The 144,179-nt window shown below is 41.4% G+C and overlaps 2 protein-coding genes and 1 non-coding gene across 5 annotated transcripts; 2 read left to right on the top strand and 1 right to left on the bottom strand.

Moving 5' to 3' along the window:
• Positions 1–38,011: 38,011 nt before the first annotated feature.
• FAM126A (family with sequence similarity 126 member A) lies at positions 38,012–140,587 on the top strand. Of its 3 annotated transcripts, none has more exons than XM_043968263.1 (12): positions 38,012–38,193; positions 68,677–68,735; positions 85,161–85,239; positions 99,092–99,193; positions 101,584–101,763; positions 106,895–106,975; positions 111,004–111,119; positions 111,495–111,590; positions 115,560–115,676; positions 119,762–119,849; positions 120,315–120,474; positions 137,945–140,587. In XM_043968263.1, exons 3-12 carry the CDS (start codon positions 85,189–85,191, stop codon positions 138,484–138,486), a joined length of 1,533 nt encoding a protein of 510 aa, XP_043824198.1. In that variant the 5' UTR covers positions 38,012–38,193; positions 68,677–68,735; positions 85,161–85,188; the 3' UTR covers positions 138,487–140,587. The 3 variants fall into 3 exon arrangements, with proteins under 3 accessions (XP_043824198.1, XP_043824199.1, XP_043824197.1); XM_043968264.1 differs by lacking the exon at positions 68,677–68,735 and adding an exon at positions 136,676–136,971 and having other exon boundaries at positions 137,945–138,081; XM_043968262.1 differs by lacking the exon at positions 68,677–68,735.
• On the bottom strand, positions 39,042–39,472 carry LOC122729402 (40S ribosomal protein S25-like). The gene has a single exon (XM_043968265.1). It carries the CDS (start codon positions 39,453–39,455, stop codon positions 39,084–39,086), a length of 372 nt encoding a protein of 123 aa, XP_043824200.1. The 5' UTR covers positions 39,456–39,472; the 3' UTR covers positions 39,042–39,083.
• LOC122730219 lies at positions 69,964–70,066 on the top strand. The gene has a single exon (XR_006353422.1). It is a non-coding gene; the product is annotated as a U6 spliceosomal RNA (small nuclear RNA).
• Positions 140,588–144,179: the final 3,592 nt, after the last annotated feature.

Here is a 144,179-nt window from a genome sequence, read left to right as displayed (position 1 = left end):
ATGGGGAAGAGAAAGGAAGGAAGATGTTTAATGTACTAACAAGGTGTTAATCCCTGATGATCTCTCGCCTAAGTGTGGGTAATTTTCTCAGAGTGAATTGGCAGCCACACTCTCTAGGCTGACTGAAGCCGGCCATGCCCCCAGGTAATTTTTAAAGGATAGTTAAACAGTCCAGGAACAATTTATGGATTATGGAAGAGACCCCTGAAGGGAGCTAGGGTGTCAAGTGGATAGAGTAGAGAGAGTGCTAAAAATGCAGTCAGGAAGACCCCAGTTCAAATCTGACTTCAGATACTCAGCAGCTGATCCTGGGCAAGTCGCTTAACTGCTGTCTGTCAGAACTTAGTTTCCTCACTGTAAAAAGGTGATAATAATCCTATATTTTTATTTTACATGAATTGTTGAGCTAGGATTCATGCCTAGATCTTCTAACCCCAGAGTTCTCTCTGTGACCACTGCGCTGCGTGGCCAATATCCCAAAGAGTATTCCCTTTCACTTTTAATGTCAGTGCTTCTATCAGTTATAGGTTTATTTAATCTTAGCACTTTGGAGGCTTAATGAAGACTTTGGAGTAAACTTTCAGTAAATGGCTTTTGGAATTATTAAATGCTTCCACTTCCCCGTGACACTGATTCCATCAGAGAAGATCTTTAAAACCTCATGAATTCCAAAGGCATGACCATTAGCCGGTAGTTATGTCTTGAAGTCTGTGGTGATTTGTTCAAGGAATGGGCTCCTAAAATGTCTTTTGTCATGACCAGTAGGGAACAGAAGATCAAGCAGATGAGTGCGGTCCATTCATCTTTGGGTCAAGTCTGGCAATTTCATGTTTTATGACATGGGTAAATATTTCCTTCGCATCCTGTCTTTATCCAACATGGTGTACAGCCATAGAGCCTATTTCTAGTAAAGGAGGATCCTCTTCAAGCCTGTTGGAGGCTCTTGCCTTCTCTCCCCAACAACTGTCTGGCCACCCAGACTGGTTCCTAACACCATGTTGGTCACCTCACCTCTAGCTTGCTTTTCTCCCTGTGGGGGAAAATCAAATCAACATCTGAGCTGGGATTTAGGGCAAAGTTGACCCTGGTGAAGAGATCCAGATACTAGGCTTCTGATCCAGCTCAAGACCAGAGCCTTAACAAAGAGAAAAGCCAACCAGTATCTGGTCTGGGACCTGGCATGCAGTTTACTTCCCGGGAAAAGAGTGACAATCAATGGACTGTCATATGGCCAGGAAGCTCTGTTTTCTTCCTTCTATAATATCTATAGTCTGGAGCTGAAGCCTCCACTCCCAGTGCTGCCTCCCTCATTCTTTTTCATCTCAGTCCATCTCTTCTCAAGTCCATTATTTCACGCAGCCTGTGCTTTCCACTGCACTCTCTGGGATGTCTGTCCTGTACCTGCCCTTCATACTACAGCTTGTTCTTGGATGCATAGGAGGATGGATGGACTCTTGTGGAAGGGGACCTGCTTTTATAGTGGCCTATAAAAATGAACCCGTGGTTCTGCTGAGCCTCCTTCATGATTTTTTGGCTGTTTCCCTTCTGCTTTTCTTCTAGAGTTTTATGTGTGTGTTTGTGTTTGTGGAAGAGATTTCTGCCCCTCCATCCCCAGGAGCCTTTAATAGTGGCCTTGGGGCAGAAGCACATGGGAGAGGCCCACGGACAGCTTGAGTTTAATTTTCCACAAATGTGGGCAATGGGACCCCCAGCTCCAATATAAGCACTCTGAGTGAGAAATGGATGCCAGGGAGCAGACAGCCTTTATTTCATCCCACAGAAAATGCACAAAGACAAACATAAACAGATACACAAAAATACACAAATCATACACAGCAGGCCACAAACAACCCACACAATTCTCTCTCTGGTAGGTCTCATTTTTCTACCAGTGTCTTAGAGTCCTGATTCTGCCACCACATCAGTCCTGTCTCTGACACTTACTGTTGATATAATAACAGCCAAGTCACTAAGTTTCGGGTAACTTTCTCTAAGATTCTAGTTTTTAAAAGGCTGAGATATGCATCTGTGAAGGGACTTAGAGTGGATCCAGAGGAAGGAAAGGGGAGGGTGAAGGGCCTCAACTTTATGCCATGTGAAGGTTGGGTGAAGGCACTATGTATGTTTAATTTGATGCAGAGAAGTCTTGAAGTGGGAGTAGTAATAGCTGTCTTTAAGTAGCTGAAGGGCTGTTATTGGAAGAGGAATTAGATAATACGTGAGAATGAGGATTCATTTTATCCAGGTCACAGAGTGAATTGACTTTCAGTCACTTCTAACTCATTTGGGTACAACAACGACAACTCAATTGGGTTGCAAATGGGGGCTCCAATGTCCCACTGTCTGAGCTCTTCAGTCCTGCTTCCCTCTTGGCTTCTGGGCATGTGAAAGTGACACATAATGGCCGGAAACAACTTCCTGTTTGGCTCACTTAAAACACACACACACACACACACACACAAACACACACAAACTCAACACAACCAACTGGGCCTTGAGTCAATGCAAGCTCTGACCTACATTATGCTTCTCTGTGATGAAGAGAATGCTCCTGTTACTAAGGCATCTGGAACAACACAGTGGTTTATAGATTCCCTGAGAGTAATTTCTTAATTGCAAAGAAAACCTCAAAGCAGAATGGAAAGTGAGCTAAGGCATGGGACTGAAGAGAATACACATTTTCCTCTGAGCTGAGCTGAGTGGTCAAAGGTGAGAGCTTATCTTCCTAGGCAACAAGACGATTATTGCTGCAACACAAAAGGAAACAATTTTCTATTTATTTCATTTCTAAGGTAACTAGGCTATCAGTAGTGAGGGTTCAGGGCTTAAATCTTGCAAGATCTCCCGGGATCTTGGATTCTGTTCAGTTTTTGTTATTCAAAAGAAGAGGGACAAGGAAGTATGTCCTTGGCTGGGAATCGGGTAACAGGAGCCAACATTTTTTCCTCCATTAAAATTCATCTTAAGTTTACATTGTCTTTAGTTCTCCTACATGTAAAAACAGACTCTTATTGTAATTGCTACAAAGTTGTGGCGGTTGACAGCAGGGACATAGCCTGCGGTTATAGGACAAAGGCAGAGTAATAACTAGAAATTTGTGCCTGAGGCAAGAGAGTGTACCTAATATGTGTCCATGGGAAGGCATCACTCCCAGGATGGCACTGTTAATGCCCTCCAAATGCTGACCCTCTTGATAAAATCCTTAGCTGCCCTGTCCCAGTTACAGCTATGGATAAAGGGGTCTGGCAAAAGGTAAATAAATGCAGACACATTTTTGCCTACCACATCATTATAGATGTTTGAGGCAGCTATCATTGTAGAAAGATGTGGAAAGAGCAAGGATATAGCCAGGAAGTGGTCAGCTGTGTGGACGACTGAGCTGAAGCCATGTTCTTATTGAGGACTATGGCTAATAGAGATAGTTAACAGTAGTTAGGTGGCACAGTGGATAAAATCTGGGGCCTGGATTCAGGAAGATAGGTTTAAATTTAGCCTCACATGCTAGCTCTGTGATTCAGGTAAATCACCTAACCTCGGTTTGTCTCAGTTTCTTCAAATGTAAAACAGGGCTAATAACAACACTTACCTCCCAGAGACGTTGTGAGGATCAAGTGAGATGGTATTTTTAAAGTAGTTAGCACAGCACCTGGTACAGAATTGGGGCTATGTTTATCTATTGCCTACCTTTGTCAAGGCTCCCGCATTCCCCATAGCAGGGAATAGTGTCCAAGGAAGAAGGCAGCATTTTCTTAACTTTTGAACTATTTGGTAGACTCACTTGGAGATTTAGAGTTGAAAGAGCCTCAGAGGCTCGGTCCAAATCTGCTCATTTTACAGATGAGAAAACAGAGGTCCAGGGAAATCAAGTGACTTGCCTAAGGATACACAGCCAGGAAGTAGCAATGGTGGAATTTGAACCTGGTCCTTTGACTCTGATTTAGCCATGCTACTTCCCACCTATATGTGTCCTTCTTCTCTCCCCCTGGTTGAATTCCTTGCCCGAAGGCAGCATAAAGTCATAAATCTTCTTAGTATAATATGTTGTTTGTTTGGGATTTAAAGGTCTGTATTTTACCAAATTACCTTGGATTGGAAATCAAGGCAATCAGTGTTAACAGACACAGAAGAGTTAGCAGTCGGAAGGCCCAGCTGGAGGAGCTGTCCAGAATGACTGATGGGCAGACGGACTGATTGGCCTGGCAGCTCTCACAGGACGTGGGATGGCCTGTGCCTTTCACCAGGTGTGCTGAGGACTTGCAAGCACATGCACATGGAGGAGTCTGCCCAGTCCACAAGAGTGTCACCATGATCCCTCACAGCAACAAACAGGAGCAAAACTAGATCGAAAAAGACTGGGCTATTCCTTGGACCCTAAGGGAGCTGCGAGGCAACTAGACAGCTCAGTGGATAGAGCGAGCACTGGGTTTTGGGTCAGGAAGATCTGAGCTCAGATCCAGCCTCAGACACTTACTAGCTGTGTGACCCTGGGCAAGTCACTTAACCCTGTTTACCTCGGTTTGCTCATCTGTAAAATGAACTGGAGAAGGAAATGACAGACCACTCCAGTGTCTTTGCCAAGAAAACCCCAGAGTTGGACATGACTCTGACTGAACAACAACAAAGGAGCTGTAGGACATTCTTCTGGTGAGAAGAATTAGTGAAATGAGTGCAGTTAGAAAGCTATCCCTTTGAAGTCTGTGACAAAGTGTGTGCTGAGGGTGTGCTGAAATCAAAGGAGACAATGATGTGTGGGGGAGAGAGAGAGAGAGAGAGAGAGAGAGAGAGAGAGAGAGAGAGAGAGAGAGAGAGAGAGAGAGAACAACAATATAGCTGTGGAAGGTGAGAGAATATGAGCCTGGATGTGTGTGTGGAGGGTAGATGGGATTGATCTTAGGGCTCAGTTTGTGGGTGTTTGTGGAAGTGTGGCTCCTTGGAAATTTGTAGAAGGTTTTGAGTCCAGATCCCCTGAGGACTCAGTTTGAGCCATATGGTGAAGCTCAAGTTATGGGTGTTAGGGTCAAGATTCAGAACAGGAAGAGACCTTTGAAGCCAATAAGTGTGTGACCCTTCATTCTACAGATGAAGAAGCCATGTGCCCAAGGACCCCAGGTCCTAAGCATCGGTGAACCCTGGTCGTCACACTCCAGACTGTGTTCTTTCTACTGTTTGGTGCTAGTGAAGAGTGATAGTTGGGGGAGGGGGGATGGAGGGAGGCCATTGTCCTTAACCTGTATGTCATATGCCCATCAAATAGAATTTCTTCTGGCCATTACTGTCAATGCCCACAGAACAATTTAGCACCAAGGACAGTGGCAGTGTGCCCTGTCATCCCTCCACTGGCAAGGGTAGGAGCCCCCAGGAGACTCTAAAAGGAAAAGAGAGTCTCTGCAAACTGGGGGTGGAGGAGCGTGGTTAGAACAGGCCATTGGATTAGGGAAGAGTGAGAGCATTGAGCACGTGTCAGTGAGTCACATCCTTCACCATTGCCAGCCCGTCTGGCTTCTCACCCCCCTTGTCTTCTCCAGACAAGAATTAGCAGATAATCTACAGCAAAATGATGCTTTAATTCCCTTGGCCTCTGGATGGAACAGAGACCCTCCATCCGTAATGATTTGTATGTATGTTTATTTGGAGGTGTGGAGGGGGATAGTGAAAATGGTCATTCCCAGGACTCTGAGCCTTAATTTGAGCCTTAAAGTGACTCAATGGAGAGTTGGCATGACTCTTTGGAAAGGCTGTTAGTTCTTGGCTTAAACTAATAAACATTGAAGTCAATTGTATAATCATAAACACACTGTGATTTCCATCAGCCCTCCCTCTATGGACATGACTCCCAGACCTACACCTTTCATGGTGACTTCTGAGTTCAGACCTGTCTCTGTACCTGCCAAGATCTCTCATCTGGATGTCACACTGGCATCTCCAACTCAACAGCTCCCCAGCTGAGCTCATTATTTCCACCCTCAACTTGCTCCTCCTTCTGACTTCTCTTTTTTGTCATGGTTGGTTCCACCACCAGGTGGTTCCCCCATAACCTTGTCTCCTACATCTGTAACCCTGGGCTTATCTTGGCTTTTTGTTTCTCACCCTTCACATGCCCAGTCCAGGGGTCCTACTATTCTGTTTGCACAATAGCTCTAGAATCTGTGTCCTCTCCATTCCCACCATTCCCACCCTAGTGAAGGTTGTTAGAGCAGCCCCTCCAACAGGTCCTGTTTTTTGTTCTTTCCTTTTTTTTTTTTTTTAGTGAGGCAATTGGGGTTAAGTGACTTGCCCAGGGTCACACAGCTAGTAAGTGTTAAGTGTCTGAGGCCGGATTTGAACTCAGGTCCTCCTGACTCCAGGGCCAGTGCTCTATCTACTGCACCACCTAGCTGCCCTCACTGACAGTCATCTCGTATGCTCATAGCTCTGCTCATTCATTCATTACACAAGTTCCCTTAGCAACTTTTTCATACCAGGAATGATTCTAAAAAAACAAAGACAAAATAGTCATAGATTTAGAAATGGAAGGACCTTTGGTGTTATCTTGTCTCAACCCCCCCTTTTGAATTGGAGTAAACTGGGGCTCAGAGAGGTTTTTTTAATTACTTGCCTAAGGTCCCACAGGTAAACACGGCTTTCATAATTTATATTCTATTGGAGGAAAACATTATCAAGCAGCAAGCTTTTATTAAGCACCTAATATGTGACAGGCACTATGCTAAGTATTGGGGATGCAAGGAAAGAAGCAAAGCTAGCTCTGTTCCTTAGGAGCTTATATTTTAATGAGGGAGACAACATATGTAAATAAGAATAGACAAGATAAATTCAGAATAAGTAGAAAGCAGCATTAGAAGGAAACTTTGGGGTGACAGGAGGACTTCCTTTGGATTGTCTTAGAGGGGAAAAACAGGAATTCTAAGACTGGAAGGTTGGGAGGGAGGGCATTCCAGGGATGGGGACTTAGCAGCACAAAAACATGGAGGTGGGAGATGATGTATTGTATTCAAGGGACAGCAAACAGGTCTGGACAGATAGTAGAGCCTCTGGGAAGGAAGCAGATGACATGATAGCTCTGTACTTAAAGCACACCCCTTTGGTATGGAAGATGGATCAGAGAGGGGAGAGGGTGGCTGCAGGGAGACCAGTGGGGAGGCTATAGCAGACAGCAGGCTTCAGTCTGTGTTCAGTCAATATCAGTTCTTTCTCTGGAGGTGGATAGTATACTTCATCATTAGTCCTTTGGGGTTGTCTTGGATTATTGTACTGCTGAGAATAGTTGTCATTCACAGTTCTTCATCAAACAATATTCCTGTCACCGTGTACAACGTTCTCCTGGTTCTGCTCACTTCACTCGACATCTGTTCATACAAATCTTTCCAGTTCTTTCTGAAATCATCCTGCTTGTCATTTCTTATAGAACAATAACATCCCATCACCATCATATGCCACAGCTTGTTTAGCCATTCCCCCAATGATGGACATTCCTTTGATTTACAATTCTTAGCCACTACAAAAAGAGCTTTATGAAGCTGTTTCAAAAGGGAGAGGGTGTTGATAGCTAGAGAGACAGGGAAAGGCATCAGGTGCTGGAGGTAGCTTCTGACCTGTGCTTTGGATGGTGCCAGGGATTCCAAGGACCAGAGGCCAGAAGGGGGGCTGGCTCGTTTGAAGTCCAGTGGTGGAAAGATCAAATGTTGTGGGGTTTGAGAGACATAATTCTGGCTAATTTCATCATTTCACTAGCAAAACCATCATTTCAATAAAAGGATGGTAAATTGGCCATCTGTCTCTAAGGCCAAAGACCCCTCATCGTGGTGGACGCACAGTTTCTATGACCTTGGAAGAGTAGATGTTCCTAACGGAACCAATCAACTCTGATTATTTAACAATTAATGAAAAAATGAATATTACAATGAGAGGGTGGGCTTTATTACAATGAGGTTCTTGGGTTTGTGATTTGGGTCACCCAAGTCTATACCAAGGGAAATCGATTTTCCATATCACCTCTCTGCCAAAAGGGAGAATCAACACTTTCCCCAAACACAATGAGCAGGCACGCACCCATCGGCCTAAGCTTAGCAGCATTTCTTTTACTGTCTGATTAGACTTTGGCCTGGGGAAATCTCTCCCAAATTCCCCACACTGATTGATTTCTGGATGAGGAAGTAGAAAAGGAGAAAAAATTGGTCCTAATAGAATAGTTATTAATACGGGAGAGAAATAATTATTTCTCACAGGGGGCAGGGGAAGGGAGAAAGGGGGGGTCATACTGAGCTGGACAGTTTGGCTGGAGCAGAGAGCCCTCAGAGGGGGCTGATATCATATAAGCCAAAAAAGTCAGGGGGGCTTTCGATATTAGGCTAATGAATCTGTCACTTGATCCTGAAGGCAATGGGGAGTCATCGATTTCCCACTCACACACCCCCTTAGATCGAACTCTTCACTTGATCTAATCAGGATCTAATCTCCTGGATAAAAGACTCCTAAAGTGGTAACACATATTGAGAGGTCAATATATCACACCTTTGAAGCCATTCAGTCAGTCAACAAGCATTTATTAAGCATCCAGTAGTTTTTGCCTGTTTTTATCCCTAGTGCTTACGTAAGTTCCTGGCACATAGTAGGTCCTTATTAAGTGAGCATTGACCCATGGGCCTTCTCTGTTGTACACTGGAGGTAAGAAGCAAAAATTAAAGGGACTTTCTAGAGGTAGCATCTTAACCAGAAGGAATCACTCTAACAGTGGAAATTTTAGGGACTGTGTCAGGTGAGTGGGGGAATACTTTGGGACAGACAGGCCTTTGGCTATCCCACACATAATGTCATGTGGGTCTGGGTGTCCACGTACTTCACCTACGACTAGGATTAGACCTGAGGTCCACCTATATTTTCAGGGGAACATAAATCATTCAAAGGCCAAACCTGAGAATACCAGGGCACTTTGGGGGGCCTACTAAAAGTCCCCAGTCCGTCTGTATGCTTATGAATCTCTACCCTATACAGTGCTGGGGGCTGACAGATAGACTTATTGAGTCATAAAACTTTCAGAGCTATTCTCCACTGCAAAATTGGGAAAGAAAGAAAGGCTCCATCACCACCATAACATCTTAATGTTTGTGGGGGGACAGAACATGCCATACCCAGCCCTTGAATGGCTCACTGGTGCCCCCTGCCCCAGGGGTAAGTCTGTGCTGCTCCCCTGACTTCATGGTCCTGGCTGAAGCTGGGTCCTTGCAAAAGGACTCCAGGATGCCCATCTTAAAAGCACCCTCCACTGAAGACCAAGGGAGAAAGCGTTGGAGCATGGAAACAATCAATCCTTAGAAGAAGAATGGAAACTCCCAACAATGAGAAAAATGAAAATCTCAGCAATGCTGAGGTTCCACTTAAGATATTGGCAAAAGTGACAGAAAGAGGAAACAGTGAATGTTGGAGAGGCCCCGGAAAAACAGACACACTCATACACCTTGGGTGGAGCTGGAATCCGCCCAGCCATTCCCTAAAGCATCTGGGGATTATGCCTCAAAGTGAATAGGACCCAGAGATCTAGGAATTGACTGAAAGGTCTAAGATAGAAAAAAAAAATCTCCAATAGACAATATTTGGAGGATCACTTTTGTAGAAGTGGATACAAAGTAGGTGCCTAGGGATAGGGAAATGGCTAAATAATAATAATACCAATAAATGACAACAATAATAGCATTCATATAATATTATCGTGCCACTATGTACCAGGCTCTGTGTAATGTTCACAACAACTGGGGGAAGTGGTATCATTACCCCCATTTTACAGTCAAGGAAACTAAGACGAATGAAGTTAAGTGACTTGCCCAGGGACATACAGCTATAGGAAGTGTCTGAGGTCACATTTGAACTCAGGTCTTCCTGACTCCAGGCCTGGCGCTATATCTACTGCTTGCAGTGGTAGGTGTTGTTATTATATGTACTTTACAGATGAGGGAACTTATGCTCAAAGAGATTAAGGATGTGCCTAGAATCACACAGCTAATAAGCATTCAAGGCACAAACTTGCTTCTCCTCCTGATTACCTATCTCCCTGGAGAATACTGCTACCCTCCTAGTCATCCTGGTGCCAAGGATTGGAGCCATTCTCTCCCCTCCCCTCTCTCTCATTATCCACCCCACCCCCTTTATCCTTTATCCTTGAATTGACCAGCCCTAACCTTGTAACATCTCTCACAGGCCTTCCTTCCTTCCTTTGCAGTTATACAGACAGCCACAACACTCATTCTGGCTCTCTCTCTCTCTCTCTCTCTCTCTCTCTCTCTCTCTCTCTCTCTCTCTCTTTCTTCTTCTCCACCCCCCCCACCTCAGACCAGGGGTCTCCACATTTTTTGACTGTGAAGCCTGGGACATTTCTGAACACGTACCCCTCCCCCCATGTCTATATTTCCTTATTTATAAATTATATCCATGTACCACCGTATCAATAATGATGCACATTATAAAACATAAACCAGCTATTAAAAAGGACAAGATAAGGATGAAATTATAGGGAACCGCCATAGTTTATGTTCCTATCTGCACCTTGGGAAAATTACTTGGGCAGCTGTGCAGAGGATAGATTAGTATGAGGAGAGACTTGAATCCCAGAGACCAACTAGGAGGTTAGTGCAGAGTCCAGGTGATGGTCTGAACCAGAGCTCAGTGGGAGTAGAAAGAAGGGTTGAAATGTAGACTTGGCACCTCATAAGCTCTTAATAAATTATTGTTGACAAATCGAAAGTAGAAACATGACCCCTTTGGGTCAGGCCATAGCTCTTCAGACTACCCCAGATTTGGTGCTTTCTGTCTGGTCTCCAGGCATCCTGTTGTGTCCTGTCTCTGGTCCATCCTTCACAGGGCTGACAAAAATCACCTCCCTAATTAATGTCTCTCCCCTGTTCAAAAACCTCCGTGGCTCCCTGTTGTTTCAAGGATGCTTCACAAACTCCTCAGCCCAGAGTTTAAGGTCCTCCCCGGACTGGTCCAGGCTATTTCTCTGACCTCATGTCACACTGCTCCCCTTCATGCCCTTGATGCCCCAGCTAGATGGGACTGTCCTCCTCATGCTTGGAAGACCCTCCTTTATCTTGGTCTTTTGAAGGATTTCCCTTCTTTCAAGGCTCATCTTCTTCCTGAGGCTTCCCTTGCTCCCCCTTTGTTGAGGGGAGTTTTCCTCACCTCCCATTTCCCTAAAGCTCAATGTTTGGTCCTTTGGACACAGGCTACTTTGCATTATGCTGCTATTTACATGTGTCACCTCCCCTCCCCTCCCTCGACCCTCCTTCCCCCTTCCTCTACTGGCCCCAGGGGCCAGGGCTATGTGGCTTTTCATCTTTGTATACCCAGCCTGAGCTCAGGACCTAACACACAAAAGAGGTTTAATTAGTACTTGAATTGTAATAAGTCACTCACCGCCCTAGGCCCTTAGATTCCTCTCTGTAAAGGGCAGGGGCTAGGCTAGATGATTTCAGAGGGTCCCCCTGGGCCTCCCAGTCTATGGTTCTCTGTGGGGCTCAAATGAGGGAGATTTCAATGTCTCTGGGCAGGAAGGTAGATGACCCTCTGGGCCCTGAGCCAAGCTAACCTGGGATTCACCATAAGTGACTTTACACTCACTGTCCCCCATGCCCGGCACACACTCCCTCTTCCCCTTGGTTCCCTTCAAAGCTTGGCTCCAGTGCGGGCCCCTACATGGCCTGGCTCCTAATCCCCTCAGATGTCAATATTTGCCTCTGCCCTGACAAAACTCATTCATAAAGCATACATTTAGAGCCCGATGGAACTGTAGAAGTGGTTCACTCCAACCTCCTTATTTTGCCGATGAGAAAACAGAAGCCCAGACTAGCTCAGGGTCACATAGTAAGTGTCAGAAGTGAGATTTGAACCCAGATCTCTCCTGACCCAAAGTCTAGTGCCCTGCCTACCCCCCATACCATGGTGCTGCTCTCATTTGAGGCCACATTCCCATATCTCACCTTGGCACCTAGACAGAGAGTAGGAGAAATGATCCTCCACGCACCAAGACAAAGAATATCAGGAGAGGTCCTTCTGTTCTTACCACAAATTTTCATAGAATTTGAGCCAAAGAAGGGATCATGGAGGAAGGAATCTCCTTTTTGAGACTCCAGATAAATGGTTATCTAGCTTCTGCTTGGACACTTCTCCCCCACCTCCCCGCTTCACTTCCCGCCCCTAGGAGGGGAAGCCCATTCCTCTCTGGGCCAGCTCATGGTCAGGGAGTCTTTTTCTGCTATCAAGCCAGAATGTCCTTCTTCACAACTTCTGCCCCACTCTGGACTTAGGCAGAACCAGTTTCATTTCTCCTCTCCATGGAGGCCCCTCAAACACTTGAAAGCAGCTATCATGGCTCTGCCTCCCCCAGCTTTCTCTTCTTAGGCTAAATACTCAGTGCTTTGAACCCCATCCTCATATGACATGACTAAAGGCCCTCCCTCATCCTGGTTGCCTGGACACTCTCCAGTTTATCGACGGCTCTCTTAATCCCAGAATTGAACCCAAAGGTCTGGATGAGGGGTGGCAAAGCCAGAGGATAGTTAGACCATCACCTATCTGTTCCTAGAAGGTCCACTCCCTCTCAATGTAGCCCAAGATTGCATTGGTCTGCCACACCACACCACTGACCCATCTGCAGCTTCCGGGCTGTTAAAACTACTCTTAACTTTTCCAGAACACCTGGCACCAGATACTTCCCGACATTTTGACCCTGCGGACCATGTGGACCATTAACATCCAGAGTCTGGCCATGTAACCAGTTCTAAATCTCCCTAATTGTTTTCTTACTTAACCCTTGCTTCTCCATCTTCTCGCTAAGTAGAGTATTGGAGGAAACAAGCATTTATTATGCACCTGCTATGTGCCGGGCACTGTGCTAATTGCTTTTACAAATATTTCTATCCACAGCATTTCGGTCACGGATTAGTTTGGTTACTGTTTCACAAAAGGAAATGAGGTTAGTCTGGTGTGACCTGCTCCCAGTGAAGTCAGGCTGACTCTTTGGAACTGCCATCTCTCTTTTTAGATACTGGTTAACTGTCTCTAGTGACCAGTTGGAGAATTATTCCTGGAATTGAAGGCAAGCTCCCTGCGATTCAGAGCAGAGTTCGCAGGCTATGTTCTCTTAACTTTTTTGCTGCCTCATTGGATTTTTCTGGCATTAAAAATTGAGGCGTGGTGACTGTGACTAAGTCAATAATGACAAAATTTGAAAAAGTAGAACTTGCCTAAAGCCAATGTTATACAAAAGACGCTTAAGAGATGGGCAGGACTTTTTTAGACAACCAAGGCATCTTAATTTTATTTGTTAAAATGTATTGACACATTTTGTTGTGACAAAACACTTTCCAATAAGCCCCCAAAGAAACCCCCCACACAAAGTATATTCTCTCAAAAGTTGATTAATTGTCAACAGAGTGGAGGGATGTGGCCTTTAGTTTTAACATTGCTGTGGTACTCACAGTTACCATTGGAACTGACCAGAGCATTGGGGAATTGAGGTTGTTTTATACCGAACATAATCCCTTCACCTGCATTCTTCCACCTCTCTCCCAGCTAAAATGAGTCTGCCTATCAGAAATCCACATTCTATTAAATTGATTTCATTGAATACCTGCTATATGCCTAAGAAGATATTGTGCAGGAATGTAAAAAAAAAACAAAACCAAAAAACTGCATGTATGACCTCTGCCCTCAAGATTCTTACAGTCTAGCTGGGATGACAATAGCTGCATATGTTTGTATTCATAAGCACCCATTTGGTGGAGGTCAAATTATCTACTAAAATGAGATATATTAGTTAAGAAGTAGATACTAAAGTGAAATAAAAATAGAAGATATTACCCAAGGAAGGGCTAAATGCAATATAATCAAATGCCCAAGTGAGTTCGTGATAGAGCAGGGGAGAGCTGGGGTCCTCGGGGCAGAGAGAGGGCAATCATATCTTTTCAAACCTTGCTCTCCTGAGTCAGTGGATCATTGTAATGTTGGAGATCTCTGCACTCAGGCAGGAGGATGGTTAGGGATAGCCCTCTCTATGTGTATATCTTCCTCCTCTTCTTCTCCCTGGTGATCAAGAAAATGTAGCTTAGTCAGCCAACAAGTATTTGGTAAACACCTACTATGTGCCAGGCACTGTGCTAAATGAGAAGATACAAAGAAAGGCAAAACACCAACTCCCTGTCCTCAAAGAACTTTATGTTCTAATGGAAAAAATGACATGAAAATAACTCCACACACAAAATATAGACCGTGTAAAGCTAACCTCAGAGAGGAGGTGTTAGCTGGGCGATCAGGAAAGACCTGCAGAAGGTGGGACTGGAGAGGAGGGGGCACCTTTCTCCTCCTGTGGTTCAGGGGTCAAATCAGTCTGCCTAAAGTCTGGCCTTGGCACCTCCCTTGGCTCCCTATTACCCCCAAGATCACCTATAAAATCCTTTGGCATCCAAGCCCTTCCCACCCATGTCTTACTCATTGTTGTGTGTCTGGTGATGATGAGCTCTTTGCTGTTCCTTACACCAAACACTCTATTTCCAGACTTCATTATTCCTCCCGGCTGCCTCCTTCTTCATCTTCACCTGGGTTCCCCATCTTCCTTCAAGTGCTAACTTCCTTCCTTTCCAGTCATCCTTAACCTTTCTGCCTTCCCTTGGAGATGAGCTCCCATGTATCATGCATGTATCTTGTGTGGCTGCAGTTGCTTGTGTGCTGTCTCCCCATTAGACTGTGAGCTCTTGGAGAGCAGGAATTGGTTTTATTTTCATTTTTGTCTTTCTTTATCTCCCCAGCACTTATCATAGTGCTTAATGCATAGTGCGGGCTTTATAAATGCTTGTTGACTTGGCTTGAGTCTTGAAGGAAGCCACAGAAACTAGGAGGTGGAGGGGAGGAGCCGAAGTACTTCTGGCATGAGGGATAGTCAATACAAAGGCATAGAGGTGGGAGACGAAGAGTGGTGTTCTAGGAACTCTAAGCAGACCCGTGAGGCTGAATCACAGAGTATGTGGAAGTGAAAGAAGTAGAAGAAGGAAAAAAAGGCAGGAGGGGGCCAGGTTCTGAAATGCCTGCAGAAGGCTTCCTATTTGGTCCTGGAGGTGATAGGGAGCCACAGGCATTTATTGAATGTGGGTGAGGGAGGGCCGTGTGACATGATTAGATCTCCATGTCAGGAAAGTTACTTTGGCATCTGAGCATATGGTGTCATAGAGCGGGAAGAACTTGAGACTGGCAACCAATCCGAAGGTTCCTGCAGTCACCTGGGCTGGAGGTGATGAAGGCCGGAATTTGGGTGATGATAATAAGAATCATATCTACCATAGCGTTTCCTGTGTATCAGGCACTGTGCTAAACGCCTTACAATTATTACCTCGTTTGATCCTCACAACAACCCTGAAGAGGGGAACAGTGTAGGGGTTATTTTTATCTTCATTTGACAGTTGAGGAGACCGCGCCAAAGAGAGGGTCAGTGACTGGTCCAGGGTCCCACAACTAGGAAGTATCTGAGGCCAGATTTGAACTCTGGTTTTCCTTACTCTAGGCCTCGTGCTCTCTGCTATGCGCGAGGACAGAAGGGGTATATACATGTGCATACACACAGATATACATAATACATACCTGTAGGTGTAGATATGCATATGTGCACAATATACATATATGCATGCAATGCACACATGTATACACACATGTACTCACACTACATATAAAATATAATTTTCATGTATTGTATATTATCTATATAGTATAACATAACACAATATAATATAATCAGAACTTATTCATATATATTTATATGCATATATAGAGATAAATGTAGATATACATATAAAGACATATATAAATATATCATAAATATAAACCATGTGTGATTTGCACAAATTGTATATATAATTTTTTGTATTTGTATGTATGTGTGCCTCTCCCTCTGTCTCTCTGTCTCCCTCTGTCTCTATCTCTCTGTCTCTCTCTCATTTGTGAAGACCTACCAACAGATTTGCTATGTGGGGAAGGGTTATTGAAACGTTGAGAACTGCACTAAGGTTGTGAGTTTGAGTGACAGGAAGTCTGGTGGAGTCCTTGACAAAAATAGTGAGGTTAGGAAGAAGAAAGGTTTGGACGGAGAGATGACCAATGCCGTTTTGGACATGTTGAGTTTGAGTTGCCATCAGAGACCTCCGGTTTGAGATGTCCAAAAGATGGTTGGTGACTTGGATCTGGAGCAAGCTGAGAGACGGGGGTTAGATTTATAGAGACCTCAAAATCATCCATGTAGAGATGCTAGTAGAGTCTATGGGAGCGGATGAGATCACCAAGTGAGATAGTCTAGAGGGAGAAGAGAGGAGGGCCCAAGACCATGCCCACAGTTGGTGGCATGACTTGGAGGAGGATCCAGCAAAGGAGACACAGGAGACAGGAGCTGTCAGAAAGGTAGAAGGAGGACCAGGTGAGAAGGTATCCTGAAAACCCAGAGAGAAGAGAGTGTGAAGAAGAGGGATCAACAGTGCTCAAAGCTGCAGAGAGCTGGAGGACGCTGGGGATTGAATTCATTTAGGAAGAAGAATGATTGTGTTTTTGTCTTTTTTGTCCCTAGGGTCTAGCAGGATTGCAGACTTGTTTAGTGCTTTAGTGTTTAATGTTTAGTGAGTATAGTTGAGTCCTCAAATTTTCACAAGGAAGGATTTGTATAAACCACTTTTAAAAAATGTCTCTATATTCTACCCTGGGGCAGCTAGGTGGCTCAGTGTATAGAATACTGGGCTTGGAATCAGGAAGACATCTTCTGGAGTTCAAATCTGGCCTCAGACACTTCACCCTGTTGACCTCAGTTTCTTCATCTGTAAAATGAGCTGGAGAAGGAAATAGCAAACCACTCTAGTATCTTTGCCAGAAAACCCTAAATGTGTCCACGACTAGGTTAGACATAACTGAAAAAATGACCGAACAACAACAAAACCCTTCCAATCTTGTCTGGAAGATTATGTTACTGGTGGCTTAGCTAGCCCTGAAGGCTTGATCAAAATATTTGAAAAGGATGAAAGGCCTTGTTTCCTACACGGAAATGTCTAACCGTGCTTCACTTTTCTTCTGCTCACTCTTCAGAGACTCCACGGTTTGGGAGAATTGGTTTCTGTGGTTGTGGGCAGAACCATAACTATGAATGTTCCTGTCTGGGACAAGTACCACAAACCGCACCTCTCACAAGCAACAGGAAATACTCCTTCAGTTGGGTGGGGCAGGATACCGACAAATTATTTGGATGTAGAGATACTGCTATGTTGATGTGAAACTGCTGCTAGTGAGGCTGGAGAGAGGAAAAGCTTGTCATTGCCTGCCATCTGGTAGCTTCCTATTTTAGCAAATATTTTCTGCTAACGAGATGCTAAGTTCTGTTATTTCTAGCTGAAGAAGGACAAAAAGTGCTGAAAGAACTAAAATTCAGTGCTCTGGGGGAAAGGACTAGTTGCCTCACCCTCGTTAGAGCTCTGGCGCTTCATTTAGGAAGGAAAAACAGTGAGTAATCCACCAAATTATTTATCTTCATCTGGTTTTCAAAAGGCAAGTATGGATAATTCCACACTGAAGTCATTAAGTGAAAGGAGAGGAGACTCACCAATCAGTGCTTCTTTCAGGAGTCCTTGGTGGGCATGTGGGTGTGGGTTTCTCTTATGGAATCCTTAGGTCTCACAACTGTCTACCAAGAGCCTGTTCACAAGTACACTTTTCTGGTGGAAATTTTAAAAAAAGGAAACTTGACCCAGAGACTAAAGGTCAAGGCAAGGGGAGGTAGACATCTTACCTGAATGTGTGTCTTGTATTTTTCTGGCTGCCAGATCAGCAGCCCCCTGAGCCCTCCAGCATCTGCTGCCCCTGGTGAGGGGTTCTTTGACAAAAGCCTATGATTGAAGGCCTTTTGCTGAGCTCTGCCAACACACTGGCCCCTGGAAAACCTGTTGTCAAAAGCTGAGGTTCATTACTTTTTGTTGTTAGCCTTAGTATTAGTGAACACTTAAGGAGGGAGTCGATATTTTTCATTTTTGAAAATTTTAGAGAAAATCCATTTTGGCTTCTTATCAGAAAGAAGTGGTCTTATCAAGTTTCATGCCGATGCCAGGCATGTTGATCTGTTTCGTTCATGGTCCCAACCTGTGGTTTAATTTGAGTAGAGAGCTCCTGGTGTGAAAACTTCTTCCGTCAGTGCAGATTGGAACCTTCTCTGTGATTTATAGATTCAGAGAGTGGTGGCCAGGGCTGCTAGTCACATAGCTAGATTCTGTTAATAGTAGAACTAGAACCCAGGTCTTTCTTCTATACTCTGTTACATAATGCTGTCTCTCATGCCAGTTAATTTTTTTTGTTTATGATAAAAGTATTTTGTTATTTTCCAGTTACATGTAAAGATAGTTTTCAACATTTGTTTTCATGGGATTTTTAGTTCCAAATTTTTCTTCCTCTCTCCCTTCCCTCCCCCCTCCCCAAGACAGAAAGCAATCTGATATAGGTTATATATGTACAATCACATTAAACATGTTTCCGCATTAGACAAATTGTGAAAGAAGAATCAGAACACAAGGGAAAAACCTCAAAAAAGAAAAAAAAAAAAACAACAGCCAAAAAGTAGAAACAGTATGGTTCAATCTGCATTCAGAATCCACAGTTCTTTTTTTTCTGGATGTGGAGAACATTTTCTATCATGAGTTCTTTGAAATTGTTTTGGATCATTGCACTGCTGAGAAGAGCCAAGTCTATCACAGTTGATCATCACACAATATTGCGGTTACTGTGCACAATGTTCTCCCGGTTCTGCTCATGTCATTCAGCATCAGTTCATGTAAGTCCTTCCGGGTTTCTCTGAAATCCTCCTGCTCTTCATTTCTTATAGAACAATAGTATTCCATTACATTCATATACCACAACTTGATGGGCATTCCCTCAATTTCCAATTCTTTGCCACCACAAAGCAAACTGCTATAAATATTTTTGTACATGTGGGTCCCTTTCCCTCTTCTATGATCTCTTTGGGATACAGACCTAGTAGTGGTATTACTGGGTCAAAGGGTATGAACAGTCCCATAGCCCTTTGGGCATAGTTCGAAATTGTTCTCCATAATGGTTGGATCAGTTCCCAGATCCACCAACAACGCATTAGTGTTCCAATTTTTCCACAACTTCTCCAACCTTTATTATTTCCCTTTTTTGTCATATTAGCCAATCTGATAGGTGTGAGGTGGTACCTCAGAGTTCTTTTAATTTGCATTTCTCTAATCAATAGTGATTTAGAGCATTTTTTCATATGGCAATAGATAACTTTGATTTCTTCATCTGAAAATTGCCTGTTCATATCCTTTGACCATTTCTCAATTGGGGAATGACTTGCATTCTTATAAATTTGATTTAGTTCCCAATATATTTTAGAAATGAATGCCAGTTATTTTAATGAAAAAATATGTTAAGGCTAAAATAGCATATTTTAAGAAAAGTATAAGAATTTAAATGTCAGGGGTACAATATGCATATGTTAATAGATATTAAGGAAGATTATTTTTAATGAACCCAGTGACCAAGATAAAAACATACTTCAACAGTGGATGTAGATCTTTTTTATGAGGAGAGCTAGTTACTTTTAAAATTTAAAATTTATTATTTATTATTTTTAAATTCATAAAAACTTTTTTGAGTTCCAAATTCTCCCCCTCACTCCAGTCTCTCTCCCTGCATTGTAAAGGCAAAACATATGATATTAATTATACATGTTAAATCATGCAAAACATTTTTCTGTATTAGGAAATGTTTTCACGTTGCAAAAAAAAATCAAGAAAAATTAAGTAAAAAAAAAAATTGTGTTTCAATCTACATTCAGACACCATAAGTTCTTTCTCTGCAATCAAATAGCATTTTTCATCATAAGTCCTTCAGAATTGTCTTGGATTGTTGCATTGCTCAGAGTAATTAAGTCAATCACTGCATTATTGCTATTACACTATTAATAATTATTTTCTCACAAGTGTATAATGTTCTCCTAGTTCTGATCACTTCACTTTGCATTGGTTTGTATAAATCTTCCTAGGTTTTTCTGAAATTACCATGGTCATCATTTGTTATAGCACGATACTATTCCATTACAATAATATACCATGACTTCTTCAGCCAATCCCCAATAGATGGGCATCTCCTCAATTTCCAATTCTTAGCCACCACAAAAAGAGAGATTATAAGTATTTTTGAACATGTATGTCATTTTCCTTTTTCTTTGATCTCTTTGAGATACAGACCTGGGAGTAGTAATGCTAGGTCAAGAGGGTATACACAGTTTTATAGCCCTTTGTGCATAGTTCCAAATTGCTCCCTAGAAATGAGTGGATCAGTTCACAGCTCCAGCAACAGTGCATGGGTCTCCCAATTTTTCCGCATCACTCAACATTTGTCAGTTTCCTTTTCTGTCATATTAGCCAATCTAATAGGTATGAGTTGGTACCTCAGAATGGTTTGCATTTCTCTAATCAATAGTAATTTAGAACATTTTTTTCATATGACTATAGATAGCTTTGGTTTCTTCTGAAAACTGCCTGTTCATATCTTCTGACCATTTATCAGTTGGGAAATTAATCATATTCTTAAGTATTTGACTCTGTTCTATATACATTTGAGAAATTAGGCCATTATCAGAGAAGTCTGTCATTAAATCACCCCTTCCAACTTTCCTGATTTCATTCTAATCTTGGTTTCATTGGTTTTGTTTGTGCAAAAACTTTTAAAATTTAATATAATTAAAATTATCTATTTTACTTCCCATAATGCTCTCTAAATCTTGTTTGGTCATAAATTCTTCCTTTGTCTATAGATAGGTCTGACAGATAAACTATTCCATGCTCCCGTAATTTGTTTATGATATCACCTTTTATGTCTAAGTCATCTACCCATTTTGACCTTATCTTGGTAAATGGTGTGAGATGCTAGTCTAGACCTAATTTCTGCCAAACTGCTTTCCAGTTTCCCAGCAATTTTTGTCAGATGGTGATTTTACAACCTCAAATCTTGCATGTTTGGATTTATCAAACACTAGAAAACTATGGTCATATACTGTAGGGTATTGTGTTGCTCATCTATTTTACTGATCCACTACTCTATTTTATAGACAGTACCAGATTGTTTTGATAATTACTGCTTTCTAATACAGTTTGAGATCTGGTATGGCTAGGCCACTTTCCTTCACATTTTTCTTTGCATTGGTTCCTTTGATGGTCTTGATTTTTTGTTCTTCCAGATTAATTTTGTTATTATTTTTTCTAGCTCTTGTGGTAAAAATTATTGGAATTTTAGCTGACTCATTTGGGAGGGGCCACACCTGGCCCACCCTAAAGTTATGTATGCTACTGAGGTCAGAAGGAGAAACTGCTACCTGGGCAGTTTTTGAAGGACCTCCCCTTTTTGGGAAGGGAGATTGAACGCTTGCTGAGGGGAGGCTGGAGTCGCTTCCAGAACGCATGCGCTCACCCACTCTCTCACTTGATTTCCCCAGTGATGCAAGAAACTAGCAGATGTCCCAGGTGTGGTGAGTGAACACAAAAATCCTGCATTCCTTTGAATTAGCTTAATTGGAAACGATCTGGGGGTTGTATAGACTTAGGTTAGAGTTAGGAGGATTTATCTGTATTTCTTTTTCCCTATTTCCTTATCTTTGATTTTTAATTAATTCCACCTTTGTTGTTTAATTAATTCCCAAGTAATAAAATCTGATCCTTTTGTGGAAAAGAAGTCTTATTGGCCTGGGAGAAATATCTAAAAGGGCGGCTTGGGGGGGAGGGAACTTTGAACCTAGAGGTCCCTCGTTATTTCTGGGACGCCAATATTTCAGCGAGTCACCCAATTAACTCTCTCTATATTAAATTTGGGCCCTACACTGTATAAAATAATTCTTTGGTAGTTTCATTGGTATGGTATTGAATAAGCAAGTTAATTTATGTAGTGTTGTCATTTTTATAATACTGGCTCAGCCTACCTATGAACAATTAATATTTCTCTAATTGTTTAGCTCTGAGTTTGTGTGAAAAATGCTTTGTAATTGTGTCTTAGCAAGTAACCTCCCAAATATTTTATATTGCCTGTAGTTATGTTAAGTGGAATTTCATTTTCTATCTCTTCCTGCTGAGTTTTATTGGATTATATAGACATGCTGATGATTTATTTGGGTTTATTTTATATCCTGCATCTTGGCTAAAGTTGTTAACTGTTTCAACTAATTTTTTAATTGGTTCTCTAAGATTCTCTAGCTATACCATTATATCATCTGCAAAGAACTATAGTTTTGTTTCCTCATTGCCTATTCTAATAACTTCACTTTCTTTTTCTTGTCATCACTATAGCTACATTTCTAATACAATATTGAATAGTGGTGATAATGGGTATCATTGCTTCACCCCTGATCTTAATGAGAAGGCTTCTAGTTTATCTCCATTACAGATAATGCTTCCAGTTAGTTTAAAATAGATAATAATCATTTTAAGGAAAGTTCCATTTATTCCTGTTCTCTAGTGTTTTTAATAGGAATGAGTGTTGTATTTTGTCAAAAGCTTTTTCTGCATCTATTATATGATTTTTGTTGTTTTTCTATTGGTATGGTCAATTATGCTAACAGTTTTCCTAATATTGAACCAGCCCTGGGTCATAATATATGATCTTTGTGATATCTTGCTTTAATTTTCTTGCTAGTATTTATCTAAAATTTTTGCATCAGTATTCATTAAGAATATTGGTCTACAGTTTTCTTTCTCTGTTTTGCTCTCCTTGGTTTAGGTATCAAAACTGTATTTGTGTTATAAATGGAATTTGGTAGGACTCCTTCTTTGCCTGTTTTCCCAAATAGTTTATAGAGTATTGCAGTTAATTGTTCTTTGGATGTTTGGTAGAATTCACTTATGAATCCATCTGTTCCTGGGGATTTTTTTGTCTTCAGGAGCTCATTGATGGCTTGTTCAGTTTCTTTTTCTAAGATGGGGTTATTTAAGAATTCTATTTCCTTTTCTGCTAATCTGGGCAATTTATAGGAGACCTCCTTCTACAGAGGCTAAGGTCTATTAGAGGAGGAGGAGGAGAGAGTTTAGAATGTTCTGGTTTCCAGAAGCCTGACTAAAAGCATTGACCTTTAGAAACATTATCTTTTAGGGGCTGTATGAAAGTATAAATGCTTCAATTTCATAGTTAATGACAGTGTGAAGCTAAAGGATTTTGACTGGTCATTAAAAAGATGAGCTGCTCAAGAGCTTGAAGGCTGATGATAATGGGCACCTACAGCTCATCTTTTGGTTCACTTCTAGCTGGGTTGGGGGTGGGGGACACTAGCTCTAGCCCCCCCCCCCAATCTGGGTCAGTGTGAAATGAGAAGTAAAGTCAGAGAGATAATGGAACTGCTTCCTGTTTTTATGCAGAAAGAGGATATGTTAAAGAGAGAAATAGATGGAGAGAAAGAGACAGAGAGGGACAAAGACAGAGAAAGTGCCAGAGACAGAAGGAAAAACAAAGAGAGACTGATAGAGACAGACAGAAAGGCCACTTGTCTCTTCCCTAAGCCAGTCCCTTCTGCTTGCTCCTGTTAAATTAATATTCCCCAAACATTTTTTTTTTGGCGGGGCAATGGGGGTTAAGTGACTTGCCCAGGGTTACACAGCTAGTAAGTGTCAAGTGTTTGAGGCCGGATTTGAACTCAGGTACTCCTGAATCCAGGGCCAGTGCTTTATCTACTGCGCCACCTAGCCGCCCCCCGCCTCCCCCCCCCCTGCCAAACACTCTTTTATTGACCAACAGTGCTGCACCAAAACCCTCAGTGGTTCCCCACTGTCTCCATAATGAATTTCAAAGTTCCTAGACATGCATTCAAAGTGCTTTACAAAGTAGTGCTGAACACCCTTCCCTAAGTGCTATGCTACCTAATTCCTTCACTCCAGCCAGAATGGTCTCCTCACCATGACCCCAAGTAGATTTTGCACCTTCACATCTATAGGTCTTTACTCATGCACATTTTCACCTGGCGTGTTCTTCTGTCTCCTTTTTGCTCATACAGATCCAACTCCTTCTTCAAGACCTGACTCCTAGCCCTCTTTCTCCATAAAGTCTTCTTGGACTGTTTCTGTGTGAAGAGATCTTTTATTGCAATCAGAGTTATCCTTTTGTTTGTGCAAGAGGGCACCCCTTTAGACATCAGCACAGTTGAAGGTCTAAGGGGCAAAGACAAGAGAATTCCATGGCTTATAGGGGGCTAAGACACTAAATAGCTCAGCTACATATGACAAGATCAGCATAGACAAGGTGGTTGCTTCCTTAGTAGGTAACTTAGCTCTGAATCAGGAAGAACTGTCTGGAAGGTGACAAATGTCAGAGGTAAGGCCCTGAGAGAGTAGAATTGGGAGGGAGCTGATTGTCAGAAGCCTATGACAATCCTAAACTGAGTCTCTGCTCTTTTTGAAAAACTCCAGTAGCAATTCCTGAAAACAACACTATATAACAACCGGGCTGAAAGAGCACAGTAACACCCAGCTGGTCCTGAGGTGAAGGTGATGAAGAGTACAGCTGCTGATCCACAGACAAGCTCAGGGAATCCAGCAGATCAGTCTGTTGAGCACAGACTCTCTGCTCTATGAAAAACCAACCTAGTAGCTGACCCTTCCAACAGAGAAGCCAGATGTTGAAAGGAACAGCTGGGTGAGGAATGGCAAGATGGCCAGTCTGACCAGAAAATAGAGACCAGCTGAGCCAGCAGAGATACTGTGAGCTAGGAGAAGCCAGCCTAGCCTAGCAATGGCATGATCCTCCAGAAAAAGAAAAAAAGAGGTCCTGATGTTCCAGAATCATGAGCTGCATTGACCACATGTATACCTACACTATTATCTTGACACCTTTAACCCCAAACCCAGGACTCTGTGCACGTGTTTTTGTGGGAGAGTAATGCTAAAATATTTTGTACCTGTGGTTTTTGTTATGTCACTTGAGTAAATGTCTTTTCTTTTTTCTTTTTTTTTTTTTTAGTGAGGCAATTAGGGTTAAGTGACTTTCCCAGGGTCACACAGCTAGTAAGTGTTAAGTGTCTGAGGCCGAATTTGAACTCAGGTACTCCTGACTCCAGGGCCGGTGCTCTATCCACTGCACCACCTAGATGCCCCAGTAATTGTCTTTTCTAAAAGATAATTGACTCTACTGGCTGATTGTGAATAGAAAGCACATTGAATGAGGCTCATGAGGCAGCTAGATAGATTAATGGATAGAGAGCCAGACCTGGAGTCAGGAGGACCTAAATTCAAATTCAGCCTCAGATATTTATGCTGTGACTGAGCAAGTCACTTAATTCCTGTTTGCCTCAGTTTCCTCAATTGTAAAATGGGGATACTTGCACCTACCTTTGAGAGTTGTGAAGATCAAATGAGTTAATAATTATAGAGTTTGGGGCATAGTACCTGGCACGATATAAATGGTAGGCATGATTCTTAGAAGCTACAATATTAGAAGTCACCCATAGGTGGCCCTTGTAGGAGCTCAAGCAGCCAGGAGTACTTTTGTCTGGCTGCATGGCATCTCTGCTACATCTGTCCTGTGCTGTTGTTTCCACCAGTAATGATCACTTTGCTTTTCTGGTATTTATCTTATCACTGTCAAGAGTGCAGAGAGCTCTTCTTATTCCTTGTGTGCCCTGACCTACTCCACTCTCACACACATGACTTGCACATAGTAGGGGCTCCAATGGCATACTTGTTGGTGGGTCCATTACTTATCAGTAACTCACTCCCTTCTTCAATGAATTCTATTAGTTCCATCTTTAAGAAAAAATTTATCAACATTTTCTGTTAGGCCTTTAAAGGCCTTCCTAACCTGGCCCCCAGCCTCCATTTCAAGCCTTCTTGTACATTACTCCCTTTATTGGACTCTCTTTTCTGGTCAGACTGGCCATCTTGCCCCCCATCTCTCATATGTCTGTCTTGGAGCTCACTATCACCACGTCTGGAATGGACTCTTTCCTCACCTCCCCTTTGAATCCCTAGTGTCGTTCAAGACCACCTCCTATGTGAAGTCTTTTCTGATCCCCCTCCCATTGCCTTGTATTTATTTTGCTTGTATTCTTAAGACATATGTCCCATACAGAAAATGTTGATTTTTTTTTCTTAAAAAGGGAACGAACAGAATTCATTGAAGAAGTCACTTTCTACATCCCCTCAGAAGAGCTCCTTGAGGATAGTAGCTACTGTTTTAATTTGGTCTTTGTATTCCCACAACTTAGCAAAAATGCCTGGGACCTATTAATTGCTTGGTAAACATTTGCTGATTGATTGATTGATGACCATGAAGGGCTTTGAATTTATATAATGTGGGGATCAAAGGAACCCTGGCTACTCTGCTTGGAGAAGAGAAGGTTTCAGAGGACATCAAAGTGGTCTTTAAGCATTCAAAGGGCTATCATATGGGGAACACATTTGACTTGGTCTCTTTGGTCCCAGAAGGAAGAACTAGAGTGGAAATGTCAAGGAAGCATCTTCAGGCTTGAGGAAAGGACATATATCTCAACATTCTGAGCTGTCTAAAAGTGGAACGGATCGCTAGAGGTCTTCCAGTCAAACTCAATGGCCACTTGTTGTGTGTATTGTAGGGAGCTTTCTTACTCCAGTAGAAGTTGGATTTGATGGCCTTGGAGGTCTTTTCCAGGGCCGGAATTCCATGTCCCATTCTGTATTTAAATGCTTTGTGTGTGTGTCTTAACTTCCCCTATTAGATAGATCATAAACTCTCTGAAGGAACAAACTTTAATTACTCACTAGGTTTTTTCCTTGAGTTTCAACAAGGCCATTTTTCAATAATACAGTGGACCCATGATCTTCTCACTATGGGCATGCCTTCCAACAAATTGCAGCCCAATTCACTCTATCTGATCTTGCTTAAATCTTAACATAAACCTTCCATAGCATGTTCATTCACATTTGAAATCAGAGGCCCTTGGGTTCCAACCCTGGTTTGATCATACCTGTGTGACCTTGAATACAACTTACTTCATTTCCCTAGACTTCAGTTTCTCCAACTCTAAAATGAAGGGTTGGACTTGATCAACCAGGTCCCTTCCAACTCTAAATATGGATTTGTTCAGCCTTTTGGAGAAAATGGCAGAAGATGAAGATTGAGGACCACAGAAGGTGAAAGTACGTATTCCCATCATTTTCACTAGGAATTTTATAATGGTGAGATTAAGAAAACCAAAATCAAGAAGTAACACTTATTTAGCACTTTAAGGCTTGTAAAGTGTCTATGATGCAGTTATTATGATTACATGGGCAATTTACATGATGCTATTATTATTGGATGCTAGGTATTCCAGTGAATAGAGTTCTGGGCTTGAATTTAGGAAGACCTGAGTTCAAATCCAGCTTCATACTAGCTGAGTGACTCTGGAAAATCACTTAATCTCTGTCTGCCTTAGTTTCCCCATATGCAAAATGGACATCATAATATGGCTTACCTCACAGGGTTGTTGTGAGGATCGAATGAAATCATATTTATAAAGTGCTGAGCACAGTTTCTGGCAATTCACAGGTGCTTCCTAAATGTTTGATACGGCTGAGCCAAGATGGCAGAGTAGAGAAAGTTCTACAGTCAAGCTCTCCCAACATTCTCTTCCGAGCGACTTTTGAATAATTCCCCAAACTGAATTTGGGAGTGGCAGAGCCAATAAAGGGTCAGGGAGAGAGATTTTTCTATCCCAAGTCAATTTAGGAGATTGGCAGAAGAGCTTTGTAAGACTGACCTAGAGTGCATGTGGTGGCAACACCAGCTGTGCACCTTGGAGACAGTAGCAACAGCAGCAGTAGCTTTGGGAGCTCTTGGTCCAGAGACAGTAATGAGACTGGACTAGTTGGAAAGAGATTACAGGGGACACCTGTGCCAGTATTGGCCATTGAACCGGGCACTATTTGGAGGCAGTGGTAAGAAACAAAACAGACTTTTTAGGAGTGATGAAGTAAAAAAGACACAGAGAGAAGAATAAACAGAAGAAAATAGGATGGGGGAAATACACAATTACTAATTTAACTGTGAATGTGAATGGGATGAACTGATCCATAAAATGGAAGCAGATAGCAGAATGGATTAGAAACCAGAATCCAGGGGCGGCTAGGTGGCACAGTGGATAAAGCACCGGCCCTGGATTCAGGAGTACCTGAGTTCAAATCCGGCCTCAGACCCTTGACACTTACTAGCTGAGTGGCCCTGGGCAAGTCATTTAACCCCAATTGCCTCACCAAAAGAGAGAGAGAGAGAGAGAGAGAGAGAGAGAGAGAGAGAGAGAGAGAGAGAGAGAGAGAGAGAGAGAGAGAGGATCAATGAATTAGGCATATAGTTAAAAAACGAACTAGAAAAAGAACAAATTAAAAATCCTCAATTAAACACTAAAATGGAAACTCTGATCATCAAAGGAGAGATTAATAAATTTGAGAGTGAGAAACCCATTGAACTAATCATTAAAACTAGAAGCTGGGGTGGTTGGATGGCCCAGGAGTCACCTTCACCTCTCTCTTCCACAGAATCTCCCTTCCTATAAGGTGAATTCCTGATTGTGATCCCCAGGGGCTGATCTCTCAGCTTCCCCTCTTCAAGGACATCCCACCTAGAAACCCCATCATCACAATTTGTAATTTTTTTTTCTCTGCCTTCCCTTCTTCTCCTGTAGCATTTCCTCTAAAGACTTCATTTTCCAAGAATCCTTTTCATCCCATTTAAGTTTAGACACAAATTGTACCTGCCGACACCACAGCTGCTGCCCACCCAGACTGAGGAGAAGCAGCAGAATGGAGTGCAGAAGAAGTGTGTCACTTTCAGTCTGGTGTGACCTGGTGATGTCAAGATTTAAGCCTTTCATCTAAGTTTTTAAAAACTTTCTCTTACCTGAAGTTTTGAACACTAATTTTCCTGTTTTAATAAAATAATTTTGTTTTTAAAAAAAAAAAAAACAAACTAGAAGCTGAGGGGGCAGCTAGGTGGCACAGTGGATAAAGCACCGGCCCTGGATTCAGGAAGACCTGAGTTCAAATCTGGCCTCAGACACTTGACACTTACTAACTGTGTGACCCTGGGCAAGTCACTTAACCTTCATTGCCCCACAAAAACAAAACAAAAAAACCAAAACAAAACAAAACTAGAAGCTGGTTTAATGAGGGGAAAACAATAAAATAGATAAACCATTGGTTAATTTGATTTAGAAAAAGAAAAAAGAAAACCAGATTCAAGTGTTAAAAATAAAAGCAGTGAATGCAGCACCCATGAAGATGAAATTAAAATAACTATTAGGAGCTATTTTTTAACATATATGCCAGCAAAATTGACAATCTAAGTGAAATGGTTGAATAGTTTGAAAAATATAAATTGCTCAGATTAACATAAGAGGAAATAGATTACTCAAATAACCCTATTTTAGAAAAAGAATTGAATAAGCCATCAATGATCTCCCTAAGAAAAAATCCCCAGGACCAGATGGATTTACAAGTGAATTCTACCAAACAGTTAAAGAACAATTAATTCTAATACTATATAAAATGGTTGGAAAAATAGGTAAAGAAAGAGTCCTACCAAATTGCTTTTATGACACAAATATGCTTTTGATACCTAAACCTAGAAAGCAAGTGCCTAGAGAACAAAAACAGATAAAGAAAACTATAGGCCAATTTCCCTAATGAATATGATGCAAAAGTTTTAAATAAAATGCTAGCAAAGAGATTATAGCAATATATCAAAATGATTATACATTATGACCGGGTGTGATTTATATCAAGAATGCAGGCTGGTTCAATATTAGGAAAACTATCAGGACCATAGAAATAATAAACAACAAAAATGATATGATTGTATCCATTAGAAGAGAAAAAGCATTTGACATAATTCAATATCATTCCTATTAAAAACACTAGAAAACATAAAAATAAAAGGAGCCTTTCTTAAAATGGTAAGTAGTATCAATTTAAAACCATCAGCAAGCATTTTTTGTAATGGGGATAAAACTGAAGCCTTACCAATAAGATCAGGAGTCAAGCAAGGATGTCCATTATCACCACTATTATTCAATATTGTATTAGAAATGCTAGCTATGGCAATAAGAAAAAGACATTGAAGGAATAAGAATAGGCAATAAGGAAACAAAACTATTACTCTTTATAGATGATATGATGGTTTTCCATAGAGAATCCTAGAGAATCAACTAAAAAGCTAGCTGGAACAATAATTTTAGCAGTTATAGGATGTAAAAGAAATCTATACAAATCCTCAGCATTTCTATATAGTACCAATTTATATGTGGTACCAGGAGGAAGAGATACAATGAGAAATTCTATTTAAAATAACCCCAGATGATGAAAAATATTCGGTAATTTACCTACAGAGATAAATCCAGGGATGATATGAACATGATTACAAAATACTTTTTACACAATAAAGACAGATTTAAACAACTGGAGAAATGTTCATTGCTTATGGGTAGGCTGAGTCAATATAATAAGAATGACAATTCTACCTAAATTGATTTACATACTCAGTGCCATACCAATCAAAATACCAAAGAATTCCTTTATAGAGCTAGAAAAATAATAACAAAATACATTTGGAATAGCAAAAGCTCAAGAATATCAAAGGAATCAATGAAAAAATGTGAAGGAAGGTGATCTAGGTGATCCAGATTTCAAACTATATTACAGAGCAGTAATCATGAAAACACTCTGTTATTGTTAAAGTATCAGTGGATAAAGGATAAAGGATCGGTGGAATAGATTAAGTACACAATACACAGTAGTAAATGCCCACAGTTATCTAATGTTTGATAAGCCCAAACATCCAACCTTTGGGGGCAAGATCTCACCATCTGACAAGAATTGCTGGGAAAACTAGAAAGCATTTTGGTAGAAATCAGGTATAGAACAACATTTCACTTCATATACCAAGATAAGGTTAAAATGGGTACTTGATTTAATCATAAAAGGGATTAAGTAAATTTGGAAAGCATGGAAATAGTTACTTGTTAGATCTAAGGATAAGGGAAGATTTTTTACTAAATAAGGGATAGAGAGGATTATGGGAACTAAAATTGATACTTTTGATTACGCGAAATTAAAAACCAATTCAGCCAAAATTAGAAGCAAAACAAAAAAACTGGGGAAAATTTTTCACAGCAAGTTTTTCTGATAAGGGCCTCATCTCTGAAATATATAGGAAACCGAGCCAAATTTATAAAAAATAAGGCTACGCCCCAATTGATAAATGGCCAAAAGATATGAACATGTAATTTTTAGGAGAAGAAATCAAATAAATCAATAGCCTAATAAAAAAATGCTCTAAATTACTATTGATTATAGAAATGCAAATGGAAACAACTCTAAGTATGCTCTCACAACTATCATATTGACTAACATAGCAGAAAAGGAAAATGATAAATGTTGGAAGGGATGTGGAAAAATTGGGACACTCATGCATTGTTGGTGGAGCTGTAAACTGATCCAACCATTCTGGAGAGCAATTTAGAACTATGCCCAAAGAAGTATAAAACTGTGCATACCTTTTGACCCAGCAATACCACTATTAGGTCTATATCTCAATGAGATAAAAGGAAAAGCACTTATATATATAAAAATATAGCAACTCTTTTTGTGGTGGCAAAGAATTGGAAACTGATGGGATGCCCATCAATTGGGGAATGGCTGAAGAAGTTGTGTTATATGAAGATGATGGAATGACACTATTATGCTATAAGAAATGAGTAGCAGGATGGTTTCAGAAAAATCTGGGAGATCTTATATGAACTGATGCAAAGTAAAGTACGCAGAACCAGAAGAACATTGTACACAGTAAGAGCAATATTGTAACAATGATCAAGTGTGAAAGACTTAGCTACTGTGATCAAGACAGTGCTCCAAATACAATTCCTAAGGACCCATGATGAAAAATGCTATCCACCCCCTGAGATAAAACTGATGGAATCTAAAGTACAGACTGAAGTATAACTTTTTCCACTTTGTTTTTCATGCTTTTCTTCTTGTGACATGGCTAATATGTACATATGTTTTGCATGATTTCACATGTATAATTGATATATTGCTTGCTTTCTCTATGGGTGGGGGAGACTGGAGGAAGAAAATTTGGAACTCAATTTTGAAAAAGGAATGTTAAAAATAAATAGATTTGGGGCAGCTAGATGGCGCAGTGGATAGAGCACTGGCCCTGGATTCAGGAGTACTTGAGTTCAAATCCAGCCTCAGACACTTAACACTTACTAGCTGTGTGACCCTGGGCAAGTTGCTTAACCCCAATTGCCTCACTAAAAAAAAAAAAAATAGATTTAAAAAAATGAATAAATGCTTATTTCCTTTCTTCCTTCCATTACATAAATAATCACTTTCTCTCTATGTGTTTCTGTTTCCTCATCTGTATAATGAGGACGTTGAACTTCATGGTCTTTTTTTTGCGGGGCAACGGGGGTTATGCAACTTGCCCAGGGTCACACAGCTAGTTAAGTGTTAAGTGTCTGAGGCTGGATTTGAACTCAGGTACTCCTGAATCCAGGGCCAGCACTTTAACCACTGCGCCATCTAGCTGCCCCCAAACTTCATGGTCTTTAATGTCCTTGGGAGCTCTAAATGTATGTGCAATATGCTGGAAATCTCTTGCTAGTTCAGGTCCTCATCACCTCTCACCTGAACTATGACAATAACCTTCTAATTGTTCTCCCTGCCTCAAATCATTCACACTACAATTCATTCTCCACTCAGCTCCTAAAGCATGGGTCTGATCATGTGACTCCCCTCCTCGACAAACTCCAGCGGCTTCCTAGTGCCTCCAAGATTAAATATAGCCTCCTCTTTGGGGGCATTTAGAGCTCTTCACAACCTGCCCCATTCCCATAACACTCTTCTGGATTCACTCTGACATCCGCCCCTACCAGTTTTTTGTTCTTCCTCACAAACCACACTCTATGGGTTTCCCTGGCTGTTCCCATGTCTGGGAAGCTCTCCCCCACCCCCGACCCCGACCCCATCCCGGACAGTCTCTGGCTCTTAAGATGTCTGGCTTCCTTTAAGATTCAGAATAACAACAACAGCAACATCAGTAATAGCTAGTTTTTATGTAGCACTTTACTTTTATTATATCATTTAATCTTCATAACAAACTTGTGAGGTAGGTGTTATTACTACCATTTTGCACTTAAAGAAACTGAATCACAGAGAGCTTCAGCAATTTGTCCAGGGTCCCAAGCATCCAAAGCAGGATTCACCTTGAAGCCTTCCTGACTCTGCGTCTAGCCCTCTGTCCAGTGGATCACCTTATGTGTCTTCCTCTTCTTCCTTTTCCTCTTTCTTGTTGCCCTCTGCTTCCCTTGCACTAATGGGCAGAGCTCTTGTGTACCAACATGCCTGGTGGGGAAGGACAGCTTGAGCTTCCAGCTCTGACTGATGACCAGAGGCCCTATCTCACCTATGACTTTGCACCTGGCCTTCAGATATTTGTTACCTTCTGTGATGAAATATCTCCCGAGATTTCTGCCCTGGGAAGGTGACTCTGAGAGCTAGACATTGGGAAATGGAGGCCCGTCAGCCTGGCCTAGATTTGTCTTTTCTTGTGCAAGAAACCTTTCAGGCCATGCAAAACCCTCCAGGTGCACATGTACCATCCAGCATCATGACAAGTAATTTTCCTAAACACATGGGCCACGTATTTGTGGAATAAAAGCATTCAAGACCAAACACACCTGGTGAAAAGTAGGAAGTGTGCTGATTTTAGAGTCAGAAGAGATGGTTTGCACTCCTGTTCCTGGAATTTACTACTCACCTGACCTATGACCATGGAACACAGATTTAGAGCAGGAAGTAACTTCAGAGGACATTGAGTCTCACCCCTTCATTGAACAGGTGAGGAAACTGAGGCCCAGAGCTATTCAATCCAGGGTTACACAGTCAGTAAATGTCTGATACAGATGAAGCCAGTCGGGGCAGCTAGGTGGCGCAGTGGATAGAGCAGCGGCCCTGAATTCAGGAGTACCTGAGTTCAAATCCGACCTCAGACACTTGACACTTACTAGCTGTGTGACCCTGGGCAAGTCACCTAACCCCCATTGCCCTGCAAACCCCCCCCCAAAAAAAAACCCCAACCAAACAGATGAAGCCAGTCCTCCTGTCTCCATATCCACTGCCTCAAATAACTTAAATTCTCTAGGCCTCAAGTTTCCTCATCTTTGAAATAGGGGTGGGGGGGGCAGGGTTTGGATGAGAAGACCTTTAGGGTACCTTGCAGCTCTGTATCCTCTGCTACTTTATACATAAAACATATGTCTGTCTGTCCATCCATCCATCTATCTGTCTGTCCATCTGTCTATCCCTCACACATAAACCAATCTGCATATACATATGCTGTAAATAAATTGGAATCCAAGCTGATACTGTTTCCAGGCCCACGAGATGAGTGTGTTAATGATGTTGAAAAGAACGAATCATTTCTCTGGATACATTGAAGCCCTTCTCAGCCCCCTTTTCCAGCATGCAACTATCTGTCTCTTCTTTCAGTCGTGGTAATCCTAATTGAGTTTAGGAGGGTTCTCATGGGAGAAATCCATTTGGTTCAAGATTAGGGGTTCTCTATAAGGTCAAACTCAGGCCCAATCCTTCAGGATTCTGTTCGTCACACAAAGAAAATATTTGAGGAAAAAAACCCCAATGAATTATTTTAAAAGCATTTCTTAAGTCCTTACTATATGTGCTGGTAGCATACCAAGAACCGAGGATACAAATACAGAAGCGAAACTGTCCTGTCTCTTAAGAAACCCATTTTCTAGAGGGGTAAACACACATGTATGTCTGTATTTAGAGATTGTGTACAAAAGGACCAGTGCTCCAAACAATATCTAGCCACATTTTGGTTACCCCATAAACTCTGGCTTGGCCTGGCTTGGCTTCCTGCTTATCATGAAATGGAGGCTTTCTGGATTTCTTTAATGTTCTCTAATCACCGTCACTAACATATGTCCAATAATAAGAGCATTTACAGAACAGTTTAAAATTTACAAAGTCCAAGGAGAGTCACTTTTTTTTTTTAGTGAGGCAATTGGGGTTAAGTGACTTGCCCAGGGTCACACAGCTAGTAAGTGTTAAGTGTCTGAGGCCGGATTTGAACTCAGGTCCTCCTGACTCCAAGACCGGTGCTCTATCCACTGTGCAATCTAGCTGCCCCTGGAGAGTCACTTTTCATGCCCAGACTTCAATTCCTTCATCTGTAAAATGAGAATGTATACAATCTCTAAGTATTCTTCCTAGCACAAATATTTGATCTTATGAAGTAAGACTTTTCTTCCCAAAACAGGATCAAGTATCTCCTTTTTCAGGTTGATTTAACAAATATGAATTGAGAGACGCTTGCTTGCATCATTTTTACAGAGCACTTACGTCCTCTGCTTCTTTGGAAAGTCTTGTAAGAAGTTAATAGTGTAGCCTCGAACAAGTCTTTGTGTAATATATTGGTGTAGCCTCGAACAAGTCCAGGGGTCCAGTAAATGAAGTCTGGAGAGAGGCAGTGAAGAAAAGCAAATAGCAGGATGGCTTTGGATTTAGGAATTTCTGAATTCCTCAACACTGTGGATCACCTTCTTCTCCTTAATGCTCTCTTGTATAGACTATTGTGGCCCTGCTTTTCCTCTATCTCAGTTTCCTTTGCTGGATCTTCTTCCAGATTGTGCCTGCTAATATGGGGTATCCCCCAAGGCTCTGTCCTGGGTCCTCTTCTCTTTTCACCATCTATTCTCTTGTTTGGTGAACTCATTGGCTTCCATGCATTAAATGAATATGTACATACCGATGATTCTCAGATCTATTTATGCAGCCCCAAACTCTCTCCTGACCTTCAGTCTTGCATCTCTTACTGCCTATGACTAGGAGAAACTTATGGAATCTCGTTTTTAAAAATTCTTCAAATTCACAGAGCCCTCATTCCCACTGATGCACCAGGATGCCCTAATTTATTAAGGTGCCTTCTAGCTCTGAATATGGGATTTTGTAATTCATTTAAAAGAACTGGTTATGGCCTTGTTCTTTTTTAGGAAAATTATATACTGACCTCCAGTCTTCCCTCACAGGCAATTGACTGTTAGATATCTGAAACTGAATGTCCCGAAGACATGTTAAACTCAGCATGTCCCAAACTGAATTCATTATCGCCCCCCCCCCCAGTGCAAACCCTCTCTTCTTCTTCTGAACCTTCCTTTTAATGTTAAGGGTACCACCATGCGCCCAGTCATCCATGATCCTAACCTCGGTGTCATCCTTGACTTCTTGCTCTCCACATATTCAATCTGTTGCCAAATTCTGTCAGTTTTACCTCAGAGACATCTCTCCACTCTCCGATGACACCACGGTCACTCTGGTACAAGCCCTCACCACCTCGGGCTCGGACCATTGTAACAGTCTGCTGGTGGGTCTTTGCTTCCTCTCTCCCCACTACTATCTATTCTCCACTCAGCTGCCAAAGCGATCTTCTTAGTGAAGGTCTGACCTTGGCAGCCCTTTACTCGATAAACTCCAGTGGCTCCAAAAAGCTCTTTTTGGCATTTGAAGGGGCTCAACCTGCCCCTCCCCACATTTCCCTGCAGACCCCCTTGGCCCCCCTGCATCTCCTTGTACACTTCACTATCTCCCAACTTAGCATCTCTTCATTGTTTGCCTAGAGCCCTCTCCTTCCTAACCCTTGTCTCCTGGATTTTTGGAAGACTCAGTTCCAGTTCCATCTCCTGGTCTTTCCAGGACCCTGGGGGTTGGTACCTTCCTTCCCTCTGAGATTCCCTCTGGTTTACACTGTATGTTTTCATACATACACAGCCGTTTGCATGTTTCTCTCTTAGATTGTGAGCTCCTTGAAGGCAGGCTTGCTCCTCCGCCCCCTTGTTTCCCAAGAGCTTCGCCTAGTGCCCGGCACAGGTAAATTCTTAATAATCAGCTGTTGATTTCACTTCTGACATACTGTCTGTGGGACCTTTGACGAGTCTTGCTTAGCCTCTTAGCAGAGCCCCTGGGGCAGCTCTCCTGGCCTTGAGGCTGTAAAGCGAGCCTACACTTGCATCACACAGGGAGCTCCTTACACCTTTGACATCGCAGGTTAGATACGAAGAAAAGAAAAATCTTCAGAAGAGTGCGCTTGCCCAATATCAGAAGAGAGGGTCCAGGGCCCACGGAAGCTGGGAACGGCTGTTCTTAAGAGTTACATTACGAACTCCTTTCTACAAGATTGTCTAATGGTTAAACCAAGAGAGCCCGAATCAGCAACAACTGGCATTAATATAGCGCTTTAAGGCTTGCTAATTGCGCCTACCTGAAGTCATTTGTGGTTCGCACTAACCCTCTTTACAGATGAGGAAACTGAGGCTCAGAGAAATGGCACGGGTTTGTTCCAGGGCTGGCCTGGGGTGGGATTTCAGCCCGGTTTCTCTCCCGACCCCCATGTCCTGCACCTTTTGCCCCACACCCAGTCGTGGGAACAGGGGCACTTGTCACTTTCCAGACTTCATTTCCTTTGGAATTTTATATTGGTGAGACTGAGACCCTGAATTAAAGGGCAGCGCTGGGGATTAAGTCTCCGGATCAAGGGATTAGACGACTCATTTGTTTCCCTTGGGATTAAGGTGAATTTGAGCTCGCAAAGCCGCCCTCCTGCACGCTGGGGGCCCAGCTCAGGACTAAGAGAACTTCACCTTCCACCCCACCCCATCAGATGCAGTTGTCAATCACTTCCTCGCTCTCTAGCCTGGCCACGCCCCCGGGGAAGACCACGCCCCCAGCTCGGGCTCTACCCCAGCGCCTCCCGCCTCTCCTCTCGGCTCCGCCCCCAAGCCAAACGATGGGACGCCGCTATAGGTCTAGAAGTTGTTCTGGTCCCGCCCCCTGGAAGGTGATAGGTCGGGCCTCCGTGAAGCGGCGGTGGTTGGCTGCCCGGCGACGGGTTCCTGGTCGTGCCTGTCAGAGCGGCTAGCGGCCGTGGCGGCTCCTCGGCCGGCTTGTCTGTCAGTCAGCGGAGCGGGGACCATGGCTTGTGGGGAGCCCTGGTAGCTGGAGGGCGGGGGGAGCCGCCGGAGGAGGAGGAGGAGGAGGAAGAGGAGGAGGAGGACAGGCCGAAGCCGCTGCGACGGAGAACCTCCGGGCTCGGGGCGCTGCTCTGGTGAGGGGGGCGCGCGGGGGCCGAGGCCCCTGGGCCCAGCCGTGACTAACGGCTGCCGGGGCGGGCGGGGCCAGGGCTCGGGGGGCGGAGCCAGGGCTCGGGGGCGGGGCCGGGGCTCGGCGCGTGCTGGGGGGGGCGGAGCCAGGGAGCCGGGGAGGAGCGGGCGCCCGAGCGCCCCCCATCTGCTTGGACCCAGGCAGCCCCCCACCCCGACTACCCGCTCACCCCATCCTCCTCCATCCTCTCCACTAACCCCAACCAGACATCCCCCCTCCTCTGACTCACCTTCTCTTGACCCTTGCCTGACCCCACCTCCTCGACCTTCCTTGACCCCGGCCTTCCTCAGTCTTGCCCTTGACCTCCTTTGACCTACCACTGACCCCTGCCTAAGCCCGCCTTTGCTTGACCTCTTGCCTTTGACCTTCCTTGACCTCCTTTGACCCCCACCCTGACCCCTGCCTAAACCTCCTGCCTCGCTTGACACCTTGCCCTTGCCCTCCCTTGACCCCTTGCTCTCCTACCTCCCAACCCGCTGATGCTTTTCCAGACGCTCCCTCACCCAGTCTCCACATTGAGATCCCTGCTACTCCTGCACCTTGGTAAGGAAAGATCCTTCACTTGCTTCTTTGACAGTGTCCCAGGCCAGAGCGACCCTTTCCCCCAATCTCTTGCCATTTTTTTTTTTTGGCAGGGCAGTGAGGGTTAAGTGACTTGCCTAGGGTCACACAGCTAGTAAGTGTTAAGTGTCTGAGGTCGGATTTGAACTCAGGTCCTCCTAAAACCAGGGTGGGTACTTTATCCACTGCGCCACCTAGCTGCCCAGCCATTGTCTTTTTTTTTAAGTCCAATAAGTTTATTTTTGAAAATGTACACAAAAATGTTGAACCATTTCATGCATCTTCAGCAGCTGGAGCATCTCCACCCTTGGCGTTCCTAGTATATATCACTTGTGCTCTGTGTTTGGAAACCAGCTTAATCAGACCTTTGCTAAGCAGTTCTTGGAGGGCTGCCCGGGGTAGAGAACCCCGAATCTTCAGTCTTTCTGAGACCACTGCAGGGGTAATAAATTTATAGTCGGGAACCTCCTTGCAGAGTTTGTCATATGCTGCTTTGTCAAACAGAACCAGATTGTTGAGCTTGTCTCGCACTTTTCCCTTGGACCACTTCTTCTTCTTAGCTTTGCCCCCAGACTTGTTCACGGGGTCCTTGTCCTTCTTGGCTGACTTGCCGGCATCTTTCTTCTTATCGTCCTTGGGCGGCATGGTGAGGCTCCAGGAACTCCTGCTGCTGCCTCCTCCAAGGTAAGATGTCGGACAGAAAAGCTGCCATTGTCTCTTAAGGACCACAGACCACCCCAGTAAGCAGCCTGAAGGCAGGGAATGTTCTGTGTAGCTTGGTCTCTCAATCATCTGACACATGGAGACTGGGCCAAAGTCACCAGAGTCAGATGTTTGAAAAACTTTCTGAAAATTATTTTTTCTTCATTCCCATCTATAGTGTATATGATCCTGTGGCGTTATAAACTAAAAACTAAAAATAAAGGCATTATTAACTATTGAAGCTCCTTTGTGACTTTTGTGCTTAATAATGTTCCCGAATTGAACTGCAGTGGAAGAAGTGCCTTGGCTGTATTGGGCCTTCAGTTTGAATGACAGCTCTGACACTTCACCCTGCTGTGTAACCTTGGGCAAATCTCTTAGCTTCTCCATTTCCCTGTCTTTGAAATGGGGAGTGGGGTGCTTCCCAGCTCCAGCTCTGTGGCTCTGTCATTGTGAAGCCAGCTGTCTGATGATAGCCTCTTAGAGTGCGATTACCATAAAGAATCAGAGATGTAGAGCTGAAGTCTCATCTTGGTCAAGCCCCTCATGAGGCCCACAGATCACCTGCCCAAGATCATACTGTAACTGAGATGGCATTTGAACCCCGAACTTCTTAATTCCAGAGTGTATTTGTCCAGCCCCCCTCATTTCACAGAGAACAGAACTGGGGCTCCAAAATGGGAAGAAATTGGCCCCACGTCGCACAGTAGGTGGCTGATTCTAAACTTGAGTCCAGGTCTTCTGATTACTAAGGTAGTAGGTTCTTTGAATTACACCTGGCTTCCATGGTTTCTCCCCGTGAATCCTTCTACTTGCTCCTCTCCCTAGATCTGACATGACTACAGAGTCATAGAGAAAGATCTGGAAAGGACCCTTGAAGTCATGTAGGTCAGTCCCCTTGTTTTGAAGAAGGGACAAGTTAAGGGACTTGCACCGAGTCAGCCAGTAAATGGCACAAATGGGTCGTTGAATCCCTTAATCTGAAGACTTGATTCCCAGCACTGCCATTTTCATCAAGAATTCCAACCCCCAGACTCCAAATTCAATACTCTTCATGGGAGTTTCAGGATTTAAATTGAACATCTTAATAAATTGCTGGGATTTTAGAATTACATGTAAGTACATTGAATTCAGACCACTTTCTATGCTTACAGTCTTTTCCAGGGTGGAAATTAGAATAGTATTGCCCTATGTGGAATTCCATTTCCTTGACCAATACAGTATTTGTAACAATTGACAGCACCTCTCAGAGGCTGGTTGATCCAAGGAGACATCTAGTGGGAGAGAGCACCTTCCCTGGGTCTGAGGTCTCACCTCTGACACTTTAGGGCCACTTGGGAGCAAGTGACTCAACCTTGGTTGGCCTCAGAGATTAGATGACTGGAGAGCTCTGCAAAATCACCATCTTCTCTCTTTAGTTAACTTGTGCCAACCTTAGTTAATTTAATGCTAAATGTTCCAAGGCTAAAGTTTCTTCATTCAGTTGTCTGCCTGCCTTACTTCTTTCTGCCTACCTTTTGCTTGATGTAGTAATTTTTTTTTTTTAAATAAGATGGTAGTTTATTTAGGGGCAAGGGAAAGGGGCGGGGAGGGAAAGCATGAAAGAAATCCTTGGACTTCTCATGGGGAGATAGGCACAAAGCACGTGGCTCTGAGGTACCAATCTCCAGTAATTGGTTTTAAATAAAGAGGTTTTCAGTTTGGGGAGCCTAGCCTGACTAAAGATATAAAGATTGCTCCAACTTTGAGTGAGTATAGTTGTCCTGGAATTCCTGCAGTTTATAATTGATGCCTCAATATTCCTATGAGATTTCCCCCACCATTAGAAAGAAAAGCTTGTTTTGAACTTTGCCAAGAGTTTCACAACAACAATCACTCCCCCACCCAAGAAACTCCATACTAATTTTTAGGGTTTTTAACAAATAGCCGAAAACACAGGAGTTCTTAAGTTTAAGGGAAAGGTAGCAAAGAAGAAAACTGACTTTGATATTTTGGTAGACAAATAGACTTTTCTGATGTCTCTTTGTTAAACTATTAAATAATATGCTTTTAAGAAAAAAAAACACCATTGGGGATGATGGGGGTGGGGTATGGTGGACACTGGTATATTTAGGGAGCAAATTCCTCTCACACTTGAATTTTTTCTTCATATGCCATATTTGTCATTTTTATTAGAAGAGAGACTTTTTGTTTGTTTTTTTTTTGTTTTTGTTTTTGTTTTTTTGTGGGGCAATGAGGGTTAAGTGACTTGCTCAGGGTCACACAGCTAGTAAGTGTCAAGTGTCTGAGGCCAAATTTGAACTCAGGTCCTCCTGAATCCAGGGCTGGTGCTTTATCCACTGTGCCACCTAGCTGCCCTGAAGAGAGACTTTAAAAAAAAACTTCCTCTTTATTAATATTATCAGCAAATTTATAAGGAGAACCTGTCAATTACATGCTAGCCATTACAGATGAAACAGAGGCATTCTTTCATTCATAATTTATTAAGCACTTATGTCCAGGATGCAACGAGACTTGCCCTTAAAGAGCTTACAATGCCACAATACCTATTAGTGATCTATAAAACTCCTGCTGTGCTGAATGATTTGTGTGTGTGTGTGGGGGGGGGGCAATGAGGGTTAGCCCAGGGTCACACAACTAGTAAGTGTCAAGTATTTGAGTTCGTATTTGAACTCAGGTCCTCCTGAATTCAGGGCTGGTGCTTTATTCACTGTGCCACGTAGCTGCCCCCGAATGATTTTCTTTTGTTATTCAGTATGTGGCATTTTGTTGGAAATAGCTATTTTTGGAAAAGTATAATTTTAGAGACCTGGGTTTTTAGCATAGTTCATGACTACTCAATTTTATTTAGATTTGTATCCCTAGAGTTAAGTTTTATTTAGGTCCCTGAAGCTTTGTGGAAAATACTTTTGTAAACTATTATGTAAATGTGAGCCATTGTTAATTTAAAACAATTTAAATTTAGCTTAAACTTTTTCAAGATACAAAGTTCACATATATTTAATTGTTGTAATTATTTCAGAACTTAGGAAGTAGATGTTACTTGGGTTCTCAAGTCAGGTCAGCAAGCATACATTATTACACTTACTATTTTCCAGGCACTGTGATGTGTTGTGGCTACAAAGAAAGGCAAACATAGGAACTTCCCTAAAGGAGCTTACATTCCAATGGGGGAGACAATATACAGACAATCTTGCTTAAACACCAACGAACATCTATATTGAGAGCCTGGGTGGTTGGGAAGGTGATGAGACCTTCAGTATTAATGAGAGTTCTGAAAGGGAGAGGATTTGGGCAGGAAAATGATGAATTCTGTTTTGAGTTTATGATGTCTATGGTATACCTCCTTTGAGGTGTCCAGTAAGCAGTTGGTGATGTGACTGGAGATCAGGAGAGGGGTAAGTGCTGGATAGAATTTTACTTACAAAGTATAAGACCTTAATCAGTTCCTTTAAATGAATTACAAGATCATTGATTCAGAATTGGAAAGGACATGAGTAAATGAGGGCTTCTCACTGTAGCAGTGGAAATGAGGACTCTTAAGTTTGAGGAGTTAGAAAAATGAGGAGATGCAATCAGTTTCTTCTACTCCTTTCAATTCCTTTTCCAAATGAGTGATTATGTGGGAGCCCAGCTTCTTCACATGGAAACCCACGCATGTGACTTGTGTGTCTAAAGGAGATTTATTGAAAAGTGGTCCTTACAGCCGAAACTGGGGGGCCCAGACTGGGGAGATGTGGCAGGTCTTCAGAATGGAATGTTGGAGTGGCTGGTCAAGAGCACTCAGCAGCAGCCTTGCCTTTTTGGACAGGAAAAGCCCCATCTCCTCCCTCCTTTTGGGAGTTCCATGGTGATGACTGATTGGGAGCAAGGTGTTCTCTGTCACTTCTACTTCCATATATGTCCATGGGGATCTTTTGAGTCAAGGAGAGTGTGTGTGAGATTGTCGTTCTGCTTTTCTCCAGGTTGGGGAATCAAGGAAATGTGGGGACCCTGGTCTGTGAAGCCAGCGGCTGGTTGGGTTGAGACACACACCGGTGAAGAGCAGGCAAAGAGGGAGCCTTCTTGACTGGTTTGAGGGGTGAAAATTGAAGAAGGCAAGAGACAATTAGCCCAACATACTAGCTGGCTGCTGCCCCGGAGTGCCAAGGTGGTGACCATTTACTGAGAGGATCAAAGACTTAAGGAAAATGCTTCTGGATTTTTCCTTTGTGATTCTTGGTTTGAATGGTAACTCCAGCCCTCTGGGGGATGGGGGGGTTGGACTTTTGGTTTCATAAGTTAATGAATTCTCAGATTAGGAAGCTCCTTTTACCAAATGCATAAGTCTGCATTACTTTCTCTGCAATTAGTAGTCTTACTAAGTCTGGAGGCTGTGACTTGGACAGGGTCACACAACCAGGGTGTGTCAGAGGCAGGACTCAAGAGCATGTGGTCTTGCCTCCAGCTCTCTGTCTGCCACACTAATACCGCATCTTTCCTTTAGGAAAACAAACTTTTGAGACTAAACTGTAAGTATACAAAGATCTTGTTGTGAAGTAGCTTTTCAATCATGTCAGACTCTCCTGACCCCATTTGGGGTTTTCTTGGCAGAGATACTGGAGTGTTTTGCCATTTCCTTCTCTAGCTCATTTGACAGGTGAGGAATCTGAGGCAGAATTAAATGACTAGTCCAGGGTCACACAGCTAGGAAGTGTCTGAGGCCAGATTTGAGCTCAGGAAGATGAGTCTTCCTTATTCCAAGCCCAGTGCTCTATCCACTGAACCACCTAGCTGCCCACAAAGAAGAGAAGTTTAAATAGTAAGCAAGCCATATCTATTCATTTATGTTTCCCAGAAGGAGGATGGTTCTTAGGGTCATATAATTCTAAAAAGGAAAATGCCCTGTAGATGTTCCAGGAAGGGTCATGGACACTACAAACTAGACCTCCTGGAATGGACCCCTGCAGTCACAGTTTCACAGGCTTTACAACAGACACATTTACTAAGTGTTTACTGTGGGCCAGCCCCTAAGATAAACACTGGGGAAATACAGAAAGGCTCTTCAAGGAGCTCACAGCTAATGGAGACAACAACACGTAAATGACTTGGTACACACAGGATCTCTGTAGTGTCAATGGAAGGTCATCTGGCCATGTCGGAACCTGGGCTAGGCCTCCTGCACAGAGTGGCGTTGGGCCTGAGTTTTGAAGGGAGCCAGGAGGCAGAGGCAAGAGAGCACTCTCAGCCTGGGGGACGGTCCCTGACGGGGCGTGGAGTCAAGAGATGGAACTGTGCTGGGCCCATGGCCTTATAGAAGACCGGGAGGGGCCGTGAAGAGAAAGGCGTGAAGGACTTCAAAGAGCAAAGGGAATTTTCAGATTGGATTCGAGAGCATTCGGAAGCCAGGGGAGTTTCTTGAGTACAGTGGTTCACAGCGCAGGTTCCCTTCCTGACCAGGGCAGTCGAATAACATGTTACTTGACATGCCTAGGGGTTGAGCTATAAGAGTTTTCTTCTTTGGGGTTAGTCTTTTAGTAAAGCCATCTCTATGGTGGTTATTCTCTGCCCAGCTTTACTAGATGGCAGGCCCAAGTTTTACTGATCTTTGTGTCTTCCCTGGGATCTCACAGTGCTTTACTGATACAGGCACTTAATACATTATTGAAGTTAAGCTCTAATAATCAGCAATTTTTGATACTTACAGCAAATATTACCCAAAATGTTTATAGTAAGAAGAACCAGGAGAAACCATTTAAGGTTGATGTTTACAGAATTGTCAATTTATTGGATGCTAAAGAGGTGCTATCACAGAATCACAGAATTAATAGGCACTTGCATGTCCTTTGCAGGGAAGCCCATGGTGTTTGGAGTAGAAAGAGAGCTGGATTTAGTAAAGGATCTGGGTTCAAATTCTTGTTCTGCCACTTACTACATCATTTCCTTTCTCCAGGCCTCAGGTTCTTTGACTATAAAATGAGGTTGTTGCACCAGTTGATATCTAAGGTCATTCCCAGCTCCAAATCTATGACCTTATGCTGCATATATTTTTAGAAACACCCTCTTTATTGAAGAGTAAGGAATCCGAGGGACACAGGAATTTTCTTTGATGGCTAGAAGACTTTTCTTTGCTGAACCCAGTAGGTCGAGTACAAGCAGGGTAGACAGGGGCGCAGTGGATAGAGCACTGGCCCTGAAGTTGGGAGGACCTGAGTTCAAATCTCACCTCAGGTGTTTACTAGCTATGTGACTCTGAGCAAGTTACTTAACCCCAGTTCTAGTTGTCCTGACGTATATCTTGCCACTGGACCCAGATGACTCTGGAGGAGAGAATGATGCTGGGGACCTCGTACATCCCTGCCTCACTTAAATCCAGTTCGCTACAAGTCATGACATCACCCTGATGTCGTGGTCCTCTTCCAGAATGCAGGTCAAACAACAACAACAAGGTCAAGGACCTGTGATTTACCTGGTGGGGGAACTCCTAGGTACATTGATACCTATTTCTACTTTAGAGTCTTAGAGAGCTGCTTGAAGTTCAGAGGGGTTCAGTGACTTCAATCAACCCTGATTAATAGGAGCCTGTTATTTACTGTCACTGTGCAAGGCTCAGGGGCTCCAAAGACAAAATTAGAAGCGTTGCTGTCCTCAGGGAGCTTATATTCTATCAGGGGAGACATCATGTGAATATCTAAGCATATAACAAATGGCTGGAAGGTCATTTGGCTGGGAGTGGGTGTGGAGGGGAGAAGAAGGCACTAACAATGGAGCTTTGAAGAAAACTAGGGAATCCCCAAAGCAGTGGCAGGGAGGAAGACCATTCCATACATGGGGCGGGGGGCCGCAGGACAAAGGCAGAGAGACTGGGTTGGAATCCTGAGTGAGGAAGAAGCAAGCAGTTGACCTGGGCTGTGAAACAGGCAAACGGGAGTAATGTCTAATTGGGTCAGCCAGGAAACATTTTTTTAAAATTTAATTTAATTTAATTTTTTAATTTTTGCAGGGCAATGGGGGTTAAGTGACTTGCCCAGGGTCACACAGCTAGTAAGTGTCTGAGGTCGGATTTGAACTCGGGTACTCCTGAATCTAGGGCCGGTGCTTTATCCACTGCACCACCTAGCTGCCCCCAGGAAACCTTTATTAAGCACCTACTGTGTGCCTGCCAGGTACTGTGCTAAACACTAGGTACACATAAAAAGGAGACAATTCCTTTCCTTGAGGAGTTTTACAATCTAATCAGGGAAGATAACAAACAAAAGGAAGTTGAAAAGGGAAGGGGGTGAAGGTGGTGGGGGAGAATCTACTTAGAATGAAGAAGTCAAAGGAATGTGGCTGGTGGGAAATAAAGAGATAGCTGACCTAGGCCCCTTCCTTAAATGGAGACTGGAGCTAAGAAGAAGAGTCTGCGTTTGAGCCCAGAGGTAGTAGTGAGCCCCTGGAGTTTATGGAGCAGCCCCAGTGACTCGGTTAGACTTGTGCTCTAGCAGCTGTTTGGAGGATGAGTCGGAGTGGGATGAAACTGGAGGCAGGGACAGCAATTAGGAAGCTATTGCAGCAGAGGAGGCTGGGAGGTGCTAAGAGCTGAACTAGGGAGGTAGCTATCCGAGGAGAGAGAAGGGCATGGATGAGAGAGATGTTGAAAAGAAAAGAATTGCAAGATTTGGTTACTGACTGGATGTGTGGGGGTGAGGGAGGGTAGGGAGTAGAGAAGGAAGCCAGAGTCAGGAGCCCAAATGACTGGACATTTGAGTGGAAGCCTCAACAGCAAAAGCAGTGTTTATTGAGAGGAGGGGAAAGAGAATGAGCTCTCTTTTGGATGGGTTAAGTTTGAGGACATCCAGTCCGAGATGGCTGACAGCCACTCGTTGGGGTGAGACTGTGGCTCTGGAGAGAGACTAGAGCTGGCTAGCGAGATTTGGAAATCATCTGCTGAGGTCACCAAGTTAGATTGAAAAGGGAGAAGAGAAGAGGCCTTGGGACAGAGCCTTGGAAGACACCCGGGCTTAGTGGGGAGGGACTTGGATGAAGATCCTGCAAAAGAGATTGGAAGGAGCAGTCAGACAGGTAGGCTTGGTGAATGGAGAACCCGGTGCCAGTGTAGCTGGACTGTTTAGTGTGTGGATGGGAAGAAAGTGTAAGAAGATTTGGGGGAGAAGGAAGGGGCCAGATTGTGTCACATGGGGAGTTTCTATTTGGTCTGTTTTAGAGGTAATAAAAAGCTGCTGGACTTTGTGGAGTGAAGAAGGGGGGGTCTCCAGCGGGTTAACATGATTAAGAAAACCACTTTGGCAGCCATGGGGTAGGTGAATTTGAATGGGAGAGAGACTTGAAGAATGGAGACAACTTAGGGGGATACTGAAATAGTCCAGGTGAGAGATGAACTGGGCAGGGGCAGTCAGTGGGTGAGTAGAGAGAAAGAAGGGCATAGATGCAGAGGTGGGGTCAACATGATTTGGCAACTGATTGGATACATGCTGTGAAGGGAGACTGAGGAGGGAGGAATGATTTAAAGGTTGAGAACTTGGGGTCCTGGTCACATAGCTAATATGTCAGAAGTAGGAAAGGTGCCAAGTCTAACAAACAACCCATCTCCCAGGCCATCATCCTTTTCAGTCTTTTTATTGTTATTTCTATGTTCATTAATTTTAGAACAATTTTTATTTATTCAGTCTTTTATGGCAAATGTTAAATGAGATTTACTTGATGAAGTTTGTGTTTTATTGGAAACAATGTATTAATACATTAAGAAATGAATTAAATGAATGCCTACCTTTCAATACCTGACACTGGGGAAAATAAAAAGACAAATGAACTTAGGTTCTTTTAGGGTTTTTTGCTCAAGAACCTTCTTGGACAATTGTCTTGATGACTTCACATTAAAAGTCTCTTGTTATCTTGGAGAAGTTGAACAATTTTGAGAGTTAGAAAGGGACCCTTGGTCTCAGCTAGGCTCAATTATTTGAGGACCTTCTTCCTGCCTATATAAATGGATGGGGATCCATTTTCTGATTGCCACAAGGATTCATTAATATGTATGCATGTATGTGTGTGAATATGCATATATGTGTGTGTTCACATTCTGAATTCTAAAGTGTTTCTGAAGAGCTTAGCTTTTACAAAAGTTAAATTAACTTTCCTCTAAGTGTGACTTTCAGTATTGGACATCTGACTAAAATAGACAGATATTAGAAATACTGAAATTGGGTGAGCAATTTGGACTTCTTCTATTGTGATTTTGTTGTACTGGTCTAATTTTTCCATTTATATGAATGGCACCATTTGCAGAGGCCCAACACTTCATGAGTATTTAAAACATTAAGCCTAAAATTTAAGGCTCTTACATTCTAAGTACTAAGGTGCTATGTCAACAATCCACATATTTTATTCGGCATCTATGTACCAGGTGCTTTAGAGGAAATCTACTATGACTACTAACTAGAGGCTATGATATTTTTACGTTGACTCTTTGAAGTAGATGCTGCTATCATCTCCATTTTAAAAAAATAATAAACATTTTATTTATAGTTTTGGGTTCCATTTTTTACCCCTTCTTTCCTCCCTTCCCTGCCCCCTCCCTAAGGTGGTAAGCAGTCAGATATAGGTTATACGTGTACAATTACAATGTTAGTAATTTTGTATATGAAAAACTTTAATAAGAGAAAAAAATTAAAGTGAAAAATAGCCTGCTTCAGTCTGTCCATCAGCATCGGTTCTTTCTTTGGAGGTGGAAAGTATGTTTCATCAGGAGTCCTTTGGGCTTGTCTTGGATCACTGTATTGCTGAGAATAGTTAAGTCATTCAGTTCTTTATCCAACAATATTGCTGCTTCTGTGCACAACGTTCTCTTGGTTCTGCTCACTTCACTAGACATCAATTCATACAAGTCTTTCCAGGCCTTCCTGAAATCATCCTGCTTGTCATTTCTCATAGCATAATAATATTCCATCACCATCATATGCCACAGCTTGTTCAGCCATTCCCCAATTCATGGACATTTCTTTGTATCATCTCCATTTTGCAGAAGAGGAAACTGAGCAATTAAGTACCTTGCCCAGGGTAATGTACTAATGAGTATCTGGGGCAGGATTTGAACTCTTGATCTTCCTGGCTTCCAACCCAATGCTCTAACCACTGAACTTTAGTTTGTAATACTGGTCTCTGCCATTGAGAAACTTACCGTAGTGTCAGAGAAAAGACATGAAAGTTACAGAATATGTGAAGGGGGAGGAGGGGCAGGGAAGGAAACATTTCAGATCTTAGCAGCATATGCACATTGAGCTTTCACTTCCTTTTGCACTGTTTGAATCTTCAGTCTTTACCTGCCTGCTAGATACATGTATGCCATCATTGCTACCTCAGCATATTTAAAACACAATTCATTATCTTTCCTAAAACCACTGGATTTCTCATAATCTCGTTTTCTGGAGACGACATCAAGTTTGGTTGGTTCTAAACTTGATCAAGAAATTCGGCTGACTGGAAAACCGTTCTCTCTCACCTAGCTTCTGGGTAGCCCAGAGGGCTTTATCTTACTGGGGGGTCAGTTGTTTTTTTTTTTTTTTATTTTTTGGTGAGGCAGTTGGGGTTAAGTGACTTGCCCAGGGTCACGCAGCTAGTAAGTATTAAGTGTCTGATGCCAAATTTGAACTCAGGTCCTCTTGAATCCAGGGCAGGTGCTCTATCCATTGTGCCACTTACCTGCCCCTGGGAGTCAGTTTTTAAATACAGTTGGTAGTTGTACCTCACCACATAGTACTGTCCAGTGTCTCTCTGATGGTAAAGGAATTCATTTCCCCAGACTAGTAATTCTTCTTGACAAATATCATGTCAACCCATAGGCACAAAGGAGGGGAAGGTTGGATTGGGGGCCTGATTTTTAGAGCAGATTTTAAGGGGAACTGATTTAGACATACTAATGATGATGGCCCCTCACGGGCTGTAGGTTTTAAATGGAGGAGGATGACAGGTAGCTTTTACCACCACAAAAATGGTGTGGAAGGACCAGCACCTCTTGTGCAGGATGGGCAGGTCTCCCTTTAAGAGGGGAGGGGAGACTGTTCTCAGGATCATCACTAGTTTAACTGCCTTGCTGTTTGAACCATAAAAGGCCAAGGTAATGGGCAACTGGTGTCAGAAGTTTTAGCAGAATTATAATTCACCTGTGGAAATACCTTTGTAACCTAAATGTTTGTTGATTGTCTTATTAACTAGGCAGGCAGGCACTTGCTGTGGTGAATGCAGAGGTGGAGGGGAGAAGCCATTTTATCTAAATTACTATCTTGGGTAACCTTAGGAATTGTTTCCTTATTATTCTTTATGATTAGCAATGTCATTTTTATTGCCTTTTGTGGTCCTCTGAACTAGGCCTGGCTCAGAATATTTGGCATGGTTGGCAGGGATGGCTGGCAAGGGTTTCCTCATTAATTTCATTGTGTGAAGGATTGTGTGGAAGAAGTGGCACCCAGTATTATTGTAGTATTGTTCACAATCAAGTATTACTTGGTTGTGAGTCTTTAGAAAAGCTGGATTGCCAGTGTAAGGAAAATGAAAAAAAGTTGCCTTTGAATATGACAAAATGAGAGGTAGAGGTGGGTGAATGAGCTTTGGATCTTTGAGGACCAGTACCTGGAAGGTGGATTAGTGCTTGTCAAAAGGCAAATGCAGGACAAACTAAGGCCACAGGTAGCAAATATGATCTCTGACTCCAAGGTTTCATCTGGAGATTATTCGATTAAACCCTGCAGGGATTAGGAAGAAAGAAGATGAGGAATGGGAATCCATGCTGGTGGGGGAATTATCCAAAGCCTCTCTTGGGAGTGACTTGTTCCAGAGGGAAGTCAGAGGATGGGTGGGCCAGTGAAAGCCAATGAGTCATTACCCCAGTGGTTACTGAGGATGTGGTCTAATACAGTGGTGCCAGACTCAAAACCAGGGTCCCCAAATTGTGTATAAGGATCCCTGTGGGCCACGTGTGGACTTAGTTTTAAAATGTAATAAATATTATCTATTATACTGTATTTTATTTACTTTGTTAAATATTTCTCAATGACGTTTTTTCTTTGTTAAATATTTCCCAGTGGTTTTTAATCTGGTTTGTGCCATACTTAGGAGTCTAGTTTTCTGAAGATGCCATAAATGTAGTTGGTTCTAAACTTGATCATGAAAGTAGTGGACTGCAGCTGATATTTCTGTTTTAATGGAGGCAACTCAGGGTTTTTGTCAGTTGTAGATAAATAGTCTTGGAGCATTTCTGGAGGATTTGCTCATCCTTCCAGGACCCTTGCATCAGGTAGTGGCTTCAGATAGGGGTGGCCTTTGTCTCTTTTTAGGTAGCTAACTTGGGATACTTGTCCTCACAGAGAGGAATTCTTTTTGCAGCCAGTTTACCATTGGGGACAGGCAAGAGAGGGTTTGTTGGTTTGGTGGGCACTGAATTTATGTCCTTCCTCATTTCCCGTGACTACCCTGTCTGCCTTTTGGACAGAGTCCCCCCTGAGTGGTATTAGGCTTTAACTATGGGCCTTTCCCCATCCACCACCGTACAGGGCTGGCTAAGTTTAACCAGGACATTGGGGCAGCCCCAGCAGCTGTCACAGCAATCAGGGCTGTTCACACAAATGGGCACTCTCAGGAGAATGGGAGAAGGCACAGTGCTTATTGCCATGTTAAATGAGTGGAAGAGGATGATACTCTCTCTCTCTCTCTTTTTTTTTTAGTGAGGCAATTGGGGTTAAGTGACTTGCCCAGGGTCACACAGCTAGTAAGTGTTAAGTATCTGAGGCCGGATTTGAACCCAGCTACTCCTGACTCCAGGGCCGGTGCTCTATCCACTGCGCCACCTAGCTGCCCCGATACTCTTCTGTAAGGAGCTTTTGGGTATGATTTTTCAAACATAATGTGAGCAAGATGATTGATGGTCAGCCTTTGGGGGTGTCAGTAAAATTATATCAGGGCGTCTTTGACCACAGCAGTAAAGGTCCTTCTGACCCATTGAGATTCTAGATATCTCTTAAAAGCTTTGGATGTTTGGACTTTCTCTCCTTCCATCTAATCTTTCATAGCCAACCAAGCTTTTGCATCCAAATTGGAGGTACTATTCGTCTTAGTCCCCCTCGTACAAGAGCTAAGGTTCTAATTGCAGGAACATCTAAGTCACTGTGGCTTGGGAAGGAGGGAGGGCATCAAGTATATAAGAGGAAGGTAGATATTGTCATTGGATCCAAGAGTATGTGGGGTGGGAGTGGGGATAAGGTTTTAAAAGACTAGAAAGGTAGGAAGGGATTTAACTGCCAGAGGATTTTATATTTGATCTGGAGGTGATCGGGAGCCACTGGGTTTTATTGGATAGGGGAGTGACCTGGTCAGATCTGGGCTTTAGGAAATCACTTTGACAACTGAGAAGCGTATGGACTGATGTGGGCAGACCCATTAGCAGGCTATTGCCCTAGTGCAAGTATGAGGTGATGAGGGCCTGCACCCAGATGGTGGCAGTGTCAGAGGAGCAAAGGCGTGGTGTATGAAAGATGTTGAGAAGGTAGAATCAACAGGACCTGTGGGCTGAGAGAGAAAGGAGGAATTGAGGGAGATGCCTCGGTTGTGAGCCTGGCTGGACTAAGAGCCTGTAGAAAGCAGGCCTGGACAGTTAAAAGTTCTTTCTTCACTTTGGGATCAGGACCAAAGAAGGGATTTTATATAGTTTCCCTCAGACATCACACACCTTTTACTGACCTGAATAAACAGATTAATACTCTTAGAAGAACAAGAGAGATTACAAACTAGGTCTGCCTCTATGCTGGACACAGGAGGCCTGATATTCTGATGTGAGGGCATCCTTGTCTAAGAAGTGTTGAACTATATTCCTTATGCCCAAGGGAGCATCTACTTTTGAAAGATCACTAGGATGGGACTGACCTGTCCCTGAATGTCCCTCTTCCTCCATCTCAGGGCAGCTAGATAGCACTGTGGATAGAGTATTAGACTTGGAATCAGGAAGATTTGGGATAATCCTTCCTTAGATATTAGCTGGGCAAGTGACTTAATTATAGCACCCACCTCACAGGGTTCTTTTGTGGATCAAATGAGATAACACCTGTAAAGTGCTTTGTAAACCTTATAGTGTCATATAAGTGCTTATTATTAAGAGTTTTGTCTTAACTTTGGTTAATGTTTATTCAGGGTATGGGATTACTCTGCCAGGTAAGCCTACTATTGCAGAAGCTCTTATCAGGATGTTACAGAAAATTTCCTTCTTCCTTCTGGGCACCTCTGTGTCATCGATTCTGATCAGGATCTGCATTTTAATGTGAAGAAGGTTCAAGGTTGAGTTCATCAACATCATACTTACTGAATTCTCACTCTCCCATATCATCCTCAGGCAGCTAGAATAGATTTTTAAAACAACTTCATCATAACACCCCAGATCATTAGAGTTGAATGTCCTCTCCTCATGAGGTTTTCCCCTTGCTGTCCCATGTATCACCTTGAGAGTCAGTTCGCAGGCTAGTACCACATTTTTGTAGTACATGATTGATGAACCCATTCTTTTTTTTTTTTTTTTATAGTGAGGCAATTGGGGTTAAGTGACTTGCCTAGGGTCACACAGCTAGTGTTAAGTGTCTGAGGCCAAATTTGAACTCAGGTCCTCCTGAATCCAGGGCTGGTGCTTTATTCACTGCGCCACCTAGCTGTCCCTGATGAACCTATTCTTGAGGATAGGGGAGGGTCAACTAGAGTTAGTTCTTCTTGTAAATTAGAATGGGTTAGTGAGGTTGGTAGGTTGGCCATGGGAATAAAAGAATTGAATAAGCCTGGACATGAGGAAAAATGATCTTTGGTTCACAGACATTGTTGGATCAGCCCAGGCAAGTGATTGAGGCCTTGACTCAGGCAGGTGTCCCAAAGGGTATTTCTCATCCAGGTCTTCCAGGAACTGATTAGTCAGGATTGACTCATTGTAGGTCAAGTCTTGGCTAATAACCTTCATCAAGTAGTTTGTCTAATACCATCCTCTAGAGCTTCCTGATTTGTCTGTTAGCAACTTTCTTTTGGTGGGTGTTATGGAAAGCCTGTCAGAATATTTCAGGTATTTTTTGCCTCCGGGAGAAGGCTTGCCCTCACTCTGAAAGCCATTTCTTTTTCTTTTTTTTCTTAAACGTTTTTATTTAAAGTTTTGAGTCCCAAATTCCATGGCTCCTTCCTCTCCCCCTCCCCATGCCCCAGAATATTACTGAGCTCCTCTTTCTTCCCCTTGTCCTGGATGAGTTCTTGGTTTTTTTGTGTTGTTGTTTTTAATGACTTTCAGAGCCTGCTTACTCTTGGTCTCTCATAGAAGGCAAACCTACTCAGCTTCTAGATCACTAATATCATAGACTTGGCATGCTTAAGTTAAGTGAGGCATGTGGCTGTGGGGTAATCTGCAGTGTTATTAACACCCCAATGGAAGCAATAGCAAAAGGGTCTCCAAGCTAAATTGTGACAGATTGTTCAAGTCATACCAGGAATTAGAGACCAGCAACTGTGATCTAAGAAGCTTGGAGTGCTGAGGTCAGTTTTTGTGGTGTTCTCTAGAAAGGAATCTACAAAAAGTGATAGCTTTGTTTCCTCTTTGACCATATTTCTTCCTGCAATTTTTTTTCTCGTTTTATTGCATTATTGTTAGTTATCTAGCATTACTAACATTATGACAAATCCTCGAGGTGATAGTAGACATCTTTTTATCCCAGTGTTGGAAGAGCCTCTAGCCTTTTTCTGTTACATATAATGTTAAGCCCAGGTTTTGATAGATACTATATAAGAAAGGTTCATTTATTTATATGCTTTGCAATTTTTTGGGGGGTGGTGCAATGAGGGTTAAGTGACTTGCCCAGGGTCACACAGCTAGTAAGTGTCAAGTGTCTGAGGCCGGATTTGAACTCAGGCCTCCTGAATCCAGGGCTGGTGCTTTATCTACTGCATCACCTAGCTGTCCCCCTTTGTAATTTTTTAAAAACAGAAATGGGTATTGTATTTTTAAAATTAATTTATTTTTTTGGCGGAACAATGAGGATTAAGTGACTTGCCCAAGGTCATACAGCTAGTAAGTGTCAAGTGTCTGAGCCTGGAGTTGAACTCGGGTCCTCCTGAATCCATTGCCAGTGATTTATCCACTGTGCCACCTAGCTGCCCCCATGGGTATTGTATTTTGACAAAAACTTTTTCAGCATCTATTGATTATGTTGATAAAAATCATTTGTTATTGTTATTCATATGTTCATTCTATTTATAGTTGTCCTTATTTTGAAATAATTTTTCATTCCTGATATAAATACAACCTGGTTATAGCATATTATCTTTTAAATATGTTATTGTAGGGCAGTTAGGTGGTACAGTGGGTAAAGCACCAGCCCTGGATTCAGGAGGACCTAAGTTCAAATCCAACCTCAGACACTTGACACTTACTAGCTGTGTGACCCTGGGCAAGTCACTTAACCCTCATTGCCCTGCAAAAAAAAAAAAAAAGAAAGAAAGAAAGGAAAAAGAAAAAAATATATGTTATTGGAATCTATGTGCTAGTAATTTACTTGATATTTCTGTACTAATATGCTTTAGGGATATTGGTCTATGGCTTTCTTTCTCTGCTTTATCTCTCCCTGGATTTAGTTATCAAGACCATATTCATGACACAGAATTTAAAAGCATTCCATCTTTTCCTATTTTTGCTTGCAGTTGATGTAACATTGGAGTTCATTATACACTAATATTTGGTAGAATTCACTTGTAAAACCGCCTGGTTCTGGAACTTTTTTCTTTGGGAATTCATTTATGGTTTACTCATTTTCTTTTTATGAAATTAAGTTATTAAATTTTTTTATTTCTTGGTCTGTAAATCTGGTTATTTGATGAGAGTATTCATCCATTTCATCTAAGTTATCCATTCTGTTGGCATATAATTGAGTAAAGTAATTCCTGATAATTTTCTTTATTTAATCCTTGTTGTGAATTCTGCTTTCATTTTTTTCTTAGTGGCTTTGGTTTCCTCTCTCTTTTAAAAAAATCAGATTGTCTTTATCTCTTAATAGTTGTTTTTCCTTAAAAAAAATCAGCTTCTAGTTTTTATGTATTAATTCAATGATGTTTTGGCCTTGAATTATGTTAATCTTTTCTTTGATATTCAAAACTTCTATCTTAATGTTTAGTTGGGCTTTTTTGAAGGTTATCTCCTGTACTAAGTTGTTTATTTTCCTTCCAATTCTTTCCTGTAGTGTTCTCATTTAATTCATAATAGCTTTTTATTTTTCATTTTCTGTCTCCAAGCAATTCTAATAGACCTGTGGCCAAATTATTCTTTTATTTGAGGCTCTGCCCATAATCACAGTGGAGTTACTCTCTTTCCCTATCCTTCTGTCTTGAATGTCTCTGAATCCATACAATTTAGTGTCTTCTGTTTATTTGCATTTCTGACTTTCCTACCTGAATTGGTACTTTTTTTCTTTTCTTTGGCCAGGGCCGGGTTCTGAGTGCTTCTGCACACTTGGATGGGATGGTAGGCCCGTTTTTGTTCCCCAAATATATTGGGTCCTGCCTGTAGTCCTCCTTTCTGCAGGTGACTGCTGCTAGGCCTCAGGCTTACTAATGCCCTAGGGGTATATACACGGATCAAGGCCATCTTCTGGACCATTGGAGGTAGCTCCTGTCAGCTTGCTGCAGACTTTTATAGCCCTTATTGTTGGGAGACTGATTACTACCCTCTAGGTAGGGTCTGAGGAACTTGGCAGTTTGGGGGGCTTATGTCACCCCTCCTAGGCCCAGACCTCTGTGGGTACTTAACTTCCCTTCGACTTCCTGGTTGGAACTAAAAGGCCTCCAAGGGTCGTGCTGCCCGACCCCTAGTTCATGTGGCTGGGCCCTGAGGTAATGCTCAAAAGCTTCTGGGCAGCACCATTTGCCCACCTGGGCCAGGTGGAGGTATTTACTATTGTATCTTCATCATGATTCAGTCTGGCCCTTTTTTATTTGATCTTTTCTGGAATCTGTGTGAGAATTGGACTATTCTGTTCCTCTCCATTTTGCCATTTTGACTGGAAGAGACACTGATTTAATCTTCCCAACCATAGGCATTATTTTTGAGAATCTATTTGGGATTTGTTATACATTGGCTGGTTTAGGTCCTCATCTGCTTTAACATCAACTAGATGAGAATGATTTGTACCTTGTTTTTATCTACAAAAAAATCACTGAAAAGCTCAAATAACTGGAGTTTTAAATTCATTTGTTTATTTTAGTGGACTAAGGGACATATGATACACAAAGCAGGAGTTTATAAAAAAACCAGCCTTTGGGGTTTATTGTCGGGTGAGTACAGATTCAGTGTTATCTCAACAGTTACATCTCTGGGACTATTGTGGAGCTTGTGGGTCAAAGCAGAAAGACTGTTGGACCAGAAATCCAGAGAACAGGATCCTCTCATCAAGTGTTTCTTTTGTAGTCTCATTATTTTAAGAACTGGCATGGAGGCGTGACCTGACTTCCCAGTTTAAATGGCCAGTGGTTGTAGGAGTTTTTGCTTCCTTCCTGCTACTGCTTTGGATTTCCCTCTTCTCTTCCTTCTCTCCTTCAGGAGTTGTCTGGTTCCTAACCAGACATCCCACCCCCACTTAACCCAAAAGGCAAAAACTCAGTGTTTGTGTTGTCATGAGTGCTGGAGAGGGTGGAAGGAAACGGAGAGAAAACCCTTGGGATTCGTTCTTGAACCTCATGAATGGGGCTGGCTTTTTCTGCATCAGTGTTGGGGTTTTTTAACAGGAACTCCAGCCTCATTAGGTCTCCTCACCTAGAGGGAGACAGACTCTTCTCATCCCATCTCCAGTGTCACCACACTAATGTAGATGATCAGACCTTTGCTTTTGGAAGATTGATTTGCTTGGAAACCTTCAGTGGTTTCCCATTGCCAACAGACTAGTGGTTGAGATGAAGTACCCAGGTAGCCTGAGCCCAAGTTTTCCCCAAACTAGAGATGACAGCACAGGGTGTTAGGGCCTCACTTCTAGACCACCTAGTTTCCTTCAAGGCTCATTTCAGGTGCTGTCTTCAATATCATATTTGTGATGACCTTTTGTGATGACCTTTTGTGATACCCACCTGAGGCACGGTGGTGGGGGTGAATTATCTTGAGTAAGCAAGAGTTTATTGTAAATATAAATGTAGATTTATACAAAATATACAGTTAGGGAATAAATACTCAGCCGACAAAATGGTTCATAGATTCCTCTGGTGGCTAAGTTTTCTGGTCTAGAGCTTGCAGAACACTTTCCTCATAACAACTCTGGGAGGTAGGTAATGAAAGTCTGATTATCCCTATTTTCTAGATGAGGAAACAGCCTGAGAGAAGGTAAGTGACTTGCCCAGAGTCATCTAGTTAATAAACTTCAGAAGGGGGATTTTTTTGTTTGTTTTTAATTTTGGGACAAGGCAGTGAGGGTTAAGTGACTTGCCCAGGATCACACAGCTATTAAGTGTCAAGTGTCTGAGGTCGGATTTGAACTCAGGTCCTCCTGAATCCAAGGCTGGTGCTTTATCCACTGCTCCACCTAGGTGCCCCAGAAGGGGGATTTCAAGCCCAGTTTCCCCTGACTCAAAGTAATTAAACCAGCACCCTCCTCTTCCTATTTAAGATGGTTCCATTGACAAAAGTTAGTTGTTGTCTTTGCACATTTTCTGGGCCACGCTGCACAAGAATAGGAGAGCAGAGAAAGAAGAGTCCAGGTAAAACTTATCTCAGGCATTAGCTGAGAGTTTTGGTCAGCAGATGGTCACCTTCTTTGATCAAAGGGGTTTTCAAAAAAGAGTTTTAAAACCAGCTGTAAGAGGTCTGCCAGCACCTCCCAGCTGAGAAGGAGGAAGGCAAAAGTAGATTTGAAGCCAAGAACAGGTTTGTGCAACATGATGAATTAATTAATAGATACTAGTATAAGCTCCAGCTAATTTGTATTCTGATAAACAGGAATTGTATGGCCAGGTGGCACTGTGGATAGAGTTCAAGCCTGGAGTCAAGAAGACTCATCTTCCAGAGTTCAATCCGGTTTCATTCACTTACTAGCTGTGTGACCCTGGGCAAGTCACTTCACCCTGTTTGCTTCAATTTCCTCATCTGTCAAATGATCTGGAGAGGAAATGGAAAACCACTCCTGTATCTTGGCCAAGAAAACCCCAAATGGGGTCATAGCTGAAAGCGGTTGAACAATAACAGTCACAAAACAAGAATTTGGGATAATAGCTCTGCGGGCACTTGGAGTTTTATGAAGTATTAAGTTATCATTTTACAGTTGTGGGGATTGAAGATCAGAAAAGCTGTCACCATATTATTGCTATCTCTCTGGAATTCACAAAGGCCCTGAGCCAGAAGCTATACAAATCCTTTCTTTAAAGATAATGTAGAGCATATGGCCAGCTTGATGGTTGAATACTAGCTTTCTACCACCTTCTCCAACCTCAAAAGCAAGGACTTATGTGTCACCTTTAGAACAATTACAGCTGAATCCACAAGATAAGAAGATAGAACTCTCTGCTCTGTAGCACCACTCCCACCACCACCAGGGTAAAAACCTTATGAATGAATGCCAGAACATTTTAATAATTAATATTCCCAGCCTCAACTGATTCACCCAGGGTACTGCAGTGAATTCAAGCAAGCCTTCAGATGTGTGACTTCGGGTCTGGCTGTGCAGACGCTCCACAGCAGTGGTTTTGGTCAAACCAACTCCCCCAAGCCTGTAGAGAGGTTGTTAGATGCTGCTTCTGCCCCACCATTTGATGAAAAGAAGGAAGGTGGATAGAAAACTTGGGTAGGACAGAAGACTTGCTGCTCATGGTATGCAGAGCTATAGTTTAGAAGACAGCAGAAAACTGGGCCTCGGGGAAAAGGACTGAAAATCCAGGTGGGACCAGCCTTCTGCTTGCAGAGGTTACTTGGGGCAGGCACCCATACTGGTCATTCTCCATATTTTCCAGCATAGCAGCAGCCCAGAACTAGGAGTCTGTGCAGCTAATGAAGCTCGAGAGATCGAAGACTGAGGAGGATCCCCAGAGGCCAGTGTCAGGGGACAAAGTTGTAACCCCAAGTATATAAGACAGAGAGTCTGAATACAAATATAGCCTACAAGCAAATAAACCAGTCAAGAGGATTGGAAGCTGGGTATCACAATGTTTAGAGTTCTGGGCCTGAAGTGAGGAAAACCTGAGTTCTTACCCAGCTTCTAACACTTACTAGCTGTGTCACTCTGGCAAGTCAATTAAAACTCTGTCTGCCTCAGTTTCCTCAATTGTAAAATGGATATCATAATAGCACCTACTTCACAGCAGTGTTGTAAAGATCAAATGAGATATTTGTAAAGTACTTAGCACAGTACCTGACACATAGTAGGTGTTTAATAAATGCATATCTTCTCCTTCCTTCCCTTCCTCATCCTTCCCTCTCTTCCTTTCTTCCTTCTCTTCCTTTCTTCCTTCTTTCCTTCCTTCCTTCCTACCTAATGAGAACTTTAAAAAAATGCCCCAAAGCCCATTGAACAACTATTATACTGTAAAGGAAAAAGAACTAATATTACTTGAAAGAGAATTCTGTGGACAACCTCATAAATCATGGAACAATAGGAAGAAACATCACAAAGATTCAAAAGAGAAATACATATCTTAGAAGAAGATATTCAGGATGAATCTAGGACAGAAAACAAAGCTTTCAATGCAAGGGTTAAAAAATATAAATAGCAGAGTAGGAAAAATTGAATACATGATGGAAAAATCTATCCAAAGAGGTAGTCCCTTTAAGAGAGAAAAAATAAATTTGAAACACAAAATACTGAAGTAGAGGAAGTTTTGCCAGAAGAGAAACAAAAGGTAAAAATGTGAAAAGAATATGAATACTCTAAAGATAACACAAATTAATATTATAAACAAAATGTTGGAAAAATGCTTCCAACCCTTCAAAGACTATATTTATCTATATATGTTTGCACTCTGGAAGCATTTGTTAATGTATAAAAAATTACTCTGGTAATTACAAGTTAACTTATGTATATTCATTAAAACAGTCTAAGAGAATAACAACTGATTTTTTAATAGCACTTTTAGGTTTACAAAGCATTTTTCATACATTTTCTCATTGGAGTTTGCCATATTCCTGTGAGGCAAATACCATTAGCATTATTATCCACACTTTTCAGATAATGAAACAGACTCCAAGTGGCTGAGTGACTCACTTATGGCCGCCCGGCTTCTAAGTGTCAGAGACAAGATTTGAACCCAAGTTTTCTGTCCAGCCGTCTTATGCTTTCCCCACTGCTCCCCAGTACCTCCTTCTTTCACTAGTTATTTTTGTTAATTACAAATTATTTTACATGCTCTTTTAAAAATTGCTTTAAATGCTTGAAAATAATAAAAAAATACATTCCTTTCATCATTGTTCTCAATTTGGACTTTTTACTAAATCAAATCAGCTTTCTTCAAGTTAGTTGAAAATAATGTTATCTTTTTTTTTTTTTTTTGCGGGGCTGGGGGGGTTAAGTGACTTGCCCAAGGTCACCCAGCTAGTAAGTGTCAAGTGTCCGAAGCCAGATTTGAACTCAGGTACTCCTGAATGCAGGGCTGGTGCTTTATCCACAGTGCCACCTAGCTGCCCCATGATGTTATCTTTAACAGATCATTTTCTGCATTTGAGTACCCCCTCCTCTGGCACATATCTTAGTCAACAGTTCAGTGAGATCTTATCGAATATTGTTTTGTTTTGTTTTGTTTCTGCTTTGGTTCTTGTGAACCAGCTTCTTTTCCCCCAGCCATCCATCTAGTTCCGACCATTATTAGGGCTTGCCTAAATGAAAACCTCCTATCTAGTCTCCCAGTGAGATACTGGCTCAAAATTTTACCATACCAATTTATACTATACATTGCTATCAGACTGCCATGATCAGAGCTTTTAGTTTAGGTCATTTAGTCTGCTTAGAAACCTTTAGTCATTTCCCGTTCCCTGCAAAACAAAATCTGAACTCTTCAGCCTGGCATTTGGGATTCCCTACATGAGAACTGCAAATCCCTCGTCCCGTCTTCTGCCCTACTGTTCCCTTACCCATTTCTCCTGGAGTGTGTTGGGAATGTTTTCTTTTCTTTTTTGGACAATGCTTTTCACCTAGACTGCCTTTCTCACTCATTAGCCTTTCTTCGTACTCTATCGCCACCCCATCCTTAAATGCTTTATTCAGCACCCCCCCACCAGATAAAGCCTTCTCTGATTTGTTTCTCCTCCCCTTCTGGTCCCCTTTCTCCTCTGAAGCTTCTAGCGCTGTTTGCACAGCCCTCATCCTACTTGTCCTCTTGTTGGCTGCCATTCCTCCTGAATCCTCTTCTCTCTTGGCTTTCATAACACTGTATTCTCCTGTTTCCCTTCATACCTTTTGGACCTTTCATACCTTTCTCCTGCTCCTGCTCCCCCACCCCCACCGCATTTTTTTCTCTCAGTGACCTCACCTGTTTCCATCTCTCGGAATGTGAGCCCCAAATCTATATTCAGCCCTAGTTTCACTTCCTGAATTCCAGTTCCGCAGGCACACTGCCTACTGAACAGCTTTTCCTAGAGTCCTTAGAAGCATCTCAGTTCAGTACTTCAAAAATTCGGTTCATGCTCCTCTTCCAAATTTCCCCAAATTACCACCATCCTTTCAGCCATCTAGGTTTGTGTAATCTCAGAATGATCCTTAACTTTTCCCATTCCCTCATCCCTCAATATCCAATCAAGTGCTGAGTTATGCAGGTTCTACCTCTGTTTGTTCCATGAATTCCCTTCTCTCTAAAAGCCACCGTCTTAGTTCTGGCTCATTTCACTTCTTGGCTGGACCATTCTATCAGCCTCTTCATTGGTCTCCCTGCTTCCAGTCACTCCCTTCTCCAATTTATCTTGCTCATTCATAGCTGCCAAAATCTTCAGTCATGGACACCCCTGTTTACAACCTTCAGTGCTTCCCCATTGCCTCTAGGATAAAGTACAGATTCCTTAGTGTGGAGTTTAAGGCCCTTCACAATGCAGATTTCACCTACCAGCATGTTATCGGGGAAGGAGTACTGGGTTTAAAACCAAAGGATTTGAATTTAAGTCCTGACTCTTGGGCTAGTCACTTAAATGACTCAGCCTCAGTTCCCTTACATGTAAAAGGAGGGCATTGTTCTTGATAATACCTGTGCTCCCCTTATAACTTTCACCTTAGATCCTATGTGCCTTTTTTTCAGCCTTATTTCACATTTCTCTGTGTTCTAGTCAAACTGGACCACTACTGCTTCCCCAGGATTGACACTTTTTCATCTGTGTGCATGGAATTTCTAGGTAGCCCATGTTTGGTATTCCCTATTATAGAGAACTGCACAGGCTGTCTTTGTCCCTTGTTTAAATATACTCTTTCCTTACTTTTTTCTGACAATCTCTAGCTTCTTTCAGCGTTTAGCTTAGGTGCTACCTCCTATATGAAAACCTTTCCTAAGTCTCCCTCCCTTCTTCCTCCCCTTCTTGTGTTCATTTTTTTCAAATATTCATAAATTGGGGGTCATAGTTGTGTTAAGCCATTGACTAGATTTACTTATTTAATGCCCTGTGTCTCCCCCATCCCCACCACCATACACGTTCTATTTTTTTTTTTTACAAGATGTGGGTGTGACAGTATTATTTGAACATCTGAGCCCTTTAAGAGTCTGCTTTTTTGGAAGAAGAGTGACTCACCCTAGCGGAAACCTTAATTGGAATCTAAATATCCTAATATTTCTTTCTTTCTTTGTCCCACACTGGTACTGAAAATTGCCACTTGTAATTTCTTGTTGAAAGCCTTTTTGTATTTGAATAGAGAATAAACATGTGTGCTAGCATGTTTGTGAAGGAATGAATAAAAGGTCAATGATCTGCCAAGTGATGGATAGGTGGTGTTTATAGTCAGGCTTTCTTTCCTAGCTTTTGGTGTGGGACTGAAGTACCCAGGAAAAGGCGTTTGGGGAAATGATAAAGCCTGGGGGACCAGTGTGTACTTCTGGTCAATTTCACTGCTGAGAATTGTGTCACTATCGCCTAGAGGAAATAGAAGCAAATCAAAGAGAGGGCCAGAAGATCCTTTCTGTCAGAAGGAATGTTATTTCAGCCCTTTCTGTAGCCTGAGTGACCAGGCCAGGACCTGGCCTACAGGTAGGGGCTTCATAAATGTGGATTGTTTTGAAGTGCTCTCTCATCTCTCTGCCTTAGCTCTTGGTGGAAGTGGGCTGGTTCTTCAGTTGGACCCTTCGATCCAGCCTAGGTATGAGAAAGCATCTTCTGCTTATGCTCTTTTCCTCCTCATTTCATATTACTAAAATACTTTCCTCCACTAGGTCCTCTCTCACCTCATCTTCTTGCCAAGGCAAACCTCCCTGCATGTACATTTTACCCCATTTCATCCTGTCTCCTTCAGCAGATTGTCCCCTTTATCATATCTACTTTTTCATTAATCTTCAACTTCTCTCTGCCTCCTGGCTGCTTCCTTATTGCCTGCAAACATGCCCATGTTTCTTCTGTCCTATACCTTTATTTGATCCTTCTAGTCCAAGTATCTGTCATCCTATATCTCCCCTTGTGTAGCTAAATTCCTTGAGAAGGCCATCTATAATCAGTTCTTACTTGTTTTCCTCTCATTCCCTTAACTCTGCAGTTTGGCTTCTGTTCTGGTTTAGCTGAAACTGCTCTCTCTAGAGTTGCCATTGATTTCTTAATTGCCAAATATAATGCCCTTTTCTCAGTCCTCATCCTTGACCTCTCTGTAGTTGTTGACAATGCTGATTACCCTCTTCTCCTTGTTTCCCTTTTGTCTCTCGATTTTCATGAAACTGCTCATGCTTGCTTCTTCCCCTATCTGACCATTCCTCGATGTCCTTTGCTGAATCTTCACCTAGTTTGTGCCTACTAAATATGGGTGTCTTCCAAGGCTCTGTCCTGGGCCCCCTTCTCCCTCTATACTATTTCAATTGGTGATCTTATCAGCTTCTCCGTATTCAGTTGTTATCTTCTTGCATATGATTCTCAAATCTACTTACCTAACTGCTAGCAGACTTCTCATTGGGCACCTTAAGTCTAACATGTCCAAAATTGAACTCATTTTTTTTCTTTTTAGAAATTGTATATTTTTATTTAGCAAAAATCCACCTTTTTCGGGGCAGCTAGGTGGCGCAGTGGATAGAGCACCGGCCCTGGAGTCAGGAGTACCTGAGTTCAAATCCGGCCTCAGACACTTAACACTTACTAGCTGTGTGACCCTGGGCAAGTCACTTAACCCCAATTGCCTCACTAAAAAAAAAAAAAAATCCACCTTTTCCCCTCCCCCAATCCTACTCTAATTGAAAATGAAAGAAAACCAAAATCTGTTATAAGCAAAAACAAGTGTCCACACTGGCTTCCTTCTTATCTCCCTAAACGTCTCATTCAGCATTCTGAACCCCTCATCTTTTGATGAGAATGTAGGTACTATGTTTTATGATTAGTCCTCTAGAATCATGGTTGGTCATTATGCTTATCAGATTTCCTAATTCTTTCAAAGTCGTTTGTTCTCTACCATATTTTTGTCATTGAATAAATTGTTCTGGTTCTACTCTCTTCACTTTGCTTCAGTTCATACAAATCTCATTTTTCTGAAACCATCCCCTTCATCATTTCTTATAGCACAATTGTATTCTATCACATTTATATATCATAATTTTTTTAGCTATTCCCCAATTTATGGACAACCCCTCAGATTCCCATTCTTTACCATCTCAAAAAGAGCTATAAATATTTTTGTATAAATTTAGGTATTGTTTTTCTTTGGATTATTCCCTTCCTTAATTTCCCTTCCTTCTAATTTCCCTTTGCTTCCTGTCTTTCTGTTGAGTGAAGTGTATTTCTGTACCCAACTGTGCAGCAGTGTGTGTATCTGCTATGAGTTAGATAGGCTTTAGTGGGCTGGTTTGGGAACCCAAGTACCACAGAATTATTTCTCTAGAAAGCTTGAGTCTGAGTTCCAAATAAAACCAGCTCCTATATATAGAAGCTTTTGGAACTTTGGGAATCCAGCCTCGTGTTTCCATTGGACTTTGATTGCAGAGAGGATGATGTATATGCCTGGTCCTGGGAGCTTTTACTGTTAGAGAAAAGGTAATTTTAAAATTAAAATGACAGTCTAGCTTGAAGCTGGGTTTATTATCATTTATCCCATTTCATTGCTGAAGTCTGTGCTGTCTTTTTGAGTTTCCCGCTATAAGTGGTAGATAGATAAATGTTTATGTTCCTTGGTAAAATGTAAACAACTTAGGCCTGTTATTGAATTGAGCAGCATGACAAATGAATGGTTCACCTCGTAAAATATTGATAGTGGACTTTTAGAACATTAGGCAGGGCAGGAAGTCTTGAGAAGTACTTTATTACAGTCTTATATCAATCTAATAATTTAGTTATTTTAATATGGCTTTAAAATATAAGTGAGCATTGATGTTTGAGTGCTAAGGAGATTGAATGGATTTGTCCACTACTCCGTGAGTTGGCTAAGCAGTACACAGATAGTAAAAATTGCACATACACACATATGCACAACCAGAATGGGTCAGGACTAAGGTCTTCCATCTTTAAAAAAAAGAATAGAAGTTGGGAGGGGGGCAGGTAGGTGGCACAATAGATAGAGCACCAGCCCTGGACTCAGGAGGACCTGAGTTCAAATCCGGCCTCAGACAGTTGACAACTTTCTAGCTTTGTGACCCTGGGCAAGTCACTTAACCTCAATTGCCTCAACAACAATAACAAAAAGTAGAAGTTGGTATTGGATCCTAGGAAAATATTGAAAGATCAGTGAAAAAATTTTAGGAGAGGACTCACTACTTTAAAGGAAAAACATACTAATGATTAGTAAGGCTAGAATTGTTTAGGAGGATTTGTCCATCTTTCTTGTCCCTTTTCCCTAGTCACCTGACTGGAAGGGTTTATCTGAGTCCTTCTGACTTCCAGTGTATTATTCTTTCCCTCTTTGCCATGTAACCTTTAGCCTGGTAGAGCTCTTCTGCAGTGGTGTATGGGTGAACTTTTCAAAGGAGACCCAAGTGAGCTCTGGTTCTCAATGAGCTGGAAAGGGTGGGATTGGCTGTCCAGCACTGACTTAGGCACCCTGATTGTGGATATTTTCAGGGGAATGGTAGGAAAGATTTCTGAACTGCTGGGAAAGGAGGGGACAACTAGGAAAGACTTAGAGCAAAGGGAAGTCACGAAAATTTCTTAGGCTTTCAAATGGGTAAAAGAGAAGAAAATGAAGTTGAAAGAACTGAACTTTGTGGCACAGCACCTTGGTTTAAATGGCAGCTCTGCCACTTATACTCATTGAATGACCTCAGGCAAATCACTAGGCCACCCCCCCACCCCTTTTTTTAACCTGAAAATTGATGGGGTTAGAAATTGATGATCTTAAAGTTTCCTTCTAGCTCTAATTCCTATGATCAGGTAAACAATTACGATGCAGACCACTGTATTTAAAGACCATTTTTACTGGCAGAAAGTGACTGAAACACTGAGAATTGTCCTTACCGTCTGAGTGGCAGAAAAATGAAAGGTTGCCGCTGTCACTTTCCTTCTGTAAAGCTATCATGTCAGTTAAAATGCAGTCAGAAAAAAAAAAAAAAGCTTTTGCTATGTGGGGTATTTTTCCCTCTTATATTAAAGTCAATGATTAGCATTTCTAGAAATAACATCATGCAGTGTTACTTGTCCTGCAGTTTCAGAAGTTTAATCAAAAAACTTGAGTGCTTAAAAACTCTAGCAGAAATACATGAATATGTTGGAGCTAAACATCTTTAATTGCTTAAAAAATACTATATTCATTTTATGTAGAGATTTCAAAGCAGATTGGGAAAAAGAACTGTTAGCTTCTGGCTGTTGAGTTGTGCATGCTTTAATAACTTCAGATATTTTGTTTTCATCTTTTTAAATCAGCTTAATCTAGATTCAGTTAAATTCTGGATAAAGGCAAAAAGGAAAGTTGAAAAAAAAAAAGTAATGTTGCAGGCAGTATGTCTTAGAGGAAACAGCATTTCTCTGGAAGTCAGAAAACCTACCTAGTTCAAGTTCTGCTATTAATGAACTCTGTGACTTATCTGTGCCTTTATCTAAATGGACGTCATTTCTGAACTTGTGCTGCAGGGGCTGACCTTGATGAAGTGTGAAGTTCCTTCTAGCTCTAAGGTTCCGTGTTTCAATAGGTAAGAGCCCCAGCCAGCTTCATTTCATGTCTTTTGACAAGATGACGTACTTTAAAGAGAAGATAGGGCAACAGGTAAAAATGAATGTTCTGTTTTATATAAATACTATCATTAAATGTTGGACTGGTAGTGGAGAGGACCACTCGATCTGTTAGCACTCTCGAAATGGGTATCTGAGAACCAGTTCCCTTCAGAGAAAAAAAGTCTGTTCATCTGAAAGAAAGCCTTTCCATCATACCTTGTAGTTCTTAGAGCAGAGGGAATTTAATTTTCTTTTTTAGTTGTTGTTCAGAAAACTACGCCCACCGGTGAAATTCATTTAGATTCTTAGGCTTAGGGCTTGAAAAAAATGCCAAACTTGTCTTAGGGTTCCAAATCAGACTTTCTGGAGAAGAAGCAGATCACTAGTCTCCTAGTGTGAGTAGCCACAGACCATCTCAACAGACCGAGCAGCTATGATTTGCACTGGGGCAAGAGAGGGGTGGGAGTGGCCTAGATGAGTAAATTCCATAAGTGGAAAAGGAGCCCCTGGGGCTGGTATTCCATTTAGTTGGTAAAAGCCAAGCGAGGACATCTTTGGCCTAAAATGGCCAAAGGACTGAGTTTCACTTCAATCCAGTGTAGTGAAGAGAGTGGTTTTAGAGTGAGCCTCACAGTGTGTAAAAGAATAGAATAACAAGGAAAGAAGAAAATGGATCAGAAAAGGCAGTTGTTAATCCTAATGTTTGTCGTGAGTTTTGAAGGGAGAAGGATATGGAACAGTGAAAAAAGGGAGGCAAGATTAGTGAACATTTGGAGTGAGGTAATAAGCAGGAGTATCTTTGCTTAGAAAGGGGACTCTGGATCACCCCCTGGGAGAGATGGTAAAAGAGGGGTTCAAGAGCATGCCTCAATGAGAGATGAATAAAAGGAGGACTGTGGAGGGGTGAGAGCTTAGCTACACTTCGATAACACTATTTTTTGACTTCTTCCAACAACATTTGTGGCTCAGGAAAAGAGAAGGCTTTTCCATGATGAAGGTGACTGTTAAAGATTAAGGCAAAAATAGTGGGAAAGAGAAGGGGCCAAAGGCTTCAAGAGTGGAGTCTCATCCCTTGTTTAATTGTCAAGATCCAGATTGTAAAGGGATGCATAGTCTTTAAAGAAAAACCATTCTAAAGTTAAAATCAGAAGATAGAAGGTTTGTGAAATAAAGAAGAAGGAATTTTATTAACAATAGTGTGGAGATGTGCTAGCTTTGCCAGCACATATACTAAAATTGGAACAATAGAAGATTAGCATGGCCCCTGTGCAAGGATGACACACAGTAGTATGGAGATTACAGGGTGCACAACAGAAGAAGCGGGTGAAAGAGCATAGAGATTGAGGGAGGGGTAAAACTAGAAATGGGGCAACTAGGTAGCATAGTGAATAGAGCACAGGGCTTACAATCAGGAAGACTCCGAGATCGAATCTGGTCTCAGACACTTACTAGCTTTGTGACCCTAGGCAAGTCACTTAACCCTGTTTACCTCAGTTTCCTCATCTGTAAAATGATCTGGAGAAGGAAATGGCAAACTACTTCAATATCTTTGCCAAGAAAATCTCAAAATGGGGTAATGAAAAGTCGGATATGACTGAAACGACTGAACAACAACAAAGAACAGAATTACTATAGAGAATATAAGGATAGGTAGCAGGGAAAAGGGATTGGGGGCAAAAAAAAAGTATTTTTTTAAATGTAATATTTTATTTTCATTCAATTATATGTTAAAAACAATTTTTAACATTTTTTTAAAAATTGAGTTCCAAATTCTATCTCTTCTTCCCTAAGACAGTAAGCAATCTGATGTAGTTTATACATGTGCAATCATGTAAAATATTTCCATATTAGTCATTTTGTACAAGACTTGAATTAAAAAAAAGAAGGAAAGAAAGGATGAAAATGAAAAATAGCATGTTTCAGTCTATATTCAGATAGTATCTGTTCTTTCTCTGGAGGTGTGGATAGCATGCTTCATCATGAATCTTTTGGGATTGTCTTGGATCATTGTATCACTGAGAATAGTTAAGTCATTCACAGTTCATCATACTATATTGCTGTTAATGTATAATATTCTCCTGGTTCTGTTAACTTCACTTTGCATCAGTTCATGTAAGTCTTTCCAGGTTTTTCTGAAATCATCCTGTTTGTCATTTCTTATAGAACAATAATATTCCATTACAATCATATACCACAGCTTGTTTAGTCATTCCCCAATTCATGAGCATCCTCTTGATTTCCAATTCTTTGCCATCACAAAAAGAGCTGCTTGAAATATTTTTGTACAAATAGTTCCTTTTCCCTGGGGGGGCAGGGAGGGGGGAGTGGAGTCTTCATGATGGAACAGCTGTTAGGGTAAACAGGATATAGTCCAAAATAAGAAAACTTTTTCTTCATTTTCCACTTTTGGAAGTGGCTTATGACTCTCCTCCTGGACTGAAACTGCTTTTAACTACAGTTACCAGATATTTCTTAGTTGTTAAAAATGATGTTCTTTTCTAAGTCCAGTTAGTTTTTACCTCTTTGTAGTGAACGCTGACTGTGCTATCCTCCTGGGTGTTGGCTCATCCCTCAGTTTTGTGACCCTGTTCTCTCTCCTGCTGCTTTTCCAGCTGATCTGACTGACTACTACTCAGTCAACTTTTTCTGGGTTCATCACCCATGTAGTGCCCTGTATGAGTGGGTATACACCAGAGCTATGTTCTGGGTCCTCCTCATTCTTTATACCCTCTTAGTCATCTCATCAACTTCTACAAGTTCAAAGATCATCTCTCTGCAGATGCCACCCCAAATCTTTTATCAGTATTTCTTCTGAGCTATAGTCTCGTATTATCAACTGCCTGCTGGACATCTCTAGCTTGGAGTTTGATAGGCATTTTCAACTCGGGTAGAATGAAATGTTCTACTTTTTATTTTAAGATTTATTTGACTTATATAATATTTTGAAAGCTATTTTATTAAAATAATTTTCGTGTTGAAGAAAAATATCTATGATATTTAAAATGAAACTTTAAAATTTTTGTTTTATTTAACTAATAAACAGTACGAATGGTTTTTTGTTAATAATAGCATCCTGATGTGGAGAATCAAAAATGGTCCACAATTTTTTTCTAACATGTTAAATTGAGAGTCAGTGTTAGGGGAGAAAAAAGGACTGGAATTGGAGTCAGAGGCCCTGGGGAGCCTCGCTCTACTCACCGCCCTTTGCTCATCTTGTAAAATGAAGAGATTGGACTGCATCTCTCTGGTGATCGCTCTAGGGGTAGGGAGGTCACTGCGGAAGAGATTTCTGAGGTCACAGCAATCTTGCCCTTCCCAGTGACTTCAAGTATCTTCCTTAATTAGCTTTAAGAAATGAAGCTGCGTTTTACTCATTTTCCAATTTTGTCACATACCAAATTTTAAAAAATTAAAACACACTGTTTGGAAATATAGATGTTTTCTATTTAGAAAAACCATCTTCTATAAGGTTATGTCAAACAACTACACTTTTTGTTTAAAAAAAATTGATGAAATTGTATGCCTGTTTAATGATTTAAAGCTTCCTTAATATAAATTATAAAATATAAACTCAATACATTTGGATTTTTATATCACAAACATACAAATACTTTTAACATCATGAAAATTGAATTTTAGATGGGGAATAACAGTTTCAAGCCATTACATTTCCACCAAATAAACAAACATTACTTGTGGTTGATAATTGAAATTCAAATTAGTGTTGCCTATACTTCAACAGCACTAATTTAAAAATCAGCACTGTAATTATTGTGAGTTTGAAAAGAAATAAACTGGCTTCTTGGTAGCTTCCTTCTCAGCTTCTGGGAAATCATTGTCATTACCTAGCTCATTTATTTACCCAGGAAGATTGAATTTTAAATGCTATAAGTTTTTTTAAAATTGAAAAATCGTTCTTTTTAACTTCCATTACCAAGACTGAAATCACAGTCTGGAAAGATTTGAGATTATTGTCCCTTGTAAAAATAGATATAAGGAGAACAAAGTGTATGTTTTGAGGTCTGTGTATGTGTTTCTTTTTTGAGTCCCCAGGAATTCCTGTTGCACTTTCATAGTTAGAACTAGAAGAGACCTCCTAAATCATCATTCTACAGAGATGGAAATTGAGGCCCATTTTCTAGCTCAAGCACCATCTTCTGTTCACATTCTTTTGTGACCCTCAGATGACCTTGTATTAAATTACTTTGCATGTATTTGTTTTTATTTGCTTTATTTTTATGCTTTACATGTGTTGATACTTACTCCTCTTTGGGTTAGAATGTAAACTTCTTGTTGGCAGGAATTCTTTCTTTCTTGGTAAGAAGGCCACAAGGTCAGGAACTGTTTCTCAATTTTTCTTTTTATCTAGAGTGCTTGGTACCTAGTAAGTACTTAATAAATGCTTATTGTATAGTTTGCTTAATTGATATTTATACATGCTCCAAAATGACAAAATCACTTTCTGCTCTGGTTTTCCTTGTATGTTAGTGGTTTAAGAAAACATTTATAGATGAATTCATAGGAGTTTGCTTGGCAATCATAGAAGTTTCTTCTGATATCCTTTGATCCAGCATTACCATGCTAGGGTTATATCTCAGAGACACCCCCCAAAAGAGAAAAAGACCTATTTGTACAAAAATATTTACACCAGCTCTTTTTGTGGTGGCTAGGAATTGGAAATCAAAGGGATGCCCATCCATTGGGGAATGGCCAAACACGCTGTGGTATATGATAGTGATGGAATATTATTGGGCTACAAGAAATGACAAACAGGACAATATCAGAAAGGCTTATATGAACTCATGTATAGTGAAGTGAGCAGAAGCAGGAGAACATTGTGCACAGTGATGGCAATACTGTTTGATGAAAAACTGTGAATGACTTTACTATTCTCAGCAATCCAATGATCCAAGATAATCCTAAAGGACTAATGATGAAGCATAGTATCCACCTCCAAAGAAAGAAGTGATATTGATGGAACGCAGACTGAAGCATGTTATTTTTTATTTTCTTTCATTTTTTCTTTTATTCAAATTTTCTTATACAAAATGACTAATATGGTCATGTTTTACATAACTGCACATGTATAACCCATATCTGATTGCTTACCACCTCAGGGAGGGAGGGGGAGAGGGAGGGAAGGAGGAAATAGAATTTGGAACTCAAAGCTTGAAATAAAAATATTTATTATTATTTAAAAAAAAAGAAGTTTCTTTCTGAGTCTTTGTAAATACTACAGAGAGCTTATTAATCCTTTTTTCTATTTTGTGTTGAGCATGTGGTTTACTTTGGCAGTTTATGTTCTCCTTGCCCCGCATTGATCTTAGTCATTCACTCATCTGGGAGGCTCACTAGGAGGAAAGTTGCTGCAGCAAACAATAGGGCCACTTCTAATAAGTCTTTGCTCCACTCTCATGGAGTTTCCATTTTTCCCATGATGCACTCACATTTTAGATTGCATTTTTAATGTCAGTTTTTTCTCAACACTTTTCTTTTTTTGTTTGTTTTTGTTTTTGTTTTTTTACTGAGGCAATTAGGGTTGAGTGACTTGCCCAGGGTCACACAGTTAGTAAGTGTTAAGTGTCCAACACTTTTCTTAAGAAGTTTTCCCTGTTAAAAAGTTTTGAAAAGTGAATTGTTCAAAAGTCTTAAGCATCTTAAATGTAGTTCTTGTCTCAGACAGTTCTGAGTAATTTCATAGGCTTATAGGTTTAGAGCCAGATGGAGACGTAGAAATCACCTGGTCTAACCCTCTTTTTACAGGTAAGGGGACTTAGCTGAGGTTACAGAGACAGTAAAATAGCAGAGCAGGAATTTGTAGCTTGGGTCCTTTTGCAGCAAACGCAGTGAGTGCCCTTTTCACCATGCATCTATGTATGTATTGGATGGTAAGTTTTGTATTTTAAAAACATGCTTCCATATTCTTTCTCTTTTAGGCCACTTAAACCTTTTCCCAAGGTATGAAACTTATGATTTTAGATAAATATTGTTTGAGAGAAAATTCTGTGGCATGTTTCAGTTCAATATTAGGAAAATGTCTCTCATTATTAAAGCTGTCCAAAAATAGAATGGGCAGCTTCAGTGGAAGTTGTGTGTTCCCAAAGTCTGGAGAGGGTTTTTTGTTTGTTTGTTTTGCAGGGCAATGGGGGTTAAGTGACTTGCCCAGGGTCACACAGCTAGTTAAGTGTCAGAGGGCAGATTTGAACTCAGGTCCTCCTGAATCCAGAGCTGGTGCTTTATCCACTGGGTCACCTAGCTGTTCCCGTGTAGAGTTTTAAATGGAGTTTGTAGGACTTTTTATGAGAAAGGCTCTGGTGGGCATTTTTGCTTCACCTGTATGTAGGACCAAACATTTTATAACTCCATCCCTTATAACTTGGATTCTTGGAAATGTTAAGATATCCAAGGATAGACTTGTGGGATTGCCTTGTGGTGATTTCATTTGTCGAAGGGAGCTTTGGGAGATTACAGAGGTTACTAAAGCAAGCATTCAGTATGGGGCACAAAGTAACTATTTGACAAATGCTTGCTGATTGAATTGAACTGAGGTGGGTAGGTGGGAAGGTGGGTGGAGAATCTAGGGCAGTTTTGTGGCTTGGCCTATGTTGGGGACAAGCATAAGTAAGCAGATGGGAATTTACTAAAACTGTGATTTGAATAGTAACCTTAGCAGTTTCCACATTATTGATTTTCATTTGGAACCCATCACACTCCCCTAAAAAACTTTTTAGGCCTGCCTTTTTTTGTATCTTTCCAAAAGATTACATAAAATTTAATTTGATATCATTTTGGAATTGACATTCATACTGCTGGCCAAGAACAGCCATTTGAGTTGAGCAATTTGAGAGATATACCGTTCTCCTTTTGATTCAATTGTGAAACTATTACAATTAATTTAACCATTTCGTGACAGTTTTTCAATTGGTAATGCCAACTAGCAATTTTTATTGGTTGAAACATTAATAAAAATGCTTATAGCTGTTTGGAAATATGTGCTATGTTAATGTTTTATGTTGGCCACTTTGATGTAGTTTTCCTTTTTTCCCCTTTTTCCCCTTTGTTTTTCCTTTTTTTTCTTTTTTCTTTTCCTTTTTTGCAGGGCAATGAGGGTTAGGTGAGTTGCCCAGGGTTACACAGCTGGTAAGTGTCAAGTGTATGAGGTCGCATTTGAACTCAGGTCCTCCTGAATCCAGGGCCAGTGCTTTATCCATTGTACCACCTAACTGCCCCCTTGACGTAGTTTCAAAACCAAAATACATCAGAAATGAACATTCAAACGTTTTTTGTTTTGGCTTAAATTTTGTAGTCAATATTTGGAATAGTTGAACTGCTAGAGAATGAAACATTTTATTTATTTTGATATATAGTATTATATGAGAAGCGCTATTAATAATGTAAATACATTAAAACTACATTATTCAGTTAGGATGATCACCACCACAATAATACAGAGCTATATAAATGCACGCTGTTAAGGTTTTCAGGAGTTCTTTCCGCTAACACTTCTGCCAGGGGTGGATGAAGAAAGGAGAACCCAACACCAGTGAGGAATATGGGCTGCTAATGGAAGGGCCAGGTTCACAGTCTAGTTCTTCTTGGCAAGCCCAATGTTCTTGCTGTTATGTTGGGTGAGTAGATGGATAGATAACTGTAACTTTCTGAGTCTCGGGGTCCTCATCAGTAAAGAGAACACCTACCTAACAGGAACATTTTGAAATCAGTGTGATAAAATGCTTTACAAACCTCAAAACACCGTATAAATGGCATTTTAGGTTTTATTGTTATAGGTGTCCAAGGTAAAATTGGGAAGATAATGGGAAAAAGGAGAAAGAAGAAATTCAGTCACTCAGAGGACTTTTGGTTATGAAGCAATAATTCTTAGGGGAGCAGCTGAGCGTCAGTTCTAATTAACACTCGTACAGGACTTCATGTCTTACAGCTCAGTCAGCCAATCAACATTTACTAAATGCAAAATGTGTGCCAGGCAGTGTGCTGGAGATACGGAGAGAGGCTTTCACGAAGCTCACAGTGTGATGGGGTCTAGTGCTTTAAAGTTTGTGATCCTCACAACAGCTGGGGCAAGCAGGTGGTATTATTATCCCCATTTTATAGATGAGAAAACTGGGGAGACAGAGGACCCAGGTCCCACAGCTAGTAAGCATGTGAACTCAGGTCTCCCCAATTCTAGGCCCAGCTCTGTATCCATGGCACCTCAAAGCTGACTCTTTTAGAATGCTTTTGGATTTATCTCATTTGATTTTCAAAACTCTATAAGGTAGGAATTAGATGATCCTAATTTCATATTTGAGGAAATTGAGTATCAGCAAGATTACATAATTTGGGGGCAGCTAGGTGGCGCAGTGGATAGAGCACCGGCCCTGGATTCAGGAGGAACTGAGTTCAAATGCAGCCTCAGACATTTGATACTTACTAGCTGTGTGACCTTGGGCAAGTCACTTAACCTTCATTGCCCTGCAAAAAAAAAAAAAAAGGAAAAAGAAAAGGAAAAAAATTAATTAAAAAGAAAAAAATTTTTAGAAAGGTTACATAATTTGTTCAAGGTCCCACAAGTGACTTTAAATCCTGGGTCTCTTCAGCATCTTGATGACACCCAAATTAGAATTCTCTACTAAGATTCCTCCATATTCCATCATAGATGGAGAGATTTGGGAGTCATCAGTATAGAGATGACAAATGGCATTGGCTGCTACTTAGCTCACCAGGAGAGAGAACATAGAGGGAAGAAAAAGGGGCCCAGGGCCTTCTCTGGGTAGTTCAGGAAGTTCAGCTATCTAGTGTGGGGACCAATTTTTAATTGGGGAGTGAATCTGAACTGGCAGATAATGGATGAGCAGAATCTATATCTATAGATATAGATATAGTTTGCTGAGATTTTAATTTGAGACAACAAGGTACTGGAATAAAATTTAGGAAGACCAAAATTTGAATTATGCCTCAGACTCTTAAAAGTTTGTGACTCTGGGTAAATCACTTAACCTCTTGAAAACTATTTCCTCCTTTGCGAAAAGGGAAAATAATAGCATCTACATCACAGGATTGTTTGAGGTTCAGATGAGATGAGGGAATGAAAAAACACTTAATTAAGTGCTTACTTTTTATAAAGCAGATGCCTTAATCTACTGGAGAAAGAAATGGCAAAACACTTCGGTCTCTTTGCCAAGAAAACTCCCTGGACAGTATTGGTGTGCTATAATGCATGGGGTCATTAACAGTCAGATAAGTTTATAAGGCACCGTGTTAAGTGCTTAGAATACGATTGAAAAGGAAGACATACTAATAGGGGAGGCCACACTTGCAGAAGAGGTTAGTTGTAAGTGAAATAGAAAGGTCCCATTGTCTTGGAGTACAGCAGCAAAGCTGATGATCAGGCCTCTTCTTTAATATCATTTCCCTTGATAAAATCCTATCCGTTTCTTAGGTGGAACCATTCGGAAGTGTCAAGGATTTTGGAGATGAGAATTTTGCTCAGATCTTCAGTAGCTGTGTCTGTATGTAGCCTAAAGATGCCAGTCTGCATCTTCAGAGGTTGCTTCCTTAGATGGTGGCTGGGGGCAGGGCAGGGGTTGAGGGGATATGGAGGACTGGTGTTCTGGGTGGTGCTGACACTCCCCAAAGCTCATGAGTTTTCCTGCTCATTGGGTTGGCAGTTGATATTGGTGGTGATGGGAAAGGCTGACCCTTTCTCCAGTGATGACTCTGGGGGACAGGCTAGAAGCAAGGGTGATGGTAAGGGAACTACTTACCACATCAGGGAAGCCCTATAAGTGGCCATCCAGCCTCTGATGGAAGCCCCTCCAAGGAGAGGCACCCACCTCTCCTCTGCATGACTCACACCACTTTGGAAGGGTGTTGGCGAGTCCTTGCTGCTTGATGAGGGCCATGAAAAAGGTAACCAGGATAGTGAAGAGCCACGAGGATCCGTTGAAGGAAATGGGCATGCTTATCTTGGAAAAGAGGACTCAGGGCTGGACATAATTGTCTGCAAGCATTTGAAGAGCTGCTACATGTGAGGGGATTAGATTTGATCTGGTCATCTGTTCAGATCCAATCTGTTGGATTAGAGCAGAGCTAAGAGCAAAGAGGACACTTTAGGCTGGCACTGCCTCTAAGTGGTGTGAGCCATGCAGAGGAGTGGTGGGCGCCCTTCCTCAGAGGGCTTCCAGTGCAGACTGGGATGGCCACTTATATGGTACCTTAGTTATAGTAGCAGCTCTTCCACCCAGGTCTCTGGCATTCAGAACGCAGAGCTTTAGCTACATGACATCCCGATCATTTTAAAGAGTATGTTATTATTTTCTGGTTGTAGTTGATTATACCGTTATGAAACAAGTACATTCTCTCTCATAGTCTTTGCTAGGCATATCCTTCAGACTTGAAGTTTTTTTAACATTAATTTTTTTCTTTGGAATTCCAAATTCTCCTCCTCTTTCTAGCTCCTCCCTCACCCATTGAGAAGAGCAATATAATATCCATTACACATATAAGTCACACAAAACATGCTTCCATATTAGCCATATTGCAAAAAAAGAAAGGACAATGCTTTAATCTGCACCAAGAATTCATTATTTTACTCTCTGAAGGTGGATAGCATTTTTCATCATGACTCCTTTAGAATTGTCTTGGATCATTGTATGGATCAAAATAGCTAAATCTTTCACAGTTGATTATTATTACAATATTGCCATTATTGTGTATAATGTTCTCTTTGTTCTACTTACTTCACTTTGCATCAGTTCATATAAGCCTTCCCAAGTTTTTTGAAGCCACCTCCTTCTTTATTTCTTACATCACAATAGTATTCCATCACCATCATATACCACAACTTGTTTAGGCATTCTTTGCCATCACTAAAAAGCTGTTATAAATATTTTTGTACATATGGGTCCTTTTCCCTTTTCTTTGATCTCTTTGGGATATAGACCTAATCATGGTATTGCTGAGTCAGTGTCTGCACAGTTTTATAGCCTTTTGGGTATAGTTACTTACTCTCATTTTGTAGAAATGATTCTCATTATCTATTTTGAAATTATTTAAATTACTGTTTGGGGAATGTAGCATTAAAATAATAATGCATATGAAATTAGAATTTGTCATACTTCTTACTAGATAACTGTGGGGTTATCATCTTTGCCTCTTTGCATATTTTGTTTCTTATATACCCAACCCTCCATCTTTGGCTTCTGTCCTTTCTCATTGCTTCCTTTTCTCTAAATGGGTAGGTCAGATAACCACTTCTCTTTAGTTACTCTGTCATTTTTATAGTGATTACTACTGTAACTTGTTTCTGACTGGGGATAGTAGAAACACATTGACTGTGCCAGCAAGAATTAAATTCTCCCACTGCTTATTAATAAAAGGTGAAAAGCTTTAACCCCATTCCTGTCTTCACAATCACCTTCCTCTCTCCCTCCCCCATTCATTTGGTGAGAGGGTAGATTGTTTCTATTTTACAAACTCAATTCAGTCTTGTCTTCTCAGGCACACCTTCATGTTAGAGATATAGTGATTGATGTCAGTAGCATCATATTTGAAAATGAAAGATGATATACAGTAATATAGTTAACAAATTCTGTAACAAACTCCTGTATGACAAAGTTTTTCAGATGTAATGTGCACCTATCCCCCTGCCCTCCAAGAGCTTGGCTGTCTTCTAATGACAAAATCATTTAAGTATGAAACTTGCAACTCTTATTGTCATTTTATCCCTGTTAAAAGACTCTTCACAGTGTAGCAATCTAACAAAAGCCACTCTTAACAATGGAGAGTAGGAGAAGAGAAAGATCTATCTTCTAACAGTCTTCTAGGGCCATACACAGTTAGTTAGAAGTCTTAACCATTTTTAAGAATATGTTTACATGGGGCAGCTAGGTGGCGCAGTGGATAAAGCACTGGCCTTGGATTCAGGAGGACCTGAGTTCAAATGCGACCTCAGACACTTGACACTAGCTGTGTGGCCCTGGGCAAGTCTCTTTTTTTTTTTTTAATTTAATTTAATTTTTTTATGTATAAGGTATTTTATTTTTTTCTGTTACATGTAAAGATAGTTCTCAACTTTTGTTTATACAAGCTTTACAATTTCAGATTTTTCTCCCTCCCTCCCCTCCCTCCCCCCTCCCCTAGACAGCAGGTAATATGATATAGGTTTTATATATATATCTATATATATATATATCCATATCCATATCCATATAGATATAGATATATACATATATATATACACACATAATAACATTAATCCTATTTCTGCATTAATCCTGTTACAAGAGAAAAAATCAGAGCAGTGATGCAAAACCTCAAAATAGAAAGAAAAAAACAACAGCACCCAAAACAAAAGAAATAGTATGGTTCAATCAGCATCTATACTCCACAGTTCTTTTTATTTTTTTTCCCTGGATTTGGAGATCCTCTTCTATCATGAGTTCCCTGGAACTCTTCTGTACCATTGCATTGGTGAGAAGAATCTAGTCTATCACAGTAGGTCAACACTCAATGTTGATGATACTGTGTACAATGTTCTTCTGGTTCTGCTCATCTCACTCATCATCAGCTCACGTAAGACCCTCCAGGTTCTGGGCAAGTCTCTTAACCCTCATTGCTCCACAAAAACAAACAAAACAAAAGAAAACAAAAAAGAATATGTTTACATGTGCTTTATAAGACAACCACTGGATCATAAAGCTTTAAATATGGGTGGGACTAGATGACTGCAGAAGTCCTTTCCAACTTTCAGATTCTATGATTCAGTGAAATTCCAGACCTAGTCAAATTACAGGATGTATTAGAAGAGCGAGTAACCAAGTTGTAATGCTTCTGTTCCCTTAATTTTCATTTGAGAAAAACCCTAGCTGCTCATTTTGAAAAAGCTAGAGTAAAAGACCTCATTTTGCCCATTTATCAGACCCTCCAAGTAGCTATTTTATACCTCTTTATTCCCCAAATGCTCGACACTACTTTCTCCTCCTGCCTTCCGTTGATCCATCCATCACCACTAGCTATCGTCCTGTATCACCCTTCCCTTTCATGGCTAAAATCCTTGAGAAAATGATTTACAATGGTTGCCTTGAGTCCCTTTCCTCCCACTCTCTTCTTAACTCTCTGGCTTCTAACTTTATAATTCAACTAAACCTGTTCTCTTAAAAGTTACTAGTGATCTCCTAATTTCCAAATTTAATGGCCTTTTCTGAGGCCTCGTCCTTGGCCTTTCTGCTGCTGACATTGCTGATTACCCTCTTCTTACACATTCTTCACTCTAGGTTTTTGTGACAATTCTCTCCCTCAGTTCTACTCCTAATTCTCTGCCCTAACTTTGTCATTCTCCTCAACTGTATCTTCATGCAGGTCATGTCCACTAACCAAGGCTCTGTCCTGAACTGTCTTCTCTTTTCTCTCTATGCTGTTTGTTTCATGATTTCATCAGCTCCTATGGATTCAATGATCATCTTTATACTTTTTTTCAATTCCATCTATCCAACCCCAACCTCTCTTGGCCTTCATTTTTACATCTCCAATTGCCTATTAGGTATCTCAGACTGAATATCCCATTTGTTGTTGTTGTTCAGTTGTGTCCAACTCTATGTAACTCCATAGACTTTGTCCATGGGATTTTCTTGGCAAAGATACTAGAATGGTTTTCCATTTCATTCTCCAGTGTGTCCCCATTTTACAGATGAGGACATGAGGCAAATAGGAGTTTAAGTGACTAACCCAGGGACACACAGCTAGAAAGTGTCTGAGGCTGGATTTGAATTCAGATCTTCCTGACTCCAGGCCTGGTGCTTTATCCACTGTATGACTTAACTGCCCATACAGATCTTATCCCAAACATATCTTAAAGTCAGCATGTCTAAAACTGATTATCCAAAACTGAACTTGTTATCTTTCCCCCCAAACCTTCTTCTCTTTTGACTTCCCTGTTTCTGTCAAGGACACCACCATCTTCTCATTCGCTGAGGCTCCCAAACTAAATGCCATCCTCAATTCCTCATTCTACCTGTCGCACCCCCCCCCACCCCCCGCTGTCCCCCTCCAATATGTTGAACAATTTTGTTGATCCTACTTTTGTAACATGTCTGGTGTATTTCCACCTCTCTCGTGACACAGCTCCCGCTCTGGTGTGCTCCTATCACCTACTGCCTGAGCTATTGCAATAGCTGCTTGTGGGTGTGCCTGCCTTGCTATCAGGGTGATATTCCTGAATTACAGGTCCGACCGTGCTGTCCCCCATTCAACACACAGAGGTGCTGCCCTTTTGCCTCCAGAATCAGATAGAAAATTCTCCGGTTCGTAACCTGGTCCATTCCAACCACTCCAGTCTCCTTCTTTCCTGCCCACATCCTCTGCAGTTCCCAGCCACTTGCTTCCTTCCTGTTCCTCACAAAGGACACTTGATATCCCAACTCGGAGGCCTTTCCCTGGCTGTCCTCCTCCCTGTGCTCGAAATTGTAGCCCTCTCCTCCTCCTGCCGATTTCCCTACTTTCCTTCAAGTCTCAATTAATATCCTCCTAGCTCCAACGCTGCTGCCTGCCCTCTGGGGTTATTGCCATGATCTCTTGTGTTCATCAGCCTTACACCTTGTCATTTTCATGGTGTCTCTCCCATTAGACTGTGAGCTCCTGGAGGGCAGGGGCTGTTTCTGCCTTTCTTTTTATCCCCAGCACTTAGCACAGGGCCGGGCATATTCACTAAGCTCTTAATGATGCCTTTTCATTAATCCATTCATGTTGTGTGGTACTTTTCTTCAAAGGTGTGTTCTAATCTCTAATGCCTTTCTTTGCCTCTAAAATAACTACTATTAAATTCTTCTCATAGATTAACCTTGCTATTCCCTAGGAAAACAGAACTTTGTGAAGTTCTTTTTTTCTGTGCACCTGATATTGCACCGCACTCCTCATATCTTCAGATAATTATTTAGCTCTATTCAGTTTACTTTTTGCCACTGTCTATCAAGTTCTATTTCATTTTAAAAGGAATTATATAGAAAATTTCCCAAAACATTGTTTTAGATTTTTTGCTCTCTACTTTTAGCAGTCTTTCTCCAGCGTTTTAACTATTTAATAGCTTTCTCTAGGTTATTCTTAGAACTTGCACATGCACTTCTGGGCTGGACCTCTAGAGCATAGCAGGCGCCTCTGGATTCTAGGCACTGCAAACCCATGAGGTCTAATCAGCGTTCTTGTCTTTGAGCAGAAGCCACTACTCTTAGTTAGCTTTTAGCAAAAACCAAAAATTACTAGGATAGTATAAGGAAGAACAGTGGGCACAAGACATTCTCCCCCAAATCACTGCTATTCCCCAGATACAATGTCCATGGAAAGATGGATTCAAATATAGGGTACACTGGTAATGAGGCACATATGTGGCAAAAGAGAACTCATAATTTCTGGCACTAGAAGCCATTTGTCTTTTCATAGAGTACTTTTAAAGTGTTTTGCAAGATGTTTTCACTGCCACAAAGGACTAAAATTTGTTTTTTAAAATATGTTAAATTTCATTAGTACTCTTTTCAAAATCAATTTTGTGCAAATGTTTTTCTTTTTATACATTTGTACTTGCAGTGTTTTTCCCCTACCATTTTCATTAAACTCCCAATTAATTCTGGAATTGTAAAATTGTTATCAAGGGAAAACAAATGTATAATATGCCATGCAGCTGTTATTATTGAAGCTTACTGAAAAATTTTGAAATTGGTTTGTGCAGGGTGACTTTGATGCTTTTGTCAGGATCCTAACATCTTCTTGTATATATACATTCATCTTAATAGTGAATACGTGAAAAAAAACTTGTCTTTAAGTATTATTGTGTGCTAAATTCTGGAAATACAAATATGAAAAAAAGGTAGTCCCTACTCTAAAATACCTACGCCTGAGGAAGTTGTGCCTGCATTGGAGGACTTTGGTCAGAAGGTTCAAGGGATTGTGTCTATGTTGGGCCGTAGAGGAGCTGTTTGATCTACTATCCCTCTTAGGACCAGGAGCAGTTGATTTGATCACGGTTCTCAAACTGGAAGTGATGGAGGGTGGTACAAAGGTGTGTAAGCAGCACGGCAAGATGGCTGCTGAGGCAATGGAAAAGGTGACCAGGGAGTAAGTAGGTAATGAAGTAAGACATGGCTGGGACCTGCCCAAAAGAGCGGCCCGCTGGGACAGTCACCAGTTGAGATAGGGAGAGTAGGGGAAGGCCAGATGTTCAGGAGATTAAAAGGTTATTTTACTCCAGGGCATAGTTTCTGGCTGCTAAGTAGATCCTTGGTAAGGATTAAGTAATTATGTTTAATAACGCGATATAATTTTTGGAATGAGATAACTTTAAAATTGTACTGTTTCTACTTTCATTTGTTACAGGGAGAACACTCAATTTTAACAATTTTATCCATTCATTTTAGGTGAAGAGCTTTGAACAGATGTGGAAAGATGTTGACGACAGAAAAAGGGGTTGTGGAGGAATGGTTATCAGAATTCAAGGTAATGTTTACTGTGTACTAATGGAAGTATACTAGAAATAAACCTTATTTCCAAATTAAATGCTGTCATTTTGCTTATGATGTTGTGATCTCAGCAAAACTAATTGTCTAAATCATGAGTGTGCCTAGAAAATTCCTATGAACATTGTCTTTGGGGTTTTCCCCCCACTTCTAGTTCAAAATAAATTAATTTTTGCCCGCTCATACCAGTATTATGCTGATTCTAGGAATAACCAACAAGGATAAGGAAATATTCATCTACAGACTGCTAATTCTGTAGCTAACTCCAGTGATGTTACTAACCATACAACAATAGAAAGAAATAGCTTCGTCTTTCCTCCTGCCAGCTCTGATACTTAAACTCTGACTCTTAATTAAGTAACTATCCTCATCCCCTCCCCGCATTTCCATCAAGCCCTGTTCTCTAAATCTCATTGCTATGTTGGTAGTGTAAACATAATGATATATGAGTGTCACCAACTGTAAAGCATGTGTATTGCCTGGGATTGCCACACAGAGCTTCCTAAGGAAGTCAATAGTAAATAATCTTTGATAAACATTTGTTCAGTACTTACCATGTGTCAGGCACTGTGGTCATTGCTTGGGATAGATACAAAGAGAGGCCCTGTCTTCCAGGAGCTCACAAGCTAGTAGAGAAAACAACTCACAGAAACAAGGTGGTTCAGAGGGGAAGGATTCAAGGCATGGAGTGAGATGAAGTCCAAAGGAGCTTAGTGAGCAGGAAATGAGGAAATGCTTTACCCCTGTGACCTTCCGAAATGGAGGTTGGGGGGACCTGGGGCGGGGAGTGGGCAGTGGGTAGCCATGGGGAAGTTGATGTGGTCTTGCAGAAGGGTGAATGTCTTGAGACCGTGATGAAGTCCAAGAGTGTAGTCAGTAGAAAATAGAGAACTGGGGCAGCTAGGTGGCACAGTGGATAGAGCACCAGCCCTGGATTCAGGAGGACCCGAGTTCAAATCCAGCCTCAGACACTTAACACTTACTAGCTGTGTGACCCTGGGCAAGTCATTTAACCCCAATTGCCTCACCAAAAAACAAAACCAAAAACAAAAAAAAAGAAAGAAAATATAGAACCTTTGTTAGCAAAAAGATCAAAATCAATAAACTAATTGGAAGAAAGATTAAGAATGAGAATATATGGCATTCAATTGAGAAAACCCTATCTTGAGCTATTTAAATGAGCTGTTGATGCCAAAAAAAGAAAGAAATGGTTAAAGTTGAAGATCACCACATATCACTACTGTTTCCTAAGGAACTTTAAGCCATGTAAACCACTTGATATAAAGAGTGGACCAAAATTATCTGGAAAGTCTCTCAGCAAGGAAATGCTTAATCTTTTTGCCAGATGGAGACATCTGGCAGCTTTTAATAACACCAGCTCAGAATATGCACTTGTTTTAAAATCTTATGGAGAAGGATGGTGGGTGGTTTTCATAAAACAACAAGAAGAGAGACAAGTGAGAAGGTTATTTCAACTTCTGGGTCATGGGAGAAACAAGATAGAGGACTAGATTTTTTCTCCAACCCCTAACTATTCAAACTTCTCCAGTAAATAAATGATGAACCAAAGATAAAGCAATTTCAGCTGTCATCGTGGCCTAGGATATCCAGAACTCAAAAGCAGGTTAAACAAACCCCTTCAAACTTATGAACTGATGCTCATTGACCCTAAGCACACTCATCCCCTCTCCCTCACATCCCAGGCCACAGCAAGGCTGTACTAACAGATTCAAGGACGTGGCACACGATTATGACCAAATCTACCCCCACATTCAGCAGAGTTGCAGGGCTGCAAATTAAATCCTCAAAAATCAATAGGATTTCTATATAACAGTAACAGAACACAAGAAGCAATAATAGAAAGGGAAATCCCATTCCAATAACTACAGAATGCATAAAATATCTAGGGAATCCACCTCTCAAAGAACCAAAAAGACTCGGATAGATTCAATTACAAAGTGCTCCTTAAAGAAATAAAGAGAATCCTAAATAGGAGGAGGAATATTCAGCACTCTTGGCTAGGCTGTCGTAACATAATAAAAATGACAATGCCACTGAAATTAATTTATACTTTTAATGCTATACCAATCAAATGACCAAGGGGATACTTTATAGAGCTTGATAAAATATCTAGAATATCAAGGGAAATTATGAAAAGAAATAAGTACAAAGGGAGACCAGCACTTCCAGACCTCGGACTGTATTTTAAAGCAGCAGTTATCAAAACCAGCTGGTATTGGTTAAAGAATAGAGAAATAGATCAGTAGAAGAGACCAGACAAGGGAGAGTCAGAAAAAAATAGAGCTCAATAAACCAGTGTTTCCTAAAGTGAAAAACATGAATTACTTAGGTTAAAACTCCCTATTTGATAAAAACTGCTGGGAAAACTAGAAAGTAAGCTGGCAGAAATTAGACTTAGGCCAACACCTCACACCCCACTCTACAATACATTCTAAATGTGTATGTGATCTTAATATTAAAGATCATACTTTGAAAAAATTAGAAGAGAAACATATATACCTCTCACAGCTATGGATCAGAGATGTATTCTTAACCAAATAAGAGATAGAAGGAATTACAAAAGATAAAATAGGTAACTTTGATTATTTGAAACAGAAACTCTTATGCCTAAACAGCATTAATACATCTAGGGTAGTGGCTAGGATAAGAAGCGGTCAAATGGGGTAAAAAAAAACTTTATCAAATTTCTCTGAAAAGAGTTTGGTATCTAAGATATATAAACAGTGTGTGTGTGTGTGTGTGTGTGTGTGTGTATTTGTGTGTGTGTGTGTGTGTATAATTTCTTTTTTCTTTCTTTTTTTTTTTTAAGTGAGGCACTTGTGGTTAAGTGACTTGCCCAGGGTCCCACAGATAGTAAGTGTTAAGTGTCTGAAGCTGGATTTGAATTCAGGTACTCCTGACTCCAGGGCCTGTGCTCTATCCACTTCACCATCTAGCTTGCACTGTGTGTATAATTTCTAATAGCTGTTCTCTAGTAGATAAATGGTCAAAGGATATCAACAAAAGAACTGTGAAGAATTTGCAATCTCATGAAAAATAATGCTTCAAATTATTACTAATAAGAGAAATATAAATTGAAATAACCCTGGGGTTTCACCTCGCATTCTGCAAATTGGCCAAAATGACCAAAAAATGGCAACAGTCAATGTTCGAGGGGTGGTAGAAGGATAGGCATACTAATACATCTTTAGTGTAACTGTGAAATGGTGCAAGCTTTTTGAAAAGCAGTTTAGAATTAGGCAAATCAATTGACTAAAATGTCCATACCCTTTGACTCTCTTGCTGGGCTTACACCTCAAGGAGGCTATCGATAAGAAAAAAGTCCCCGTATAATCTAAAATATTTATAGCAGCACTTTTTGTGGTCCTGAAGAATTGGAAGTCAAGTTTGATAGCCCTCAATTGGGGAATGACTAGATAAATTGTGGTATATGGATGAAATGGAAGTTGATTGTGCTGTAACAAAGAACATGAGTGATGAATAGAAAGAAGTCTGGAAAGATCTTGATGAACTAATACAGAGCCAGGAAAACAATTGACATAGTAACTACAACAATGTAAATGGGAAAAACAGCCACACACCAAAATTTATGAAGTTCCAGCAGGACTCCAGTGAAGAGAGATGAGAAGATACCTACCACCTACTCCTTTGTGGAGGGAGGTTTATACGAGCCTATGTTTTTTGGACTTTTTCAATGAATTGGTCACTTGTGCTGATTTTTCTCTCTAAAAAATACAATTTTTCATATTGGATATGGCTCTCAGGGAGGAGGAGGGATACTTGGGATAGCTATAGTTATATAAAAAACACAAAATAGTAATAAAAACTAATTAAAAGAACAAGAAGAAACAGTGGAGAAAAAAAATCAGTTGTTGGAAAACTTGGCAAGAGTTCCAAGGACATTTATGGAGGAAACTAAAAGAAGATTAACAGGCAAAAAAGGAATGATCCCTCTAAATTTATAAGTGACTCTTTAGCATCAAGGACAGTGGTGCCAAGACATGTGCACTCTAACCTCATGGTCCTGGATGTTCTATGTGAGGGAAATGAAAAAAATGAACTTAGGAAGAGCATCAGGCCAGACTCAATATACACAGAGAAGCTCATTCTAGGAGGAGACAGTGTTGAGGTCATGGAAGGTTTGATTCTTTTTTTTTCTTTTTAATTGTATTTTCATTTTCTTTTTTTAGGTTTGATTCTTCTTCTTCTTCTTCCTCCTCCTCTTCTTCTTCTTCTTCTTCTTCTTCTTCTTCTTCGCTGAGGCAATTGGGGTTAAGTGACTTGCCTAGGGTCACACAGCTAGTAAGTGTTAAGTGTCTGAGGCCAGATTTGAACTCAGGTCCTCCTGAATCCAGGGCCGGTGCTCTATCCACTGTGCCACCTAGCTGCCCCAGGTTTGCTTCTTAAAGTATTTGGAAGAGGTGAAGAATCCCCAAAATATTAGATCTTAATATTATATAAAAAGGCAACCAAGAAAACGTCAGTTAACTATAGATCCATTTGCCTACTTTACTATTTAAAACAAAACTTTTCTGATGAAAACTTCAAAAGGGAACAGACAGACTTTTGCAAATGATATTCTTAATAATTTTTCTACACCACTGCTTAATCTGCTGCTGCTTCTCAAGTGTCCAAACTGGACCTTCAGAGACCACACCTGGGAGGAGCTAAGCCACATAGTTATGAACTCCATGGGACCAGGCATCATCATCTTGAACCTGCCATCTTCTTCACTGTTACCATAGCTCCCCCAACTCTTGCTTTGAGAACTAGAGTCAAATCAACACTGCCATTTTCTAGACTGCACTGCTGTTTTGACTTCTGGGATCCAAAACCCTTCCTGTTGTTCTTCTATATCTGTTGTTGTCCTTGTGGGCAGGGACTATCTTTTATATTTGTATCCCCAGTGTTTAGTATCTGATAAGCACTTAATCAGTGCTTTTTCTTTCATTCATACAGCAAACTTCAACTTTATAGTCACATAATTTACAGAGAAAATATTATATCTCACTGTGCTCATTTCAGTTTATTATCTGTAAAAAAAACCTTAAAACCCATCTGATTCAAGAAAAACATCACCTTTTAGGCTCTCTTCTAGAAAAGTTTCTCTTGTGCACATGCCAAAATAAATAAGACTCCTGGGGAAGATAAATCAGCAGAGATAACTTTGTTCGTCCTTCTGATTGTTAGTCTTAAGTGAGACACATAACAGAGAGATGGATGTTCAAAAAAAGCATTTGCCATTGTTGTGATGGACGGTCAGTGTCCACATGGAAGAGAAATCCCCTCTAAAGGGACATCTTCCATTTTCTGCTGTTTGTAGATTCCTTGTGCTGTCTGCATTAAGCCCTAGAAGAGTCCAAAGCCAGTTTCACTAACAGGGATTAAGCTCCGCTACCTCTAATCACACAGGAAAACAGTAGTGCATGAAGAAGGTGTGTTGTCTAGACTGTGCTAAATATTACACAGAGCTGGTTCAATTGTATGTATATTTTGCATGAGCACTGCCTTTGGAAAATGAACTGGGACCAGAATGGAGGAGGAGGAGGAGAGTGGAGGAGATCACCTTTGGAAAACTAAGAGTTGTTTTGGGTTGCCTTGTGCTTCTCTCTGAACAAAACCCCATCTTCCTAACAATATTCTTCCAGTGATGCTATTTCCTCAGAATTCAAGCTGAGGGTCACTAAAGTAGCAGTGGAGAGACACATGGTCGGTATGAGCCCAGCATAAAGAATCTTGGCAGAGGAAAGAGAATAGAATGTCCACATCACTGTGGGACGGCCCTTGTGCTTCCATTGATTGTGCTTCCCATGCCATCTGCAGATGACCCCCAGAACTCTGCAGTGCTGGCTTGAACAAGATCAAAATGCAATTGGGAAGATTTTAATAAAATAAATAAAATACAGTAAAACATAGATATGTTAATATGTGGTTTTCTAAGTCAGTGTGCCTGAAAGGATCCATCTGTATGTGTTAGTAGCCCACTATTTCTATTTGATCATGTGGAAGGCTCTGGCACGATGGGTGGAGTCCCTATGGAGGATTTCTGGGAGGAGGGCTACCAGGGCTAGGTAGGCCGTGGTCTGAGTCACATGGGTAAGGTCACAGACTCATCCAGGTTCTGAAGTACATCTGTCTTCCCTGAGTTATGCCCCTGCTTGTGGTCAGATAGCCAAGAATGGCACACATAGTCCTGGAGTTAGAGTTTGTTTATATTTTTAATTGCCTAGAAAAATCTTATATGTGCCTCCACATTGTTTTTGTATTATGTGTATGTGAGTGTGTGTATACATACAATACACGCATATATCTATCTATCTGTATGAATGTGCTCTCTGTTGTCTGAGATGGGATTAGTTTTTATTTTCCACTTGAGGAATGCTTAAAGTGTAACTGAATTATGATTTCTTGGCATGAGCTGGAGTGGTACAGATTGCCTGCAAGTGTTATGTTTGCACAATGGAATAGCATTCCAGTTAGAGTCTTTTCCTGTTTACTGGAATGGTGAAACTCACAAACTTAAATACGGTCATCTATTTTCATAATAACAGAAGCAGCCATGAATACAAACAATTGAAAGCTAGGAATAATTCACTCATTTAGTTCTCAGACAGTACCCATCTGTCCTGTAATCATCACAGTGAGCAAGACCATGGCACTCAATTATTTCAGGAAACAGAATTCTCTCCATTCCAGAGGGCAGGATTGGATTGCTTTTACACCCTTCAGGCAGCATGATAGCAGAGCGACACAAGAAGGCTGGAGGGCTTCAAGGGAGGGAAAAGGGGGGTTTTCTAGTGGATACTGGATACCCAACCCTGACTCAAACAGATGCTTAGAGTATATGGCTTTGCAGCCTTTCAGAAATCGTGTATCACCTTTTTAATGAATTCAAATTCCAAGTAATTTTTAGTGTAGAAGTTCTCTATAGACACTAAACTATTGTTGCATGTTGATAAGGTGTTAAAAACAGAAGCTTCGTTTAAGATGGAAGTGTAGTTCTTACTGGTTTAGTGCAACCTTTGTCCTCAATGTTTCTTGTTGAGCTTACTAGTGTTTGACCTTATATGGACACTTTGTGCTGCAATACACTGACTATAGTTGTACAACATGACCTCACTTCTCAGAGGAGCTGGGAGCTGGGAGTTGGGCCCTGTCCTGGACCTGGACAGTTAAATGGCCATGGCTGTCAGTCTTCCCCAGGAGGCCCTGGGAGAGTTGCTGCTGCATTTATCTCCAGTCTGAAGTCATTTTGTGGTGGTCCTCACCACCATGCTTAGCTTACTTCTGGGGGATGTGAATTACTGTTACAGGGATTCTTTTTCTCCCTGGGTCTATCAGTTTATTTTTTTCTCAGAAGAAATTGTGGTGAGATAAAGGAGGAGAGGAAGAAATTCCTATTGATGCTGCGGAGGAAATTAGAAGGTCACAAAAAAGTGAAAAGCAATTAATTTTGCATAATTTTAAGAAGAGATAGTCATGAAGATTAGCTCATTCATTAACAATACTGCAAGGTTAAAATTATATTTTAATTTCATTATAGTTTGTTAGCAAGGATAACAACATGTTCAATTACACTTTCATTTTGTTCAATTTTAAATACAGGGCAGGAGAAGCTGGGCTTGCATAGTAGGTAGCCTCCCAAATCTTGTGTGCCTTAGCAATCATGCCATTAGTTGATGACTACTGGTATATATACAAATATACTCTAGTATATTTGGTACATTTAAGCTTATTAGAGAAATTTGTCAGAACCCCAAAGTTCTAAGAGGAAAACTATGCCAAAGATATTGAGTAGTTCTTTAGTTATAAATATTGATCAATCAATCATCATTTATTTATTTATTTTGCTGGGTAATGAGGGTTAAGTGACTTGCCCAGGGTCACACAGCTAATAAGTGTCAAGTGTCTGAGGCCGAATTTGAACTCAGGTACTCCTGAATCCAGGGCCGGTGTCTTATCCACTGTGCCACCTAGCTGCCCCTCAATCATTTATTAAGCATGCTGGGCATTTAGCTGTGAGCACCAAGTTTACAAAAAGGTCAAAAGACAGTCCCTGCCCCCTCCTCACAATCTAATAGGGAAGACAACAAATAAACAAACCATCTATATACAAGGTAAATAGGCTCCTCTCCCCTTTTCTCCCCTCCTTTCCTTTCCTTGTGAAATAGTATTTGGAGGGAGATAAATGTTTGTTAATTGAAAAAAGAATGCATAATTAACATCAAAGTGTAGGCATGACCATTCCCCCAAGCCCCTAGTAAACTTCAGGGACTTCCTGCTAGCTCCAGGAGCAAACCTAAGCGTGTCTGTACGGCATTGGAAGCTCTTCACCACATGACTTCTTCCTCCCTCTCCAAGCTTCTCAGACTTGACGTCCCTCCCTGTGCTTAGACCCCCAGTAATTCTGGCCTCCTCCTTGTTCTGTAGGAGCTGCCTGAGTGCCCAGCCCCAGGCTTCTCCTCTGGCTGTCTCCCACACCAGTCATGCTCTTCACCCCTCCTCACGCCTGCCTCCTGGCATTCCAGGTTTCTTCCAAGCCGCAGCCTGAGCCCCAGCCCTGCAGAAGGCCTTTCTCCACCTGCTGGTGGGCTTCCTTTCTCAGCTCCCTTCCATCTAGTCTAGATGTGTGCAGGCCTATATACAGACAGAACAATAGGTACATGTGATGTATGGTCTCCCCCAGTATAACATGAGCTCCCTGAGGGCACAGACTCTTTGTGCCTTCCTTTGTACCCCTGCTTAACACAGTGCCTGGCATCGAGGAAGCAATGAATCAATATTTATTCACTTACTCACTGACACTTGAGAAGGATCATAGAAAGTAGATGACAAGGGATACCCTAGAGCTGCTATGTGGCAAGGTATGAGTGGAAAAAGGATAAGATGGCAAGGAATACAAGGGGAAAAATAGTCCATAGTTGAGTTGGCCAGCTAGAGGGCAAGATTAAAGGGGATGGGGGGGGATGAGGGGAGAGAGAGAGAGAGAGAGAGAGAGAGAGAGAGAGAGAGAGAGAGAGAGAGAGAGAGAGAGAGAGAGAGAGGGGAGAGAGAGAGAGAGAGAGAAGGGAGAGAGGCAGAGAGAAAGAGAGAGAGAGAGAGAGAGAGAGAGAGAGAGAGAGAGAGAGAGAGAGAGAGAGAGGGAGGGAGGGAGGGAGGCAGGCTGCAGTGTACCGTGAGAATGGACAACAGGATATGGGAATAGTAGATGGGAAGACAGGAGGTTATGTTAAGAGAGGGAAATTTTAGAATTTAGGATCACAGAAGATTGGCTGTGACTGACCTACGGGTGACAGAGGTGGAACAGATAGATGGGTTATGGGGATTAAGGGAGCTAATGAAGCTGGAAGGCTGGACTCTCTAAGGGGCATCTATGTGCTCACTGAAGTCAGTCCAGACTTGCAGCCTTGTGGGCATTCTCGGCTTGTCACTCCCTCACCCCACCAGTCTAATGCCATGTCTCTCATTTTCCCCTCCACAGCAGCTCTCTTCTTTGTCCCCTTCTCTCCACTCACACTGCCAACAGTTCAGGCCATCTTTACCTCCTTCCTCACCCCTGCAATCTCCCCCTAATTGGCTTCCTTGGCTGATTCCCCTTTGGCTTCTCTGTGCTCCCCAAGCTGCCAAAATTGGTTTCACCTCTTCATTTCCTGACTCAGTATCATGAAAACCCTCACTCTACCTTCCTTTCCCTTCCCACGATTTCTGAGCTAGCTGCCTTGGCTTTCTTTTTCCTCATGCCCACTGTGCCAACTCCTGTCTCTGTGCCTCTGTCCTTGCCTCCTCCCTCCCCTCCAAATCCTAGGGTCTCTCACTTCCTGAAAAGCATAGCTCTAGTGCTGCTACTACCCACAATTACCTTGTCTTTACTTGGTGGGTCTTTTGTATAGACCCTGTTACTGTTTTTCCCTGGATAAAATGTAAGCTCCTATAGGACAGGGCCAGTCCCCACACAGTACTTGACACATAACAAGGGCTTAATTCTTGCTAATTGGGAGCAGGGGTTGAGGTGAGAAGATCAAGCCCACAGTACTGCTTGAGAAAAGAAGAAAATTGCTGTGGAAACTGGTGGTAGGCTGCTGTTACTTACAAGATTTTGGACAGGGGATTGGGTTGGGAGTGTGTGTGTGTGTGTGTGTGTGTGAGTGATATGGACAGATGGATGGATCCGTTTAGATTGGGAGCTTCTCCAAGACAGGGACTGTCTTTTGCCTCTTTTTGTATCCTCAACACTTAGTGCAGTGCTGGCACGTGGTAGGCACTTGATCAGTAGTGACTGACTGAGACGGAGTGAATCTCACAAGAGAAGTTGCTCGTGATGACACCAAAGGGACACGTCTGGCAGCAGCAATGGAGAGCTAGGTGGAGGGTTATTCTCCCAACTGGCCAAGTGTCTGAGTGTCCTGAGGACCCCAAGAGCAGGTGTGCACAGTACAGGAGATGATAGCAAGGAATGGGCCATGTTTACAAGGTGGCAGAACTGTGAGAGGAAGAGGTCTGTGCTGAAAAAGAATTTGTAAATAATAGACTGAGGGGGGGCAGCTAGGTGGTGCAGTGGATAAAGCACCAGCCTGGATTCAGGAGTACCTGAGTTTCAAATCCAGCCTCAGACACTTGACACTTACTAGCTGTGTGACCCTGGGCAAGTCACTTAACCCCCATAGCCCCGCCCCCAATAATAATAATAATAATAATAATAATAATAATAATAATAATAATAATAATAATAGGGGCAGCTAGGTGGTGCAGTGGATAGAGCACCGGCCCTGGAGTCAGGAGTACCTGAGTTCAAATCTGGCCTCAGACACTTAACACTTACTAGCTGTGTGACCCTGGGCAAGTCACTTAACCCCAATTGCCTCACTAAAAAAAAACAACAAAAAAACCCCACAACCAAATAATAATAATAACACTAGACTGAGGTTCAAGAACATAGGCTACTTGGTGCAAAGCTGGGTAGAGTTGAGTGGAAAAGAAGATGTTGCCTATGGCTATCATTGCATGTGAAAAGGGCACCTCCAGGGCCTATGAGTCGGGACATCTTGGACTGGGTGCTAATGAATTATGGACTTAGGGTGCTAATAAGTGTGAATGGATTCCATTTCCATGTTTGGCACAGTCAAATCATGTCAGTCAGTGTTTTAGAAAGGCATGCCTTCAGTTCCAAGAAGGATCTCTGAAGGGCTAGAATGGATGGATCACTATAGAGACATTTCCATTACATGAAAAATAGCTCAGAAGTATAGATTATCATAATGGGAAAACATTAAGCATTCACAGCATGTGTGAGTGAAATTTTTATATAAATAGGACTTCATAATTTGTTTTTACATTTCATTTCTAGCTTGTAAAGTGATTGCTTTTTGAAAATCTATTTTTAAATTATTGTCTTTCAGATTGGCTTGTGCTCTTTTCAGTGCTCTGTGTAATTTCATCTAACTTGTTTTCATCCCTCTAATTTGTCCCTGTTTCCTGGTGGCCAATACACGGCAAGACTCACAGTCTTGCCATATCATATATGTGGTTGATTGACAAGGTTTTTTTTGTTGTTGTTCAGTCTTTACCATATGCCTCTTTCTATACCCTTTGCACCATGCCCCCTACCCCCCATCCTTGCAATTAATTCTAAGTCTGCTTCTTAACCATCTGCCAAATGATGCTTGTGTGGAGCATCTGGCTGCTTCTTCAAATCTTGCCAAGCATTAATTTCTACAGCATGGTTTTCCATCATTACTTTTAGGTTTCTGATTCTTGATAAGGTAGCCTCTTTATTATGAAAGCCCACTATTTCTGGGCAGTGTTTTGCTCCTAGTAGATAGATGATAAAAATTCCTTGAGTTAGTATGGTGAAATAAATTTTGACATGCGATATTGCTTTGAAGTTTTATAATATTATTATAATATTGAAATGTAATGGCATTTAAGATTTTCATTACTCTGAAGACTGTATAATCATGGCAGGCATCTTTTCTCATTTTTCATAGCACCTTTTTTTCCAAATTCATAAAATCAATTAATAACAGAATTGAAAAGAAATCTGGAGGTATTCACTGTATTCATTTCTCTAATTTAGAGTACCCTTTCTCTCATTTAATGATAATAAATTCTAGGCTAAAAATATTTCCCAGAGAGTGTTCCTTTGGTAATATTTTTCAGGAAATAGTTTAATTTCAAAATCTTTTCTGTTTTTGCCATATAGAAAATTTTAAGTTTTGTTAATATTTTTAAAAATTTTTGTATACTACTTGTTCAGTTTACTAGTTTGTTTTGTAATCTTTTATGTTCTGATTATAATTGGTAACAGTAGTGTTTTGTAGTGTTAAATGAGATGCATTTTTAGATTCAAGGATCAAGGATCAGGCTGAGGCTTCTGTTCTGTTTTGTTTTGTTTTTTGATAACCATTCCCTTTTACATAAATTCCTCCTTTATTAGGTTACCGTTGATCAAATGACTTAAATGGAATGTTGCCCAGAGATCTTTGGTTACATGCTTTTGAAATATTGACGAATGCCCTAATCTGCCTTTATGTAAATAGTGCCAAGGCAAACAGTTTTCTTTTCTTTGGAGAATGATAGAAGGTCCCTAAGCAATTCACATTTACTTAGCATTCTGGTAAATAAATGCCTGTCTCAGGGATGAGGACAGGAATTGATTCTGTTAAGTGAAAAAGAGGGATTTCCAAATCACCTATTGAAAGTAAATACTTAGAGTTTCCTTGAGTGAGTTCTTGTTCCATTTACCTTTAATGAGAAATGAATCAAATATCTTTATGACAAAATTCTCAGGCGCGTCACTTCGTCTATCTCTGTTTGGACATTTAGTTTCTTAATTAGATAAAACTCATCAATGTAATATTAAGAAAAGTGACATGCTGCAGGTAGCTTTAGAATAACGATTAAGAATATGCAGGGTTAGTCTCCCCTGAAGGGGCATTTTCAGTGGGTAAACATTGTAGGGGGAGGTAATTTTGACCCCAGAGGAGAGAATTGCTAGAGGAGTATGTTTAAAAGGGTAGGCTTCTCTTACTAGGAAGACTCATGGAAATCAAATGCTATGAAAATTCCAGGCCTCTTGGTGACCTCCTGCTCTTTGGCCTTGCTAGTGACAGAAGGACCCTTTTACTGCTTTGAAATTGCCTCTGGACTAGGCAGTGAAATGGATACAGTACTGGACCTTGAGTCAGGAGGACCTGAGTTCAAATTTGGCCTCAGACACATATTAGCTGTATGACCCAGGGCAAGTCACTTAACTCGGTTTGCCTCAGTTTCCTCGTCTGTAAAAGGAGCTGGAGAAGAAAATGGCCAGCCATTCCACTGTCTCTGCCAGGAAAACCCTAAATAGGGTTACAAAGACTAAGACATGACTGAAACAAATGAACAACCAGACCGATGAGCCAGTCTGTGTCTTTGATACAACTAGTGCAATGCCTCTTCTCTCTATAAAGTATAGAACATCTAAACTTTTCTTAGAGTTTAAGCTTAAATCTTATTATATATAACATTCTGGCTATATGAGTTATATTGAAAGATGGAAGTCCTGACTTTTATTCTTGGAAAATTATCAGAAATTGACCTAACATGAATTATGGAGCTTGGATCTCTCTAGTTAAAATATAATAGAACTTGGAACTCTTCATGTTATATACAATTTTTAATCATCTGTTCTAATTTTGGTTGCCTACTTGAATATAAAAGTTAATTGCTGATGGCATTTAGGTTATTTTTAATACTCAGTTGATTTAGGTCAGTATTGACAATGGAAATATTGCGGTGACATATCAAATTAAAATGTAATTTTCCTTTATTTTTAGACACTACCAGAAACATCTCTATCAGAGTATGCCAGAAATTTGAAAGATAAGAGTACTTTGGTTTCATCTTTATATAAAGTTATCCAGGAGCCACAAAGCGAGGTAGGTCATATGATTTCTTTGGAAAGTTCTGATACTAGTGGTGATGTGTTTGGGGGGTCACATCTGCATCTGATTATTCTGATTAGAAGTTAGTAGTTGATATTGCTGATTTCCTTCATTACCCTCACTATCTGTTTCTCTCATCAAAAGACATAGAAGCTCCTTTTGGACAGGAATTGGTTCATCTTTGTCTTTTTATGGTCAGCACCTAGCTTAGGGCCCCTTCCCCGTCCCCGTCCCAGTCATTTAATTTGGACTTCAGTTACCTACCTCCCAGTGGGGTCATCTGCACATGTGTGAGGCACCTTCTAGTCATTCTCTCATTTGATAATGAGGCGGGTGCTGTAATTATCCCCATTTTACAAATGAGGGAGCTGAGGCAGACAGAACAGGAGGTGATTTGGATTTGAACTCAGGTCTTCCTGACCCCAGGCCTGGCTCTATCCACTGAATCACCTACTTCTTTCTATTAGAATATTGTCCGTTTCATTAAAAATATTTTTTTTCCTCTAATATCACAGATTTAGAGCTGAACGGGAACTCAGAGGCCATTTAGTTCTCCCTTCTCACTTTACAGATGAGGAAATAGAGGCCCACCAGTGGGGAGTGGCTGGCCCAAGGTCATAGAGAGAGATTTGAGCCCAGGTCCTCTGGCTCCAGAGCCAGGCCCCTCCCCTTCACCGTACTGCCTCGTTTTTTTAATGCCATCGTCACACTCCATGCTGACAGAACACCCTAATGTTCCCTTCTAACAAAGAATACAATTAATCAAAACAGACCGATCCGTTGACTGTGCCTGGTATTTTCTTGTTTGGTACCTAGAGCCCCCTTCCTCTCTGTGACGTTCCTTTGTTGAGTGTTGTTCGGGCCTTGTCTGCTGCTTTCCAACTTGCCTTATCCACTGACCTGTCCAAACTTCCTGAAAATATTCATGAAGTGTAAGCACGAGTGTTCTAGATAGACTCGATGCCCTTGGTTATTTCTAGCACCCTTTTCAACATCATCCCTTGTATTGGTTTTAGAACTGAAGTCCCCCTGAGTATCAGGGTGTATGTGGGCTTGGTTTAGAGGGTCTTGGGAAGTTCTTTGAAGAGTTTCATTCTCGTTGTGTTACAGACTGGCTATCTTACTGCTTATCATTGCTGTGAATATTAAATAGGAAAGATGACCAAAGACTCCATCAAGTGTTTTTTGTTGCCTTGGGCCATACGTTAAAATTGCCTCTGGGAGCTTTTTCTTTCTACTCTCCAGCCAAAGGCTTTGGGCGGCCGCAGTACAGGACTAGGATCTAGGCACCTCACTTGCCCCACCAGGGCCTCCAGATTGCACTAGAGGGGCTCTGGACTAGTCTAAATCTTGAATCCTAGGATCCTTTTCTCTCTCCAAGAGGCTCAGGCTGCCCAAGACCTTTCCTGGTAGTCATCATCTTTGGCCACAACTTCCTCATATCTTCAATTTTATTTTATAAGGAGAACATCCACATATGTGGTTTAGTTCTTGAGTAGTATGCGAAGTCGTTAGACAATAATTGCATACTAAAAGTACCAACAGTTAAATTAATGTTTATAGATGTTCTTCCTTGTCCTTGCTGTTATTTCCTATCTGTCACTGCAGAAGGGGCTGGGGGCTGGGCCACATTGTCGTTTCTCTGACTTCTTTCACTATTCAGCTCAAAGCCACCCTTTGGCAGAAGGCCAGCCTTCCCCCAGCCGCGGGGGGCCTTCTCTTCTCAGATTTTCTTCCCGCTGCTCTCTAGGTATGCCTGTCTATTTACATGATGCCTCCCCACTGGAACGTAAGCTTCTTGAGGGCAGGGACCTTTTTGGCCTCTTTTGCTTCATCCCCTGGTTAGCACCCGGCTGAGCACATAGTAAGTGCTTAAAGAGTTCTTGTGTAGTGACTGACTGACTTGGGACAGACTGATGGGGCTCACTGTGCCACTGTCAGCAGTGCCTTTATTCTGAGCTAATTGGGTCTACAAGCTGACTCTGATAGGTGTGTGACCTGGCACGGGCTTGTGACCTTAGAGTTTCAGGATTGCCAGCCCACGGAATATCCAAGAACTGGGGGTCCAGCCCACATGTGGGTGTGCCCCCTTTCAGCCTGCACTCATTAGAGGCTTGGGTATTCCACAGGCTCAGGAGAATAATTATGGTGCTTTATGGTCTTAGTTTTGTTTTGGGGGGAGAAGCATAGAACACATTTCTACAGAAAAGAAGGAAAAGACCTGGACACCTGGCCTTTGACTTTGGCTTGAAAATTCCACAGGTTCTGATTCCAAATGTCAACCCTTTCCTCGCAGTGTATCGCTCAAGTAGGGAATGTCCTTTGTTCTGAAATGATGCCTATTAACTCTGATCATCCCTGACTGTGCTCCCCTCTCTCCCCAGTTGCTTGAACCTGTGTGTCACCAGCTCTTTGAATTCTACAGAAGCAAAGAAAAAAAGCTTCTACATTTCACACTGCAGTTTCTCCCAGAACTGATGTGGTGCTACCTGACCATGTCTGCCACCCGGAAGCGTCACAGCACGGGTTGCGTGGAAGCTCTTCTTTTAGGCGTTTACAACTTGGTTTGTATGAAGAGAATGGCCTATGGCCGGGAGTGCACACAGGGGAAATTGCCACTCTTCTGCAATTTTTCTCTTTGAGTTTATTATCCATCTTTTCCTTTTTTTTTTGGAGAGCAGCTTTATTTAAATGAACACAGTTGTAGACTTTCATTTACATGTGTGAGAATTAGTTTCAACTCATCTTTTTATTTTTCCTTTCTGAACACATTGAAACCTAATGTTGTAATGCAAATTGTAAGTTATTGGGTTATTTTGAAGGCAAAAGAAAAAGAATTTGTATCGTTCCTCAGTTCCTTTTGCTTCTACAGGGAGAGGTGGAACAGTGGTGCAGTGCCCAGAGAATGCCAAGAATCACCATTGGCTGAATGTCTCCAAAGGTGAAATCAGTGGTGGTTAAACCAGATGTGAGCTCTGTGTTCCACCAAAGTGGCCTTGTGCTCTTCGCCCTCGGCACTCTGTGCCTACAGACAGGCTTTCCTCCCCTGGCTTCTTAGACTCCCCAGCTTCCCTCGAGGCTCAGCAGGAGATTAAGGGAGGGACCGAGACTAGATGGGGAGATCTAGGAGTCATCTACACAGAGATAATAATGAAACCCTTGAAGTTACCAAAAAGAGGAGCCAGGTCAGAGCCTTGGGGCACACTCATAGGTGGGGGAAACACGTATATAGGATAATGCAGCAAAGGAGACTGAGAAAGAGCTGATGTGCTCGTAGGAGAACCTGGAGAAAGGAGAGAATGTGTAGGAAAAATAGAGTCAGCAGTGTCAGATGCTGCAGGTAGGCCAAGAAGGACAAGGCCCGAGTATGGGTCATCAAGCCTGCCATCCAAGAAATCATGGGTCACCTTGGCAAGGGCAGTTGAGTGATTCAGCTAGAAGGCAGAAGCAAAGGGCTGAAAATCAAGTGAGAAAAGGTGGACCTTGCAAGTATAAACAGCTTTTTCCAGGGGGTTGGTGGAGAATGGAGAGAGACAGTCTGCTAACAGGAGGCCCTGGCAGGGGCTAGGGCAGGAACAGCCAGCAGCTGGGGAGTTAAAGATGCTCCACATGGCTGCCAGAGTGATAATCCTCAAGCCACAGGTCTGACCACTGGGACTTTATCCTGCTTGGTAAGCTCCAGAAGAAAAATATAAACTTATCATTTAAAGTCCCTCATCATTGAGTTCTAGATTATGCAGCTATATGGCACCACGGTGCCCGGAGAACCAGGCCTGGAGCTAGGAAGATCTGAGTTCAAATGTGACCTCAGACACTTAACTATCTGTGTGACCCTGGGCAAGTCACTTTACCCTGTTTGCCTCAGTTTTCTCATCTGTAAAATGAGCTGTAAAATGGCAAACCACTCCGTCTTCTCTGCCAAGAAAACCCCAAATGAGGTCATGAAGAGTCATATACAACTGAAATGACCGAACAACGATAACAAAATGCAAAATAGGAGTTTATCTTTGCTCTTAGAGGTAATGGGGAGCCATTGGAGTTTATTGAGAAGGGACTCACCGTGTAAGAGCTGTGCTTTAGGAAAATCACTTTGATGCCCATGTGAAGGATGGATTTGAGTAAGGAAAGACTTGAGGTGGGAAGAACAAAATTGGAGGTGATGAGGACTTGAAGCAGGGTGACAGCTGTGAGAGTAGAGAGAGGATGGATGCCCAGTGCCTGGCACAGAGTAAACACTATAGAAATGCTGGTTGTAATAAAAGTAATAATAATGCTAATGATCATTATGTCGTCGTCATCCTCATCATGACAATAACAAGATTTGGCACCTGTGATTGGACGTCTGAGGTGCTGGAGAATGAGGAATTAAGGATGACACTGAGGCTGCAAACCCAGGACACCAGAAGTGCCCTTGATGGAAACAGGGAAGTTCAAAAGAGGTGTAGCTTTGGAGAGAAGAACAAGTTCTATTTCAGCCACACTGAGCTTGAGATGTTTGTGGGGCATCTAGTTTGAAAGATGCTAAAGGCAGATAGTGATGTGGGACTCGAGCTTAGGGGGGACCGGCACCCATTTTACAGATCTGGGAGTCACCTTACCAGAGACCATCGTTGAACCAGTGGGTGCTGAGGAAATGAGCAATCAGGAGAGTAGAAAGAGAAGAGGCTCAGAACAGAGCCTTGGACAGCAGCAACACATAGAACATTGGCTGTGGATGAAAGAGTTGGTAAAGAGATGCTAAAGAAGTGACCAGGCAGGAGGAGAACAGGAGATGGTGTCACAGAAGCCAAGTTCAGTCAGCAAGTATCTGTTAAGTACTTATGATGTGCCAGGTCCTCTACTAAGTGTGGGAGTAGAAAGAAAGGCAAAGACAGTCCTCGTCCTCATGGAGTTCCCCTTCCAAGGGAGGAGAAAGATGCAGATGATCCTGTGCATTAGTGAAAAGGAGGCCACCAGTATTGAGGGGGACCAGGAAGAGCTGCTTATAAGAGGCAGGAGTGGAGCTCACACTTGGAGAAAGCCAGAGGAGAGAGGCAAGGAGGGAGAACATTGTAGGCATGAGGGACAAATGGCAAAAAGATACAGAGATGAGAAATGATGTAGGAAGAGTGACCAGCAAAAGGATCAAGAAGGATGAAGACTGAGAAAAGACCATCCCCTCTGGCAGCTGAGTGATACGGTCAGAAGTCAGATCGCAAAGACAAGGAGGGAGGGAGAGGAATGAAATGAGTGGCAATGAGTGCAGAGTCTTTTCCCCTAGGATCTTGGTGGAGAAATAGAGAATGCTAACTTGAGGGGGATGGCAGAACCTAATAAAGATGTTTTTTAAGGATGATGATTTAGCAATATTTATTTGTAGGCAGCAGAGAAGAACCTCGTATGTGGTTAGAGACTAAAGATTAGTGAGATTGAGAGGAAGAGGGTGATCTACTGGAGAAATACAGGGGAGCGCACTGAAGGCACGTGTATGGATGTCAGCCTTATCAAGGAGAAGGGCACTACTGGAGACTGGAGTAACGTGGAAAGAATAGGAGATGATGTCAGGGGATTGTGAGATAAAAGGGGCAGAATAAGGGAACTCACTGTGAATCATCTTTGTTTTCTCAGTGTAATCAAGGTTCTCAGATTATAGGGTTGAAACAGAAGGCATATGGGAGGTTTGAGGGGGAATAAAAGGTTTGGAATAGCCTCTTTGAAGAGTAATATTAGGGAGGGATAAAAGCATTGCCTTGTTTTTGTGCGGAGGACCCAGTTGAGAACATCTAGCAAAGCTAGGGTTAGACCCAATCAGCTCCGCTGTGTGATTTCTTCAGCTCTGTTCAGTAGCGTGTGAGTAGGCATGAAAAAGACAGATGGTGGGAGGAGTCCAAGACTGGGGTTTCGAAAGGCATGAGTGGTGATAAGAGTAGAAGACAGGTAGTTGAATGGGTTAACTCTAGAGTCAAGATTGGAAGGGGAAGACAGGGATGATAGAGAGGGGTAATGAACTGTGAAAAAAACTCTGAGGTGTGAAGGGATTGGGGTCACGCCGAGGATAAAGGAGAAATGGATGCTCAGAAGCTGTGATCAGCTTGAGGAATGTCAGCTTTTGGCTATGGAAGTGAAACACTTGTAAATGAGGGGCAGGGGTAAGGTGTGACTGTCCCTGTGTGTGACTCCAGGGAAATAGAGGGAGAGGAGAGGTCGTGGGCTTTAGGGTATCGAACATAGTCATCCCTATCTTAGCCAAGTTGAAGTCTTCTAGTATGAGGGCAAGAGTTGGTCCCTAAGGGAAGACAGTGAGTCTGGGCTTTCGTAGACTTCAACTCAGTATGGATCAGTGGTGTTATGTTGTAGCTAGAAAGGCGAAGGTTACTGTGGGCTGCCTTGAGATGCTTCCCCTCAGATACAGGCCTAAGGCGAGCATTGGCAGGGTAGCAGCTGCAGAGCCATACCCACCATATCTGTCATCGATTTGAGGAATGTCATCCAAGAGTGAGAAAGAGAGTTCAGAGGAGGGCGACCACAGAACGCAAATGAACCTTGAGTTGTTGCCAAATGAAGCTGATCAGAAGGCCCTGGGAATGCTTGACCTGGAGAGGCCTGGTTTGTCATGATGCCTGTCTTCAAGCGTTTGAAGTGCTGTCACCTCGCAAAGGGGTTAAGCCTGTTCTGCTTGTCCTCAGACAGCAGAACTCCAGCAGTGTGGCTGCAGAGGCCAGCTAAGGCTCGAGGTAATGAAACACTTCCTAATGGTGAGTTCACCCAAATCCGATCGGGCTGCTTGTCCTCACTGGAGGTCTTCAAGAAACTCACTGAGTGTGATCCCAGCACATGGGAGACACCCTTTGTGGAGATGCGTTAGGCAAGATGGAAGAAGGCTGCCCAGAATGTGAAGACAGGCAATCTGCCTCCTTAGAAGGAATGGCCACATCAGGGACATCGCTCATTCTTTCCAGTATTAAAGGGTTGTAGGATGGCTGGACATTTCCATCTATAAAGCCTCTGACTTTCCAATGTGATTTTTTTAAAAAGTCTTTCCCTTTTTTTGTTCATGAATAAAGCATTCTACAGATCTATGGGTTGGCATTTCGAGAGCCTTTCTAGGGCGATGAATATTTATGAAGTCTTTACATAATGGGCCACAATTTCCTACATTCCTTAAAAACTGAACTACTTCTGAATTATTTGAACAGATTAAATTTGACCTGGTAGCATGTTTTCCTTTGGTGTTTTCAGTTTTCTGCAGTTATATCATTTGTAAGGGGATTAAGAAAGCTTCTAATCCATCTCTTTCCTTTAATGGAGTGCAGGTTATTGCTCCTCTTCAAGGCATGTGATTAGCTTGTCAAGTTTCTCCAACCTGTTCATTAGCTACTTTATTTTACTTAATTTAGGGGGAAAATAACTTTAAACATATTACATGTATTAAATGTGGAAAATCTAAGTTTTTGAAATGTAATGCATATTTTAGTTAAATCCAACAAATTGAACACTTGTTTCCGATACTTTAAGAACATGTGTGTATGAATGCAAGTTCCTAATGGCATATTTCTCTGGTTCAGTGAGTGGAAGGGCATTTTAAATTTTTAGATAGTTTTGAATATTTAGGCCAAGGATATAAAGATTTTATATATGCATGTGTATATTTGTCTTATAGACTTTAATTTGCATGTCAATTAAACTATTTTGAAATATTCTCTCTTTTTTCTGTAGGAAATAGTTGACAATCAGGGACATAACAAAGTGTTGAGTTTTACAATCCCATCTTTATGTAAGCCATCAATATATCATGAAGTAAGTGACATTGATCAGAGTTTTCCATTCCATTGATTTTTCTTGGTAGGCAGGAAGGGGATAGGGCTGAAAAGAGGAACTCACCAGAATAGACACAGTAGGATGCATTGTGTTTGTACTTGGCCCAGAATGAAATGCTATCCAAGTCTAGGTGTCCTTTTTTCGCTGTGTCTCCTCCTCCTGGTCTCTTCTGTGTGTCTATCCAATCATCACTTTGTTGCCTAATTAATCTTTATAATGCACAGACATGCTCACGTCACTCAACTGCTTTAAAATGTACAATGGCTTCTGCACAGAGTCCTTGATTTTGCCTAGCAATTAAGGCTTCGTGTAATATTGTTCCAATCATGCTTCCAACTTTAGCCCACACCTCCCCCAAACATATCCTCTACCCCAACCAAGCCAAATTACTTATCACTCCATGAATAAGCAATACGTTTTTGGTGTCTCCACCTTTGATTTCACTGATCTTTATGCTTAGAGTTTTCATTCCACCATCCAGACCCCAGTGGAATGCTACCTCCATAAAGTCTTCTCTGGTTCCTTCTCTCTTCCCCCTCCAGTTGGAGGTGATCTCTTTCCATTCCTCAAAAGTTTGAGAAACCAACAAAGGGCAATTCTGTTTGGGATCTGATTCTCATCAGCCAAGAGGGATTACTTGCTGGAGGCAGAAATGATGGGAACCCTGGAGGAAAGTGAGCACTCCTTCTAACTTTTACTGGAGTAGGAAAGGAAATTTGAGAATAGTCCGATATGCACCCTGAATTCGGGGAAAGTAGATCTCAAAGTGTTCAAGATAGGCATAATGCCATGGACTAGAATTCTATGGGAAAAGTTAATGTAGGATGAAGTGGAAGTTCTCAAGTAGTAAATTCTGAAGACCTTGAAAAAAGAAACAGTTCCAATGAGTTAGTCATTTAGAGACTAATATGAGTGCACAAAGAACTAAAGAACCAATTTAAATTTGAAAGAGATGTACAGGGGGCAGCTAGGTAGCACAGTGGATAAAGCACTGGCCCTGGATTCAGGAGGACCTGAGTTCAAATCTGGTCTCAGCCACTTGACACTTACTAGCTGTGTGACCCTGGGCAAGTCACTTAACCCCCAATGCCCCCCACAAAAAAAAAAAAAAGAAAAAGAAAAAGATGTACAGCATAGTCTTATACGAATGTCATCAGGAGTATGAAGGTCAGAATGAGCCCAGGTTGGGAAGGAAAGCTAAGGATACAAAAACAAAAACAACCCAACCCAACAATTCTATATTGGAAAAATGAGTAGCATTCAAAAAGAGATAGAGCTGATAAAATGATGTTGACCAGTGACAGTGAGGAAACTGAGGACTCTTTGACTCTTTGACTCTTTGCTACTGATTTCTCTGCCACTGGAAAAGACAGGGGAAAATGACATTTAGGGAGCTGATAGCCAAGATAAGGAGATAACCAGTACCTATATTCCCTTAATGAATTTGAGTCATCCAGCCCATATCAACCCACCCAAGAACTGGGAGATATGATTGTTGAATCTGTCAGGGATATTTTAAAGATCCTGGGAAAAGAGAGAGAGACCGCAGAATTAGAAAAGGGCAAATATTGTGCCTTTGCAAGTTGGGATATTGGTCTTCCAATTTTGAGGCATTCTTTTGTTCTCCATGAGCTGTCAGATATCGCTGACAATCACAGGTAGCATTGACTTTAAATCCTTGTCAAATTCTACAGTAAACTAATAAGAGATGGTCAGAGAGCATCTAGGAAGGGAAGTAGTCACTGTAAAGGGCCAGTGGGATTTCCTGAATAACAGGTCACAGCAGAATAACTTTTCCTTTCTGGGCACAGTTACTACAGAAGACCCTAGATAGAATTGGCCCATATTTTGAGCAGAGCATTATATAAAGTCTTGCTTTATGATGCCAGCCTCCTGAAAAACATGGGAAAATATGGATGAGACGATAATACAATTAGGTGGATTTAGAACACTTTTGAATGGCTGTACCCTAAGAACAGTCATTGGTGGTTAATCAGTATAACATGAATGAGTCCAGTGACCTTCAGTGGAATGCCTCAGGCATCCAGGCTGGGCATTTTTATCAGTGAATTGGATAAAGGCATAGATGTCATACTTATCTGCTTCACAGATGAGCCAAAGCTTATAAGAATAGCTCACGCACTAGATGAGTCAGGGTTCAGAAAAGTTTTTAAAGATTAGAAGCTTTGAACCAAATCAATTAAGATGAAATGTAGTAGAGAGCAGTGCAAACATCTTATACTTGCATTCAAAACAGTTAATTTCACAAGCATAAGGTCAAGAAGGTGTAGCTCTGTAGTAGCCGGTTCTTCTTGACCTCAGAGAACAGAACTAGTACTAATGAGTATCGATCCAAAGGGACAAATGTAGGGTTGGCAGAAGTGTGCTACAGAGGGAATCCTTCGTCCTTCACTAAACGTCCCCATTGGTCCCTTCCAGCCACAAGGCCTGTCATTCTGTGATTCTCTTCTCTCATCCTAATTATGAAACTTGCCACGTTTTGGTTTTGCATGAGTTCTATGTGCATGTATCTTGTCCTTTTAGTAGATTGAAGCTTTCTGAGAGCTGAGTTAGCTTTGTATCTCCCTCAGCGCTTAATAGATGTAGCATTATCCTCAGAGGCTGAGTGGTAGAGGGGATTAGAGGCCTTGCTACAAACCCTCCCTTAGACCCACACTGACTGAGGAAGGTCCAAAGACTCCACGCTTCAGAGCAGGTGCCAACCCGCGCTGGCAGAGGGGACTCCTCCCTGAGAGCCCTTTGGGCTCTGCCAGGATAAAATTAGAAAGTTGATGGTGACAAGTTTGTTTTGAATAAACTTAGTTTGCATGTTTTCTCTTCCCACTCCCCAATTCTGTGTGCCATTGTCTTTTTGGTAAAAACCAGGAATCTTGCCCTTTTTTTTCATTTTTTTATACCACAATCACATTCTAGAACACCTCCCCTAACAGCAGTAAATGCCCTTCCTTAAAAATAGACCTACGGGGCAGCTAGGTGGCACAGTGGATAAAGCACCAACCCTGGATTCAGGAGGACCTGACTTCAAATCCGGCCTCAGACACTAGGTGCTTACTAGCTGTGTGACCCTGGGAAAGTCACTTAACCCTCATTGCCCCGAAAAACAAACAAAAAAATAGACCAGCCCAGAAAAGCCAGGCCACCCCCAACTCAGGCCCACCAGACCTCACAGTTGTGCTCAGCAAAGGTGGCAGCATCCCCCCTTGAGAGCCATCCCCTCCCTCTAGAGAAGAAGGAAGTGCCCTCCAACATTAGACAATGCACTCGATTGGAATTTGGTTCACTTTTGTTCTTGTCTTCATTTACATTCTAGTACACGTTGTCTAAAGTGCTCTGGTTTTACTTTCTTCTCCCTGCGTTAGTTCATATAAATTTTCCTGTTTCCTCTGAACTTCTCATGTTCATAATTTCTACTGGCATATTCCTAAATCGTAATTACAGTAACATGCCACATTTTATTCTGCTATTCTGTAGTTGAAGGGCATGTACTTTTTCAACTTTGTATTCTTACAAAAAGTACTTCTATTGATACGTGAGTGTATATAAGGCATTTCTTTATGTGCTTGACCTCGGGGAATATGGATCATGAAGTTAAAGGTTAGGAAGAGGTTAGTAACTTTTCTTGCATAATTTAAATCATTTTCTATACTAGCTATACCAATTCACAATTCCCCCAAGACTGTATTAGTATGGGCGCCTTCCCATATAGCCCCTTCAACATTAACTTTTTTGGTCTTTTATCATCTTTGTCAAGTTGATAGTTTTGTGTATTAAAGCAATTGAATTTTATCAATCTGGAATGGTTTTATTAAGCCTTATAGTTTGTTTTTTTGTTAGTGTCAAAGATTTAAAAGTAAAAGATCGATAATCAAATTATGTGCTTATTTTTTAATGTTTAATATGCCCATTATATTACTTTTTCTTAATGTTATATTTTCCAAGAACATTTGTTGTGATTGCTTTATTCAAATATGTTTTTTTTCCTTTAGCCTTCCAGCATAGGTTCCATGGCTCTGACAGAGAGTGCTTTATGCCAGCATGGTTTATCAAAAGTTGTTTACAGTGGACCTCATCCTCAAAGAGAGATGTTAACAGCTCAGAATAAGTAAGATTGAGAACTAGAATTTGTTACATAAAAGGCAGAGAATTATTTTACATTTAGATTTACAATTTGTAACACATTGCATGCTCTTCATTTGAACAGATGATTAATTTTACATAAAGGAAAAGATCTTAAGTCATTTGTGCTCGTTTGCAAATTCATCTAAAAAATAATAATTTTAAATAATTGTCATAGTTATTGTTCACTCTCAAGAAAATTAGCTCTAATTTTTAAGTTTCACTGTGGCATTTGTATATTATCTTATTCCTTCCTTTAACTTTTAAACAGAGATGTAAAGCACTATAGAAATGCTAGTCATTATTATTATTATATTGGAATTCTTAAGATTTTGTGAAATTTTTTTTGTTTTCTCTTTAGGTTTGAAGTGTTGACATTCCTTTTATTGTGTTACAATGCTGCCTTAACCTATATGCCCAATGTTTCTCTTCAATCGCTGTGTCAAATTTGTTCAAGGTAAATTAAAAACTGAGTATCAGCTTTTACTTGATATGCTTGTTAATTCGTTATGTTTGCAATGATCACTTCACTTGAAAAATTAAAAGTTCCAAGAGAAAAATAAGTTTAGCTAAGTAAAAGAAATGCACTAAATACATAAAAGGATTGGCCGTGCTTAGCACAGTGCCTGGCACACAGCTGGCTCTAACAAATGTTGATTTGACTGAATGATTGACCATCATACTCTCTTAGTCATTTGTACTTGTTAGGAACCATTCTCTAAGTGAGAGTGATGGGGGACAGCCCTGGGGGCGAGGATTGGGAGGAGAGTGTTCGGAGCTGTGCTCAGCATAGCCCCATCATGGGCACTGCATAAATGCTTGTTGACTTGACTTTACCTAAAATTGGTGAAAGTAAGTTTAAGGAGTTAGAGAATAATTTGAATATTGGGAATTCTTTTGGAGGCAGTCCAGTGTTGGGAGCCAGCCAGAGGGCAAAAGCATTGGCCAGCAATAAAATCCAGAGAAAGCAGACAAGGAATGGGAGGATCAGAGGAAAAAATGGAGCAGTAAGTTAGCAGCCAAGAAAAAATGAAAACTCTTGGGAGAACTTCACTATGATTTTAGATTCATGCCTTAACTTTGTTGATTCCTCAATTAGAGTGTAATTATTCTTAAAAATGATACTGAAGTTATGTACTTTGTTTTTCTTTACCAAATATGTGTATGTCAGTCTTTCCAGGATCCATAGTTTCATTAGTATGGGAATTCCCTCCTTTAGCCATCCCCTCAGACATAGATAAGTAAAATCAATTCTCTGTGGCGCTGAGAGACTGTGACTTGTCCAAGGTCACAGGGCAGACTTTGAACTCAGCTCTTTTGACTACAAATCCTTTACTCTGTCCCTCTGCTATGCTATGCTGTGCTAATAAGATGAAAGCAGGTCAGCAAATATACTCAACGTTATATGAGTTTCCCCTCATCTGCTTCTTTGACTTTTAAGGACTTAGGTGTCCTTGCCCAGCTGTCTTTCCAACACAGCTGTAGCCTCTGGCACTTTTTCTCCCTGTTCCCTAACTGTATTCTGACTGTGTCTGCCCAGTGCCTTGGCCATGCCCCTGCCTGAAGGCACAGCTCGAGTGCTCCTTCCTCTCCGTGAATCTTCTCTGACAGGCTCATCCCGCTTTATGAAGTCTAGCTTGGGGCCAGCAGTACTGCCTGTATTCTGCTTTGGATGGCTGAGATCTCTAGGGAGGTGCCTGCGGTACTAGCCTTGGAACTGTGTTCTAGCCTTAGGTTCAGAATCAGGCCACTTTCACATGAGCACATAACAAAGGAGACTGTCTGCCGGTTTTCTACACACAGCAGCCCAGTCTTTCACATCTGGCAAGTCCCAGGGAGATGATACTGGGCATCAGGCCTGGCTCGGCAGTGTCTTTGTATGTGGAGGGCCTGCGGAGGGATCTGCCCCGTGAGAAATGGCTTGTAGAGTGGAAGTGATTGAAAGCTGCTTCTTAATGAAGGAAGTAGAGAAATTGGAAGAGGAAGTCTTACTCATTCCCATGGGGTAGTTTGGGCCGGAGCTCTTCTGGAGACAATAGAGAGAATAAGAGACCAGGGAAGCAGAAAGAAAGAGACAGGTGGCTTTTGCTTGGAAAATGCATCATCTCAGGGTCTCGATGAGCTCGATTTATCTGTGTTGGAAAGGAACTGAATGTATCAATTCTAAATGAATTGGCCAGATATGTAAATAGAAAACTCATGTGAGCTGATGTCTCTGCTAGCTTCCCCTGAGAGCTGGCAGGCTGCTGGCAGTGATCACCAGAAGAGCCCATTCTTCTCTGGAGGCACAAATGACCCCCAAAGTCCCTCCTTGGGGTATGCTGGCAGGACTGCTGGTCTTTCCAAAGGCTTTATTTCCTTCCATGATTTCAGGATTTATTTTTTGAACTCTGTGGGAATTTAATGCAGAAATCAAGTAGCCATGATGCTAATGCCCTTTGTGAAAACAGGGTCTCATTTTGGCACTGAAGAAGTAGAGAAGCAGGGAGGCAGAGGAGCCAAGGAGAATCCCCAAGAAGGATGCAAGGTGGTGCAGTGAAGAGATGACAGCCTTCTTAAGAACTGGAAGGAGAAGTACAGAGAGAGGCAGCTTAGTGTTCGTTTCATAATGCCTCTAAGAAACAAGAGGTGACCAATTAAAGAAATGAGCTGACATTGATTTTTTTTTTTAATTTTTTTTTTTTTAACGGGGCAATGGGGTTAAATGACTTGCCCAGGGTCACACAGCTAGCAAGTGTCAAGTGTCCGAGGCCGGATTTGAACTCAGGTACTCCTGAATCCAGGGCTGGTGCCTTATCCACTGCGCCACCTAGCCGCCCCCGACATTGATTTTTAAGTATATTTTGGAAAAACAAGTATATCTCCTGTAGTTTGCTTTAGCATAATATTAAATAGATCATGTAAACAAGCCTTGAGATGACTTCTGAAGGAAGGTTTTAGATAGTCTGCACATTTCTACTCATATTTAATGAGTGCCAAGGGCTAGGAAAATGGAAATGCATGAAGCCTTAAGGATTCTACTGTAAAAATTTAACTGGACCCTAATCTGTAAACTCCTGGCTGTTTGGCTAATCTGAAAAATTATAACTGGCTCGTAAGACCTTCCACGGTCTCCATTATGAAAGAAATATTAACTTTCTATCTAATCTGTAAAGGGTTTAATTTAATATGGAAAGAGCCAATTGGGAGCCTCCTCTTCCCCCACTGCCTCCCAGACTGATAAGAGAAAGCCTCTTTTCACTTAAAGCAAATGCCAGGGTTTATTGATAAGAATAAACTTAGAAATAAGTGTAGAAATAAGCAAGAAATACGACCTGTGACCTTGACTCTAAGGAACTCACTCTCTTCACTCTCTCTCCTGCCACTGTCTTTTGCAGCCACGCCTCACCTCCCTCTCTCTGTTGCTCCCCTCTTAGCCAAAAACCGCCCTCATTCAACTCACTGGAAACCTCTTCTTTTCCCATCAGCAGCCTCTTTCCTTCTCCCCTCCCCTGTGCTGCTTCTCCTACTGACCCACCCCGCCAGCGTCTCTACCCCCAGGCTATATAACCCTTCTCTCCCCTCAAACCTTGGGCCTGGCCAACGCCAACGCCCCCAAGCCAATTCGCTGGCACCCCCAAGCCTCGCCCAGGGCCAGCTCTCAGCACAGTTTTCCTGCAAACCCCTCGCCCGGCTGGGCGTATCCCCACTGAGCAGGGTGTGGTGCCCAGGATGGCTTAGGGGAGAGCAGTCATGCTGGGGGAGGGGCGGCCTGTTCAGGGCACCCAAGGATAATTTTAGCCACTGTCCTTGGAGCATTAGCAACCCTAAGAATGGAGTCAGGAATACATCCATTGCCATTCTTCTCCCTCTCCTTTTCCTCTTCCTCCTCCTTCTTCTGTAGGAGCATGTTAGGAAAGGCTCCTATCCTGGGGAAGGCCTGCACGTACACTTCATGATAACCGTCTTGGCCTCGTTCTCTGCTGAGAGAGAGCAGGTCATTTTATAAAAAGCAGGACCCAGTGGGGAGAGCACTTGGAACCTTCCGACTCTGCCTATTCATGGGAAATGAAGGAGTCATGACCAGCTGGTCCATTAATTTGGGGTCATTGATATGGATCCCCATTCAGTCGATTTATCTGAAGTCAGGAGTATTGATCATGAAGTCCATGAGAATGATCAGATGTCTGAGCCATGCTAAGGGCTGGTTCCCCTACGCAGTAAGATGGCCCTAGCTGGTACATCTACAAACACATGTGGGTACATGCATAGATGTGGGTATGTATCTATTCAATTGAATTAGTCTAAGAAACAAACTGTTTTGGAAAAGGTCATTATAAATTGTAAATTTCTGATGGAAATGTACAAAGTAAATTAACCGATAAATGTTCAAGCATACATCAAGTAATTGATCGATTTTATTAACATACTATTTTATTTTTTCTAGAATCTGCATTTGTGGATATCCTCGACAACATGTAAGAAAATACAAAGGTATATGTAGCAGGATCCCAGTTTCTTCAGAATTCATGGTGCAAATGTTAACAGGAGTTTATTTTGCCTTGTAAGTTTATCCAATGTACAAATTATGCTACTTTTGATCTTTTGGGAAAAAATGTCATCAGTTAATGTAGTCTATGGTGAATTAGATTACAGTGCTAAGGTAAAATGGCTTCTTTCAATATCTCTTCTTAGATTGGCATTTTAAGGGTTTTTTTTTTAAAATAGAAAGATATAGAATTAAGCTCTTGACAAGGCTTGTTTCAGAATGTTTGAAAGATTATGTATGTCACCAAGAAATAGATTATAGCAATTTAATATAGTGTGTAATAGAGGAGAATTTGAAGCAAAATCTAAATCTTGCTTCATTCAGGGATAAAATAAAACTTAGTAAGGCTTAGATGAATGCTCATACAACTCTTTGCTTCTCTTCCATCCCTCATTCACTTTACAAGTTTCACAAAATTGCATTGCTTTTTACAAAGAACTCTTGCTTCATGATCTTTTCTATAATTTTCCAAAGCCTTAGTGATTACATAAGAAATTAAGAACATAAATATTTTAGCATGCTTATAAATGTTGTTTTTCATTATTATATAAAATAAGTTAATTTCTAATTAGGTGGAATTTATCCAGCACAGAAACGCTTCATAGATGTTTGTTGAACAAAAGGATATTTGGCTAGCAGGAGGAAGTCAGACATTGGGCAGTTAGTATGGCAGTGAAAGTGAAAAATCTTATTCTTTTTTCTCTCCATTCCTTTCATCCTACTCTGTCTAGGAAGATCTGTCATCTCCAGAATCACAATGAAGTCTGGGCAGGGCTTCAGGAAAACGTGTTGCTATTAGGTTTTCAGGAAAGTCTTCACTGATTTACTGAGAGCAATAACATTTACTTGGGCTCAGGAGGGAGCAAAAACGACAACTGCTTCGTGTTTCTAGGAGTTGAGAGGAGAGCAAACCTTACTTCCATATTTCATGTGATCTGTAGAAATATCTCCTGATCCTCCCCAAGATACACCTGCTGCCATTTAGAATTACTTGTACCTTACTTGAGAACTGTATGTTGAGACTCAGCATTCATCTGAGAACAACCATCAGAACAAAATAAGTCCTTTGTACACTCTCTTTTGTGTTACTGAGTCCTTATGGTAATATGCATATAAACATAGCCCACATCAGTCAATCCAGTGATTATCAAGCACCTCCTATGTCTGTGTGTGACAGAGAGTAGAATTTTCTGGTATTGTATGCAGTTATTTTTAAAAATCATCTTCAAAAGTGGCCCTCCTAGCATGCACCTTTGCCCATGTATCACACCTTCGATGGTTCTCTGCCTTGCCTCTTCCTAGTTCTAGCTCTTCTCCTCACAGAGATCCTGCCTCTTGGGTTCTTATAAGCTCAGGTCATCTGCAAGACACACAGGACTTAGCTTGCCTCCCAGAATCAGATGATCATAGCTGTACCTGAATAAGAAATCTTTCTTAGAGCCTCCCCAAAATGTTTATTCAACTTGTGCTTGAAGATCTCAAGTGAAGGAGGGCCCACTGTTTCCTCCGTTCCACTTTTAGGTGACTCTCGTTGTTGAGACGTTTTCCTGCCACTGGCCCGAAACGTGTCTCTAAGTCACTTCTCCCCATTGTTCCTGTCTCTCACTCTTCTCGCCCAGCAGAGTGAGTCTAATCCATAGGCTACGTGACAGTGTTTCCAGTCCTCAAACGTGTCTCCCATCCTTCCCAAGTCTCATCTGCATGGATGCCCAGCAATAACGGATGAGAACATTAGTTCTTCTGATTTAGAGATGCTGAAGACAGACGTGTAGCTGTACTGATGAAAAGTGCTCGAGGTCACCAGTGTCTAAATGACCTAATCCACCCTGCTCTGACCATTGTAACTGAAGCCGCCTCCTCGGGCACGGCCCTGTGGCTGTCCTCGGGCATGACCGACTTGGGATTTTCATCGGTCTCCCTTCCAGCCACAAACAAAGTTAACCACAGAACACGTGGGGTTCTGCCAGTATATTTCACATAGAAAAATACCAACCCAGGGGATCAGGCTACATAATAGCCCGAGCATAAAGGAAAGGTCAGAGAAATTTTTAAGTCAAACAGAGGAAATTAAGCCTATTTTTGTACTCAGGTTGTTGTATTTTTCATACATAATTTGTCGGTCAGTCACCAAGCCTTTGTTAAGGGTCTATTATGTGCCAGGCACTGAGCTAGGCACCCAGGGATACAAAGAAAATCACAAAACACTTCCTGATCTCAGGGAGTGAGTGCACCATCTGCCTAATAGGGCAGACAACAAGGACACAAGCCATATGCAGCTCCAGGGAGGGAAGGTGCTCCTATGAGGGGGGTGGGGAATGGCTTCCTGTGGAGGGTGTGGTTTTACCTGGGACTTGAAGGGAGCCGGGGAAGGCAAAGGCAGAGGCAGAGATGAAGAGCAGGGGGAGAAGGCCTGAAATCCAGCATTTAGAAGGAAAAATCCATTTAGCATCAACATTTTCTCACAGAACATACACTCTTCTTCAGAAAGTGGCAGGCACTGCTGGGCCAGGCCCTTGGACACATTCCCGCACACACGTGATTCACTAGAGCCATTGCATCCTCTAAGTGTCCCGGTGGCTGCCCCACCTGTTGCCACCAAGAACACTGCTGAGCCCCAAACGAGGATCAGAGAATTGTTTCCAAAGTCTGTTTGTTCAAACTCTTCAGCCTCCACATGGCTGCCACCTCACACTCCTGCTCACAAGCTTAATTGGCTCCCTCTAGGATCCGCTCCGCATTCTGAAGTTGGCCGTCTAAAGGCCGTTCCGTACCTACTGTCTGCAGCCTCTCTTTCCAGGCTTATTGCCCACTGCTTCCCTTCCTTCACATGCTCTGCTTTCTGGTCCAGCTGGCCGGGTTGCTGTTCCCCTTACAACATTCCATCCAGCATCTCATCCTTGGGCCCAGCCTGCTCCTCCTGCCTAGAAATGCCTGCCTGCCTGCCTGCCTGCCTGCCTGCCTGCCTGCCTCCCTCCGCCTCTTCAGCTCCCCAGGCCCCACTTCCTCCAGGAGGCCTTTCCTGATTAATTCCTTCCAGGATACCCCGTGCTGCCGCCTCCTTCCTCCCCTGAAATTGCTTTTTATTTGCTTTTTGTTTCCAGGGGAGGAAGGAACACTGGGATTCTTTTGTAGTTATCTTTTTATCCTTATTGGCTAGAACAGCACATGGCACCCAGTGCCTGCTTAGTGAATGCTTGTTGGACAAACGAAGGCACTTGCAAATCACTTTGGGGTGAAAATCTAAGCACAATCATAATCCTAATTGTCCTCTTTCCCAGTATAGCACCTGAGCAACACATGGCCAGAGGGAGAGGCAGAGACAGAGAGAGGCAGAGACAGATTCAAATTCAGCAAGACAGAGAGAAGGGGCATAAAGTTTCTCCTCCAGTAGCAGAGTCTTGTTCCCTGCCGCTCCCTCTGACTGCCAAGCCAGTCTTCTCCCGCACTGCCTTCTTCGTGCCAGCCCCTGGATGTGGGTACAGAAGGTGGTCCTGTTACATCCACTGTCCATCCAGGACAGGCTTGTGATAGCCTTGGTCCTGTCTCTGAAATGCCCCTTCATCTGCATGGGCTTTGCCTGATATCTCTGTAAGACTTGCAGCTTATATTTAGTTAAAGTGGGGATAATTAGGAGAACATTTCAAATACACTTCCTAACAACTTTCTCAGAATACTTAGGAATACAATGTCAAACTGGCACAGGGCATAGCCCGTCAAAGGCTGTGGGAATTGTATGTCAGTTTGACCACATAGTGTTCTCAACGTTCATTCCAGGGTATAGAATCTATTACATTTCGGACTGCTTTGAAGTTGTAGCTTTGTTATCTGACTTCTGCTCTAGAAATAGAAAAATGTTATTTAAAGGAAAAAAAGTTCATCTCTAAATTGTCTTTGTATGACTGTTCACAGGCCTCTTAATACATTAGAAAGGAATTCAAAGCTTTAAAACATTTCAGGAAGTGGAATAGAGAGGCAGTATACTAATATGTTAGCCATCATCATGGTCACAGAAGATAAACGGGATAATGCTTAATTAAGATTGTGTTTGTATGTATACAATTAATGAAGAAAGTCACATACTTTGGATTTCATTTTTGTAGTTATAATGGAGAATGGGATGTAGCTCAGACGGCCCTGGAAGATGTCCTGTACAGAGCTCAGTTGGAATTGTACCCCGAACCACTGCTGGTACGTGTATCCGTGTACGTGCTCGGTCAGGTCCAAATGGACTGTGGGATTTTTCCACTTTGAATCTGATAAGCAGTGGAGCCAACGTTCACAACGTATGAAACACACTACTAATTCTCAGTCATTTAGCACCTTGTCTTGCAGGGCAGTGAATTGTTATGCATGAAAAAAGACTCCATAATTTTGAAAGCATTCCGGGACTGTCCCTAGGCACCCTCCTGGCTCTGTAATAAGTCATTGCATTTCGTACCTACGTGTGTGTGATGGCCACAAGCACTGACTTGTTACTCATTGGCATCTAACAACATCTGGCAACTTTAGCTTGATCTTTGTATGCTCTTTTATGTATGTTTTCTGGAGCGTCCCTATATGCATTCAAAGTATAATGGAACTTGAAAGTGTCTACACGTTTGTTTATTTATTTATTTGATGTGGATAATTTTAAGTCATTTCTTTCCTCCTCAGGTTGCTAATGCAATAAAGACTTCATTGCCCGCAGTTGCCATGAAATCTAGTAAGGAGGGTAAAAGATGTATTCAGGTTGAAATTACACCAACTTCATCGAGAATATCCAGAAATGCAGTAACCAGCATGTCAATAAGAGGGCACAGATGGAAAAGACATGGTGAGAAGCCTGTGCTCTGATGAGAGTCTTGTTGATTGCAAAGTACTAATAAGCCAGGTTATCTTTTCCTTATATCATTACTTCAAAGATGGAAATATGTAAGTAAGTGGTGCTTTAGTGACCTGGAAAATGTTCGCACCCTCTAATATCTACTTAATTTATCATCAAAGCATGCCTTAGGCACAAGGGAGAATTCACATGGCTTAGGCATACATATGTTCTGCATAACCTGTTAGTGAATGAAAATTAGCTTTGATTTATTTCTCCAACATTTTTATTTCAAATAGAAGAGGTGTAATTCAGATGGAAAAATGTAATTGCACTCATTCTATACTTTTGGCTTTTGTACTTCTGTGAATGACTATGTACCCGAGTGTTGCTTAATAATGGTTCTGATTGCTAAATGACCGCACCAGCAGGTAGGCGTCGGGGTTGAGACGGAACTAATAGCAGTGGTTTTAAGGTCGCTTCCTTTTTCTGAGTTGAGGAATACCACAATATAACAGCAGCTTCAAGCCTTTCTATTTCTTTGGAATGAGATTTTTCTTTGTAAAATCTCTCATTGTTTCAACAATTCATGACTTTCATTATTTTACATTTTGCTGGCATTTGCCACAGCCTTTCCTAGCCCTCTCTTCTCTTTCCTAAGTTGTCCTCAGTGGATTTCCTCCTCTTTCTCATCACCTTCCTCCTCCTCTCCCTCCTCCTCTCCCTCCTCTTCTCCCTCCTCTTTGTCATCATCGTCCCCCGCCCCCTCCACCTTCCCAAAGGGTCATCCCAGATTAGGGAATGCATAGGCAGCAGTTTCCAATATGAAAGGGCTGATTTGGAGGCAGAGAAAATGAAATAAAATCCATTTCCCAATTCTCTTTCTATTGACCGAGATGGTAATAGTAACTCCTCTTCTTGGTGGTGAATCTGGTTTCAGCTGCTGCTTTGGTCTCTGGGGCCGAGTGAAAATAAGCTAAGGAGACAAATGACACAGAAAATAAGGAGCTGCCCCTGGGGGTGAGCGAGGAGGTGGACAGTGATCAATGGATGAAACTGTAGCTTGATTAAATGACTATTGAAGTCAGGAAGTTTTCTCTTGTAAATGAATTCTTCCACAGTTTCCACTAGTGCCCCAGCTTTTTGAAAGCACATCAAGAAAGGTATAAAAATGGTAATATTTCCCATTAGTAAGACATCATTTGGGGACTTAAGACACATAAGGCAAATGGGACTCTGTCCTAAAACAGAGCAATTACTTTAGAGACAACTCAGATACTTCAGTGCACCATTTGTCATTCTAGAAAACTCCGCTGTCTTAAACACAGAAAGGGGTGAATAAAAAAAGAAGGCAGCCTGCTTGATTGTAGGTAAGGGCATGTTGCAGATTGATTTGCTTGTTGCTGTAATCATTGATAAGCATAGCTATGAGTTCCATCTGGTCTACACCAGCGATGAAGAGCCACCCAACACAAAATCCCTCAAGTGCCTCATTCTCCAACAGATCAGTTGGAAATTCTACCAGAGAAACCAGCAGGAAGGAATCTTGTTTTTCCCTTCCCAGTTTATTATCTTGCCAAGATGAACAGAGAAGAAATCATATTGCAATTGAAACTTTCCTAGGTATTCGAATCTCAGTGTGGAAAGAGACCCCAGAAGGCATGTGATCCAATGCTTACCATTCCTGCTGTGTGGTTAGCCAGCCCATGTTTGGGCTCCCCTGGTGACTGGGAGCTCCCTACCTTCCTAGACCGTCCTGTTCTATTGTTGGAGAGGCAGATGTCACTGAACTCACCCCTTTTGGTTCTGCTGCTCTTTTCTGGGACCAAGTAAAACAAGATCGGGTCTTTTCTCCACGTGCCATCCACTCAGGCATTCCCAAGCTCTAACTGTATTTCCCCACTAAGTTTTCTTTAGGCCAAATATTCTCTTCATTTAAAAGAAATTAACTGGAAAATTTAAAGCCAGCCATATAGGTAGAAAAATATACTCAAAATGAGAATCAGAGTTCACAAAAAGTATTATTTGTAAGCATAATCCTCACTTTTTTCTTTTTTTTCCTTTTTATTTATTTATTTGGTTTTTGCTGGGCAATGGGGGTTAAGTGACTTGCCTAGGGTCACACAGCTAGTAAGTGTCAAGTGTCCGTGTCCAAGGCCAGATTTGAACTCAGGTCCTCCTGAATCCAGGGCCGGTACTTTATCCACTGCGCCACCTAGCTGCCCCAATCCTCACTTTTTTCAAACAAGAAGAGATTGCTCTCTGATTTCCCTTTCCATTTATATTTTTGGGTATATCATCAGATCTGTGTAGATCCTGTTTGGGGTCAGCAAATGCCCTGCCATCGTTGTCAATTCCTGGGGGGGGGGGGGAGGCTCTTTCTTATGTTGTGGACTAAGAAAAATAGCCTTGGCTTTCTCCCACACCCCCCTCATTTTTAGGTGGTCACTCCCTACAGCCAGACTACAGAGGCCAGTCTTCTGATAAAGACCTATGAGGGGCCGCGTTGGATGCAGCTTTGTCCCACTGTGGCTAGCTTAGTGCTTCAGCAGTGAGTGCTCGCTTGACCTAGAGATCGGATGGATCCTTCTCTGAGCCCTTCGTCCATCATATTCAGGACCCTTGCCTCCGATTCCCCAAGCTCTCTGTGCTGTTCCTCTTTGAGTAGAGTCTTAACCGAATTTACCTTTTCTAAGATGCTTTTGTTCTTTGACCCTCCATGGTCTTTATCTGTGGTCTGAAGGGTGGGGCCCAGAAGCAACAGGCTAGGGAGCTATGATGAAGTTAAAGGGTTCTTTCTTTGAACTTCCTTCTGGCTCTCCTCCTTTCTTCTTCCCCATCTGTCACTTTTTCCTCTTCTCATTTCTCATTTCTTCCTCCTCTTCCCCTTCCCATCTCTACCACTCCCCCTACTCTCACAGACTCTCCCCATGCTATCCATTTGCTGATGGAAGGTGAGAAGTAGCTGAGCAGAGGTGGGGGGAGGGGGGTGGGGCAGTTAGCAGGGGCAAAATTTCCAGCCAGAAGGAATAGGGGAGGAGGAGAGCAAGGGGGAAGGAAGAGGGGAGAAAAGGGGATTTCCATTTGAAAAGGGGCCTTGGGACCAGTGTCAAAGAACGCCTCTCCATAGAAACAGACCTACAGAAGAAGATTGTCATCCACGTGCATCCGTGAATTAGACCATTTTCAGTGATTGAAAATCCACTTTGAATTATGGCTTCTGGAAATTTACTTCAGTCTTAACATCCTAAACTCTATTCCTGTGAATTATTTTAATTTATGAATATTTTAAAACATATTCTGGAACAAAGTTAAGGCCCAGGCATCTTTAGGGATTTAACCACTTAAACAGTGTCTCTAAGAGGAAAGCGTGTCTACCCCTACCAAAAAGCCTTTTTTATAACAGATGTCAGGGAGGGCTGCAGTTTTCATGCTGTTTCATAGCTCCTCGTTCTTGGGGTGGTTTTTATCACTTACATCTCTGTATCTCACTTTCCTAATGTTACTTTTTGTCTTATTCTCCAGCCACATGTGTCCTGCCCCTCACTTTGCAGTCCTGTCTACTAGGGAAGTGGCCTTAGATTCAGTGGCTGCCATTTGATATTGTGTGTGTGTGTGTGTGTGTGTGTGTGTGTGTGTGTGTGTGTGTAAAAGGGTGTATTTATGTATTCATTTCATGGTGATATAGGTATTGGGGATGGGGTCTATGTGACAGGAAATGTAACTCGGCATCAGCATTTTTAACTTTTAAACCAGTGTTGTTTAGACACAACTAGTCAGCCCTATTTGTTAAAGCTTTTCTTTTTCATTTGAAGATTTGAGAAGTTATTTGAAGCTTATTAATTCTCTTTCAGTGCACATGTTTACAGACTAGCACTAGAGCATGGAATGGCCACTTCTTATCTTTAAATGACAATTTAAGAATTATCCCTCTTTATTACTAACCCTTTGGGGTTTGTTTTATTTCTTCAAGGGTATAGGAAAGGGGTTGGGAGAGGAAGGAAACATTCCAGGTGAGGAAGAAACTCAGCCTGGCTGTTCCCAAGGCTAGCTATTCAGGCCAACTCCAAATGGGAGGGAGCCTGGAAGGAGAAAGGCAGAATATGAAGGTGAGAAAGGGTTGCGAGAAGGGTAAAAACAGAAGAAAAGAAGCATTGAATAAGGTAAGATTTGGTGCTTTAGGTTAAGAGAGAGAAGAGAGGAACAAAAGGAGTGGTAGCAATGCCTAGCGAAATGGCATTAAAGTTGGGGAAGCCCTGCCCCCTCTAGGCAGTCCCAGAGGTCACTCCCAAAGCCTTTCGCCTCACTCACCCTTTCCTCTAAATCCAGAAGTGACCACTTGCCATCTTCTACATTAAGTGCCTGGCACTCTCAATTTCAAGACTATCCAAATAAGTTCTCTTCATTCATCTTCTGTCTCCTTGACATTCAGAGCCCTTGTCTACCACTCATTTCCATGCTCTATTTGTTTGACTTTCCCGTTCTGTCTTCTTCTTCTCCTTGTCCTGTTTGCTATGCCTGTAATGCTCTAAGCACCTTCTCTTCTGTCTTTTAAAATATTTTCAAAAAATATTTGAGTGTCAAAATTAAGGTTTGCCTTAGTTAAGGTATACTTACAAATGATTGGTGTATGTCTGATTTTTACCAAATTATTCTCCAGCCTAAAGATTTACGTAGTGAATAAATGGGACCCCAAATCTTTATTATTATTCAGTCTTTTTTGTAACTTGGATGCTTATGTCAGTATTAGTGTTATAGTGTGTCAGTTCCCCTCCTGTATAGACTGTTGTGTTGAATTTGTTTGGGTACGCCTTGCTTTTTGCAGCTTGGTTATTCCTGTGAGATAGTATATGAATCAGATTTTTAGAAATCAAGTCTCATTTTGAAACCATTGGGGGAGCTTACTTTTTAAAGTGATCTTATGGTAAATCCTTTTGTAAGACAAAAAAATATTTTGAATGCACCCACCTTGTGATTTGGGATGTTTATATATTGAATTTGCATAAAGTAGGGCAAATATAAGGATTAGCTAGTCTAGTACCATGCATGACAGTAGGACTGTCCTTTGATGGTAGTCATCTATTGGATAAGAAGTACATTTACAGCTCTGAAGGAGATGATCCTGTTAAAGTGATTACCTAATATTTGTTATAATGGAAAGCTTGGTGACTTTTCAGAATCCGTTCTTATCTATTATGTCATTTTTTGGGAAGCGAGTGACATATTTGCATAAGAACATAAAACAACATAGGACTGGTGTGTAGGAAATGCAGAGTGGATCCAGAAGCAGGTTTCCCTGAAGGAGCATGGGGTTAGGTGGAACACAGACCCCGCTTTTGAATGATTGCAGGTTGGAATTTTGCCCTGCCCTTGGATGGTCATACTAAATGCAACTGGGTTATTTTTAAGAGTGATGAGGGTGGATGTTTACGGTTAGACAACCTCAGGAGGCCTGACCACAGCTGTGGAATCCACTGTAATTGCTGCAGGTAGGAAAAGCAATCAAAAGGTAAGAAAACTACTTTCTTGTGTGTTCAAATCGCACAGGATGGTCTAAGTACTCTGAGAATTTAAAGACGCAAGTCCCTGCCTCCTGCACAGGGACAGCTGTTTGCAGTCAGGAAGAGAGAGCATCTTTATTAAGGAAGTGGACACCTCCAAATGTGAAAAAGTACAGATTGTGAAGAGCAAAGAAATGAAAAGAACCATGGAAGGGACAAGGATCTTGGGCTTACACTGAAGCCTGGCCTTGGTGGCAGGAAGAGACTCCAGAAGAGCATTGTTGGGAAAAGCATTTGAATTGTGATATTAGATTGTTACCTTCAAAAGAGCAAATGAAAAAAGTGGGTAACTTTTTCCCCTTCCATGTCCTGCGACTGGAACAAAGGGTGATGCCCTGGAGCCCTCTAAAGCCAACTCCTGCTTGACTGAGATGCTTTTCCAGACACGAAGCAGCAGACTGATGGTTCTTTACACAGGACCAGTATAGCTCACTACTGCTCAGGGAGTTGACTTGGACCACAATCACACTTTTAAAAAACCCAAACAATTTTCTTTAAGTTTTTTATAGAAAAAAAATGAATATGTACAAAGCTAAAATTCCCACACTAATGAGCTCTAGTCAAACTGGGCACTTATATAAAGTTATTCTGGGAAAATTTGAACATGTTCGGTAAGTTTTTTTTTATGTCGTTATATGAAGATATAATGGCTGCTATAATTTATTTGCAAAATCAAATATAATTATTTGTATGGAATATATCCCAACATAGGCTTAGAAAATATGATTTAAAATATTAAGAATTAAAGAAATAGCAAGATCTAGTGAATAAAGACACACCAGGCCTAAATTATTCTGACTGGTACTTACATGATTTTTAGAAAAAAAAAACAGCATTTTCTTGCAGTGCCTCAGTTTCCGCATTTACAAAATGTAATTAGTAATAACTTGCTATTTGACCACTTCACCCAGGCAATGCTAAGATTTGTGGATTAGCATCAAGAAATAACTTAGTTTCTTGAGACAAAGCTGGAGGTAACATCAAATACTTTAATAGCCATTCATATATACATACATGTATGTGTTTGTATGCACACGCATATATATATATATATATATATATATATACACATTATGTATAGACACAGATGTATAGTCACATATATCTGTATATGTACATACACACACACATGCCCTACCTGGACTTGAAAAATATTGGATGGTGGAACTAATGAATAAAGCAGCAGGAGGAGCAAACTGCATTCCTTTCTGTTAGGCTCTCTGTCAGCCCTGAACCCTGAATCCATTGGACCCTTAGCCCTGGGATTTCCTGTCGGGCTGCAAAGCCACTCCCAGATTCAGCTTTGCGAAGGCAGGTAGTGACTGTGGGCCCTAGTATGGAGAGGCTTTGAAGTATGGATGCTCAGGTGGTGTTTAATTGGCACAGCACAACCTTTTTCATGAAAGTTTGGCACCCATTTTTTTCCATTGAGAACTTAAGTGTATTTTCTGTTACAGACACCTGTGCTCTGGCAGCCTAGATCTCACAGGCACCTGAAATGAACTCAGAACTGCTCACATTTATTAAGAGGTCAGAACACATTCAGTCTCCAAGGTATGGTGGGATTCATGCTGAGTAACTCAGGGCCAGACAGCAGCAGCTCCCGGGCATCCTGCAGAATCACCTGCAGAATCACCGGAGCCTCCCTGAAAGCTGGTGTTATCATTCCTTCACATCCCCATACTGCCTCAGTTTCCTTCTCTCAATGTAGTGTTTTCACAGCATGAGAGTGGAAAACTAAAGAGATCAGGAATCAAGGCATCACTCCAAAAAGAAAGTGATGTGTACATAGCAGCGTGATTGTTAGGAACATGGTTTTTTAAGATAATGTGATTATGGATGCTACATTAGCATTTCAGCATATGAAAAAAGAATCATCAAATTAAGCTATTACCTAAAATCTCAAAAGACCCATCTGCTCTTAGTCAGCAAATGAACATTTATGCTTATTGAACTAATGAAACAGAGGCAGGAACCTATTATTACTTTTAAAAAAATAAGCTAATTATTCTCAAATAACTGGTTTTCTTCCTATCCCATGTTTCCTTCATTATTTTCTCTTTTCTCCCATAGCATCCAAATGTGGGTTATTTCCTCAAGAGTTCTGTCCCTTTGCCTTCCTCTTTCTGTTCTATCTGCCCTTAGTGATTTCATCCGTTCTCATGGCTTAGACCAGCTGTTTTCAAACTTTTTGGCTTCAGGACCTCTTTACTTTCAACAATTATTGAAGACTCCCTCCCCAAAGAACTTTTGTTTCTGTGGTTGGTTATATCTATCAGTATTTCGCATATTAGAAATTAAAATGCCTTGGTATCATTATGAAAATAGTTTTAACTTCACAGACCTCCCTAAAGAATCTCAGGGACCTCTAGGGGTCCCTGGACCACACTTTGAGAACCTCTAGCTTAAGACTATCGATTTTCCACCTCTCACTTAAACCAGAAGCGTCAGCCTCTCAAGCTTTCTCAAGAACAAGTTTCCATTTTTCCATATATCCACTTACCTGGCTAGACACATCTGCTTAGGTCTCCTGTTAAAATCTCAAACTCAACATATGTCAAATGATTTTGACATTTCCCCCAGAATCTGTCCCACCTCTTTATTTGCCTATTTATGTTCATGAAAAACCATCCTTCTGGTCTCCTAGGTTGAAAACCCAAGTTACCTTTGGTTCTTTTTTTTCCCCCTACCTCAGCCCCCCACCATCCAGTCAAGTAGACAAATCCTGCCAATTTTCTCCCTGTAGCAGCTCTTCTAGATTGTCCTAACTCTTTGTTCCTCCTTCCATTACTCTTGTTCAGCCCCTCAATTCACTGTGATGTTTAAAATCTAGATTGTGTGATCGCCTTAAATTAGAAACTTCAGCACCAGTCTTTGGGCATTAAACATTTATTAAAGCATACAGATATTCACAAGGAGTTCAGAAAGTTAAGAAAAAAAAAAGTCCTACCTAGCCTAGAGTTCCAGCCTGGTTGGGTTCTTCCTCAAGTCCTCCTCCAGGAGCCTGCTTTAATCAGGAACTCTCTAGCAAGCTGATTGCGGAAGCTTTTTATAGGTCTGGAACAGAGGTGGTCCTTACACACTGCTTCAAGCTGATTGGTTGGCGTCATCCAAATGCATTGGCTTTGAAGGTGTTCTCAAGTTGAGTTCACAGTCTAGCTTCTGAGAACAATACCTTCTTAAGGGCTAGCCAGGTGTGATTACAATCCAGTTAACTTGAAGTAGGCTTAATCAGCAGTCAATCACTCTCACTTGATTCAATCAGTCTAGATTAATCTCCAGGTGGGTCTTTGAGTATCTGCTAAATCCCATTATTTCATCACATCACCCTCTTGCCTTCATTATTGGACCAGATTCACAACTGGTGTCCCTAGCCTCAGGTCTCTAGCCTAAAGCACCCCAGACACACTGCTCACTACCCAATTCATTGTGCTAAGGCACAGATATGCTCAGGTAGCTTACCTTCCTGAGAAAACCTTCCAGGGCTCTCACTACCCACTAACCCATCATCTCCCATTACCCCCCACCAAGTAGAAGCCTTCCATTGTAACAAATATAGTCAAGCAAAATAAATCAACACGTTGGCCATGTCTGAAAATGTATGTCTCATGCTACACCCCTAACCCCTCCCCTCTCTACCTCTCTGCCAACTTGTCATTCTTTGGAAGTCAGGATGGCTCACTGTTGTGATCAAAGTAATTTTCCTTCCTGTTCTCTGGGTGGTCAGTGCTTATTTGTTGTCTGGTTCTGCTTATTCTGCTCTGTATTAGTTCCCACAAGTCAAGCCAGTCTTTCCATGTTTCTGAGTCTTATCAATTTCACCATTTCTTAAGCTGCAAAATGACATATTAGCGAACACTTAAGTGTTTTCTGTGTGCCATTCAGATGCCACAATTTATTCTACAGGAAACTTTCCCCAACTCCTCTTAATTCTAGTACCCTTCTTTGTTGATCACTTCCTGTTTACCCTGTGTGTAGCTGGCTTGTACTTCTGTTTGCTTGTTGTCTCACCCATTAGTCTGTGAATTCCTTGAGGGCAGGGACTTCACCTCTCTTTGTATCCCTAGCACTTAGCACATGTCCTGGCACACAGTAGGTGTTTAATAAATGCTTGTTGACTGACTCTTTAGCTATTCCTCAACTGACGGGAACTTACTTTGTCTCCAGTTCTTTGCTACAACAAAAAGCATTGATATTAGTATCCTTGGATCTATTTCTGTTCCCTTTTCATAGTGAAGACCAATGCCTCTTTTCCTTGAAGAAATATATTTTTCCCAATTCAACTCAACAAGTATTTATTAAATGCATATTTGGGAGGGAGTGTAGAGCCAAAGGCAACCCAGATGAACTCTCTCAAACAACTTTAAAATAATACCTCAAATCAAATTTTGGAGTGGTAGAGCCAATGAAAGGTCCGAGTGAAACATTTTTCTGGCCTAAGAAAACTTAGGAGGTCATCAGGAGAAGTTTATGAAACCAGAGCAGAAGCCTATTCAGAGCCCACACACATGGTAACAAGAGCAGCTATAGCAGTTTTGAGAGATCTCAGTCAAGAGATGACAAGAGGGTTAGATAACTGGTCAGAAAGAGATTACAGGGGACCCTTTACTGGAACTGATTGGCAACTCTGTTGCACTTTCTCAGTTCTGAGTTGTAGTTCCAGAGCAGTGAGGAGCACTGAAGAGGTTGGTCACAAGAGAGCCAGGGCACTGTTCATAGTTCCAAGGCAAAGAGAGCACTAGCATTTGTGGCTGCAGGGGACAAGGGACCCTTCCTGGGTAAAGACCAGACTCTAGACGAGGAGAGCAGTGATACACCACCTTGGAAGCACCAAAAACTTGTAGGCCCTCAAACTAACTCTGAAAACAGCAGCATGAAAAATCCTGAAGCTTGGGACACCCCAAGGTGAGCAGAGCTCAACTTTAACATATATTTCAGAGTCAAAAAATAAATAAGCTGAAAAAAGAACAAACAACAAAATAATTTGATCATAAAAAGGAAAAGTAAGACATAAACTCAGAAGACAACAATGTGAAAACAGCCTCAAAGAAAACAAACAAAGCCTCAAAGAAAAATGCTAATTGGACTCAAGCCCAATAAGAATTCCTGAAGCATTAAAGAAAAAGATAAGAGTGGTAGAGGAGGATAGAGCACCGGCCCTGGAGTCAGGAGGACCTGAGTTCAAATCCGGCCTCAGACACTTAACAAGTACTAGCTGTGTGACCCTGGGCACGTCACTTAACCCCAATTGCCTCACCAAAAAAAAAGAGTGGTAGAGGAAAAATTGGAGGGGGAGGAGAAAAGAGTGATGCAAGAAAATTATGAAAAGAAAATTAACAGTTTGGCACAAAACATTAAAGAAAATAACATCTTAAAAAACAGAATTGGTCTAATGATAAAAGAAATGTAAATTAAGTGAAGAAAAGAATTCTTTAGAAAGAACAAAGAATGGGCAAAAGGAGATACAAAATCTCACTGAAGAAAATAATTCCTTAAAAATTAGAATTGAGCAACTGGAAGCTAATGACATCATGAAACATCAAAAACAATAAAACAAAGCCAAAAGAATGAAAAAATTACAAGAAAATGTGAAATATCCCATTGGAAAAACACCTGACCTGGAAAGTAGATAATGGAGAAATGACTTAAAAATTATTGGACTACCTAAAAACTATGATCATAGGCATATCCTACACATATATTTCTAGGAATTATCAAGGAAAACTGCCCATATATCTTAGATCCAGAGGGTAAAATTGAAATGTAAAGAATCCACCTATCATTTCCTGAAAGAGGTCCCCAAATGAAAACTCCTAGGAGTATTAAACCTAATTCCAGAACTTCCATGTCAAAGAGAAGAACATTTCAAGCAGCCAGAAAGAAATAATTAAAATATTGTGGAACCACAGTCATGATCACATAAGATTTAATAGCTTCCACCTTAAAGGAGCAGAGAGCTTGGAATATAATATTCCAAAAGGCAAAGAAGTTGGGGTTACAACCAAGAATACCCTATGCAGCAAAACTGAGTATAATCCTTCAGGGGAAAATGAATAGTTAATGAAATAGAGAACTTTCAAGCATTCCTGATGAAAAGACCAGAGCTGAATAGAAATTTTGACATTCAAACACAAGATTCAAGAGAAGCATAAAAAGGTAAACATGAAAGAGTAATCTTAAGGGTCTCAATAAGGTGTAACTGTTTACATTCCTGTATGGGAAGATGATACACGTAACTCCTAAGAACATCATCATTATTAAGGCAGTTAAAAGGAGTTTACATAGACAGAAGACATGTGTATGAGTTAATTAGGTTGGAATGATCTCCAAAAAAAATGAAGGGGTAAAAAAGAGCACTGGGAGAAGGGGGAAAGGCAAAGTAGAAGGGGGTAAATTTTCTCACATAAAAGAGGTACATAAGGAAGACCTTTTACAGTGGAGAGGAAAGTGGGGCAGGGTGGTAATGAGCAATACTTGAACCTCACTCATCAGAATTGGTTCAAAAAGGGATATATACACACAAACACTCAATTGTGTATAGAAATGTAACTTCCCCAATAGAGAAATAAGAGGGGAAGGGGATAAGAGAAAGGGGCGGGGCAGTAATAATGAAAGGGAGGACAGATTAAGGGAGGCAGTGGTTAGAGGCAAAATAGACTATTGAGGAGGGACAGGATAAATAGAGAAGAAGAAGAAATGGAAGAAAATTGGATGGAGGGAAATAAACAGTAATCAAAACTGTGAATGTGAATAAGTTGAACTCACCCATAAAATGGAAGCAGATAGCAGAATGAATTAGAAACCAGAATCCAACAATACCTTGTTTACAAGAAACATTAGAAACAGAAAACACTGACAGAGTTAAAATAAAGGACTAGAGCAGAATCTGTTATTCTTCAGCTGAAGTGAAAAAAAAGACAGAGGTAGCAATCAGACAAAGCAAAAGCAAAAATAGACCTAATTGAACAGAATGATCGGGGAAACCACATTTTCCTAAAAGATACTATAGAAAATGACATAATATGAAAAAACCTCACAGTCTCTTTGATAAAGGCCTCATTTCTCAAATGTATACCGAGTATAGAACCGAGTAAAATGTATAAAAATAAGAGCCATTCCCCAATTGAAAAATGATCAAAGGATATAAACAGGCAGTTTTCAAAAGAAATCAAAGCTATTTGTAGTCGTATGAAAAAAATGTTCTAAATCACTATTGATTAGAGAAAGGCAAATTAAAACAACTCTGAGGTACCACCTTACACCTATCAGAAATGACAAATGCTGGAGGGGTTGAGGGAAAGATAGTTACACTAATAAACTGTTGGTGGAGTAGTGAACTGGTCCCACCATTCTGGAAAACAATTTGGAACCATGCCCAAAGGGTTATAAAACTATGCATACCATTTGACTCAGCAATACCACCACTGGGTCTGTATGCCAAAGAGAAAAAGGAAAAAGGATCTATATGTACAAAAATATTTATAGTAGCACTTTTTGTGGTGGCAGAGAATTAGAAATCAAAGGGAAGCTCATCAACTGGGGAATGGCTGAACAAGTTGTGGCATATGATTGTGATGGAATTGTTGTTGTCCTTTGTTTCTGAAGAGGACCATGACATCAGGGCTATGTTATGACCTGCAGTGAATTGGAGTTAAGTGAGGGAGGGCTGTGCAAAGTCACACATCTGGGTCCAGTGGCAAGATATATATCTGGACTACTGGAGATAGCCCCAAACGTTTTAAGGCAATTGGGTTAAGTGACTTGCCCAGGGTCACACAGCTAGTAAGTGTCTAAGGTGAGATTTGAACTTGGGTCCTCCCAACTTCAGGACCAGTGCTCTATCCACTGTGCCACAGTGGCAGACCCTAGCTGCCACAATGGAATACTATTGGGCTGTGGGAAATGACAAGGGAGGTGGTTTCAGAAAAACATAGCAAGACATATGAACTGATGCAAAGTGAAGTAAGAAGAACCAGGAGATCATCGTGCACAGCAACAGCAATGTTGTAATGATGATCAACTATGAAAGACTTGGCTACTCTGATCAGTACAATGATCCAAGACAATTCCAAAGAACTCATGATGAAAAATGCTCTCCACCTCCAGAGCGAGAGCTGATGAACTCTGAGTAGAAATCGAAGTACAATTTTCTTTATTTTTCTTACTTTTAAAAATCTGGATATTGGGAAATATGTTTTGCATGATTTCACATGTATTATTGATATCATGTTGCTTGCCTTCTCGGTGGATGGGATAGGGGGTGGGAGGGAGGAAGAAAATTTGGAACTCAGAATTTAAAAAGAAAAGAATGCTAAAAATAAATAAGTTGAAAAATATTTTTTAAAAGCATTACCATTTTTTAAAAAGCTAAGTTCCTACTTTGTGCCCCCCAATTTCAGTATTTCCCATGTACATTTGTCATTTAGTTAGGTTGATATTCCTGCAAAAAAATATGAATTCTCATGTTTCTACTCATAAATTAACTTCATTTTATGAGTTTAATAAGAATGTGTCTCTTTTTTCTGATCTTTATCTCTACACAGATGAATGTAGTCAAAGCTAAGGCATTTGGTAATACCCTTGCCCATAACTTTTGTTAAAAATTGAACAGTTTCACCTCCAAACTCATTGTCAGATTATCATTCATAACTCATTTTGTACAAATAAATACAGTTTGGGGATTTATTTGTAGATAATACTCATCTCATGTGCCTTAAAGAAACTTTATTTGGCTTCATAGCCTATTTAACCAAACTGACTTAGATGCTTTTTAAGAAATACTTGAACAATCCTGTTGAAATCTACCCAAGCAGTATGGTTTGTATGGTGTAAAGGCTTAACTCTATTTTAAATGATATGATTTAATGTTGCTATTATTTCCATAATGTAGCCTTGGTCCTAACTAATCTCATTTCCATTTATTTTCCCTGTTATATTTTGCTGTTGATTAAATTGATCATTTTTGGATAATTTCCTAGTGACCTAAGGATTTGTATTTGGGGTGAGCAGGTATATATGCCACTTTTGTAATATCACTAGACAGCTCTGGCCATTGCCCGACCTAGCAATGCTGGTCAGTATAGGCTTAAGTGGAAAGTACCTAGGACTTGAGAGTCCCACCTCAGTGTGAGTAGATATTCTCCCTGTCACTCATCAATCGTTATGGAGTGTCTGCAGGACCTTCATCTTCACCAGGCTTCATTTACACACTCTTAGGAGGCAGCTGGGTGGCTCCCAGAAGGAGCAGTTCAACTCTTTCAAAGGTAATCCAATGAAGCCCTTAACACGGAACAGCTGAGGCAGCTAATAGGGCCCTAACACACTCTATGTTACAGAGCAAAGATTACCTATTTGTGTTGGAAAAGAAACAAAATAGATTTATGTCAAGACAGCTTTAGAATCCCTAAGTTAAAGAAAAGTGACTAACACTCCATCAGGCCTGGGGTGCTACAAAACATGGGGCTTGGAGGAAAGAAGCTCTGGGCTTGTGCTGAAGGAGCTGATGGAGAGGTTTACTAGCACCCTGGAGAGAGGATTTTTAAGGAGAAAAAGTCTGGCTAGAGAATAAGACTTGGACCTGGGACAGCCAAGATAATTCTGTTACCAGACTTATCTGTAGACTTTAGCTCCATCGATTGGTGAATCTCTGACAGTTGTTGTATGAAACCTGCTTGACATTCTTCTTATGTGTTCACGGTGATTATTAAAATAGATTAAAGTAGGGAACAGGCCCTCTAACATGCTTTGTCTTTTTTTTCAAAAGCACTTAATTTATATACAGGGTATAAATAGAAAGTTTTTTACAGGATATAAGAAAATTTGAGAAGGGAGGCAACAATCTAGGCTTAAGCACCATTCAGTTGTAATAATTGATAATGATGAACCTTTCTAAGAAGGCTGCATAGGAAATCTGAAAGAGTTCTGTATGAGAGGTCATTTCCTAGCTGTGTGACATTAGAAAAGTCACTTACCCTCTCTGAGGCCCAAGTTCCTTCTATATCAAAAGAAAGGGCATTGAATGGGGTGACCTCTAAGGTCTCCTCCATTTCTAACTTTGCTTCTGCCACCTGTGGCTCTGTTTGAAAAGGCAGCTCATGAAGGTGTGTTTTATAAAGCACAAAAGTATACTTAGTTTGTTTCTAAATGTTTAGTGCAGTCCAATGGCCACCTGATAGGCTCAAAGCAATCAGAATTCCATTTAGGCTTTTAAAAAGAATCTTCCAGGGGCAGCTAGGTGGCACAGTGGTAGAGCACCGGCCCTGGATTTAGGAGGACCTGAGTTCAAATCCGGCCTCAGACACTTGACACTTACTAGCTGTGTGACTCTGGGCAAGTCACTTAACCCCCATTGCCCCGCCAAAAAAAAAAAAAAAAAAAGATTTACAAAAAGAATCTTCCTACATGTTCAACATGAACTTATCCTTTGCTTGTGTGTCTAAAATCTGCCAGAGTGCGATGCTGTGTCCTAGCTCCGTGCCCCCATTGTGTTTGATGGTGCCAAAATCACGAGTTGGACATGCAGCTAGAGACCTGGCTCAGTTCATCAGCCTGCAGGCATCCAGCTTCTGTTTGGTCTCTTTTGTTTTTCTCGTTGTGCATTTTGGTGTCGTTTGTTTGCAGCCATCATTTTGTCTTATCATCTTCAATTCTAGAGCAAGATGACAACAGTCATGACTCTGCTGACCCGGGCATCCTGGTCATACCTGAGCTTAGTGTCACAAAGGTGGCCGGAGAGAGACCCGGGAATGGGGAGAAAAGCAAAGCCCTGGGAGAGAGTGATGCCCAGCACTTACAGGGTGTGCAGGAGACAGCCCCAGACCCTAGAGCTGAGAGCAAAGGCTTGTCAGAGCTCAGGAGGCAAAAGTCTGTGAGGAGAATGATGGAGGACGGACTGACCCCGCCCAGCAGAGGGCCGCTTTAGCAGAGGTCTTTCTAGCTGCCCTCCCAGGTACCCGCCCGGTGGCGAGGGCACTGCTGCATGCTGGAGAGGATTGGCACAGGCACAGACATGTTGCATGTCATTCACTAAACATGAAAATGCATGGATTAGACCTAGCACCTTTCCCCTGAATCTTCACAGTCCTTGGAATGGTCAGACCTGTTTTAGCTGGCATACATTGTTAGGAAAAACATGGGCAGAAAATGGCCAGGAAATTATCATTCTCTGCCTTCTGTTTTCAAGAATATTACCCACCACCATTGATATGAAGGCTGTTTATCTCCAATTATAACAGATATCATTTCAAAGTACTTCTTTAGGTAGTTCCAGGATCTACCTTCACTAATGGAGGGAAATTAAAAAAAAAAATAAATAAATAAATAAATGAATGAATAAATAAATACATACATACATACATAAATACATAAATAAATAAATAAAACAAAGCAAAGCCCAAAACATGACTGATTTTTTTTGGTCCAAACATATTTGAAATACAAAACTAGTGACATAGCCAAGCCCAAATGAGGAGGAGACTTTTATTTCTTCAGTCTTTAATTGAAGTATTTGCTAAAAGCATAAGGACTGAGTCTTTTGGAGCTTTGGCAATTGTAGTCTCTGCATTAGTAGGGTTCTTGCCCCTAGTTTTCCTCGTGATATTTTTCTAATCTTTTCTAATCTTTCGCATGAATTATAGGAGATACCTTTCTCAGAACACCATGGAGTGTGATAACAGCATGCCTTTTTTGCTTTTATGTTCAATACAGCCTTAATTGCTGTCCTTTAAATCACAGGAGCATTTCCACGATGTAGTTAGTGGAGTAGTGCTTGTTTGATTCATTCTTTGAAATTTGCTCTGTTGTTTGTTGCTTTAGGGATTTTTACTAAAAACACCCAAATCTAAAATGATTTTTCAAATCAATCATCCTATGTGAATCACTGAATGATAATGGAATTTTTTTATTGTTGTCTCTTTGTTTAGGTAATACTGATTTAACCGGCCAAGAGGAGCTAATGGAAATATCTGAAGTTGATGAAGGATTTTACTCCAGGGCTGCATCTAGCACTAGCCAGGCTGCCTTATCAAACACCACCAGCAAGACCAGTTTAGGAAAGAATCCCCGAAGGACCGGAGGAAGCAGAACCGGAGCAAAAGAAAAAGAAGCCTCTGGCGAATCGGGCCGAGAGCACTCAGCACGAAAACCAAACCCAAGAGCCCTCAGTGAGAACCTCGAACTGCTGTCTCTGAAGAGGCTCCCTCTGGCCACCAGCCAGTCTCTGCCCAAGCCTGGCAGTCACAGCCTGGCCAGGACCGCCACCGCCGTCTTCAGCAAATCTTTTGAACAAGTCAGCCCGGGTGCTGCAGGCGGTGGAGGGACAGGGACTGACGCCAATAGGTTTTCTGCTGGCAGTCTGCAAGAGGAAAAGCTGATTTACATCTCTGAGAGAACCGAGCCACCAGTTCAACATCCACCCAGTCAGCAGAGACCTCCCAGCATCAGCATCACCCTGTCGACCGATTAGCACCCAAGACATGGCCCCACATAAGCAGTGAACTGGGAGGTTTCCTGTCCTTTCATGCCCTTCCTTCATCTCTGTTTTTGACAAGAACTCACAGCTGGTGTAAATTCTGGAAGTTGGCTGGACTAGCAGGCCGTTTCTCGATCACCATGAGTTACCTGCAGTCTGGCTTTTCCCTGGCTCCTCCAGCTTGAGGAGCGTCTTAGTGGCCCCCAGGGAAGTGCAGCTCTGGCAGTTTGTCTGATCACTTTGGCCACATCACGGGGGAGGCCGACTCTTCTTGTTAGTTGTATTAGGACCTTCAGTCTAGAGGGACAGCTTCCACAGATGTTAGTTATTGTTGATAAAAGTGAGGCCGTAGTGAAACTTTAGGAATCCGACCACCCCTTTAGTGAGTCTGTTCTGCAGGGACAGCACTGAGGAAAATCTCTCTCTAGGGACCAGAGTTTGATCAGAAGTCTAGGGACTGGGGGCCACCCTGGAAGGTGAATGGCGGTGATAGCAATAGCTAGCAGCCAGCATTGAGCCTGGGTACTGCTTGTCTGATTGCCAGTTGTTTCATTGGGTTTTCTGCTTCGGGGTGAGCTTACAGGTAAACCTTCTTTTTCCTTAAGTTAGCAGGCCCTGGAGCTAAGGAGGGACATGTTTTCCAGCTCTTCTACTTTGGAAATTCCAGTTAGTTTGTTACTTTAGTTAGGAGAAGGCCCTTCTGGAGATGGCTGGAAAATCACTATAAATCTTAGATCATTCCGGCAAAAAAGCAAAAAGCAAACAAAAACATTAAATATCAAGCTAACTCCATTTTACTCTTCTATAGTGTTGTTTCTATGCAAATAAAGGAGTTTAGATGTTAAAAGTTTGACAATTGCGTAGTGTTGTGAAAAAATAAAGAGCAAACTGTAAAAGAACAAAAGACATGTACATGGTAATTGTCATTTTTCCTGCTTTGGCCCCATAAATTTAAAATCACAACAAAGGAACAAGTGGTTGCTTTGTGTTTGCTCCTGACTCCTTTTATGGACTGTTCATATTTTAAATAGTCCTTATATTTATGTGAACAAAATTACCAAAATAACCAATTTCCCCCCCTAAAGCTTTTTACCTACTACTCCCCAGAGTCCCTCCCACTAAGAGTAAAATGATATTTCTGTATTTCTTGCTCCCACTTTTTTCCCCTTAGATCCAAAGAAAAACAGACAGGGACTTAGGATGCTTTCTGTTTACAATCTCTCCTTAGGCATAGGTCAAAAATCAGAGAAGATCACATGTGTGAGGTCTCCAATCAAGTGTTGATTTAGTAAAACTTGGGTCACAAGTGAATCTGTAAATACCAAAGCACAGACCTCAGACTCTCAGTCCTGAACACCACTGAGTTGGGGATAGTGTTGAGATTTGTTTTCTTTAGGTTCAGGTGTTAAGCTTGGGGTGAGCTCGTTTGGCCTGTGGAGCAGCTAATGAGCAGAAGGGGCCTAGGCCAGAGAAGCTTCTGGTGCTGAAGGAAGGCCAAGAAGATCTCCACAAGGACATGGGGCACCATCTTAAATGCTTGGCCAGGATGTCGAGGGCTTCCCTGCCTGTTCCTGTTCTGTAAAGGGAAAACAAAAGGTTTCCCGTGGTTGTCACAGTGTTAATCTTCTTAATGAATTCATGTCTTTAGTCTTCATTTCCAGCAGTTTATGACTTTTGGTAGAATCTCATAAGAGAAGTTCATGTAGATTGAGGGAGTTGGGGTAGTTGGTGGCCCAGACTGCAACCTCTCAGAAATTGTTGAGGATTGAGGTGGTACAAATTGTGGGCCTGACGTCAGTATTTTCACACTGTCATGAAGCCTTGTTTGGGGGTTAGGGATAACAGTGCAAATCAATTGCTAGACTAACAATTAGAAGTCTTTCCCTTTAGAATCCTCAGTATTCTCATCCTATTATTCTCATGGTATATCATGGGAAAATTATTTGATAGTAAAACATAGGAAAATGTTAGAGTAATTTTATATACATTGTTCCGTCAAGGAAACATTTTGTTTCTTGAGGAACAACAGGGGGGACTGTAACGATTGGAATGACGCCACCTGCTGGAGACTTACTGTAGAAGAGTTCTGCCCATGAAGGGAAGGTCTTTGAGGGCAAGACCAGGAGTCAGGAAGTGATGCGGGCTAGTGGGAGGAGGAAGGAAGAGACTGGCGCTCAGTCTCGCTCTCTTTCCTGGGGACACTGGCGGAGAAGGGAGCTAGAAATGTGCTCTCCCTTTAATAGATAGGAATCTAGGCCTTTCTCTCTCTTTACCAAATTCTTATTCTCCTTAATAAATGCTTAAAAGTCTAACTCTTGCTAAAGCTTATAATTTATTGGCGACCACTCATTAGATATTTTAGACAGTTTAGCTAGAATTTTAGCCCTTAACAACATATATACACACACACACACACACATATATACATATATACATACATACATACATACATATATATATATATATATATATATATATATAACATTTGTTTGACATTAACCTATAACATATAATGATACAACGGTGGCAATAAAGTAATGGATGCTAGTGTCCCAGATTTCACTGTTGGCAAGTTGACATAAAAGGTGAACGCTGGGCAATGGTGACCTTGACATGGGGGTGTGGTTACAGGATGATGTCTCCAATTTTGTACCCTTAGTAATGCTTTTTAGCCAGTAAGAGAGATGCTGGCCAATACTCTGACCTCTCACCCTGCTACCCAGAAGGACTTGCAGAGAAGTTGGTTGTGAGGGGCTCCAGGAATATCCCTCCCCACAAGAATCTCCACCCTGCCTCTCTCCTTCCACTTCAACATGGCAGATCCCTGAGGGTGTGATGGTAAAGCAGTTCTCTCTCCACTGGGAGATTCAAGAAAGCATCATATAGTTTCTCTGAGGTGCTAGGAAGAAGGGATCTACCTACCACCACAAAGAACCTAGGGACTCTTGACCGGTCAGGGCAGAAAGAAATAGGGGCTTCCTATCCAGAAGAGTTTAAGCCAAGGGGTGAGAGGGCTAATTCCTGGAGACTCCTCACCTTGGAGTCCCTGCTGAAAGTCGTTTTGGAGAAGCAGCTTTTTCTTTATCCTTTATAAGAATGAGATGCATATCAGACGTTACTCAGTTCTTAAACATTAACTTGAAATTTTAAGTAAAAGGAAATGTATATTTGAACCAAAAGAGTTAAGATCTATCCCAGTTTTAAGGGATTACATATTCTTTGGAAAAACAAAATGAAAGCATTGGCAGTGTTCGCTTTGATTAGTCTGGAGCAGAAGGCATATTGTAGCCATGAAGACTAAGTATGGAGAAAGTGACAGTCTGACATTTGAACGTAGAACCTGACGTGCAGTTCCACTTTGTGGAAGGGCAAGATTTTCAGATGTTATCACTGAGAGTCTGCAAAGTTTGTATCTTCTCAACTGCTCAACGGAACATTTTTTGTGGCTTAAAAAGCTCAGCCTATGTGTAGATAGGTGTTTTGTTCTGTGGTCATTGGATTCTGAAAAGAAAATAATTTGCAGTGTGCTCTTGCTAAAGATAGTAGTTTATAAAGAATGTATGATGGAACCTTCCCAGCCATGGGAAGAAAATGGAAGGTGACCTCTGATTAGGATGGATTTTCTTTTTCCAGGCTTGCTTAGTAAAATGATGCTCAGCACTGTCCATTATTCATATCAGTGTTATAATTACATTGGAATTCCCCATTAGAGATATAAAGTATATTTTGTCTTTTTGTACTGTAGAACTCTTTGGAATTTTATAACAACTTCCTATCTACAAAAACTACATACAGCATTGGACAAAGTGGAAAATGTGTTGTCACTTTTTTAATAGTAGAGAACCAGTCAGGCCAAGAGTACCCAGTTGTTGGTGTGAAATTTTTTATCAGTCAGATCTGAGATCCTTTTTCTTAAAACTGCTTTCTCATATATAGTTTTTATTATACACTGCTTCCCTTGTTATCTTTTCTTCTCATCATGTAATGATACTAACCTTTTCCTAGTAAATGTTTTCTTTTTAATTGTATACCTAGAGTTTACATTCCTGAAGAATAAACCCCAAGTTTGAATACTTTTTATGTGCTACTTACCTTTCTATGGCAATGAAAATAAACTGGAGTTTTGGTTTCTGAAGTTTTGTATATCATGTAAGTGTTTTCCATATAGAATGCTTTATACAGCAGAATGTTACTGCCAATAAATAGGTTTTCTTGAAATAAAAGTTGAAGTAGTCTTGCTTCTAGATCATATACTCATTATGAAAAATCCCTTATCACTGAAAATTAGTGGAAGTTAAGGAAAGTGGAAAGAAAGTGAGGAAGGGAATCTAGATGAGTTGAATTTAGCATTGAATTTAGTTCCCATTCGTTGGGTGGTCTTAGAGATAGGACAGATGGCAGAACTGATGTTACACCCTAGTAGATGTGTACCGTAAGGAGTCACACTTAATATGCCAATCAGGGCTTTGATTCAAAAAAAGGAAGTGAATTGAGTGGCCCCTGCAACATTTGACAATATCAAAAGCTTGATAAGTTGTATTAGAATGTAGAATTAGGGGGCAGCTAGGTGGCACAGTGGATAAAAGCACTGGCCCTGGATTCAGGAGGGCCTGAGTTCAAATCCGACCTCAGACACTTGACACTAGCTGTGTGACCCTGGGCAAGTCACTTAACCCTCATTGCCCTGCGGGGGGGGGGGTGGAGAGAATGTAGAATTAAGTAACTGCTTTCTGTCTTTATTTAATTCCTGTTCATGTATTTTTCACCCCCAAGAAGATTGTAAATTCTTAGAGAGCAGGGACCATCTATAATTGATGACTTTCATCCCTATTTGCATTTGGCACAGTACTTTAAACATTGTAGGGGCTCCATTTGTTCTTTTGGGATGGTTGCAAGCAGAGGTGTGATCCAATATTTTGTAGTTTATATACAATAGAAATTCTTTTAAAATGTCATTCTTGGACCTGGGTCTTATATGCTACTAACAATATGATTCTTAATGTGGAAATGGATGTGCACATGTAGAGACGACAGGAAACGTCTAAATAGGCACAACAGTACTTTGTTAATAATATAGTAAAACTGTACTTTTATAATATACTTTTTATCCAAAGAACTAGAAGTGTTTTATAACTATAATGTATTTCTCTTGGAAACAGCTCCTAGAAATAATTGAGTAAGGGGCATACTGGTCAGCTTAAATATTTCTTCTTGCAATGGCCTTAACTAACATGAATGCATAGAGGAACTCACCTGGTAAGGTCTAACTAATCAGTCTGTCCTCAACATTCATAAATTTGGGCAGAATAATTATGACCTTTACATATTAATATGTGCAAAACACATGTCATTTTTCTAGGCAAAAACAATGGAAGATAGGGACTGAAACTGGGTCTTTTCCTCCCCATCTGACTAGCTCGACTAGATTTCATTCAGAACAAAAACTGTGTATCTTCCATTAAGTAGTTCTACTTTAGGAATGTGGTAGGAGCTATAAAAACAATTTATAGCAAATTAAACCCTAAGAAACCTCAGTGAAAAACTTTGAAAACCAAACTCTCTAACCCAGAAGTGAATTAGAAGGAGGTAAAGAATGACCCTATTTAAATAAACATTTTGGAACACAGCATCATTAAGTGTGTGTGTGTGTCTGTGTGTGTGTGTCTGTGTGTGTGTGCTCCTAACAA

This window comes from Dromiciops gliroides, chromosome 5 (genome assembly GCF_019393635.1).
Source record: "Dromiciops gliroides isolate mDroGli1 chromosome 5, mDroGli1.pri, whole genome shotgun sequence".
NCBI lineage: Eukaryota > Metazoa > Chordata > Mammalia > Microbiotheria > Microbiotheriidae > Dromiciops > Dromiciops gliroides.
This window is presented reverse-complemented; position numbering and strand designations above follow the sequence as displayed.

What these genes read in the sequence shown, in the direction of transcription:
- FAM126A (XM_043968262.1), top strand. Translation starts at nt 85,189, where the DNA reads ATGTTGACGACAGAAAAAGGGGTTGTGGAGGAATGGTTATCAGAATTC. An exon ending in AATGGTTATCAGAATTCAAG is followed by an intron (nt 85,240 to 99,091) that starts GTAATGTTTACT and finishes CTTTATTTTTAG; the next exon opens with ACACTACCAGAAACATCTCT. An exon ending in TCCAGGAGCCACAAAGCGAG is followed by an intron (nt 99,194 to 101,583) that starts GTAGGTCATATG and finishes CTCTCTCCCCAG; the next exon opens with TTGCTTGAACCTGTGTGTCA.
- LOC122729402 (XM_043968265.1), bottom strand. Translation starts at nt 39,455, where the DNA reads ATGCCGCCCAAGGACGATAAGAAGAAAGATGCCGGCAAGTCAGCCAAG.